General features: G+C 45.3%; 2 protein-coding genes and 1 pseudogene across 3 annotated transcripts; 1 reads left to right on the plus strand and 2 right to left on the minus strand.

Annotated features, from left to right (window-relative positions):
• Nucleotides 1-7,846: 7,846 nt before the first annotated feature.
• Nucleotides 7,847-89,514, plus strand: LOC144121896 (meso-2,3-butanediol dehydrogenase-like). The gene is made up of 10 exons (XM_077655335.1): nt 7,847-7,987; nt 12,742-12,843; nt 19,984-20,123; nt 31,031-31,123; nt 35,850-35,985; nt 39,639-39,679; nt 58,073-58,139; nt 81,282-81,318; nt 83,575-83,638; nt 89,228-89,514. Exons 2-10 carry the CDS (start codon nt 12,804-12,806, stop codon nt 89,456-89,458), a joined length of 849 nt encoding a protein of 282 aa, XP_077511461.1. The 5' UTR covers nt 7,847-7,987; nt 12,742-12,803; the 3' UTR covers nt 89,459-89,514.
• Nucleotides 89,515-95,508: 5,994 nt separating this feature from the next.
• LOC144119164 (pancreatic alpha-amylase-like) lies at nt 95,509-115,322 on the minus strand. 2 transcript variants are annotated; one of them, XM_077651862.1, is made up of 7 exons: nt 115,117-115,322; nt 113,287-113,444; nt 111,332-111,521; nt 103,968-104,289; nt 101,852-102,218; nt 97,151-97,469; nt 95,509-95,575 (listed from the first exon to the last, which is right to left on the minus strand). In XM_077651862.1, the coding sequence occupies exons 1-7, from the start codon at nt 115,297-115,299 to the stop codon at nt 95,564-95,566; spliced, it is 1,551 nt and encodes a 516-aa protein (XP_077507988.1). In that variant the 5' UTR covers nt 115,300-115,322; the 3' UTR covers nt 95,509-95,563. The 2 variants fall into 2 exon arrangements, with proteins under 2 accessions (XP_077507988.1, XP_077507987.1); XM_077651861.1 differs by lacking the exon at nt 95,509-95,575 and having other exon boundaries at nt 97,104-97,469.
• A 14,818-nt stretch (nt 115,323-130,140) lies between these two features.
• LOC144120143 (uncharacterized) lies at nt 130,141-130,902 on the minus strand (annotated as a pseudogene).
• Between the last annotated feature and the right edge of the window lie 13,277 nt (nt 130,903-144,179).

Consider the following 144,179-nt stretch of genomic DNA (forward strand, 5'->3'; position numbering starts at 1 on the left):
TGTATCAAAACTAAGTAGCGGTTTCTCGCTTAGTGACCTGCATATGGCTCTCCACTCTTGATTAGGATTATGTGTCCAGTCAAATACGGCGTCCTGCTTGATAAGAGATCGCAAAGCAGCCGTTTTCTGGGCTGGCGATGGCAAATATTTGCTGAAGTAATTAACCACGCCCAGCAACCTCTGAACTGCAAGCTTGTTGTCGGGCCTTGGCATCTGCACTAGACTGGCAACTAAGGCCATATTTGGGCTGATTCCTTTGTCGCTGATGACATCGACCAGAAATTCTATTTATTGCACACCGAACTGGCATTTTTCTGCATTGAACGTCGAGTCTGCAGACTGCGCTGCTTTCAGAGCGGTACGAAGCCGCTGGTCATGCTCTGCCTTATCAGTTCCACAAATTAGCACGTCGTCCACGTACACGCGTACGCCTGGCAGGCCATCAAAGACCTCGTTTAACACGTTCTGAAATACTTCGCTAGCCGATGCAATGCCGAACGGCAGACGGAGGAAACGGTAGTGACCGAAGGGCGTTGAAAACGTGCATAAGTTTGATGAAGGCTGATCTAGCGGAACCTGATGAAAGCCGGGGTTGGCGCCGAGGCGACAGAATAACTTCGCGCCTGTAAGTTGAGCCTCAATGTCTTCTCGGCGGGGCATTTGATAATGCTCCCTCTTTAGGGAAGCATTTATCCTTCTCGGGTCCATGCAAACCTGTTTGCCGTATTTCTTCTGAACTATACCGAGGGGGCGTACCCAATCCGTTGGCTCACTGACTTTTTGAATGATGTGTTTTCGCTCCATGCTCGTCAGCTCGTCTCGAAGTGGTTGTTGCTTTGCCAACGGAACCCTTCGTTCCACGGCTGCGCAGTTGGGACAGCGTCTTCTTGCAGATCTATTCTGTACTCGAGGTTCATGCGTCCCGTTCGTTGAAAGAGGTGAGGGAATTCTTCAAAGACGTCCCCGCTTGTCGCCACGGTGCCGACTTCTCGACGAGGTAGGCCGAGGCGTTCGCTCGCATCCAGTCCCAGGATAGCCTGGTAATCCTTCTTTACGACGAAGAATTCTGTGCAGATCTTTCGGTCACCGTTGTATGAGCGTAGAGTTGCCATGCTGGATTTCAGGGGACCGACGGTACACTGAGGGGTACATTGAGGTACTTTCGGTACATTGAGAGGAGAATTAGGTTCGCTTGAGATCCCGTGTCTACCTTCATAGAAAACTCTTTTGCTGATTGTTGCTTTGACGAGCCAATTGCGGTCCGTGCCGACGGCGCCAATCGAGACGTCCAGAAGGTCGAAGTTGTCCTTTTCTGTATTCACGCGATTGGAGTCCTTGATCTGCATCATATGGCGAGGTGGTTTGATCGGTTGCAAATGCGAGAAACTTTGCCGAACGCTAGGCACCATTGAGGTGCATGTGTCCTTCCACGCCGGGAACACACGAATCATTGCTGAGGTGCGCGTACTGTTGCTCGGCTTGAAGTGACAACCTCAACTTGGGCGCCATTTCCTTTTGAGCACAACACGCTCTGGAGCGCAAAAGTCTCGGATGCCTTGCACGTTGTAATTGCTTTTTCGAGAGTTAACTTCTTCTCCCTCAGCAGCCTTTCTCTCAGCTTTGTCGAGTTCATGCCAAACACTATCTGGTCTCGAACCATGTCATCTGTGAAACTGCCAAAGTTACAGTACTCAGCTTGCTTTTTTAGATCACGCAAGAAACTCTCGAAGGGCTCTGCTTCCGACTGTACTCGGGTGCGGAACACGATTCTCTCATGCACCTCATTCTCTTGCTCGACGCAGTATGCTTCAAACTTGGCGACGACGGTGCGAAAGTCCTCCTTGTTCTCTCCTGCGGAGAACACGAAGTTTTTGAAAACTTCGATGGAATCCTCGCCTGCTACGCTCAGGAACAACGCTGTCTTTGCCACCTCTGTTCATAGTTTTTCAGTGCATTCTGTTGCTTTCAAGAGCAGTTCAAATCGCAGCCTGAAAAGCTTCTTGTTCCTTCCATGATATCTGGTTATGCGTAGCGATTCCAGTGGCTTGACGCTGTCCATGGCCTATCAGTATTGCTCACTGTGGTCGATGGTTCTGGGCTAATCCCACTTCTCACACCATATATTAGGCATGGTGACTCACAGAGTGATGGACGCAAGTTAGTGTCGAAGGAAAAAATGCCAGTATTCGTTTAATGCGTCGTATATAAAGCCACCTTGGGCGAGCGGATAGTGTTATCAGGAAAGAAAACATCGCACATGTGTGCTCAGAAGCAAAGATAAAGGCGCGCAGAAGCAGATATGATACAATAATCGGTACATTTACTCCCTCATCAGTACAAAAATGATAAGTAAACGTAGGAAAACACTGAAGCGGCAAGATGAAGCAACTAAGTTGGTGGAATAACGAAATTAGAGAGGCCAGCGAACAATGACGGGTGGGTTCAACGGAACAAAGAGAAGCAAAGGCGAAGTTGGATCAAGAAGAAATAGACCAAAAATGAGAATCTTATCAAGAAAAGAAAAAGCAAGTGTAGCTCCTCGTCCAGCCTAAACTAGAGCACTCCTGTGACCGCTTGCAGCCTGAATTTCGCGATCCAGCTAAAGGGGAGCCAAAAAATTCTAGAACCATGTAAGCTTGATGGGTAAAACAAATCAAAGAACGCAGGAACAGATTCAAGGTGCCGAGGGAAAATGTTTAACGGGAGACGACGCTATTACATCTGTTATAGCGGAGTCATCTAGGAACGATGATAAGGTAATCTCCTCAAGTTATAGAACAACACTGGATAGCACAAGGGAAAGCAGCTTAGAACTGTGCAGTCTTAACTGGAAAAAGGCAGAAGCAAATACTCCTAAATGCTCATCCGCAAAATAGGCGAAATTTTAATCAAGCTGAATAATGAACTTGGCGCAAGAGGCAAGGAAACTCTGTTAAGAGAGAAAATGAGAACAAATAAGCTAATTCCGCACAGCTTGGGACAGAGTAAAATGAATTTGATTTATAAGGGAAAAGGAGATAGGATGCACATAAAAACGTTTCGACCGCTGGATGCAGGCAGGCAATGCAGGCGGTGAAATTGAAAATGCAGTCATGGGTACAAATTAATAGAATCCTCGGAGAACTTCAGAACGGGTTCAGAAGTGGTAGACGCTTAGAAGATAGCCTGTTCGGTTTACTCTCTACATAGAAATAGCTAGGGCGGAAAAGAGACCTCTGTATTTAGCCTTCCTGGACATAAGCGGTGCATAAGACAACCTGAACAGGCAGCTCAGACAGCTCCTGTGGAACGTTTTAAAATATCAAGGTATCGATCATGAGCTAATCGACTTTTATAGGAAATACACCGAGATAATGAAGCTAAAATTACATCGAAAACGATAAATATATTTGGTGAGGTACGCAGAGGATCAAGGCAAGGTTTTCCTCTATCTACGCTGCTGTTCATGCTTTATATAATAAGTATAAAAAGATGGCTACAGAAAGTTAATCTAGGTTATAATCTGTCGTGCAGATTAGGCGGGAAGGTTGTTGAGCAACGACTACCGGCTGTATGCGGACGATATTGTACTGTTAGCAGATAGCCAGAAAGATTTACAAACTCTGGTTAATTGCTGTGGAGACGATGGAGACACTCTAGGTTTCAGTTTTAGCACAACGAAGTCAGGTGTTATGATATTCAACGACACAACTGATAAGGCGCTCACAATACAAGGCCATAAAATATCCCGCGTGGCCGCATACAAATATCTCGGAGTATAGGTAAAGGAAGGGCAGATATACACGAAAAAGCACGAACAGCCTCTTATGGAAAAAGGGCGAAGAGATGCCTGGATAGTGAAACATAGTGCATTATGGGGGTTCCCCAAATATGAAGTATAGAGAGGTATTTGGAAAGGAATAATTGCGCCGGGGCTTACTTTCGGGAGTGCGGTTCTGTGCTTAAGGTCAGAAGTTCAGTCGAGATTGGAAGTAAACCAGAGAGCTGTTGGAAGATTAGCACTATGTGCCCATGGGAAAACCGAAAACGAGGGAGTACAAGGGGATATGGGTGGGCATCGTTCGAAGCACGGGAAGCTCAGAGTAAAATTCTATACGAAGAACGCCTGAGGAAATTATACGATAAGAGGTGGGCAGCTTAGGTATTTAAATACCTATACAGAAAGAGCGTTGACACACAATTTCGGAAAAGAACTAGGAAACTAACCAGTAAGTATGCAGGACACGAGGACGGATAAAGAAAGAGCATTAAACGACAGATAAGAACGTGGAAGGTTTGGTTTTTGGTTTATGGTTGTTTAACATCCCAAAGCGACTCAGGCTGTTAGAGTCGCGGTAGTTAAGGGCTCCGGAAATTTCGACCACTTGTGGTTCCTTAACGTGCACTGACATCGCACTGTACACGGGCTTCTCGAATTTCTCCTCCATCGAAATTCGACGGCCGCGGCCGGGATCGAGCCGTTGTCTTTGGGGACAGCAGCCGAGCGCCATAAACCCAGAGACACCACGGTGGCAGAGAAGATCAAGCTGGAGTGCCTCATCAGAAAAGCATTCAATGCGTCAATAGGGCTTCCTAACTACACATCTATAGAAAAATTTCTTAAACTCGGCATTCATAGCTCACTCACGGCACGACACACTAGACAAAATCGCAGAGCCAGAAATAGATGAACCAAAAGACCTACCCTCACAAATCAGGAAACGGCTCACCATTAAACCTTTACCCCCCCCCCCCCTCCCCCCCACCAAAAAAAATGGATCCTATTCAACACAAGGTTAGGAGGACGGCCAGGGCACAAGTTTTTCATCGGAAATACATAAGCAGCAACCGGGTGCCATCTACATCGACGCCTCTGAGCATCCAGTTTCCAACAGAGCATTGCAGTGACAGGGATTACGGGAACACACGCCGCAGTCCGCTCAGCCTTCATCCATGTACGTACCGCAATGGCTGAGGAGCCAGCCATCACTTTAGCTGTTGCAGATTTACAGGCAGATATTAACATTGGCAAGTCCAAGACCGCTATACACAAGTTCTCCCGGGGTACAATTGCAAACTCGGCTCTCACTGTTCTTAATAAGGTTCCCTCCCCATATAGGGACATTGATTAGATTTGGGTGCCGGAACGCGCTCACTAGACAGCCCGATGGTTAGTAGGTAGGCCGGTGACAACATCCGCTTTGTGGACAGCCAAGGATAGCCAAATATCATTTTATGATTTAAGCCACCGCTTCCGCCTTCAAGTAAGGAAGTTTCCGCCCCCACAAGAGGCTCGATAAAGGGCACGGAGTTACCTGGATGAGACTCCGGACAGACTCCTCCCTTGACCAGGTAGTTATTTCCGGTATGTTCTGAAGTCAATCCTAAGAGAGCTACCATCAACAATATAGTCTGAGGATGCAAAGAGGACCATCCACCTGCAGAATTAAGGAAAAACCTGTTTCCAGACGACTGGGGGACCCCGCTGCGCAGCTCGGACCCGGACTTACAAGACCGGATCCTCCAGCACGGCTATGAGGTCGCCATTAGGGTTGACCTGCTGGCCACCTAGTAGGACAATGTAAACTGGCCCAACATAACTAACCGGCTAAATAGAGGTTTTTCTCCTTTTCAGCCTGTGTCTAGTGCGCATTACTGTTTTTCAAAATGAAGGCATGTCTAATTAGAGACAGAAGCCAGTAAAAAAGAAATGAATATTAAATAACGCAGTTAAATGGGTAAGCTGGCACACATTCATATTGCCCAAAGAACATGACAAGACTGAGCTGGAAGTAACTGAGACTTTCGTAACAGCTATGCATCATAATTTTTGCAGCTAGCTGCAGTGGTTATCTGCTGTAGCAAGGCGTCTATGGTAGAGAGATGGCAGGTCAATGGGCTTCTTGGCAACACAGATTGAACAAAGTAGGGTGGAGTCGCAGCGTGCTTAGCAGACGTTCAGACAACTGGAATTTTCTTTGTCTGGGGTAAGCGTTCATCGCTGGAGGGGTCTGAATAGGTCCTTCACTCCGAGGAGGAAGCCCCAGTGAGGGGGAAGGGTGTCTTGAAAGTCTTGCCCAGGCAGGATGGCTGCAAAAAAAGATTAACCGGTTGACCTGAGATAACGACGTGGGCTTGAAAGGTTGTGTGTCCATCCACGCATGGGAAGTTGCGACAGATTTGGATGCTTGGGTTGACGTGGAAAGACTAGGAGAAAGCTATTGAGCAGCGCGGCAGAACGAAATACCGGGAAGCGAAAACATAAAAAAAGGTCGTGCATAGAAAGACCCAATGAACGGGGGTGGAAGGAGTGCGAAAGTCAAGGGTCCTTGAGGAATGGTGTAGGCGGAGGTGCAGAGCGTCTGATAAAAATAGGCAAGAATGAACAATAATTTTAAAAAATGAAAGAAGAATTTACGCGAAAAAGGAAGAAGGCGTTGCGGGGGGGGGGGGGGGGTGGAGGGGGGGGGGCAGAAACGATAAAGAGGTAATATGGAATACTGACAAAAACAGCGTAATGTGTTATTTCGCTTGTGTTATTTTTGCTCTGACCGGGCGCAGGACCTTTTTCAGGAATCACGTCAGTGCCGGAATATACCTAAGCGATTTTAAATTTCCTTCCGAGACGTTGCTCCTGCTGGATTTAAGGTTTGAAATTGGTGGATTAGGAAAAATACCTCAGTGCATTTTCTATTACTTGCACATTTTAAGAATGATTGGTGAATGAACAGTTCAAGTTCATTGAAGTTGTGACCACGTTGATTCAATTGTTCCGACTCTGCCTTTTGGATGTTCTCTTAGAAAGGAGAGACTTTCGTGAAACAGAATCGAGATATGCGTATTTGCCACCCGGAATTTCAACAAGAAATTTCTCGCAGAGGACAAAATATCTGTCTTGTTCGTAAAGAATTGTTTCGTGCCCGTGCTTACTTCGGTCGTCGTCGGCAACTGCAGGAAGCTTCTTGACAGTACGGTTAATCTTAGCAGAAACTGGACGGAAGAATTCTTCAAGGTTTGGCACAGTTAATTTAATTGGTTCAAAGAAGAGCTGGTTTATTTGCAATGTAGGCAAAGCCGCGTCCGTTATCCTATTGTAGGGCGATAGGGCAGGCTGTTGTGCTGTGCTCTGCGGAGTGGTGGTTGCGACACAAAGCAAGCTAACCGGCCGCAGTGGTCGAGTTTCGATGGAGGCGAAATTCTAGAGGCCCGTGTACTGTGTGATGTCAGTGCACGTTAAAGAACCCCAGGTGGTCTAAATTTCCGGAGCCCTTCACTACGGCGTCTCTCATAGCCTGAGTCACTTTGGGACGCTAAACTCCCTTAAACCAAACCAAACAAAGCAAGCTAAAAATAGACCGTAGATACGGCGACAACAAATCATGATTTCGCTTTTGTGCAACAAAGCCGCTGCGATTTCGATGCTTTCAACTGGCAATAGTTGTGAGCACAAGTATTTTAGGGCTGTCCTTCTGGAAAGAATGGGAACTCAAGAAAGCGCCGCTGGGCGGAAGCAGCATAAATACGAAAGAGTTCACTGAAGGGCAAAACCGTACTTCGAGACCTATACGCTGCCTCCGTGCTAAGCTCACGATGGGTGAAACAGTGAAAGTGACGAGGACGTCGAGAGAAGAGAACCGACGCAGCACTCTGCTTGCGCTGCATGACACTCTTAATGAAGCCCCGTTCCATTTTATCAGTTTTTTTCAGTATGTGATTTGGCCTCGCCGCCTGTATGTCATCCCCATTCTGGCGGCACAGGTGGCTAGCATCCGGGAATTTATATCTTGCAGCGTACCTACGCAAGCAAGGCTGAGCTGTGCGGCATACCTGTACATTATAATATACGTACATGTGTTTGGACGACCCGGAAAAAAACGGATTCGCCTCCTGGCCGCCGGGCACAACCGCACGAATGTTTCTTTCCCGGTACCAGGTCCTGTTATTTACTGCACTGGGCAGCGGCAGCGGCACAGAAAAGGCGCATCTCTGACTGCTCGTGTACTTGCAGGTTTGTCACTGAACACTTGAACCTATAATAAATTCGTTACCCTGTACTGCTGCAGCACTGCCCTGTAGCCTGCAAAGATGGGTAGTGAGCAAGACGATAGATGCTTTGAGTGTGGCAAATCTGTCGAACTTGACGATGTTTGCATAGTGTGTAATGAGTGATTTTGGTCGTATCACTTGGGTTCTCGCTCGAGCATCTCTGAATGAAGTTACAAATAAAAGGGGGAATTTGATCGAAAACAGTGGCGCTGTACAACGTGTCGAGGGGTTAAAATTCCTGTGATTGCAGAACTTCAAGGAAAAGTAAAGTCGCTCACATACGCGGTTGTTTCTATGGAAGAAAGTGTTCAGGTGATGTCTGAAAAGTTTGACAAATCACTCCCTGAGTTAGCCAACATGGCAATACCCTGGCTGATACGAAAAAAAAAACGGATTGAACAGTTTGAGGCTAACCAAAGCAATTGACAGATTGAGGTCAAGAAAGAAATCGACGAACCAGAGACATAGCAGGAAATTATATCTAGAAATTCGCGGCATACTAAAAACAGATCATGAAGATCTTCTTGATGACGTGAACGCCTGTGCTGTATCGCTTGAGCTTCCGCAGCTACGACTAGTGACGTCACAGCAATTCACCGGTTGCCATGCAAAGCTGATAAGACGCCTGGAATCATTGTTCGCTTCGCATGGCAGGCTGTTCGTGATGACTGGTTCAAAAACCGAAAGAAACTGAAAGATGCATATGAACATGAAAATGTGTGCATCCGAAAAAATCTGACAACAAACACGAGCATTTCTCTGGGAGGCAAAGCAATGGGCGCGTGACAAGAACTATCGCTTCGTGTGGCAGAGTGGCGAGAAAGTTCTCGTCAGACAGAAAGAAGGTGACACAGCCATTGCTATCAAGTCTAAAAATAACTTGATGGCGCTTGCTTAAGCGCATCTACAAGTGTCGCGACCTCTTTATGCGTATTACTCCTGGCAAACTAAAGTCGCATCTTGGTAATGGGTGTCTCAGAGGTTTAAAGGTTTTTCATTTGAATATTCAGTCTGCCAGAAATAAACACCAGTATTTAAATTTATTTTTGATAGTATTGGCTTTTTTTGTTGTCATTATGCTGTTAGAGACCTTGTATTATAGCTATGAGAATGTTTTTTAAATACTCGGATATGATGTTTTCTACATGAATCGCTCATTACGCTGTGTTGGCGGCGTTGCCTTATTAGTGAAAGAAAATGTCAGATTTGACCTCTTGCCTGATTTTACCTCCTCGAAATGTGAATGCGAAATGTTGACAATAGCAATGTGTAACCATGTCTTTTCTCTCGTGTACCGCCCCCCCCCCCCCCCCCCCTAATGGTGATCACGCTACTTTCTGTGCGTCCGTGGAAACTTCCAGTACTGCATAACTAATAAGCTTAACTTAATATGTGACGGGGATATTAACATCGAGTTCATTTCTAATACTCGTGAGTCAGAAGAAATGATATGGTTTAAGAGAGCTATGGCCTAAAAATGTTACTTCTTATCCACCTAGAATTCTTAGTACGTCTTCGACACTAATAGATTTCTTTCTCCTCAGCTCCTCCATGAAAAGTTTTGCATCTGGAGTCATAACTTGCGATCTTAGCGTTCATTTACCTGCATATGTAGTCATCCATCATCATGAAAAAGAGACTAGTCTTCCGATGCCTTCGAGAAATGTTTCATCCAGAAACTTGAAAAAGTTTGGCCAAAATATATCAACTGTGTCTTGAGAGAATGTGCTTTCATCATCTGATGTCAACATATCTTTTGGTATCTTTTTTAGCCTGTTAAGAACCACTTCTTACGAAATAAGCTTTCCATTTCTTAATTTTCCTAAATCGAAAAACATCAGAAAACCATGGATTACTTGAGATTTACTTGGTAAAATAAAAACAAAGCATACGATTTTCAAGCATTTCTTAAGCAACAGGACCCCGAAGTGTCTAAATGATTTAAGAAGCATCGTAATAAATTAAATAAGGAGCTTAAACGTGCCAGAGATAGGTATTTAAATAATCTTTTTTCAGAATCGTCCAAAAACGCGGCTCGCGGCTGTGACCTATAAAAAACTAATTATTTCAAAACGTGCAGGAGTCAAAATGATTTAGTGAATTGGTTGTGAAGGGCACAGCGATTTCAGGAACTGATCTAGCTAATGTTTTCAACAATTATCTAGTGAACTTGTTTCCTGCACCATCAGGAGACGGCACCCAATGCTTGACTGGCAGCTATCATGACATAATTCTAAGCCTAATTTCGAAACGGAAGTTTTCTCTATGATCACGAAATTAAGAAATACTAGCTCCAGTGATATGTTTGACATTCAAGTCCTGCCGATTAAATTTATTGCTGACATTATTGCTCTTCCTTTTGCCCATATTTTCTATCTTTGTCAGGTGGAGTATTTCCAGCACAGCTACTGTGCGTAAAGGTTTGTGTTCTACAAAAATGGTGACTAAAATAATATAGAAAATTACAGACCAAGTTCTTCGAGTATATTGCCAAGTTTTTCTAAAGTATTTTTTCTAAAGTAAATTAAACATAACATTCTGATTTACTGTCAATGGGGTTTTAGGAAACATTGTTCCACCGAGCTTCAACTGCTTTATCAAAAAGAGTTCAGTTTAAAGCATCTTGAAGGAAACGATAAGTACTGGGAGCTTTTATAGACTTTACAAAGGCGTTAGATTATCTTAACCGGGGTATTTTTTTGAGAAAATTAGAATTCTATGGAATTCTTGGTGTTGCCTTGAGGTTAGTAAAATTCTACCATAGTACTCGCATGCAGTCTGTTTCAGTACACAACAGAACCGCCATATTTAAATCTACTTTGTTTGGTGTTCCTCAGAGCAGCATCTTGGGACCGTATTTATTTATTATTTACATAAATGATGTTGTTAACATTGATGATGACACGAAATTTCTGTTTTTCGAGGGTGACGATTACGAAAAACTTGTTAATCGCTCAAACAGCACTTTAAATAAATCTCATGATTGGTGCTCCTGCAATGGATAGGTTATTAATGCCCAAAAAAACTAAAGCAGTCGTTTTCCGAGCGAAGGGCAGATAAATTGTTCCAAATATTCTTCTTCAAATACACTGTCAGCCGATAGAAATTGTGACAGAATTTGGAACTCTAGGCGTTATTTTTTCAGAGCACACGCTGTGGGACTCGCACACTAATCATGTTATCACGACCCTAGCTCGCACTGCAGGATTAATCTACAGACATCGAGATCTATTTCCTGTTAGAACAAGACTGCAAATTTATCATTCACGGTTTTTATCGCGCATGAAATACCGCCTTTTAGTGTGGGGCAGGACAACCTCAAGAAACGTATGAAAACTGACAGTAATGCAAAATAAAGTAATCCGGATTATTGAAAATTCTTTACCAGACTACTCTGCAGACAGGTTGCTTAGAAAGTTTACACTAATTGACATAGAGAACTTGTATAACTATCACCTTTGTAAAAAGTTAAGGGATATGAAAAGAGACCAGGCATTAATCTCACAACTAACATGGCGAACTTGCAAACGAATGCGCATTATTATACAGCTCGACATCCTGAGCGCTGGGAAGTCCATCGTAGCCGCATTAATTACGGTGAACAAATGTTACGACACACAATATAAATTGTATTTTTTTCTCAAAGAAATTGATCTGATGAGCATTTCAGAAACAAAATTCAGAGATTTATTCCATTAGTTTAGAAATAGCGGTGATAATAAGTAATTCATTCTTTTCTCTTTTCTCAAATATTATAGATGTACTACATATGCACTACCTTTTATGAAATATTTTTTCTCAGGTTTGATATGTATGCTCTGTGCACCTGTTAATTCTTCTGTTTGGTTTTATAACTGCTGTTTTTTCGAATCTTTGAAGTCATTTTGAGCATGCATACTTACACTGCATTTCGTACTTCTACATTTCACAGAAACCGTCCATCATTTTTTAGTGATGTATAAAATGTCCATAAAATGTATTTTTTGTGTGTGTATGCTGATCTGAATATGTATATTGCATGATCTGCTGTTGCCTATGTAAACAAGGTGGTGGGAGCATGTCAAGCTGCTGTTCAGAAGCTTTTTCTTTCATCTCGCCATGTTTTGAAGAAACATGAAATAAACCGTATTCGTATTCGCATTGATGAATTGCCTAAAAGTGCCGGTCTGATATGGTATGTGCTGACTTGGAGTGTTCGCATGTTGCTTGCGGCCTTCGGTTCCCGTGAGAAGCGCGTATGGCTGTTTTTGCATACTGCGAGCTCGCTAGATTCTACCAGGAGGCTGTCCGATTTGTTAAAAGTAATAATGCACCAAAACTGAATCGCTTGTTTTGCCTGAAGCCTTTGTAGTAAGCCGTCGCTGCTCTTGATTTTGTAGTTATCTTGTTCGTTGCCCTCAATAGCGGCAAGTACGTTGGAAGCGCACTCAGCTAAAAAAAAGTACACATGCGAAGCTGCACTATGATGAATCCTACCACATCGACCCGTATGCTTATTTTCGTGTACAAATAAACTGCGCACTTCGGGCACAACTTCCTCGAGTGCAGAGCGCCGATTGTAATGCGCGAAAGCTTTTCATTTCGTCGCTATCACCTACTTGGTAAGAGCACTCAATCTTCTGGTGTCTCCCTACTTGACTTCTCGGCGAATGCTTATCTCATCTGGTGCCGCCGAGAGCCTCATCTAGCAGGCTTGTGACATTTCCACCCCGACAGATAGCTGTATCGTTTCTGTCTCGTCGTGAGTGCTGGAACGACTACTTGCAGCTGGTCGCCGCATGATGCCAGACCTGAAGGAAAAGGTGGCTTTGATCACTGGTAAGTCAAATGTTTGCTCGATCTCGGAGGCAGCAAAGTGATGTTGGCTATGCTGGTTAAAAGGCGTCCTAGGCGTATTCAGTGGTAGTTAGCCCCGCTGTGATGAACGGACGCGCTAACGCAGATTTGAAAACGCTAAAACGCTCACATCAACTTCGTACATTGAATGCGTAGTTAGGCGGATATATTAGAAGGATGGAAACAACGCTGAAGACGACACCAGTGAGCAGGCGAGGACGGGAGCTATGCTCGCACTGTCCTCGTCTCACGTTAGGTGTCACGTTTCGTTTTTTTGTTGACGTTGAATTTACGATGCCCTAAACGAGAAAATGCCAAAAACTCAGTGAAAAATAAATGAAAAGATTGTTTAATTACTTCGCCAAAAACGTGGTAATTTTTTCACTACCAGCAGAACAGAGCACCAATCTTGAAAAACAATTATTATAAGTTGACGGCTGGGCGTGCGTTGAAGGTGATGTAGCATCTCCCGTTCTAAGAAGCTGTCAACGAATTCCTGACTACCTGTTCTTCTTGTACCGGGTCAAGTTTACAGGGACGCTGTAGGGGACCCACGCGGCCGGCAGTGGCGAAATGCCGAAGAGAACGAAGTGTAGCTACCACGCGCGAGAGAACGCCCTGCCACCTGATTTTAATTCCAATCTCCACAAAATATCTCAAAATATGTTAATCGTTTTTTAAGTTTTCTCAATTCTTATTTATGAGCCGCTTGAGGCAAGTTTGGATCAATTTTCTCCTGTTTGGATCTGCATCAAACCATGGCCAATCCCTTATCGTTGGTTTAGGTTTAACGTCCAGAAGCGACTCCGGCTATGAGGGGCGCCGTAGTGAAGAGTTCCGGAAATTTCGACCACCTGGGGTTCTTTAACGTGCAGTCGCATCGCACAGTATACGGGCCTCTAGAGTTTCGCTTCCATCGAAATTCAGCCATAGCGGCCGGGATCGAACCCACGTCTTTCGGGTCAGCATCATAACCACTGAGCCACCGCGGCGGCTGCTCCTAGCTTTGGTGTGTGCCATCGCTTCAGAGGCAACAAAAACAACGGCCTTGGCCCCGGCCGGGTGCCGCTGTTGCCGCTCCGCCGGTATCTCTTTTTCGGCAGCCCTCTTAAAAATGTGGCCGCGGTCGCCTCCTAGGCGACCTCCACATCGTGGTGACCCGGCGAACCGCCCCTTCTTCCCCATCGGCGTTGCAGGATGGCGGGCTGGCAGGACACGGACTGACCCGCCGTTTAAAGCGTTCCAGCCACAAGTCGTCAGTGGGTGGTTCGCCCAGATGAGGGCTGCGCTGTTCATGAACGGTATCACTATCCAGCCGTTCAAGCACGCAGTCCACTGAGATGTCCTCCCGCCCTACTTGCTGCGCCGACTCGCCTGCCCTGCCTTGAGCTATCGGCCATGCGAAGAGCTGCGCGCGGCTGTATTGGTGAATTTCGGCACTTGCTACGTCCCGCTGCCGCACTACGACGCTACAGACCCGCTTTCGCCGCAGTCAGTATCTGGCATTGCACCAACCTCAATCTCGTCCACACAACCTCCATCAGAACACATCCCGACTCGGCAGCCCTTGGCTGCCTGCCCGCCATTCCTGCCTAGTGTCTCCGGCTCGGCCATCCCTCTCCACGACACACCAGGTAGGCTCGACATGAGTTTTACCGCACGTCCTCCTCCCGCAACTGTCCCCAGCGCGTCTTTTGGCCTGCCTCGTTGCGCTTCGTGTTCGCCCACGACCACGCCTCATTGCGAAAGTTCCCACCGAGAGACAGCTTCTTCACAGTCCCCACTACATCGTCCTTTACTGGCGTTGTCGCCACCGCCTCCTGACAATAAGAAACTCTCTGCAGCAGCATCCGTGTCGCGGCTTTCGGCGTCCCCGTCTGCTTCGTGACAACAACCAACAGCTCAACAGGCCTCTGTAACGACGTCGAAGCCGCGGCCGGCTGATGCTGAAGAGTTCTCGGCCAAGCCCAATCCTGCTAGCCACACTCTCAGCCCCTCCAAAGGTCCGCCACGCACTTAAAATCACACGAAACAGGACGAGAAGGCGAAATAAGAGACAGCAGTACCAAGCACGACGATTGTCACGTGCCCTACTTTGCCTGAAAAGAACCCTGAACCAGCGCCAGCTTCTGTCCTCAAGTCAAACCAGGCAACTTACGGGGGCCTTTCTTGCTCCCCACCGGTGTTAGAAACTTCAAAGAAGCTTCACACCAGTGGTTCGGCTGCTGCCAAACGCAAACTCGAGGGGAGACCACTGCACGCAACCTCTCGACCTCACTAGTCTAAGGTTCCAACCATGCTGCAACTTCATCAGCTGCCGTTTAGCAAGATGCCTAGGCTGAAATGGCCCGCAGACGTGCCCCTGGTTGCTGCCACGGTGCCGAGGCGGCCTCCGATTGTCGCTACATCGCCGGCGTCCCCCTTCATGAAAGGCTCGGCGCCAGCGGCAAGGGCGCCACTCGTGCGGCTGCCCGGCACGTTCAAGCCAGTCAGTCCATGACTGGCTGTGAGTGTGTCCTAGCAGCTACATGCAGTCCACCACAGCCATTCCCCAGCCTTGCACTTCACTATCGCTTCCGGTAGCTGTCAGCCTGAGTACTGGGAAGCTCGGCACGGCAACAGTTGCGCGAATCTCGCGACCCGCAACTAGAGATGCGAAGAATCGAAAAAGAAAAACACTGAAAATTTCAGAAAAACTTTTCTTGTTTTGTTTTCAATCAGGGTAAAATAGAAAGAAACCAGAATTTTCGGATTGAGTTTTTTTTTTTCGCATCGCAACTCATTCTTCGTCGCCAGCTATAGTTTTGTTGTCCGATCGCAGTAATGTACCTCCCGTCACTCGGAACGGGTGGACGATCACCATCGTCGTTTTCAAATGGCGCGAAAATTTTTCACGCTCCGACATATCTGAACATAAGCTCGACTATTGGCCAGTAATTCACCATAACGTGAGTATCCAGTTTTTGCTATGGTTTGTCCACGATCGTACATTTTGAAACATTTTTTTTTACTCGCCTACTGCAGGCAAAAAGCTGTTAGCGTGCTGTAAGTACTGTGACGCGTGCATGGCTTCCCTAACGCCACACGCCTCACAAAACATCTGGATGGATGAATTTATAAGGCTGAACCTTTAAAAATCGGGTGGTGGCTCAAGTCACTCAGCCATGACTCGTAAAATTCCACTTTTTTCATAATTTTAGCCACCAATGAGATTAGCTTCGCTTGGTTAATTCTACTCGTTTAAAATACACTCTTCCTTCACTCTGCTTAAACACCAATGCTTCGAATAAATCAGCCCCGCTGCTTTCCACTGTAGGGTGAATCTTTTACAGAAAAGTATCAAGTGTTCAGCCGTTTCCTCCTCCTCTCCACACGCACCGCACAACGTGTCTATATCTTGGTACCTACTCTATATGTCTTAGTCCACAAACCTCCCGTCCTGGCCTCGAACAACAAAGAGCTTCCCCTACAATTATCATAGATAATTTCTTTGGCAATTTCTGGCTTCAAGATTCAGTATGTCCCTAGTGCGGATTTCGTCAGCATTCTTGTTTTTTCAGAGCTCTCTCGTTTTCTGTAACCTTTTTCTTAACCGATAATTGCTGATTTTCTCTCCAACAACTCTCTGCAACCCCACAAAGTAGTTGCCTTAGTTACTGACAATGCGAGTAATATGCCGGCAGCATGCGAGAAAGTTGGCAAATTTCCGCCATTGGGTGAGGAGCGCATGGGCTGAACATCAACGACCTCATGCGCCTAAAATGATTGTAAGAGCTTCATGAAACGCCCAGAACAATAAATCTGTCAAAAACACTCACGTAGTTGCTGCTGCACTCCAACAAAAGCCGGAGTCAAGGTGCGGAATAGGGAGTTTCACTACGGTCCAACTGTCTAGCAAGACAAGATGGGACAGCCTCACCTTCCAACTACAAAGCCTTCTCAACAACAAGGAAGCATTGCAGGGGACTGTAATAATGGAAGATCTAGGGGTGGACAAGTCATTACGGGTGGTGGTCGCGTAGTTGCTTAGACCTGGTGACACCAGTCTTCTCGGCAATTACTATGCTTGAATCTGAAAAGGCCTTGTCGGACGTCTACGAAGTCTTTCAGTCTATCAAAACGCATGTCACTGCATGGCTGGAAACTAGCATATTGAAGCAAGAAGAATAGGCTCACATACTGCATGTGTTCCGCGGGCGTGAGCAGTCCTGGGTGCGACCTATTCACATCCCCGAGAACCTCCTAAACTCAAGGTATCGCGGCAGAAACCCTCGTAACGAGTAGATTGCGGCCACGTGGCGAAATTCCGAAGAGGACGAAGTGTCACGGGTGAGAGAACGCCTTGGGACCTTGTCACCGGCCGGAAGCTGCCGCCACCGCTCCGCAACTATCACCTGTCTGGAAGCCTCCTAATAAATGTGGCCGCGGTCGCCTATCCGCAACGCTAGAGGGGAATATTAGGTCAAGCTGTACTAGAAGATTTCAGTGCAAAAATACCTATGGTATGTGTTTTGTAGCAAGAAAAGAACTTCTGGGAATCCGGGCTTCCCGTCGTTGCCTTTGCGCGGCTGTCGCCGGCATCCCGCTTTGTTCTCCTCTTTCCCTTCATCCCGCCTCAGGCGGCGGAGAAGTGGCTTGGTGACTATCACCGTCATTCGGCCGGAGCTCCGCCCCGGCTGTCCAAGGGTCTTTGCCTTTGTTGCCTTTTGGCGGTAATTCGGGACCCGCTTGGGCGGCCGCGCGCCGCGCGACCGTCCGAGCGGGGCCCAGAGAGAGACTCGTCCGCACGCTACTGTTTGTCCGGGCCTGCCTTTGCCGTTCGGACCAGTGCATACTCGAGCTCGCCAGCGCGGGTCCTCGACCCGCAGCGGCTCGAGCCTGTCCAGGGTTCCAGCGACCTCCGACAGGCGCACCTTGCGTTGACTTCCCACTCTCTCTCCCTATGTCGATGGGCAGGAAATCGAAAAAAAAAATTGTGAACGACATTTTCTTTTTAAGGCGAAAGCTCTACTTGCCTCATGAGTCCGCCGGAAGTGTCCGCCTCACTTGTCAGTCAAATGACGCCATTAAAACTAAAAGAAAAAAAGAAAAAATAGAATATAAAACAAACCTTTTAAAATGAATGAAAATAAAAGTAAAGCAAAACAAAAGAATGAAAAACAGATTAAAAATGAAGAGTAAGATGAATAAAATTAAAATAAAAATTTATGAAAATAAGAACAAAATAGGCAGTGGTAAAAGGGAAATCAATATCAAATAGGCATTAATCAAAATTAAGAAGTGAAATTAAAATAACAAAAAAAATACAACGCATACTGCCATAGTGGAAAAAACCAACGTTCTAGAAAGTTCGATGCTTTCGTGTTCCTACACGTGAGCAGACTTAAGCTCTATCAGAAATTTTTTTCTCAACAGCGCTACCACTGTTTTGTGCAAAGTGGGCGTAGTACGTCTGGGTATATAATTCTAGAGTAGCAACAGGATTACTTTCAATTTCCCATTATTATCCCTATCAGCTATTGTATGGTGGCGGCGAGTGAACATTGGAAAGCTGCATGTCGGCTAGGGGAAACGCCGTCGTGCAGGTGCGCAGATAAACGTTGACCTACTCGCAGTCTACAAAGTGAACTGACATCGCGCACACCGCGGGCGGTTACTTTGCACCAACGGAGGGCATTACTTTTCTCTAGAACGCCCGAACTGCGTGCTGTGAAATCAGCTGCCATAGCCGCGGCTGCCGGCAAGGCGACAAAGCAGAATGCAATTCCAGGAAAGTAGCTGCGCGTGTTCCCATCGAGGCCGTTTGAAACCAGGCGTTGTGGCCAGATGTCGTGTGTTGACAACGGAGAAGCTCCAGAGCACGCAGCTCGTGTGTTCTAGATTAACAAGCGTTTCGTCCTCGGTACAGGCGCGCAGTCGCTGCTTGCGGGAATCGATCCCGTGACTCGACGTTCAGCAGACGAACGCCAACGCGGTACACGTGTCTTCGCTACGCCAGCATTTTATTGACTTGCGAGCATGAGTGAGGCCTGCGGTAAAACTCTGGCGGATACAGAGTACATAGATGCCTGGTGGCCCGATGTCGGGCAATACCGTCGGATGTGGTCGAGTCGCGGCGCATTTCCTTATAAGGCGAAACTTCTGCACGCTTGTTTTATCAGTCGATTCCAATACTTAGACAGTGTCTGGTTAGCCGAGGTGGCCTTCTTGAGCTTTTCCCGCAGAAAAAAAAAATTAGACTAACACGGTTTCTGTACACAGACGATTTTTCGCCCCAGAGGGGGAGTTGGCCCCGTCTCGCTTCCGTTAAATCTGTCCCTTATGTACACACACCCCGAATTAATAGCTACGGTGTCATAACTATTCCAAAGCAGTTAGGGACGTTCAGAAAGCAGGAAAACGCAGCTTACTTTGCAGAATTGTACGGAATCTGGTGTTCCGCACTACACGTAATAAAGCGATAAAGTGCGAAAAAGTCATCCAATGCTGCTTGCGCAAGCAGCAGCTGTAATAGATTATTTTTTTGTTGTTAAAAAATTTTGAAATAAAATTTGGTGTTTTTGAAATCGTGCATTCAAGGAGTGATCAGAATAGATCCGGCAAATATCAAAGCATAGTCTGAGGGCTTGTCGCGCTGGTGAAGTGGGATCTCTAAATCAACACCTTTTGTTCGGATGCGATCGCGTTAGATTGTTTAAAAGAAAAAGCTTAACTAGGTTATGGAGCAAATAAGATCAGTCTGTCTGTTTTGCATCCTTGGTATTCTACAGTCGAAGCATGCTTCATTCACAAATCTGACATTAATGCAAGCAGTTCGAGTGCTCGAGGCTCAGTGGGCGTGGCCCCGCTGGAGAAATCTTCGGGTGACGACCGCTCTCTCGTCTCCCACCACCCCTGCCCCTCGCCCCGCGTTCTGGAGTTCCTGCTATGAATGGGAAATGCTACAAGATTTGATGAGAATTTGCAAATGTTTGCGCAGACACACTGCCTGGTTTTTGGCTGCCAGTATGCGCTCAGTACTGTTTCTGGCGCCCGACAAAATGGTTGCCGAAGTTGTACACCGCTCTGACATGAAACCTTGGAGCTTCCACAATACGATGGTCACTGCTTGCCTTTACACAGGGGCCTCGTCGGGCATCGGCGAAAGCACGGCCGTGCATTTCGCCTCCCTGGGATGCTGGCTCTCCCTCATGGCTAGAAACGAGGCGGGTCTGCAGAGGGTCGCCGAGGACTGCTGCGCTCGAGGGATACCCCGGGACAAGGTAAAGTGGGTGGCTCCGTCCGCCTAACTGTCAAAGCCTTAGCCTTATGATAAACACTACCGCGTTGTCCTGCGGCTTGTAAACCTGCTTAGCTTTTAATGCCAACCGGCGCTTTGAAGGTAGGTTAAAAAAATAAGTAAATTGCGATACTTCTTGGTGCGAAATTTGAGCGCTACTCCGTAGAAGTTTTGATTTTTCGGTATGTTGACATGAAGAATTTGAAAGATACGTTTATATATGCACATTTACAAAGCACTCTTAATTTTCCATGGACACTCTTCCTTCAAGTAACACTGCTCTTTAATACTCCTCTTAATCTCTGTCACGAAAGTGGTTTTTTGGTCGTGGAAATGGATGGAGATATGTTCAACCTTAATTCACAGCACCGCCTGCCAACGGAGAGCAGCGTGGCGCGACTGCGAAGAAGCAGTGTTTGGGTGCGCGTGCCGCCGCAGACAAACCTCCCCTCCTTTAGCCACCCTACCACCGCGCATGCAGCGGTTATGGACGACGGCGCTCATGGCGCGCACCCCCCTGTCACAATCTATGAGCGAGCGGCTGTACTTTCGTCTCCTCGGCACAACCGGTCTCGAGGGGAGAGCTCCCCTCGTTACCCTCCTCTCCCATCGCTCCCCTCGCACTCGGTTACACCGACGGCGACGGCGCCCGGCTCAAGGGCGCGTAGGAACTGCGGTGTAAAATTTCTTGGTTCAACTTCGAGAATGCAGCGTGTAGGATGCTCTCGAGTTTTTATAAACGAAGGCGGTTATTTGCACTGTACGATGCGGTTACCCTGGTGTGACTATATGCTGGCGCTGAATGAAGAATCTGCCGGTCCAAAAGACATTTCTTGGGAACAGCTTTGAACACGTACAGAGCTCATGGGGATGGTTCCAGCTGCTGTATACTTACAGCAGGGCGGAGTATCGCGAATTAACCGTAAGCGCTCTTTAGTCCGCATTTTTGGCCCTATAGCAGGCTGCGGTCCACTGCGATTGCGGCACTAGGGAAGTAAGTGTTATAGTATCTACTTCTATCGAACTTTGGCGCAAATCGTGTCTTTACTCATATACAAAATGTACAGACATAATTACATTTTATTTACTTGCATATTCTTCCAATGCCCAACACTATACAGAATGTACGATGAAAAACGCACAAATGCAAGAGAAAACAGAAACGCTAACTCATCGCACCCGAGGTGACTGTAGTGATGAGTTGACCCAGTACGCTCAAAACGGCAATGAACTTTGAAGAACGGACTTGAGCGCAGGTCTTAAATATTTCTGGACTATTTTCTACTACGCATTTTTGAATACCGTATAGCTGCCAGTGGATGTCATGCATGATGGAAGGGTGCTGCAGGCACTTACGGGGAGGTGCGGCCCGCGAAAAATATGGAGTGCGTTTCGCAGTGAAAGCTTCATAGGCTCCGAAAGCGCTACTGCTGGAAACGTCATCTCTGACAGAAAAATGGAAACTGGAAAAAACCCCTGCGCGCTTTCACCTGGCCGGCGGAGCCCTTGACTGAGGGCCACCGACCACTGATTAGAAGTGGACGAGGTCAAGAGAGAAGACTTCTGGGGATAGAACCAAAGACAGGAGATCTCTGAGGATGCCCCGAAACAGCAGAAAGAAGCAGCACTGGAGTTCAATAAAGTTCTTCGTTCCTTTGCTACCGCATTCTGTCTCTCTTCTTTGCACGTCTAGAGCTATCGCGCTTCATCTGCGGCGCGTCGCGCAGTACCGTCTGCAGTGCGGCTTCAATAAGATCTGGCAGCTTGACAGCAATTTCTGAAAGCGAACTTGATTGAAGGTGAAAAAGCTCGTTAATCACGTGTGCTCTGGCGAGCAGACGATTGACAACGACGAAGAGCGATTGAGCGGGAAATGCGTTTCATAATTGTGAACATCGTTTAAGACGTGTATCTCTAAGCAAATATGTCGATTTGTTACGTGCTCAAAATACCCAATGTTCTGTAAGCACTGCGAAAAGAAGTGGCATATTCGATCGATATTCTACGGAGTGGAAAATGAGGCCTATGGTTTAGTTGTTTTGATACGGCATCCTTGCTGAAGTAATCATGTGCTGTCAGTGACAGAAGTTTCTGGTGTGCGAGGAAAAAAAAAATCGTCCACGACCATGGCGTATTTTGTACTGAAAACAATGTGAAGGTACGAAACACGCATACTGTGTCCGTTGCAAAATCACGCGCTCACTTGTGCGTGATTAGGTTGCTAAACATTTATTTCGTCAGAAGGCAAAATGCAGATAATCCGTTTTAGATGGCTATCAGTCCACGGCTGGCAACCACCTGAGTAGACCAGGGTTTGAACGCCAAGGTGTGAGCTGACCAACACGGCCTCCCATTGCTCGAGAATAGAAACTTGTATTAGAGATTCCTGCCGCGGCTCCTCTTTACAGTTCCACAATATGAGATCGTAAGTGGCTATTTCGCCACATAGTGCACTTTCCGGGTGGTAATCAGTGGGGTAGAATTTTGATACTAAGTGAGGAGTCATTAGGTATCGCGTCTGGAGTCGCCTCCAGGCAGCCTCCTGCTCCTTATCTAAGGTTCTGTCTGGAGAAGGGAAGATCCTCCTTTATAGTTTAAAATTATTAGTAATGTCGTAATATAACGCTAGGCCGTCCTTTCGGAAACTTTCAGTAACTACCGCATCCCCTGCTCGGCTGACGAATACTCGAGCTTTGTTGTGTGCTGCTTCGTTGTCAGGATTCCCGGACTGAGCCGGCACCCATATCAACTCAATAATTCTGTGTTTTGTTTGACCCAATCTATTCATAGTTGCCTGGGAAATTTTGCCCCTTGCATAACTGTGCATCGCGAATTTAGAGTCGCATAGTATGGTATCAGCGCTGGTGTTAATGATGGCAAGGGTGATATCCACCTCTTCTGCCGTTTCTGAGGGTGTGGTTTTAGTAGTGCTGGAGACTATCAGTCTGCCTTGCGTGTCCACCGCAGCTAGTACGAACGCTTGTTTCTGTGGGTTTTCTGCGGCATCTACATATACCGCTTGTTCATGTTGGCTATACATTCTGTGTAGAGCTTTTGCCATAGCTTTCCTTCAGTCTTCGTGGTGGGCAGGATGCATATTCTTAGCTAGTGGCGTGACTAGTATTGTCTGAGCGATGCATTTAGGTACTTGTGTCTTGGTGTCTAGTGGCGGCAGCTTGATGCCTAGCCCTAGGGGATCATGTATGCCTCCTCCTGCTTTAATGCGGGAAAGCCGGCCTTGTTTCATTGTTAAGTGTGCTTCTTTAAGCTTGTCTAGAGTGTTGTGCGCTCTTAGGCTGTGGAGTCCTTCGGAGGAGGTACATGTCGCTCATTTTTTTCTTTTTCAGTGCAGTCTAATTTTAGGTATTTCAGGTACTTATTTGCTAATTTTAGGTACTCAGTAGAAATACTTGTACTATTTTGGAGAGTTCCTTGATCGCTCCAGTCCTTTTGTCGGCAATTCGCCTGATTAGTCGTACGTTCATGTTCACAGTTGTCTTGAGTCTCTCTAATATCTCCTTGCTCTTCCTGTTTGACTGAAGTAAGAGTCACAGGGTTCTTATTGTTTGAGCTTAATGTACAGAGAGCCCTTCCGCCCAGATGTGAAGTGGAGACGGAGGTTTTGTAAGTTTTGGATCGATGGCCTCTTGGTGTCTCTGATTACGAATACTTCGGACTTGCAGGGCCAGCAGGTTAGCCCTGCTTTACCGGCCTGGTCTTCTATTACTTTTACAGCTTGCTGCAGGGTATCCTCTACCTGACCATAGCTGCCAGTTGTGGTCCATAAAGTCCATCGGCATAGAATGTGTGTTGCAGCCCCGGGAGGGCTGCTAATTGAGAGGAATTTTGATTAATGAGAGGTTAAAAAGGAAAGGCGACAGGACTGAACCTGGAGGCGTTCCTTTACCTCCTAGTTATATAGGGTGTGATTTGATCTCTCCCGCTGCTTGCTCTGCCATTCTGTTACTCATAAACGACTTTATGCAATTGAGAGTTTTTTCCCCTTTATTAATATGTGAGAAATTTTTTAGATACCACCGTGCGTGACGTTATCGAAAGCCTTGTTTAAATCCAAGCCTAGTATGGCTTTAGTTACTCTGCGACGTTCCGGGCGTATTGTGTCTCCCTTGAGTTGCAGAATAACATCTTGTGTGGAAAAATTATCCCTGAAGCTAAGCGTGGAGTTTGGAAGTAAATTATTGTCCTCGGAGTATTCTTGTAGGCGGTTGAGAACTACTTGCTCCATTAATTTTCCTATGCAAGATGTCAAAGAAATTAGGCGTAGATTATTTATACACAACTTCTTGCCCAGCTTTGTAATGAATGTGACCTTTGCATGTTTCCAATTCTTGTTGAATGGACCCTTCCCTCCAGTACTTGTTCAAGAGATCAGTGAGAGCTCTCACTGACCCCGCGTCCAAGTTTCTAAGAGCTTTGTTAGTATATAACACCTTCGGGCCCGGCTGCCGACGTGGGGCGTAGTTGCCCCATGGCGAACCGAACCTCCGCCTCTGTGATTTCGGCGTCTAATCCCTCGTTTGGTGTCCCGCAAGAGTCTGGCAGCTGTCCTTCTAGGGTTGTGTTTAAGTATCGATCTCGAATTTCCGTTAAGCATTCCTCTGTAGTTCCTTCCACATGTCCGCTAAGCAGCTGAACTTTAAGCACGGCCAGTCTAGGCTTTCTGTTCGCCTGATTATTTCGCTTTTCATGCCATGCTTGCTCTCGAGCTTTGTGAGAATTTCAGCTTTACAGGAGTAAAATTCACTGCGGGAACACGGTGTTCAGTGTCAGTGGTGCCGAACCACTGGCGCGCGCTGTGGCATCCTACGCGCGACGTACTCACGCAAATAGCTGGAGCCCAAGCACCTTCGAAACATTGTAGTGAGTGTTCTATATTAGAAAAATTTTAACGTCTTTATTTTTGCTTCGCGCGCGCTATCGGAATACTGTGGCAGAGGAGCAAATTTAAATTTAGCTGCAAAATATACACCGTGTCGTGTTACATGTTGCTGAATGTCTATAGAGGCAAGTTTGGAAGGAAGTTGCCCTTCAAGAACGGCTGCAAATGTCTACGATGTCTCAGTCTCATCCTTTGCTGTCACTGCTGGCGTGCCCATGCCAGCAAAAGCGGGAGCTTTTCGTTCGTGAAGGATATGCACTTGCAAAGCTAGTGTTAAATCACAGTGCAAGCGCGCAGCTGCGGTGTGCTTTCATGTAAATGAAAACTACGTAAATCCATGCCCCAGCCAGCTCCAGAAATAGGGCAAGCCAAGTGGGAAAGGAAGAGGCGGCTGTAACAGGATGTTTTCAAATTCTGGTGCTGTTTAACAGGTGTATGGCGACCGTTAGTGTTGTCTCCACTGTAAAATGCCACTTCGCTCAGCACGCCCATTGAGTGAGCGCACCAAGCTAGAGCAGCGGCGTTCTCCCCTCTGCCCCGGCCGGACTACATAAAGCCCCTTGATATTGAATGTAGCGCATTTCTGTGAACTTTTCCGCCGCGCCGCGGACTCTCGCACGACTTCCTCGCGCGAATCTCCGCTCGGCGCTTTTCTGAACGATGACTGGCCCGCCTGTCCGTCGCCCAGACAACGCGCTGGAAAGGATCGTTTTCTTGCGTTTTCTTCTTTCGTTGGCGCCATGAGCAGGACGTCTGCCTCTGCTTCTGGTCCAGCTCCGTTGAGAAGCGCGCTGAGTATTCGGACTGTACTTTTAATGCCGCGTTACGTCCGGCTGCGGTGCATTTCAGTGCACGGGCCGGAGTGAAAATGGCGTCGTGCTGTTCGCGATTGCTCGAAGAAAAAATGACATCAGCCGAATAACAAAGGGGACCCACAACATCGCCCTTAAGGACTTTGTCCCGGCAAAGTACACCGTCCCCGGCGAAGTCATCTACATTTCGTGGTAGCTAAACTAGTGTGCATACATAAAACTTCTTGCGATATTATCAGGGAGCTGATAATATTTCTTTATTCGCTGATCATAGTGCGTCGTTTCACATGCTAATCTTTCCATTTGATGGCATTGCTCTGCATGTTTTATTCGCATCTGTTTGTGCTAGGATTACGCCTATTATAGTCACTTTAATTTCTGAATATCAGAGTGGGTTTTCGCGAAAAACGTTTCGATCATCTACGTTCAGTTTTCTTTTGCTAGTAAATACGCGTGCTGCTGACCTTGTGCCCCAGAGCTCTATCGTGGAAGCTTTAACGGCGTTATACCGTCGCATGTCTGAGGGATTAAAAGGGGTGTGAATCTTTAGAGAGATTAAGGCGCTCGATCCACCGTCGCGACTGCGCGCAGCTCTACCGCTATTCCGAGATCTGATGCCACCTGAGGAGCAAGTTACAGAAAAGGCGCTTTTTAGAGCGAGCTTTGAATTGTCGCAGGCGAAATTTTCATGATAACTGCATTGAATGGTGCTTTCAAAATAACATCAGATTCTGTAGCTCCGTAGTTTATAAAAGTACAAATCGTTTCCGTGAGACTCACTTAGTCACGGAATCGCTCCCTGGGGACACTACCCGTTTCTTACATCCATGGTTTGCGGCCACTGACCCAGAAGTCTCCAAAACGAGGGCTTAAAAAGCCAAACTGTGCCTCGCCCGTAGTCAAACCATGAAGAAGGTACCGAGCCGGTCGCGAAACGTCGTGTTTTTTAAAAAAGTAACCTGGTTGGCATCATTCATCTTTCTACAAAATTAAATTTGCCAACCAGACAGACATTAGTCAAATGTTTTCATTTGAGTTTTATGGAATGAATACATCCTTTCTGATCGCGCTTTACAGTGCTGAATATTGTTTCAGCATGGACATCTGAAGCATTCCTTGAATGCATTCGACGGGTTAGCGTAGATGAGTCATCAAGGGAATACCATATCTTCCTGCCACTTAATAAAATCTTCTGTTGGCAGGAATCGCCCCAAAATTTTAAGTCAAACTTCGCGCATTAGCATACGTGCCAACCTCATTGCTTAAAAATTCGCAAAACCGATAGGGGGGGGGGGGGGGGAGGGTGTAGCCAAGCCAGCACACAAGTTTTTTTATGACGCGTTGCGTCCCCAGTGCATGACGCGATAGCACTGAAGCTTCTTCACACGTGGCGCTGCCCATGAGGAAACGCACAAACGGAGAACAGCACGTGGTGAACGCGGAGTTTCAGCGCGCTGGAAAAACCCAAGTACCAAGCAGGCCGAATTGAGGGCAGCGCGCAGTTGTTTCAGAACCTTGACAGAGCGGCAGTTACGCCGCATTCGATAAATAAGCAAAGAAGCAAAAATGAACCTGCATTGCCAAAAACAGATTCATAGTTTGTGCTGTAAGCTTGCTTCAGCTTGTTATATTCTATTTAAAACATCGGGCTTGCTGGACATATCAGTGCTGAAATTTATATACTTTTCTCTTTTTCGTTGTCAGTTAACATACTGCTGCGAATCGTGGGCTATCACTTACAGGTCCTATATTCATCAATTTTTTTTCTTTGCAGAAAAGTGCACAGCGTATAATAACATACTCGAACAAGTATCAGTCCAGCGCCCCCTCGTTCAATGGGTTGCAGATTTTGCAGTTTCCTTTGTTGTATGATATGAAAATCGGGATGGTTGTAAGTAACATTATATGAAATAATTACTCTCTTTCAAACAACATTTTCGTCTTGCCTAATAGAAATACCAGGCATGCAAACAATATAAATTTTAACCACCATATAACTCGAAGCACCTATGGACAGTGCCTTAGTATAATGGGGCGAGAGTATGGAATATCGTGCCACTAGAAACTAGAATCGCCAGGAACTTTTTTTTCTTCATTAAACGTTTCTACTTTTCGAAGGTTGAGGAGTACGTTTCGTGATGGCTTATACGTGTGCGCTTGAGTGTTCATTACCATTTCTGATTATGTACAACCGAACATTGTGGGTATTCTGTTGCTTAAATAACAGCCTGTAAAATTGACCTCTACTAGCTTCGTCTATTGGCACAGCAGATATTTTCGAACGTTTTCTGCATTCACTTTACAAGATACATAAATAAAAATAATAGTAAAATGAACGGCGTGTAGCTCGGCTGGCTCACTGTTAACGCCAAGCCAATAGCCGCCGCCGCTTCGGGCTAGGGGCGAAGCTCCGAAAACGAAAATACGCGCCCAGACCGTCTATCGGCCTAGCGCCGGGTGCCTGCCGATCATTAAACACCTGCAGTTGCGCGCATGTCACAGGGGCACCAATAAGCAACGTAACATGCTGTTTAGGCCTGTGGATGAATATTGTGGGATCGGTTAGTCGAGAACGTCATAGCGCGACACGGCACCTCCTTGGGGGCCCGTCGGAATTGACCGATGCCAGCGCCTAGGCTTACGCACAAACGAGCTCCCGACGCCATAGTCTTACACGGAAATTTTGGGAGACTGTGGCGACAGTCCGGATTATGTGAATTAAACGGGGGTGAGGAGTAGGAATACACGTTGCTTTAGTTGGGTCGAATTAACGATGTTTTACGGGACAGTGTTCCAGCTGCTGCTGCTAATTTCACAGATGGTATACATAACCCTCTCTCGTAGCGGCGCAAGGTTACCACAGCTAACGGTGTGTTTTTTAAGTAGAATATAAAATGTTTATCGCAAATAAAATTTATTTTCCGTAAGATTTCAGGCAAGACTCGTAAAATCGTAAGAAGGGTCAAAATTCACACATTTGACGGAAATATCGCAAGAGTTGGCAGACATGCATTAGGCACCCAGATAGTTCGGCGCAAGTCGAACCTGCACTGGTGACGTGTTCCAGTGCGTGCAGCGCCCAATTGGGACGCTATCGCACAGCGTCATGCACACTCTTTTCAAGGCAAGAGCCTTAGATCGCTCATCACCAACGAAACACGGTGTTGACCGCCGAAGTTCAGCGTCACAGCACAATATACCCGGAACCGGAAGTGACATTTCTGGCAGGAAATGATGTCGCCAAACAGGAAAATAATCCGGAAGTGACGTCATCGAACCGGAAGTGAAGTCAGCTAAACAGGGATTGGAAGCCGGAAGCCACGTGATGGTTTGGTTAAAGCGGTACGTTATACGCGCACGTATATAGTGTGGTCTCTCCTAAACACCTTTACACTAAGAACTTTGAACCTAATGACCTTCACTAGAAAGGCCTTTGAGACGTTAGTACTAGCTACTATAGCGAGTAAACAAACGTGGTTGACTAGTAGCTCCCGATGTCTCTTGTCTTCAATCCGATATTAACAAGGTTCTTGACTGGTGTTTTACTTGGAACATGCAACTAAACATTAATAAGTGTAAACATGTACGCATTTCTCGTCTCTCTAATGCCCCTTCTTCTTATCACATTAACAACGTGTCTCTCGAAACCGTGTCATGTTATAAATATCTGGGTGTTTACGGTTCTTGTAACCTGTCTTGGAAAACTCACGTTGAATACATAATAAATAACGCTGATCGCATGCTTGGGTACCTTCGCAGAAATTTCTCACGTTCATCTACTTCAATAAAATTATTACTTTATAAAACATTGGTTCGGTCCAAGTTAGAATATGCTGCATCTGTCTGGAGCCCTGGCATCGATTCACTCGTTTCAGATTTGGAAGCTGTACAGAACCGCGCATGCCGTTTCATTCTTTCTAATTATCACCGAACAAGCAGTGTAACCGCCATGAAATCAAGTTTGTCCCTACCACTTCTTTCCCACCGCAGATCAATAGCCTCATTGTGTCTCTTTCATAAAATTTACCACAACAGCTTTCTCAATCCTAAGTTACTGTCTAGACCATGTTACATATCAGCACGCGTTGATCACCGTCATAAAGTTGGAATCCCATCTTGTCACACCAAATGTTTTCATGACTCATTCATACCCCGAACTTGTGTCAGCTGGAATCACCTTCCCCACGACATCGCAGGTATTTCCGATAACAATGCATTTCGTAAAGTCCTTAATGTTTCTTTCTGAGTATGTGTCGCTTATTACTGTATAAAAATTGCCTTTTTACTGTCTACACACTGTTTTAATATATCCCCACTGCATTCTAATCTTATTGCCTTCCTGTGTTTTCACTTTTTATGTATTCCTGGTTTATTTTTGTTTTCCCTCCTTGTTGTTGCTGTTTAGGCTGAATTCTTATGTGTTCCCACTCCCCTCTGTAATGCCTTCTGGCCCTGAGGGTACAATAAATAAATAAATAAATAAATAAATAAATAAATAAATAAATAAATAAATAAATAAATAAATAAATGCTTTTGCATTCACAACACTCAAGTTGTATCAAGTGCCCTTAGTAAATTTTTCTTCGCCACTTTGTGGATGTATAGCCATCGAGAACTGCGTGGACGTCTTGTCTGAGAGCGACGGAGCAAAAGGGAGCGCACGCGACGGCACAACAGAGCAGGCAGCTCAAATTTGGCGCCATAGTCACTGTGACATGTCATCACACCTCACCTCATGCGCTGAGTTTCGGTTTTTTGCGGAAAAAAAAATAACCGGATTTCCTCGCGCTGCAGAGCTTTAGAGAATGACTTTTTCTTCGTGTCGAATACTGATATGGCATGGTTTTGCCCCATAGCTTCGAACTTTCTGTTGGCCCTAACCACCGGACCATCCATATTTCTAAATTATTTAGTGAATTTTAATTAACTACTGGCCGAATCAGGATTAATAATAAAGCAATTTGCGTCCGCCGCCGCTGACAGTTCATTCTCGGAAAGATAATCTTTCTATTTCGAACTCTATATTTGTTGTAGTTCTAAAATGTGTTCGCTGAAACACAGAGGATAGTGTTTGTGATGCGAGAAAAGTGTGGAGAACTGATGTATAACCCCAATGTCGCCGAGTGAGTGATATTAACTGGCAGCTGTCTATTTTTCTCTCATATGGTGTCTTTGCAGGTATTCGTTGTTCAAGGTGATGTTTCTGTCGAAGCAGACGTGGAAGCTTGTGTGGAAAAGACGGCGGAGCACTTTGGAAGGATCGATATTCTTGTGAGTGCCTGGCCTGACATCAGCAATGAGAAGGGATGATAAACGCTCACAGGGGTTGCTCGGTAGTCACGTAAAGAAAGTCGGGGAATACACCAGTGACACTGTTTACTGTGCTCTGATTATAACACTGCAGAACAAACACCAGACAACCTGTTGAAGGTCACAAAATATGCAGATTCTTTTTTTTGTGTGCAGAGCTGTTACACAGAATTTCGTGGCATCCGGTGGTGCCCGACAAAATAACTTGACGACTCCTTGCGCCACGAATTCACTGTTCGTATTCTGACGTGGCTAAACTGTGGCGCGAATCAGTTCAGCTGGTTAGGCGGTGTTCTTCGAAGTCTCTGCGGGGAGCCCAAGGTCGGATCCCAGTGAACAGCGCAGCCGCGTTCACTTTGCGACTAAGGCCCCCTCTCACTGTAATTTTGCTTAAGCGTGCCTTAAGACAGCTGCGACCATGTTATTCTAGCAAATTTCCTAATTTAGTTCGTGACTTGACTCTCTGTGGCAACCTCTGTTCAGCCGTCAACCTGTTTCGAGTCGTCCGATGCCTTTCCTTCAAAGCGGGAACTGAAGGATTGTCTTTACAACTCCAAATTTTCTCCTCATTGGTTAGCCGCAGGATTTGAACACTTACCTGTTTCTTACGAGGGTCCTTGTTACGTGCTTTATAGACTGAGAGGAAGCTGTACAAAGTATTATCCAGCTCACCTGAAGCTGGTTCATGGTCAGGATTGTGTCCCAGTCAAAACATTTATGATAAGATGATAACAGTATGTTATCCTTGTTAATAAGGTTCTGCTCTGATGTAAAGGAGAAATAAGGTTCGGTGGTCAGCCACATTTACGCGAATGTCTGAGCCAAGTGGGTAAAACGAGCGGCAGCTGATTGCAATAGGTTTTTGTAGGACTGGGTTAACTGGGCCCTGAAAATTCGTATCCAGTATATTCTTTGGAACTATTTTCAAGACCCCAGCCGACCAGATCTATATACTAAGACGCACCTTGTTTTTTCGAATTCGCTAATATAGATATTTGTGTATCCAGCTAAAATAAGATTGCGGGAACAGTATTTACTTAAATACTTCGAAAGATAGGGGAGAACGTCTCTTACGGCTTACGCGGGAGCATGACAGTCGTTAGACCGCAACCGCTACCAATGTTTCTTTTTGATCCCATGTGGAAAGCGCAATGGCATTGCACTTAAGCTGCAGTGCAAAGGTATGATAATATGTTCTGTCACCCATACATCCTTCACAAATGGTCAAATGCCGCCGCCTCGTCCACAAAGTTCACAATGTGCGAAAGAGTGAATGACCGGTAGGCTGTAAAACTTTTATTCATATTGAGTTGAATTGTTCTCAGTGAACAGCAAAACTTTAGAATACCTAATCTATTCTGACAAAATAAAAGTTAATAAGTTCAATTGCTTTTTGACTCTCATAAGGCTTGGTTTATGGTTTATCGTGGTTTAACGTCACCCAGGAGATGAACTGCAAATCATGATCAATGAGTTAGACAGACAGAGCAGTACGGTGCGTCTAAAAATAAACATGCAAAAAACCAAAGTAATGTTAAGCAGTCAAGCAAGGGAACAGCAGTTCACAATTGGCAACGAAGTGCAGGAAGTGGTGAAGTCTACTTAGGGCAGGTAGTGACAGCTAATCTGGATCATGAGAGGGAAATAACTAAAGGATAAGTATGGAGTGGAGTGCATATGACAGGTTCATTCAGATCATAAATAGCAGTTTACAAATATCCCCCCAGAGAAAAGTGCACAACAGCTGTATATTATTGGTACTCACCACGAGGCAGAAATGTGGAGGCTAACGAAAAGGGTTCAGCTTAAGTTAAGCAGAGCACAGCGAGCCATGGAAAGAAAAATGATAGGTGTAACGTTAAGAGACAGGAAGCGGGCAGAGTGGGTGAGGGAACGAACGCGTGTTAATGACATCCTAGTCGAAATCAAGAGGAAGAAATGGGCATGGGCAGGGCATGTACTGCGAAGGCGAGATAACCGCTGGTCCTTAAGGGTAACGGAGTGGATTCCAAGAGAAGGCAAGAGTAGCAGGGCGCGGCAGAAGGTTAGGTGGGCGGACGAGATTAGGAAGTTTGCAGGCATAGGGTGGGCGCAGCTGGAAAAGGACTGGGTTAATTGGAGATACATGGGAGAGGCCTTTGCTCTGCAGTGGGTATAGTCAGGCTGATGATGATGATGATGAACATCCAAAAGCGACTCAGGCTATGATGGACGCTGTAGTGAAGGGCTCCAGAAGTTTCGACCACCTGGGGTTCTTTAACGTGCACTGACATCGCACAGTACACGAGCCTCTACAGTTGCGTCTCCGTCGAAATTCAACCGCCGCGGCCGGGAGACTTTCATAACGTTAGCCTCGACAAGGTGTAGAGCAGACCAATATCATGTCGTATTATAGCCTCTGTCTGTAAGGCTAGCAAATGCTAGGAAATAATTAACTTTGCTAATTAAATCCTCGTCGTTGAATGATCGCACGGCATCAAAAAAAACATAATTTGTCGACTGCTTCTCCATGCCAAAGCATTAACGACCAGTTTGAGTTCCTCAACCTAAACGACAGGCTTATGTAGGGTGAGAGCGAATTGATCAATTACTCGAAGTGGGAACAGTGTTGGTCAAATGTTTAGAGGAGTCCCTAAGGTGGAGTAGATTAGTGAAAGGTGGAGTAGGTCCAGAACTGTTCCCACTACGAGTTATTGATCAATTAGCAGAGCTGAGTTGGTAGTTAAGTTGGTAGAGCGACTTCTACGGCATAGCGGTTGTCTGGCGTTCGAGCTCTGTACCAGGACCAATTTTTCTTCACCTACGAAGTTTGAGAGAAAGCTTCATAGCTCTACAGCTTTCCTTTGTAGCCGTATAGCTGCGCTCGGGTGGATACAAATGAAAAATTACTCCCTTATTACAAACCCACTCGCCTTTTGTTATTCCATTAACATTTGACGAACACTGTTCCCACTTCGAGCTATTATTCAATTCTGTCGCGCCCTACCATAAGCTTGCCGTCCCGGTTAGCTCAGTTGGTAGAGCGACTGCTCCTGTGAAGCGGTGGTCTCATGTACGAACCCCGGACTAGGGCGAATTTTTCTTTAACTACAAAGTTTCCGAGAAAGCTGGAGAGCTTTTTTTTGTAGCCGTATGGCTGCACTTCGGTGGATGCGAATGAGTAAATATAAATACCCCCTTATTGCAAAAGAGATTCTATCATTCAAAAATTGATTCAGGATCACTTCAAGCCACCAGTTCTGTTGCACCAGGCACTGGGGAACGAACCCAGCACCTCCCGCACGAGAGGCGGATGCTCAAACCACTATAGGCTACTGCTGGAACATTGCAAGCTTCCGTCGTCGGCTTTCCCATCTGCCTGCTGCTACCATTGCTGAAGTTATTTGCACATGCGCAAAACGCGCCCTGAACTCCCCTTTAATCTTCATCCCTTGCGTACAATCGCAGATACTTCCCATCTCAACTCGTGTTGTTGACTAAATTTCGCAACATGATTGTCCGAACTTTCTCAGTATGGTGGTAGGGTTTCGTCCACTTCTGTCGGTTAGCAAAAAGCAATCTCGGGGAAAAGGTTGGCGAATCAAAAACTGTACTCAAGCAAAGCGTGTGTTTCTCATGAATCCAGTAAAAAAGCTGAACGCTTGGTAATACGTTGCACCGGCAGCCATGTTTCCACATTTTAATGTGCAAGCATTAGGTGGCGCAAGATCAAGGTCATGTCCGCAAAATATGCCGGCAAAACATGTCGGCAAAATGTGTCCGCACTATGACGTCCGTGTGCGATGTGCGTGTGTGAGTGTAATGTAATTGAGTAATAATTTAATGAGCAATGTTATAAGTCGTGATAAAGATTGAAGACTTCATGTCGGTAATTAATTGTAGTTGAGAGAATTTATTAATGGTAATTAACAAAATTGAATTAAGGCAAATTAGATTTAGGATTATAACGATGATGAAAGTATGATGATGGTGATGATAAGTGATGACATCGTACCAAAGTCACGTGACAAGACTTGCAAAAAATTTCGAAGTCGCGTGGAAAATTGAGGTCATGGGACAAGATGACGAAAACAATTCGAAGTCACGTGACACAGCGATGACGTCTTACCAAAGTCACATGACAAGACGACGCAAAACTCCGGGCACGCGACACAATGACTGACGCCACGCCGAAGTCACTTCACTAAGTGATGACGTCACAGCAAAGTCACGTGACAAGACGAGTTGCAGAAACATACTGAGAGAAAGTAGGTTGCGTGAGTTTGAACTAAAAAAAATAAGGAACCGCTACGTGATACAACACTTGTAGTAGTGATCTGCGAGATTTCAATTTCCCACCCACAGGCTTTCGCATTTATTCAAAGCGGGTCGCCGCAGTGCTCTCAAATGTTTTTGTATACTGCATTCCTGGAAGCCAATGATGCGGAATTCTGACAAGGAAGGCTTCGACGCACTGTTACACGCGCACTGAGTATATGCATCTGATTCGTGTGGGTGTCTGAAACTGCACTCTTAGTAAAATGACAAAACAAATTTGTGGAGGTTCGTGAATTAAAATAAAAGCATACTGTAAGCGTCCTTATTTACCGGTCACGTAATTGACGCGAGAAAATAATATCCTTAACACTATGTGGAGAGGTTGCTGTAGAGTGCGTCATTATTCAAGCATGATTTGTACCTCCCACAGGTGAACAACGCAGGTATCGGCGGCAATGTCACAATGCACTGCTCTATGGAAGACTTCCAGCACGTCATGGGGATAAACCTGCACGGTCCTCTCCTAATGATGCAGAGGGCTTTACCCCACCTGCGGAAAACGAAAGGTGAGTTTTCCGTGTAGTTATATAAACACATGGCCTGACCGTTTTACGATTACTGTCCGTCTACTATACATTAAGGCCCTTTATGTTACTTGGACATATTTGTGCAAGGTGAAAACACCATCGCTTTTGGAAGCGTGGCTATTATATCGCCCTTTTTGTCGCTTGTAAGCGAAAGGCTTTCAGAGAATTATAAGACACATTATCCCGTAATCTGCATCGCAGCCACAGCTCAGAGTGTCGGTACACAGTCTTCGTGCAAATTGTTAAAAAGCGAGCGACATTTCTTTTTCTTCAAGATGGTGTAGCGTGCCAAACTCGCAGATTTTCCTCGCGACATTTTGAAGTTTTCTTTGTGCATCTCAGATCCTGGCCGCTTAACAGCCGCAGAAGTCATCAGTTATTGGCCAGATATGTGTGTTCATAATTCCGCCTCGGTATGCTTAACATTCGTCACATCATAAAGAGTACCTCTCTAGGTCGTTTCTGCGAAGATCTTTTGGTGAACCAGACAGACGATTCCACCGTGAACATTATGCGTTCCTTTTCGTAGAGGCGACGATGACGAAACCACAACTCGTAGTGTACTTGCAAAAGTTTCAAGAGTACGGCGGACGCTTGCCTTGGCAGCCTGATTTGACAGGTTCCATGATATTGTGGATGAACGCTTTCATAAGAAAACCGAAAAATGATTTACGCTACTCATTTCAACGCGATGTAATGCGGCAGTAGCCGTTGTTATGAACACCAAGAGGCTTTGGAAGGACAACAGTGACGGGGCATCTATAAACGCGAATGCGAGTCTGCTGTCTGCTTATGCTCCGTTCATTCCTTTTTTTTTGTATCTCATTTCTCCTTTCCATCTTGTACTCACAGGTGGCCGCCAAATTGGCCACCTGATGTCAACTTCAGTTTGTTTTCAGTGGTGTCATTAAGCCCGGTGTCGCGAATTCGCAACATGGCATTTATACGCCTTGTGCTCATTACTGCATGCGGCGTACATTCAAAGGTTGACGCCGACCTGTTCCTGGTCGCCAGCACTTCCCGGTGAAAAGGTTTGGCATCATTTTCAGCAAATTTTTGTGAAGAAAAAGGAGGCGCGAATGTGCGACTTCCAGCCACCGGGCAGTAACTCCTCCTTATTTTTGTTACAACTGTTGTGCATGAAATCTGATGATGTTTGTTGAAAAAAAAAATGTTTTAATCTTCCTGGGCCATCGAGGCGCTTCGATACCTTCCATTTGGTCTTCCACATAACTCGGACGAAGGATGCGAAATGAATTATTTTTTCGGCACAAAAAAAATTTCATATTGGTGTTCGAATATGGTTAGCATACTGTGGAGGTTAAGGTTTTTTTCCTTGAGTCCTTAATAATTTGGGTAGTGCAGGGTTAATAACCTCACTGTCGCAGTTTTGTTCTGACTTATCAACGCACGTTACAAAAAAAGGTCGTATCAGCTTTATTGGAAGCAGCTCGGGTTCGAATAAATCAGCCGCGGCAAACTTTTACATGTAAGACGAAACCGAATAGGAAATAAGACCTAATATAACGCCACGGACGCCCAGTGTTTTGTTTTTGGATGGACTGAAGCAGTTACGGGTGTTGTGCCCCGTAGCTGTGTCTTCATTGCCAAGAAGATTTGTGCCTGGTATAGCGGATCGAGTGGAAAACCTCTCCCAATGATATCAAATAATCCTTGCCTTAGGGATAGCATCTCCCCACCTGCTTTCTTCCGCGGTCCACTGCTTTTCAGTTTCATTGGAATGCATATTATAGGAAGGTAAGGGTTTCCGAGTCTCGACATTAGATGTCTTGTCCTGTTGATAGCCTCTATGATAAGTAACATTTTACTGTAATACATGCTGCTGTTTATTTTTATAGATACTTAAGAACAGCGCTACGGACACAGGACACAGAAAGAAAATGACACACACGGTCAAAGGAAATAGGCTGGTTAAACAGGGGTCAACAACGGAGATGATCACACGTGTCGCCACGAGGCAATTTTTAGAAGCAATAAGTGTATTTTTTACAATGTGTATGCGCGCAGACTAGACGTTTTTGCTTGAAAAGCAAGCATGATCTTTCCAATAAAAGCAGTTAAAAGTCAGCGCCATGTGCGTACTTTTTTATTGCCATAGTGTGCCTGCTAGCATAAAGCATTTGCCAATATAGGTGCACACTGGACTCTCGAAGAAAGTCTAGTAACATCCGGTGGTGCGGCAGCGTGTGTCCTTTTCTTTCTTTGCCCTCTATCCGTAGCGCTGTTTATAAGCAACTATGGACAAGCAACTAACGCTATCTGCCATTCTTCTCTTTTTTTGTGGGCATGCGTCCTTCTATCAATTTTCTTGGTATAGTCCGCCGGTCGGTCCTCATTTCAAAGTTTGTTTGTTACGCTCCAAGTTTAATTATGCGTCTATATACTAGGAGCACAGATGTGGTATGCGGTGGCAAATTAAATTTTGCCGCCGCCGACCACATCTATGCTACTGGTATTGATGCTCATGGTGGGTGGAAAAGCGCGAACAGACGAAAGACGAGTCGTATGTTCGCGCTGTTCCACCCACCATGAACTGTTACCAACTAGCCCAACTTTCCATCCTTCTTTTGGCATTGATGCACAATGAAACTTGGGGCGTAACGAAAAAACTCCTTGCTTTGAGGGACGCCGTAGGGGAGGGCTCCGGCTAATTTCGCCAACTTGGTGTTCTTTACCCTGCACTGACCTCACAGAGTATACGGGTCTCTAGCATTTCACTTTTCTTGAAATGCAACCGCCGCGGCCGGCATCGAACCCACGTGTTTCCGGTCAGAAGCCGAGCACCATAACCACTGAGCCACCACGGCGGCACTGACGGCGCCTTCTAATTTTCGTGCAGAATAAGTAAATAAATTTTATTAACTAATGCTTTACTTTATTTACTTATCCGCCGTCAGTGTCCCCGCGGTGGCTCAGTGGTTATGGTGCTCAGCTTCTGACCCGAAACAAGCGGGTTCGATCCTTACCGCGGAGGTCGCCTTTCAAAAAAAGCTAAATGATCGAGACCTGTGTACTGTGCGCTGTCAGTGCACGGTAAAGAACCCCAAATTGATGAAATTAGCCGGAGCCTTTAACTACTGCGTCTCTCATAGACTGAGTCGCTTTGGGACGTTAAACCCCCTAAACCATAAAAAGAAATGCACTTGCCGAGCACTCGATATCTACCACACACAGCATAAACTGGACAGAGGCACGTGTGATCGCAAAAGAAAGTCGTGGCTCTATCTTGAACCATTGATCATCCCGACGAAAGCACATAGGCTTGATCGGAATGATGGAAATTTGCCCCCCCCCCCCCCTGTACGCCAATATGCCTGGGTTCATGCGACGTGTTTAATAAGCGACACTACTACGTTTTGCCTCTTTGTGAACAAGACTCCCACGCGGGAGCCGAAACGTCTGTCCATCTCCATTCTTTCGGTCGGTGTCTTCGAGTTTCCTTATGCACCATCCCCACCAGACAGAATTTTGTCAGACCCTTGACTTCAACCAGTTATTTTTAAGTCTCACGAATGGAATCCTGATGTCGGATTTCGAGCGTTCGATGTTTAAAACATCAGTCACATTACCACTTCACTCATCATCGGTCTTCTTTCTTTTTTTCTTACCAGGCAGTATCGTCAACGTTTCAAGCGTAGCCTCTACCGCAGCGGTGAGTACTAGACCATCGGCTCCTTTGCATTCCACTAAGAGATTCTGATGACTTGATGCGGGTTCTTGGTATTCTGCGATTAAATAACCAGTTGTTTAACAGTTATTCACGACTAGTTTGACTGAGCATTAAATCACACTCGTGGTGACGTTCGCAGCACATTTAAATATGCAATTGGGTCATTTTTTTTAATGCAGAGTCATTTTTTTTAAATCTTTGGTGAATGCAGCCACAGTCACGTCTACATCGGTTAGGCTTGATCGAAACGGCGATATGTGCAAGTGGGCAGAACCTGCTTTTTTTTTCAGCGTGCGCACGTTTTCAACTTTGTCTTTCTGGGGGCGGCCATGTTGACACTGTTGTGTGACACTAATGTTTCTATTTCACGGGTATCCCAATATCAGCTTACCGGGCACACCCGGTAGAGGCGAAGCTACTCGCGCGCTCATTCAAGTTTGTGAACAGTGAAAATGTTCATTGAACACCTTTGGAGGGCAGGCAACCAATGAGTTAAAAGTGCCGTCCTACAGTAAGCAAAGCTTATCTTAAGCAGCACTCGAGCCTTCTCTGCAGGAGTTCTTACTATCTATTTATAACTGAAAGAGCCTAGTCACGAGAATATCTGTTTTGACACACCGCTAGGTCATGGATTAGTGAAGAAAAGTTTGGCGACACATTTGCATGAAGTTTGCAGGCCACATTAATGTGCTTTGTGGTGTTAGGACTCAAAGTGTTAGTAGAGTGTTTCACCAGTAATCGGGTATAGGAACACCGCCGCTGTGCCGGTTGAGGAAGGAACGTGGGTCGGAGACGAGGAGTGGGAGAATCAATGGAAAGCTGTATTTGCATATTTAAAACATTGAAGGCTTAGTCAAAGACAAACAAATTGAAGGCTGAGAAGACTACTCAGGTATTCGTTGCTGGATGAAAGTGTCGGCGCTTTTAAATAGCCTCTCCCGTACTCTTACCGCCATTTTGCTTTGACTGAAGTCAACAGCGCTCATTGGCTCGCTTTCTCAGCTGGCCGAAGTCTGGCATTCACAGACGGCGCCCCTCTCTCCATCGTCTTTCTCGGCCGAGTCACTGGGATGAATCTTCCGCAAGTGTCATTCCCTCTGGTCACCTCCTCACCGACAAGTGGGTGTGCAGTTAACCAAATGCAGCTGGCGTTCAGTTAGGAGCAGACGACTGGACAGGAGACCGACCAGGGTGGTCCAGTGGCTTCGTCTAAGTGCTGCCCGAAGGCGAACACCTGTAACGGCGACACTAGCGCCGCCGACAAAAGAGCTAAGCGCGGAATAATGGCAGCAGCTCGTCTCCATGCGCAGCGGCAGGCTTTACGGGACGCCTCCCTGGCGGCGCCAGATTGCCTTAGGGTTGCTTCCGCTGCCATGGGTGTTGCTTAATTTGAATCACTTGGGGCAGGAAGACATATGTTTATAGTTACGTGGCAGTCAAGGCTGCGAAAGAATGAAGAAATCGCATTAAGAAATGGGCTACAAGGTATTGAAAAATTTAACGATTGATTGAAAATGGCAGATTTTGTGAGTACGTTGCTGCAGAAGCATACAACGCATGTTTACAAGTAGGTGCCAGAGCAGTAGTTTGCCAGGGCCAACTCATTAGCCAGGCAACAATGCCGAGTGAAAATTTCTCTCGCGACTTAGACAACGGGCGACTCTCCGTTGTCGATTTGGAGCACTATCGACTGCGGCTGACATATGCGTTGAGGTATGGATGGATGGATAAGGCTGAACCCTTTGAATCGGGCGGTGGTTCAAGCCACCTAGCCATGACTTGTGATATTCTACTCTTCTACCCGCTTGAAATCTACTTTTCTTTCACTGTCCTTAAACCCCAATGCTTCGAATAAATCAGTCCCGCTGCTTTACACTGTAGGGTGAAGCAATTTATTGAAGAATATCAAGTGTTCAGCCGTTTCCTCCCCCTCTCCGCACGCAAAGCACAGCGTGTGCATCTCGTGGTACCTGACTCTATATGTCTTAGTCCGCAAAACTCCCGTCCTTTCCTCAAGTAACAAAGAGCTTCCCCTACAATTATCATAGATATTTTCCTTGGCAATTTCCTGTTTAAAGATTGTGTATATTCCCAGTGCCGATCTCGTAAGCATCCCTGTTTTGTGCAGGGCTCTCTCTGTTGCTTTATACTTTTTATTAACCGATAATTGCTGATTTTCCCCCTATTGGTGTCCAGATATTTGCTTGTCAATTTTCTAGTTCGCTTTCTCCATTTCATGTCAACATTCTTATGTAAAGAATCCTGAAAACTTTCCTAGCCCACTGCTTTTCCCCTATTTCTCGCAATCGCTCCTCATACGCTATCTTTCTACTAGCTTCTCTGCTCTCGAACGATGCCCATCCCACATCACCCTGCACCCCCTGATTTGGTGTGTCGCCATTTGCTCCTAAAGCTAGCCTCCCTACGCCTCGTTGTTGATTTATAATGTTGCTTGATAATCTGCCCTCATGCACAGGGCAGCATTGTCGAAAGTCAGACTAGTAACCATAACCCCCTTCCAGATCTCTCTTACCACATCATGGCTGTTGTAATTCCACAGTGCCCTGCTTTTATAGACAGCTACAATCCTACTAGCTTTATTCATTAGATATTTTTCATATTCTGTCAGATACTCAACACCGTTATTTATCCACACCCTAAGATACTTGTACTCATTCACTACTTCTAGCGTGAAGTCCTGTATTCTATGCTCGCCGGCCTCATCATTAAATATCATGACTGCATATTTTTCCTTACTAAACTGAAACCTAACCTATCTCCCTCGGCACCGCAGATATATGTCAACTTCTGCAAATCTTCCTTGTTGTCAGCCATTAGCACTATATCATCCGAGTACATTACTCCCGGTAATGGCTGTTTAATTCATTCTCCTCGCTTGATGAAAGAAAGGTTGAAGCCTAGTCCGCTCCTCTCTAGTTTGGTCTCTAACCCTTGCAGGTACAACATGAACAGCAAAGGAGACAGAGGGCATCCTCGCCTAAGCCCCCGCAGTATATCTATAGACGCTGATACAATTTTACCATTTTATAAGCACACTGTTTTCTTTATATATATCTTTTAAGAGATTAATCACTCCATCTTCCACATCCAATGTGTATCGGATCTGGCAACCAGGGTCCTCAAGACTGGCAACCATGCTGTGCAAGGCGGCCAGCTGGGTTGCTGATATATGTGCGCAAGCGCCCAATAAACGCTACTTTTACCCGGCGCCTAGAGCACAGCGGTTGTCTACATCGCATGCTATCTTGAATGACACATGGTGTCTGAAGTTCTTATCACGTCCATTCCCGCTTCGACTGAGCCAGCGCAATGGAAATAGTACCGCCCCCTGGTCCCCTACTGCTCTCCGAAGCGCCGGCGGAAAACTAGAATCAATTCAGGCAGAGGATGTATTTGTACTTGAAGGCAACTTCATCTGCCACAGAGCGCACGAGTGCGCAGAAGGCTGCAGTCTTCCTCCATGTGGCAGGTCATGAAGCGATTGATGTATTTTACACATTTGAACTGTCACCCGGAGAGTGTGAGGACTACGACGCTATCGTAAAGAAGTTTGAAGAGTATTGCACAGCAAAGAGTAACGAGACCTACGAGCGCTACATTTTTAGAACTCGACAACAACGAAATGATTAGCCGTTTGAACAGTTCTTACGCGATATTCAGATGAAAGCTCAGAGCTGTAACTTCGGAGACCTGAAAGAATCAATGGTTTGAGACCAGCTGGTGTGGAACGGGAGGCCAGAAGCTCCGGACGCGGCTTCAATGGCAGAAGGACCTCACCCTGGATAAGGCCATAGAATACTGCAAAGCCAGAGATCTAACTGCGTGCCTAAAATCAAGCGTGGGAGAAGGACGAACTGAATCTAAATGCCGTACGGAAAAAGCAAAAAGAGCAGCAAGGCGTCACAAGGAAATTTATCCGCCAGTGCCCCTACTGCAACCGAAGTCATGAGCCGCTGAAATGCCCAGCGTGGGGCAAAACGTGCGACATATGCGGAACAGGAAACCACTTTGCAGTGTGTTGCAGAACGAAAAGCGCCGAATTACACATGCGCTTCGAGAATCACTCCGGCAAGAACTAGCCCTACATGGAACGTGAAGGGATCATCCAAAAGATGCAAGAGGCTGCTTAGTGGGTGAGTCCCCTTGTCATTGTCCGAAAAAAAGATGGCCGTTTGCATACTTGCATGGACCCTAGGCACGTAAACCGGTGCGTGAAGAGAGGTCACTACTAGCTCCCATCCAGAGACGAAATCGAGTCTGAGCTTGCAAATGCAAAGGCATTCAGCAAACTAGATGCTAACTGCGAATTTCATCAAATTTCCTTGGATGAAAAAACTTCAAAAATCTGCACTTTTGCCACGCCGTTCGGAAAGTACCGCTTTTTAAGGCTGCCTTTTGGGATGCGCACCGTCAGCGAAGTGTTCCAGAAAGCGATAGCCAACATTTTTGACGGCCTAAAAGGTACTCGCGTCTACATCGACGACATACTCGTGTGGGGCGGCACGCAAGATGAACATGATAAACGCCTGCGAGCAGTACTGCTGACAACAAGATCAGCAGGACTAGCGCTTAACCGTGAGAAGTGTATGTTCGGCAAGCATGAAGTAAAGCTCTTAGGCGACGTCATTACGAAAGACGGAATTAAGCCAGATGAGAGCTAAATTAAGCGTGTAGTCGATTTGCCACCTCCAACGTCAAAACAAGGTGTTCAGAAACTACTGGGCACAGTAAACTACTTCGGAAGGTTCATACCAAACCTGTCTGAGAAGACTAAGAATCTGCGAGCCCTGTTAAAACGCGATTGCATGTTCGATCGGTCAGCTGGCCACGCCAAGGAGCGAAAAAACCTGTTCGAAGCATTGTCGACTGCACCAGTGCTTGCTCTATTTGACCCGTCGAAGCAATCCAAGATAACAGCGGACGCGTCCAGCTTTGCGCTAGGGGCGGCACTTCTGCAGTCGCATGGCGAGCACTGGCGACCGGTTGCTTACACTTTGTGTGTGCTAGCTGACGCGGAGACAAAATACGCGCAGATTGAGAAAGAGGCCCTGGCGGTCACGTTCGCATGTGAAAGGTTTCGCGATTTTATCACATGCACCGACGTAATTGTGGAAACGGACCATCGACCACTGATAGCCATAGCCCAGAAGAACCTGTCAGACATGCTTCCTCGCCTGTAGCGTTTCTTTTTGCGCCTCATGCCATTCAACATTTCCCTGCAGTACGTCCCAGGGAGAGACCTTGCTCTAGCCGATGCTCTCTCAAGAATCCGACGCGACAACGATGAGCCACCTGAAAGCGAACTAGAAGATATGGCCATCCATGCAACGGCCGTCCTCTCCACCCTCGTCAGCGACACAACAGCCAAACGAAACGCAAAAGAAACGAATGAAGACGACGAGCGAAGGCAAGTCATTGAAGCCCTGCAAGATGGACACAGCGTAATAGGTCAGCCAGCTCCCTTGGAACTTGAGCTATCATGTGTGGAAGGCACACTGTTGCGTGGGTGTAGAGTTGTCATTCCGATGTCCCTGCGAAGAGAAATGTTACAGCGCCTACACGAGGGTCACTTGGGCGCCGGAAAATGCGAATCAATAGCTAGAGTATTCGGCGCTGCCAGATACCGCCGAAAATTTTGAGGATTCGGCGCTCTGCCGCCTGTTATGGCGGCAGAAATAACTGAGAAAGCTTCCAGGTGCCGAACCTGCCGCCGTATCGCTTACAAGCAGCCAAGTGAACTGCCAATGCAAAGGAATTGTCCCGCATTACCATGGGCTAGGGTAGGCGTGGACTTGTTCGAGCATGCCGGAAAGAACTACCTTGCAGTCTAGGATGCCTATTCCAATTACCCTGAAGCAGAGCCGCTTCGTCAAACTACTAGCCACTATGTAATAGAAAAGCCGGCCATAATATTTGCACGTCACGGCATCCCTCTTGAAGTATGCACGGACGGCGGACCACAGTTTTCATCGCAGGCATTTCGTACTTTTTCAAGATAGTGTGAATTTGCCCATGATGTTTCTAGTCCCGGTTTTCCACGCTCAAACGGTTTGGCAGAAAAAGGGGTGAACGTTGTGAAACGTCTCGTCAAGAAGGCGCTATGAATGAAGACGTTTGGATCGGGCTTCTAAATTACAGGGCAGCACCACTCGAGGCCGGAGGAGACCCGTGCGAGCTACTCATGGGCAGGAGGTTAAGAGGATGGCTGCCTTACATCGCAGACTATAGTGCACCAGAGGTCGAAAAGCACACCGAAGCCCAACCTCAGAGGCGTCCACTAGAAGCACTCGGCGAGCATGACACCGTTAGGCTGCTCGACAAGAGAGGGTGGACCACAAAGGCCCTCGTAAAAAAAGTCGTCGCCACTCGCTCATACGTGGTCCGTACGGAAGACAGGAATCAGCTTCGTCGCAACCGTCAGCATCTGCTCTGAAGAAACGAAGAGTTCGAACCGTCACTGCAAACCATTCCTGACTATACGGAAGACGGTGCTAGCAACTGTGCTTCTCTGCCAGGCCGCGCGGTACCACAGGGGTGCGAAGGCAACCGGAGCCCAACGTGTGACGATCAAGCCCCGACTGCCCACACACCTCAAGGGTACTCTGCGCCAGGGCAAAATAGTCGTCCGGAAACCACGATTTCCGAGCCGGACGACGCTGGGCTTCGCTGGAGCACCCGGTTAAGGAAACAGCCCACCCGCTTCGCATATCAATCAATCATCAATCAATCAATTTATTTTTCGCATGGAAAAATACAGCGAAAAAAAGGTGACTGAAGAAAAAGCCGCTTTGTTGCGGCTTGACTAAGCTCCAGTCACCCATCACCCATTAGCAGCGACGAACAATGCTCTTATGTGAAAAAATACACAGCGGAAAGAGAGAGAGAAAAAGGAGAAGCACACATCAGAAAATACTGGAACTGAAAAACAAAACAAAAAACAGCAAAAAACAGCAAAAAGCAGACAATCAAACAAGACATATTACATTAGTGCAATATGTAGTGGTAGCAGTATACAAAATTTATATGAACAGCTCGGTAATACGTTTAAGGGATAGTTTTTCAATGTCTATTTGTGAAGCATCCCAATAGTGATTTAATATTGTTGGTAACGTATGTTGAGTCATCATTGTAATTGAAACATCAACTCGCGTCACGTCATCTAGTACGTCAATACTTGATTCACTGATAACAAACATAGAGACGGTCATTTCCGACGTTGGTACTATTACATCAGATATTAGTGACCACAGTCCAGTCTTTATGATCTACAAATCAGAAACAAGAGCTAAAACTGATGCTTCTTGCCCGATTACATTGCAGTACATAACCGACCTCGCATTGCAGTCATTTAAACATGATGTCGCCGTTTATGATTGGTCGTTCATATTTCGCATTAAAGATGCAAGTGATGCCTATACCGCATTCATTCAAATCTTCGTGCAGATATACGTAAGTCACTTCCCATTTTGGAGCTTTAAGAAACCAAGAAAGATAAGGAAACCATGGGTCACAAGGGCTCATCTGGGCATGATCACAAAGAAGAATACTCTTTATCATGTCTTTTTGCGCACGCGCTCGCCTGCCGATCTAGATGGTTTTAAAGCAGCCAGAAACAGGCTGAATGCTGAATTAAGGCGGGCCAAGAAAGTGTACTTCCAAGAATTATTCTCTGATATCGCGCGAAAGAGCCCAAATATCGTTTGGAAAGTAGTAAATAAGGTCATGGGTCGCGGAAAGAAAAACAAAGTGCCAAACAGAATTACTTTTAACAACTCCGAATTGACTGGAAAGGCACTCGCGGAACATTTTCATGAATATTTTATTAAATCTTTACCAAGGGACAATAACCCATTAAGTTTGGATATGGCTATCCAAAGCGTTCCCGAAAGTATGTTTTTGCAACCAACCAATGAATCAGAAATCTACAGAACATTTATTCATTTGAATAACAGTACAGCATTAGATGTAGATAATATGCAAGTAAAGCCTGTTAAATATGTATTGGAGGATATTCTTCCTGTTCTAACTCATATCTATAACTTGGTCCTTGAAACGGGTGTATTTCCAGTTGCCATGAAGAAAGCTAGATTAACTGCAGTTCATAAGGGGGGCCATAAAAATTGGTTTCAAATTACAGACCAACATCTGTTCTCCCAATATTTTCAAAGGGGCTAGAGAAACTAATTTATGATCGGTTAATTCTTTTTCTAGAGAAGCATAATGTGCTAAGCAATGCCCAACATGGATTTCGGAAATATAGATCAACAGAGACAGCCTTATTGACTCTGAAAGAAAATATACTACAAAATATAGAAAATAACAATTTTACCATAGGTTTATTTATTGACTTCACGAAGGCCTTTGATTGTCTTAATCACGATATACTGCTGCATAAACTTTCACTCTACGGAATTCGGGGCATACCACTAGAACTGTTTCGGTCATATTTGAGTGGCAGAACTCAGTGCGTATGCATCGATAGGAAACAGTCAAATTTCTTAACAGTTACACATGGTGTGCCACAAGGAAGTGTTTTAGGGCCTTTATTGTTTAATTTATATATAAATGTTATTGTTACACTAGACCAAACAGAGAAGTTCATAATATATGGTGATGACAGCACAGTCTTATTTTCTGGTCCAAGTGTACACAAATTAGTACTAGAATGCAATGATATGCTTGACAAGCTCTTGCTCTGGTCGCAGCGCAACAAGATAAATATTAATGCAGCAGAAACAAAAGCAATTATCTTCCGGGAAAAAAATAAACCACTTCAAATTCAACACGCAATTAGATATGCTGATAAAGAAATTGAAATTGTGCATGAGCACAAAATTCCGGGAGTTGTTTTCTCGTCTAACCTCAGCTGGGATACGCAGGTGAAAAACATCTGTAAAAAGCTCGCTGCGACAGCAGGAGCACAGTCACGATGCCGAACGCTGTTGCCCACAAACGTTAAGCGACCAATTTATTATGCACTCTTCGAATCTCATATTAATTACTGTAGCTTAATATGGGCAACCACTACGAAAACAAATATCGCGAAGATTCTGCGCCTCCAAAAGAAAACCCTTCGTCACATCGCAAACGTACACTGCTCATCACCAACAACCGTTTTGTTTCCATTGTATCACACTGTCCGCATTGACCACATGTATGATTTCTGGATGCTACGTTTGTTTTCTTTCTCTAACAGTTCTTACAAGGCCTTTACAACTGAAACAGCGTCCCTAAAAATTAAACATACTTCTGCTCATACCCGCAGCATGGACGCTTGGTTTGTTCCTCATTTTAGAACTAATTATAAACTCCAAACATTGCAACACAATCTTCCGCATGTACTTAACAAATATAAACATACCACAAATTTCAGGTTCAAAGAATGGCGACGGTATTTCGTAGAGTTGTGAACTATTTCTTTTTTTTAGATATGTTACTTCTGATTCTTTAGGTGGCCTGTGATGTACAGAGACAATTTTGTGCATTTCTCTAATATTTTGATTATTTCATGCAATTTGATGTGTGTATTCTGCTTTTCATGTGTGTATATAGGTTCAAAATGTTTATAAGTGAATATTAAGTGCGTCTTTGAGATTCTATTACATGTGCATTTCTTAATTACGTATTATGTTTGCACTAGATGAGCCTAGAAGTTGCAGTTTTAATCATAAAATTGCATGTAATAGTGTATTCATTGTTTGTATTTGATAGTGTGTATATTTGTTCTCCTTTGTTGTATCTTTCTTATATTCATTTCCATCAGCTGGTATGTCGAAGCCACTGCTATGTAAAGGTTTTCCGGGCCCAGTCAAGTTGCAAAAGCAGCTTTTTGCCTGGAAGTCCTTCCGGTTGTTCTGGAGAAATAAATTCAATTCAATTCAATTCAATTTTACCGTAATTAGTTCGTGATGATGGAACTAGCCAAGGTGACTGATGACGAAAGCAGTAGTTAATCAAAGGTCTTTTTAGTTGCGCTAAATAAAAAAATACATCTAAGGTACCTGCATTAGCCCTTTTGTATGAGCAGAGTAACTTATGCACGTACATGTCTTGCGTCTTAATGATCTTGTGCCTGTGAAAAAATGGTGCTGTGTGTTCTGAGAACGACACGTTTTCAACTGCTCGGTGGGCTCGTTTCTGGAGAACGGTAATTTTCTGCAAATTCGTTGGAGTGGTGTTGCCCCACACCAAAACACAATAACACAGGTTGGAATGGAATAGAGCATAATAAACCACGCGTTTTACTTTAGTTGGAAGGAAATGGCGGCACCGGTTTATCATTCCTACAGCCCTGCATAATTATGATGAAAGATAGTTAACATGATCATTCCATGACATATGTTCTGAAAAAATCACCCCAAGTGATTTAGCACATTTTTATATTTCTACTACATACGGTCCCAAAGCAACGGTCTTCGGAACATCAACTGATGAGCCACGAGCCCGAAATCGCACGCATTTCGTTTTCGATTCGTTCAGAATCAATGAATTGTTTTTGCACCAATCTTTCAGATTACAACAAAAAGCCCGTGCTTTAATTTCAATTTCTGCCATTTCCTTCCCAGAGAAAAACACGGTACAATCGTCCGCGTAGATAATGAACTCGCATTCTTCGTCTAGTTTTACGATGTCGTTTATGTAGTATAGAAACAAAATGGGCCCAAGGATACTTCCTTGAGGAACCCCTGATTCTAGACGTCTGAGCCGCGATTTGTGATTACTTATGTCAGTGAATTGTAATCGTCCTTCAAGATATGAGTGCATCAGTTTTTGAGCAGTTCCTCTAAACCCATATCTTTCAAGTTTATCCAGCAAAATTGTGTGATTCACGCAGTCGAAGGACTTACTAAAATCTAGATATAGTCCAATAACTAATAATTTATCTTCAAACTTCTTTAATATCATTTCTTTTTGCGCCAACAACGCTATTTCTGTTGTACAGTTCTTTCTAAAGCCAAATTGGTATCTGGTTATGAGTTGGTGTTTCTGGGAAAAGTTATCAATGCGTATTTTGATCGCGTTTTCAAGGCCCTTAGAGAAAACTGGTAGTATGGAAACTGGCCGGTAGTTGCCAAAAGTATTTTTGTCACCATGTTTGTGGATTGCGATTACCCTTGCGATTTGCATATTATTGGGAAAAATACCTGTGGAAAGTGAGCAGTTTCAGATGTGGGCTAGTACAGGGGCAATTATATCAATGACGTGTTTAACCGGTCGTGTTTAAGCCGGTCTTATCAAAAGGACTTTCATCAAATTGCTTGAATCGATCTGCTGTTGTATTCTGCTCGTTTGTTTTTCTATTTTGGGAGGGAGAAAGATGTAACGGATTTGGCTACCAGGGTCCTTAATACTGGTAACCATGCTGTGCAAGGCGACCAGCCGGATTGCTGATATAAGAGCGCAAGCGCCCGATAAACGCCGCTGTTACTCTGCACCTGGAGCTCTGCGGTTGTCTGCGTCGCATGCTATCTTGAATGACACACAATGTACGCATTCATAGTGGGTGAACAGCGCACCCACCGTGAATGCTTACCAACTCACCCAAATTTCTGCTCTACACAATTTACCCAGTATGTTTCACAAATCCTCTTGAATAACGTTGTCGTAGGCTCCCCTAATATTCAGAAATGCTAGCCATAGGGGCTTGTGCTCCTTTTCAGCAATCTCTATACACTGCTTCAATAAAAACATATTGTCCTCCAACCTCCTTTGTTTCCGGAACCCATTTTGTAGCTCCCCTGGCACCCCTTCTTTCTCCACTCAAGACTGCAGTCTGCCCTTTATAATCTGCATCACCACCCTGTAAACCACAGACGTCATTGTTATGGGACGGCAGTTTCTTATGTCAGCTTTGTCCCCCTTACCCTTATATATCATGTTCATTCTACTTAATCGTCATTGATCAGGGCTTTGCACCTGCTATCATTTTGTTCACTGCCTCTGTTAAGGTTCGTTTGGGTTTTGCTCCTAGCTTCTTTATTATTCGGGAATCGGGGAAGACAGCTCCCGCTGGAAGTGTTCGGTAGACTGGATCTCTCAATATCGCTGTGACCTTTCAGGGACGATGGCCACTCTTTTAATCCTTCTCCCGGGGAGTGCGAGATGATTATTCATGGCCTTCGAGCAAACATCGGTACGAATTTAGCGCGTATACCAAGGTTTTAGAGAAGCCCACTACGAATTTTTGAAAACAGATTATTTTTTCTTAGTAAACAGAGACGATTTTTGCGGGACAATAATACCAGCGTTGGAGGACACCAGAAAAGAGGCGAGATATGTTAACAAGCAAGGTTATTAACTAAATGAAAATGTAAACGTTTTAACTAATACAGGCCGGCACCTTACTGCAAATAGAGATTTGTAGCCGGCCGTTAGTAATAACCACATCAAATTTAAAATTTCGAAAACAAGATTACTCTTGCCGCCGTGGATTGACAAATTTGGGCCATTTCTCAAGGCATTCGAAAACCACGCGCTTCCAGGGAGCCTACAGCGCTGCCCATCACAGCGCACCACTCTGTGACGCGGGTACCACTCGACAGTGTCTGCCCTGACTACGCAATGGCGCTAATCGCTCTTTGCCACTCCTCTGCTCCTGCGGGGGCGGGGCAGAGAATGTCACGTGGCACGTGCGCCACAGACTAACGCGATTTGATGGGTTTTGCTCTGCGTTGTTTGTAGGCGCGTGGCCTTCAAATGGCTTGAGAAATGACCCCAAATTTGTTTAGCTACAACAGAAAGGATAATCGCATTTTCGAAGTTAAGGAACTCGTATGGCTATCACTAACAACCGACTACAAATCCAATTCCAGTCAGACGCCTATCGGCAATAGTTGAAGAGTTGACTTTTTAGAAATATGTTAATCACTCTGCTAGTCAACGCGACTCGTCTGTTGTCTGACGTCTACCATCTGCAGTTTTATTACTATGACGGAAAAAGCGTCTCTTTACCTGAAAACCTATTTTTAATAATCAGCGGTGGGCTTTCGACAAGCCTGAACCACCTGGTCTAATAATGCCCGAATGTAAACAGGAACCCTTAGGGGGGAGCGTGTGGCACTGCCCGCACGCACCCCCTCCCTTTCACATCCAGAGAATGATGTGTAATATTTTGAATACACACTGTGTCGAAGATGAGGCATATCTGGTGGGCACGTGGACACAGGGTACAGCTCAATGCCTGAACCATTAGCTCGCATTAGAGAACGCAGAAATAACATGCATAAACGACCTGGTGCCGCTCCTCAGAAAAGCACACTTTACTCATTGCAGATGCCTAAAAGTTCTCTCCTGAGGTATGCACGTGGAAGCTAGGCTCCCGCAGTGCATTGTCTGTTGTCGTTCATGTACTGTGCGCTGCAGTCTTCACTTTTCACGACGGCTTCAGAGACGCACAAGATTGACGCTCCTCACACCACACGCACATCTCGAACCCGAAGCCCTTCGATCACATCGTTAGCTGATGATGTCCCATATCGGGTGCACTGAGCGTACACAAGCACAAGACACAGAGGTTTTTTAGTCGCTCCGAAGCACGTTAGATCTAAGGATCACTGGACAACAGCATACAAGTCAAACACAATCATGCAATAAAACAAGGTGTTTTCAGAATGGCCTGTAAAACCGGCTGTCCGCGCATTTTGCTTCCTTTAGTTCGCCGGTATTTCTTCAGCGTGTTTTAGCGCTCTAGCACTAAAACCTACAATATGAGATTTCGCCGGTGTGTATCTGCTCGCAAGCCTTTTCCCGTGACCGTGAGGTGGCTCGGAAAAAGCAACCTGGGAAAGAGTATCCTGCTGTCGCATGCAGAGAATACGCAACATTACGGATTACGGATTGCGTAAAATAGTGAAAAACGCCTATAGCGGCTGCAAAGTCACCATAGTGCTCCATCAAATTAGAAATTAATTCCATAAAAGGAAGGCTTTCAGGCAGGGAGACACAATCTCTCGAGTGCTATTCACCGCCTTGTTATAGGATGTGTTCCGATGCCTGGATTGGGAGCAGTTGGGGACAAGACATAATGAAGAACACCTTATTAATGTGCGATTCGCTGATGACATTGCCTTGTTAGTCACTCAGGAGATGAATTCCACAGCGTAACCAAAGACTTAAACAGGCAGAGCAGAACGGTGGTTCTAGAAATAATATGCAGAAAAGCAATGTTATATCTAACAGTCCGGGAAGACAACAGCAGTTTACATTTGCTAGCGAGGAGGCTGGAAGTGGTGAAGGACAAAGTCTACTTAAGGCAGTAAGTGGCCACAGATCCAGATCATGAGAGCGAAATAACTGGAATAATTAGAATGGGCTGGAGCGCATATGGCAGGTTTTTGATATCTTGAATGGCAGTTTACTAATATCACTTAAGGGCAAATTATATGACAGCTGCATCCTTCCGCTAATAACTTATGAGGCAGATACATGGAGGCTGACGAAAAGGTCTTTTTAAATTGAGGACAACGGAGTGAGCTATCGAAAGCAAAATGATTTTTGAAACGGCAAGAAACACGATGACAGCAGAGTGCGTAAGGGAACAAACGAGGGATAATGACATCCTGTTCGGAATCAGAAGGAAGAAATGGGCTTTGGCAGAACATGTAATGCGAATGCAAGGTAACCGATGGCCGTAAAGGGTAACGGACTGGATACCAAGAGAAGGCAAGCGTAGCGGTCAGGGTGGGAGAAGGGGGGGGGGGGGGCTGCACAGAAAGTTAGGTGGTCGAATGAGATTAATAAGATGGAGGAGATAAGGAGGTGGCAGCTTTCCCAGGACAGTATTAAATGGAGAGATATGTGAGAGGTTTACCTCCTGCCATGGGCGTAGTCAAGTTGATGATGAGGATGATGACTTTTGCGTTAACTATGTTTGAATCACGTGGCAGGAATGAGGAGAACTACGGAGCAGGTGGAGGAGGACCAATGTCCTGTTCACCCTCAGTGCTGGGTGGTCTCGAGGTCGGCTCCACACACACAAAAGAAAATGGCCAGACCCTTCCTTTTCACAGAAGCTCTCTGGATAGCCCGCCACAGCCGCAGTGTGTCTGGAAGCCATAGGTGTGGAGACCTATCCACTGCTGCATTATTGTGAAACAGCGCTACACGACGAATACAAAAAGAAGAAGGGACAGACAGTTTGCGCTGGTGCATAATAATGAAGGAATACCAAGTAGCCCAAACCGCCGTTCTTCCACTGCTGCATTTTGCCAGGCCTAAGCGTATTAAAAGATTCGCGTGTCCTCTCCTGAACTGCCTAAAAGGCCGGGCAATACCAGACGAGATATTCACCCGTGTCCCTGACAAAGCAAGCCAGACACTTAGGGTTGGGGTAGGCGTGCCGGTTTAAAAGAAGTAGCCTTGCTTGGTGGTATCCCTCGGTGCAGCAATCGCCCGGGTGCATGGATGATGCGATCCGCCTATACTGCAGTCCTACGCTGCGACGAGTTGAGTGGTTCATCGAATTCACCTCCGAGCGAATGGGCCGCGTCGCGTTGCTGAATTTACATACAGCGCATACAGTTCGCCCCACCGTGGTAGGCTGCGTTAGTGTGGGCTCTGTTTTTGTAAAAGTTGGATTAAAGAAACACCGTGGGCTTCATTCAAACTTTGTGAGTATTAATTGAAGTGTATTCTAAAACTCGATAAAACATTAAATTCCTTTGAAATGATATGGAACATGTAGTATTTTGATTTTTTTCGATGAATTGAATAGATGGATATTTGAGTCGTTACTTTAAATGTTCGAATATTTCCACAGCCATAATCAGAGAACATTTCTCCCTTCCTCTGGAATGTTCGACGGCGTGCGCGGGAGTACTTCTGTTCGCTCCACACGGGAATCCTAAATATGCGGCGATTTTTGTGACAGACGGGAAGAAGTATGTTAACCGTGCCAACGCAGTCACCTCTTTATCTGGCAGCGTGATAGACATGCGACTAGTGCACATGAAGAAAAATATAAAAATGCCTTCGTAACTTGCGTTAAAATCTTCATACCGTGCCGAAACAAAAAAGCAAGACTGTCGTGTTTGCGTCACAATTGCCGTAAAAGCCGTAAAACCGGGTATAGGTGGTGAAGCTGGTTAGTGCTCAAATGCAAGACAGAATCTCATAGCCAGTTGTCGATAGAAGGCCCGACCTGTCCGACGTATTGGCGAGGACAAAAACTTGAGGGACATATAAGACATCTTCAGAGTGGAATGCGATAGCGTTAGAGATCCTCGCTGCTTCTGCTTTCCTGTTTCTGTGTTGTTTTTATGTGTTGCTCCTGAGGCACTCCCCTGTACTGATCCAGTCCACTTCTATCACACAGCCGAATCAGGTGATGAGATTGGATTGGCTGAGTGCTGGTGCAGCACATGCAGTGTTTTCTCGACACATCGTAGCTTTATGTATACGCTAAGTTCATCTATGTCCAACTCTTCTTACGCCATCAACATCATTAACAAGGGTAAAGGGGAAAGCTTCAGGGTTTTAGCCAACGTTTTGTCAAAAGACTTGCCCTCGTTAAGGAAGAGAAGTCCTCTTGTCGAAACGTAGGCTAGGCACCCGGAGGCACGCCCCTCAACCCTTTTTTACTTTTCTTTGTCAAGAAAGCCATCTCCCTGCCCTCTCTATACTGCGGATTCTTCTACGTACGGTGGTTGTGCTTCTTAGACTATGTCCGAAGTTAAATTAATTTATTGGTGATCTAGTTTCAACCTGTCACGATTGGCCGGTTGCTCACAAACCATTGGCCAGGTTGGGATGACGTCACGATGTCACGGGAGCTGTAAGGTGGGTCGGCTGCCACTTTTCACGGTGGAAGGGTGTGATGACGCCACAAGGTCACGTGACCTCTCTATAGCAATCAGCAATTGTCTTGGCACACTCCGCCATTCTTGCTAAAAGGAGACTCTAATGCTATAGCAGTAAAAGTTGCCAGGACACGAGAATAGCTGTTTAGCCTCGAACGTGTGTGTGACTTCATTTAACTAGCGCCAGTGAGTCAGAAATCTATCTCAAAGCCAGGTCACTAGCTACGGCTAAACAGATGTATAAGATTCGGTTGTTTCTCGTGGACGGCTTTTGTATCCAACAGGACATTTTGCATAATAAACGTAAAGCACGGGAAAACACAGGGACGTAAGAAAGACGGCGGAAGAGTAGCGCTTGTCCGCCGTCTTTCTTACGTCCCTATGTTTGTCGCGCTTTACGTTTGCTATGGATTACCAAGTAGCCCGCGCCCACAGCTTGTCATTATATTTTGTCGCAGGTGAAAGACCCTGTATAAAACTTCTACCGCGCATGGCGCGTTCAGCTGGATGTGTCAGACAGAGAAACCGTTATCACAACCCGAATTAGCGCCTTCTATGCGGCGGTACACTGTTGCACATACTGTGCCAAGCTTACTCTTGCTGCAAAACCTTAGCCGCGCATTGCACATACCAGGCGTCCGTACGAAGTGGCAAGAAAAATAAGTTAAATAGGCCTGCGGCGCACGTCCACATCATCCCGCTGTTTAAGATTTGTGTCAACGTTAGTATTTGGAAAAGTACTCATATTTAGAGATGCGTACTGAACCTGAACGAACTTCTGTAAAGGTGAGTTAAGCTCTCTGAAACAAGCCGTAACGAGGCATCATAGCTTACCTATAGAAATAGAAAAGAAAGACACGAGAAGGAGAGAAAGCTCCTTATTTGAAAACAAGAGGTTTTGACCAGCGTGCTTGAAACGTTACTTTTCTCTGTAAACCAGTCTTTGCAGATAAGTGGTGAAACGGGGTGGCTGAATGAAAGTGTAATGGGATGAAAACAGGTGTAGAAGCTTTGGCCTTAGGATTAGGGTGTTTGTATTGAATGTGGTAGTACGAATGCTTTTAAAGTTTATCGAGAAGGCAGATATTCTGTATTCCGGGAAACAGTAAGTAAGGTGCATATTGTTACCCTTGCGCATGTAAATGTCCATATAGAACTTTTCTCTGTCACTGGAATTTGTACAGTTTCCTCCGTGAGCTCTTAATATGTTCTTGGTCTGTAAAAGTTAGGAGGTGCAACAAGATGTGCGCCAGATGTCTAATTGCGCTGCAGTTGTCACCTATGCGTAAGGAGGAGTAGTATCGATGGGTTTTTGCGAGAGTGTCGTTTAGACGGAGGGTGTGATAGCTTTCAGAGGCTGAGGCAGTTGGTGCGGATTCCTAAACTTCTGGTTCATGCCAGTCGAAAGCAGGATGCCATATCCCGTGGTAGGCTCCTCAGCGGATGGTTTTTATTATAAAGGTAAAGTGAGATTGGCATAGGCTTTACCGTTACCCGTACACGTGCGTATTCAAGGTTAGATTTGATGCAGATAATGTTTGTAAAACTTTTCCAACAGCTCATCGCCGCGCCATACTGCCTGAGCAAAGCTGCTTTGGACCATCTCACACGCTGCGCTGCACTCGGTGAGTATTATACCTAACAGTCTAACAAGAAGTGTCCCTCGTGCACGAGAGACAGTGGCCGATTCGTTGAAAAACCGGCCTATTTCCATCGTCGGTTTAATTTCTGCAGTGCTTCAGCTTATTTATGCATTCTTACTACTATGAACAACTGAGAGCCTGTAGGCTCAAGAAGAGGGTGCAAGAAAGACTGTTCAACCAGTTTTTTTTGCTTTGTTTGGGGTTCGCACGTTTTGTGTGCAGTTCTGTACTCTGCTCCGGAGCGGAATTTTGTTTTGGTTCGGACCGATTCACAGGGTTCTGTATCAAAAAAACCTTTGAGCTTTGTTTGGTCTTCAGAAAACATTAACCCAGTTGATATAATTTTTATTTATTTATTCATACTGCCGGCACAGGCCACGGTAAAAGTTGCAGTTCTTCAAATGCAGAAATATGACGCCATCTGCACGTGAAATGCAACAAAACGAAACAAAATAAACAAAATAATTGAAAATTAGCAATTCTGGCACGTAGCTGAAAGCGCATAATATGAATAGACTGCCATGGGAAGCAGATACCGAGAAATATTTGAAGACAGAACACCATAAAGTATCGCTTTCAGTCAGAATTTTTCTGATGTGAAAACAAAATAAACCACATATCCAAAATAAGAAAAATACAAGAAAATGTATCAAGAGCACGTTCCACTGACGACCATTCAAAAGAAAAGAACCAGAAACGCATGTAATTAAAAATCTCAAACAATGACATGTAGCAAGGGAATCACACAACATATGAACTCTTGGATTATTCCTGCAGTGCAGCTTCAAAGCTGTTAGCTTCTGTACTGAAACTGAGTGAATTTTAGAAAGCAAGTATCATGAACCTAAGAGCCTTCGGCAAGCGTTCACTTTGGAAAATGTTCTGCTCAATATATGGCTTTCAAACGGAGCTTGTGTAAGTAAGTAGCGTTATGACTGTCATTTGATAGGCAGTCAGCTTCACATATGCCGTGAGGTAAGAAAGCGTTTTCCGAAGTGTCTCAATCTCTCTAATTGCCTTACCGCAAACTTGGTCTACATGTTCGGTCCAATTCAGGTTATGCTGAGGCACAAGACGTAATGCCTGCCCTCACCGGCATCATTGATAATGACATCCTAATTTATAATAAAAACAAACACAGCGGTGTTTCCTGCGCGGCATGCACATACAAATGGCCTTGTCTGTATTCATAGCCAATGGCCAAATTTTGTGCTAAGCACTATCCAAGTGGTCGTTCGTGATGGTCATCAGGTCGTATATTACAGTAAATGATACAATCATCTGCACAATGTGTGATCTTTATTTCTGCTGAAAAGTCGACATCATGTCGCTGATATAAGAAGAAAAAAACATAGGCCCTATCACAGGCACCTGTGGAGCACCCGATCATGCATCTTTATTTGAAATGGCAACGTTATAAAGGGAAACAAAATGTTTACTATGCGTTAAGTATTTCTCGGTCCATTTTATTACCATATTTTTCTTCAATAAATTGTTAAGCTTGAAACAGAAACTTTTGGTCTGATATTCTTTCAAATGCTTTTTAAAATCTACGAGGATTTTGTAAAGATCTTTATGAAAATATATAAAATCTTCTTGGTCAGTGCATTTGGCCATCTTACGTACAACTTCATTTAATATGGTAATTGTAGAGTGTTCGCTTGGAAAACCATGCTGGTGATTTTCCAGAATCCTGTTCGCTTCAGCAAATTCTATCAAGTGCTTACGTAAGACTTTCTGAAATGTTTTGCAACTCTTACTCGTCAAAGATTTTGGTCGATAATTAGCTGCGTAATTGTTCTTGCATATGTCTTGGTATTACTTCTGCATACTTCCAGTCGCAAGAGACGACGCCAGATAGAAGAGACTTATAAAAAATATTGTAATGTGACCCACCGGCAGCAGTTGAAGCAGTGCAGCGAAGAGGTAGACAAAATGGAGCCGTGATTTTGAGTGACGCCTGTGTGTTCGTTGTACCGCTATTTGACCAACGTCGAGCGACCAGCGCTTCGAATAAACACCTTCACACACGGTGGAGGTGTCTCGGTTCCCGTCCCAGTCCTCATCCTGGAACTTCGAAGCGGAACGTTATTCGCCCCAGCTACCGTGCCAGAAGGCACGAGCGAACCATCGCAGCCCATCTCTACCACCATCCTCTGATCCGGGGTGCAGCACCAGCGTTACCCTTCACTTTTTAGTGGCACCGACGATCAGGACATCGACGATTGGCTGGCCTCCTAAGAGCGCATAAGCACTTAAAATCGGTGGGACGATTCCCACAAACTGGGCAGCGCCCTCTTCTACCTCACGGACGTTGCCAACGTGTGATTTTACAGCCATGAAGCCAATCTTCCCACCTGGCCCTCCTTTAAAACGGGCTTCGCCGACGTTTTCGGCCGCACCTCCGTCCGGAAATTTCGCGCCGAGCAACTACTTCGTGCTCGAGCTCAGCTCCCGGCAGAGACTTTCACTCATTATAATGCGGATATCTTTGACTTATGCAAGCGTGTCAACCCGTCCATGACCGAGGCTGACAAAGTCAGCCACATCCTTAAAGGAATCAGAGATGACGCTTTTAAGATATTCCTGGCGAAGAACCCCAGCTCCGTCGTCACCGTCATCCAGCTGTGCCAAAGCTACGAGGAGTTACGAAACCAAAGCGTTTCTACGCGGCAGCCCGGCGCGCCCGCAGAGGGTCTTGCTGGCTTGGCCCTTGGTGCGTTGTCTTCTGGGCAGTCCGTGCTAATGCACCACATCAAGGACTCCATCCGCGAAGAACTCGCTCGCCAGCTTTCTGTGCTGCATCACATTCAAGAACCCGTCTGCCCTACTCCCGACCTAGCGCCGTCCCTCGCGCCGACTATCCACCGTACTATTGCAGAACCGCTCCGTGCTGTGGCAGAACCGCTCTCTTATGCTGAAGCAGTCACCAGTACACGGCGCTCGCCCACCCCTGCCGCGTACCGTAGGAGCACTCCTTTTATGCTCCACCGCTGTCCGTGCCACCGCCACCAGCCCCGTTTCGTCGACGCCGCCAACACCCTATGAAACCTTTGTGTACCGACCACAATCGGCCAATATGCTACGCTTGCGGGCTTCCGGGCCATGTCAGCTGTCTTTGGCGTCAGCGATCCTCTCGTTCTGGAGATTTCGTGCGTACGTACGAACATAATTCCCAGCCGCCCTTGCCTAGTGTCCCTTCTGGCTCGTCGACGCTTTGCTCGCAGTGCCCTACTTGCCACTCGCCTTCACCTCGCCGATGTTCCATTTCTCCGATGCTCTGGCGCCCGGATCTCTTTCCAGAAGACGCAGTTCCAAAGGCAAGAACTACGTGTTTTGCTAACTTGTTAAGTCCTCCATTTCCTCCTGCTAACGTGATTGACGTGTCTGTTGAAGGCGTCCCCTTTCTAGCGATCGTTGACACGGCTGCTTCCGCGTAAGTGATTGGTGATCCCATTCACTGCAAAATTCGTAAGGTGACGACGCCGCTGTCTGACTTTTCTCTCTGTACGGCCACCTCAGTGCATCCATCCCATCGCAGCCTGCACGGCCTGCGTTTATATCAGCGACGTCGCCTATACCATCGAGTTTGTTGTGCTGAGCGCCTGCTCCCACGATGTCATCTTCGGCTGCGAATATCTCTCGACCCACCGTGCAGTGATTGATTGCGCCCATGCTGAACTTGCGCTTTCTCCCGTGCGTAACGTTTTCTTGTGTGACCTCTCTGTGGGCTCCGCTAAGCTTCTTGTAGCAGCGGACGCCGGCATACCTCCCTTCTCTTCTGCCCTCGTTCCGTTCCGACCTAACTCTTCCCTCAACAGCCCTGTTCAGTTCACACCCACCGCTGCGCCACCCGCCATCACCGCCTGCTGCTTCCTTTCGCCGTTCTCACGATTCCCGATGGTCACTGTGCCATATATGTCACCAACCCATTTTCTTGCCCGTCGTCTGTTCTTTGCGGCGAATGCCTCGGCTGTATTGAAGAATTTGACCTCTCTCTTGCCTACGAGCTCTCTGATCACCGTGCCTGTCCCGACGTTGCTGCTCTGGCCTGTTGTGCGACCACGCCTGGTACGCACTGGTACGCCTGGTACACTGGTACGCACGCCCCCTTGCGCCAGCGACCGTACCGTGTCTCGCCAACTGAGCGCCGCGTCATCCGTGACAACGTCGACGACATGCTTCAGCGCGCATTATACAGCCCTCTCACAGCCCTTTTGCCTCTCCTGTTGTCCTGGTGACGAAAATAGATGGCTCTGTCAGGTTCTTTGTGGACTACCATCGTCTCAACAAGATCACTTGAAAGGATGTTTATCCTATGCCCCGAATATACGGTGCAGTGGATTGCTTGCAGGGAGCGGAATATTTTTTATCCCCAGACTTACGCTTCGGCTACTGGCAGGTCGTGATGGCTGGTGATGACCGGCCGAAAACCGCCTTCGTCACCCCGGACGGTTTGTATGAAGTCAATGTGATGCCATTCGGCCTATGCAATGCGATAAAGCGTTCAACACTTTACGTCGCATGCTGGTTCCGCCCCCCCCCCCCCCCCCCCAATCTCATTATTTTGATCCCACGTGTCCGAAAGAGAGAGAGAGCGAGAAAGTAATTTAGGGAAATTTACACCAACGCGAGCAGTGTGGGCTTGGGCGCAGTCTTGCCCAGCGAGTCTTGGTATCCGGAATATGTTGTCGCTTACGCCAGCCGTGCCTCTAGAAAAGCGGAATCGAACTATTATGTCACTGGAAAAGAACGTCTCGCCTTCATTTGGGCGATTGCCAAGTTCCGCCCTTACATCTACGGCTGACCGTTCTATGTGGATGGATGGATGGAAGGTAGTAGCGTCCCCTTTGAAAAGGGGTGGTGGCATTTCCCACCATGCTCAGCTTTTTTCTTGATTTTTGTTTACCTTTGTTGTATATTGTTGTTAAGATTCGCGATTTTTTTAAATACGTTTTCCTACACATTTAACCTTATGTCACCTTTCTGCTTTTTAGTCAGCAATCTTTCAATCGAGATTTGCTGACTTCCACCGCAGATTCATTTACATGACCATTTTTATCTTTAAACCATAGCGCCTAAAGAAGAGTGACTGTGCCTGTATCGACATCCGGATGGATACCATCACATTCGAGTATAAGGTGTTCACTTGTTTCTACACATTTACCGCATAAAGGCCATCTTCGGTAAATTTATTTTTGTAGCTATGCCTTCTAAGATACCTTGAACTAGCTTCAAAGAGTAGGGCACTGGTTCTTCAGTTATCATAGAACGCTTCCTTCCTGATCTGCTTTTTCTAGTATCGATATAGTTCTACAGTATGCTTCCTTTTTATTGAATTAATCAAATTTTTACCTTACGCGTTTTTAACCTGCCGTATAATGTTCTTTCTTTCTCCGTCCTCGTGTCTGGCATACTTACTGGTTAGCATCCTAGCTCTTTTCCGCCATTGTGAGTCAACGCTCTTTGTGTATAAGTATTTGAATACCTTCGCTGCCCACCTGTTACCGTCCAATTTCCTCAGGCGTTCATCATAGAGTAATTTGCTCTGAGCTTCCCGTGATTAGAACGACGCCCAGCCCATACAAATGCATAAAGTCCCTAGTTAGACCTATTTTGGAATATGCGTTATGCATATGGGATCCCTACACCAAAAAAAAATATAGACATGTTGGAAAAGGTGCAGAGAATGACCGTTCGCTTTATTTGAAACCGCTACAGACTAACAGATAGCGTAACACAGATGGTTAATTTCTTGGACGTTCCGACCCTCCAATCTAGACGCACAGAATACAGGCCTAAGTTCTTATACCTCCTGTACAATAATAAGACGCAGATATACAAGACTCTCTACCTTACCCCTGTATCACGAGCTAAACACGCCTTAACCACAGTAATTGTTTACAAGAATACCGGATTGTATCCATCCTTTTAAATATTCATATTTCCCCGTGACTGTGTTCGACTGGAATAGGCTGCCATAGAATGCGGTTGATTGCCAGGATGAAGTGGAATTTATTGCCACTTTGAAAAGTATGAATGTTTAGCTTTTTTACTTGCCTTTGTTTTGTATTTGTGGTATCGTTCATGTGTGTTTCCTACTCCTGCCTGGACTCCAGAAGGAGTCTGCAGTATTCCTAAATAAAAAAAAATATCCCCTTGTACTGCCTCGTTTGTGGTTTTTCCGTGGGCACCCAGTGCTTATCTTCCAACTGCTCTCTGATTTACTTCTAATCTCGAATGAACTTCTGCCCTTAAGCACAGAACCGCATTCCCGAAAGTAAACCCCGGCACCATTATTCCTTTCGAAATACCTCTCACTACTTCATATTTGTCGTACACCCATAATGCCTTGTTTCATTATCCCGGCATCTCTTCGTCCTTTTTTCATAAGATACTGTTCGTGCTTTTCCGTTTATATCTGCCCTTCGTTTACCCATACTCCGAGATATTTGTATTCGACCAGTCTGAATATTTCATGGCTTTGTATCCAAGCACTTGACCAGTTGTATCGTTGAACATCATCAGGTCTTATTTAGTTGCGCTAAAACTGAAACATAGTGTGTCTCCTTCATCTCCACAGCAATTAACCAAAGTTTGCAAATCTTCCTGGCTATCTGCTAACAGTACAATACCGTCCGCATACGCTAAAATCGGTAGCCATTGCTAACAAGCTTCCCGCTTAATCTGTACGACAGATTATAACCTAGATTGCTTCCTTGTAGCCTTCTTTCTATATTAATCTTATAAAGCATCAACAGCGGCGGTGAGAGAACAACGTTGCCTTAATGCTTTGTGCACCTCGACACGTGTCGTACTCTTAATCCCTTCCCATGTTATTTCAACTTCATTTTCTCGATATATATATATCTGTAGAAAATAAATTGCCTCGTGACCGATGCCTTCATCTCTATAATATGTTCCACAGGAGTTCCCTGCCAACGAGTTTCCTGTTAACGTTGTCGTATGCATCCCATAAGTCCAGGAAGGCTAAATACAGAGGTTCGTTTTCCGCCTTAGCTGTTTCTATGCATTGGGTAAGACCGAACAGGCTATCAACTAAGCGCCTACCCCTTCTAAATTTCACCGCGGGCATCGCCAGCTTGTATATAACTGATCATGTAATCGGTCGGAAGGATTTTATGCTTATCTTATTTCCTTTCTATTTATAAATCAAAATCATTTTACTGTCTCCGGCTGTGCGGAATTTGCTTTTCTGTTATGACTCTCTCAAATGCTTTTAGCAGCGTTTCCTTGCTTCTTGGCTCAAGTTCATTAATTAGCTTGATTGGAACTTCGTCTATCCCTGCGGACGTGCATTTTGGAATATTTTATTCCGCATTTTTTAAGTTAAGGCTGGCCTGGTCTAAGCTGCGTTCTATTGTGCTGTCCTGTGCTGCTCCCTCATTTGAGGCGATTATTTATTTTTATTTATTTATGTACTTACTGCAGACCATGGTGAGGTCCAAGTAGGACGGGCACTGTAGAAAATGAGTGAATCAGAAAAATCACATGGCAACTTGCAGTTTACAAAAAAAAAGAAGAAAAAAAACATATGCATACAGTTACAAAGCATGGCTCATGTCAAATATGTCAATGCTGGTCCGTGGGGGGCAGTGAGTTTCAGTCCGCTATTGTGCGCGGAAAAAAAGAAAATTTGAACACATTTGTGCGTGCGAAGTATGGTGCTAATAGGCTGGTGCGATAGTGGCGGGTGCTTCTTGCGGGCTGAGGGAAAAGATATGACGGTTCAAGTCCCAACTTACGTTTGAGCAAGAGGGAAAGAAAATCTAAACGGGCACCTTTTCGACGACACTGAATGCGGGGGATACTGTGAGACTGCATTATTTCGGAGGGTGAATCGGATTTGGAAAATTTGAAGAACACGAACCTAACTGCCTTCCTTTGTATTTTCTCAATCTTCTTTATGTTGTATGCCGTATGCCAATCCCAGACTACAAACGCGTATTCGAGTTTTGACCTGATCAAAGATTGATAACTAAGAAACTTTACGTTGGGAGGGGAATTCCGAAGTTTATGTCTCTGGAAACATAGTTTTCTGAACGCAGATGAACAGATGTTGTCAATGTGGGCGTTCCATGACAGATCATGAGTGATTGTCACACCCAAGTACTTGACCGAAGTAACTTCCTTAAGCGGGGATGACCCAAGAATATATGCATGTTTTATCGGATTCCTTTTACGAGTAATGCAGAGAGAAATAGAATTACTGTATAGTATTTCCTAAATGACTCAGCTATAACTGATGAAATGTAGTTCACGGCGTCATTTACCTCGGCATCGTGAATCTGTTGCTGCTTTCTGTAATTCGTTTCACCCAGCCAGCTTATATGGTTCCAAAATTTTCTTGGCCCCCCTTTAGTTGCATCGTGAACTTCAGCCTGCCAGCGATGAGGTGACCGCTTTATTTTAGCCTGGACACGGACGTGCACTTGCTGTTTGTTTTGTCGATAAGATTCACATTTTAGGCCTATTTCCTTTTCAGATAACTGCGCCCCCTTTGCTTCTCTATGCTACCTTGAAGCCACCCGTCGTTGGTCGATGGCCTCTCTAGTTTACTTATTTAATTTTTGTACTGCTGAGTAGTTGTAACTGATTACAATCCCACTTTTCCATGGGCGTTTCTCTATTGCCTCCTCTATGCCAGCTGCTATTAGCTCTATTTGTTCGTCGTTTAACTTTTCGTTCCCTTTTTGAGTTCTCATCAGGGCTCCAAACTGTAGACTGATACGCTTGTGATCATTTCCCAGGCTGTACTTCTCCTCTCGACCTATTTCCGTTATTGTGAGTTTGCTATAGATCCCCTGCGGCATTAGGCAGTAGTCAATGTCGTCTGCCTGTTACAGGATTCCCAAGTGATTTGTCCCTCACATTAGTTTCTCTATTTGCAATAACTTGGCGTGCAGCTCACAGAACTCTAACACTACCTTCCCGTTATAATCTGTGTATCGATCCAGATCCTTGATGTGGCCATTCATGTCACCAAGCAGAATAATATCGGCACCGCCTCCAAACCGCTGTATATCGTCACTGAGACGGTTAACTAGGTCCTTGCTTTCTTGACTACAGTTGTCCCCTTTCCCTAAATAAGCTACCCCTAGCCGTGTGCTTTTGCTGCCATTCGTACCTGATACACAGACATGTTCTTTGCAAAAGGATTTTATTCTTGGACAATTTGTGCCTTGATGTATCACCATACCTACCCCTCCGCCCTTATTGTCTGTTCTGTTGCTCCATTCCCAGATGTAAATTGGTGGATCTTGTAGATGATGATGATGTACTCAGGCTGAATGGCTGGTACCCACGGCGGGGGACTGACCAGGTCCCTGAGATGGGTCTCGCATAGCGCGTGCGCACCTATTTCTTCGTCCTTTAACTGCTGTTATATTTCTATCCATTTTCCTCTCTTTTGCCCGTTTGCATGTTTTTATAACTGATCATGGTGTTAAATTTCTTTACTAGTTTTCTTGCTGGACCTTCTAGTGGTCATTTGGTGGGGCTCAGATGCCATTGCTACACTTTTTGCTTCTCTTCTGCCTTCCCTTACGCCGTGAGCCGCTACGAAACCCCTAAAAAAGCTACTGCCCAGCCTGCCAGTTGCCGGCCGATCTCTGCTCTTACCCTTCCACTAAAATGGATGCCATCTCGTTCAAACCTCTGCCAAAATCTGCTCTATGCACTTCCCTATTTATGTTTGCCACTTCAAAGCCTTTCTCCAGGCTTAACTTCCTCATCTCTCGATTAACCTTCACCACGTTCTTGGCAACCTCTCCGTTTCGTCCTTGCACCTCCGACACTGTGCACGCCGCGATTTGCATTTGCTGTGCTATCGTCCATATATCATCAACTCGCTTGGCTAATCTTTCCAATACTTCTGGGGAATCACCATTCAGGACATCATTTAGCCCCACCGCTACCACTACCACATTGCGCCCTCCAACATTCTCAGAAAGTTCGCTTTCTGAGGATCTGGTCACTGGCCATCGTGCCCTCTGCTGGCTTTCCTCCCTCAAGATCCTTCTGGCCGACTCGCCCGCTGGGCTTTACGTCTCCAAGAGCTTGATATGCAGGCCATTTATCGCTCTGGACGGATACACTCGGACGCCGACGCCCTTTCTCATTCACCGCTCCCATGCCATTCAACCTCTGCCCTCGTCTCTGCCTACGATTTCTCGTCTTTCTACTTACCCGTTATGCTCACCGAAGAACTGAAGGATTCTTGGATCACCTTGCTGTTCACCTTCCTGCATGATCCGTCGCCGCAGTCTTCATCCCGGACTCTTCGCCGCCAAGCTCACCATTTTGCCGTTCATGATGGCCTCTTATACCGCCGTAACTACCTATCCGACGGGTGGAAGTGGCTATTGGTGATCCTTCGACACCTCAGTGCTGGCATTTGCGCCTCTTCCTACGCAGATCCGCAATGCGGCCACGCCGGTGTACTGAAAATATATGCTCACTTTCGTGTGCGATATTACTGGCGAGGTATGTACCGCTTAACACGTCAGTACATTAGGTCATGTACCGCCTGCAAACGTAGCAAGAACCCTCCCCGCAGCCGCTGCTTTGCAGCCGCTACCCAGCCCTGGCCGACCATTTGACCGCATTGGCATTGATCTTTATGACCTGCTTCCAACCACTTCGGCTAACAACCATGGGTTCATAGTGGCCGTTGACCAACTCACACCTTATGTAAAAATGTCGGCTCTACAATCTGCCACCCGGTACAGAATGTTGCGTCTTTCAGCCTACACCGTCGTGTTCTTCGTCACGGCGCCCCGAACGAACTCCTAAGTGACCGCTACCGTGTTTTTCTCTCGGACGCTGTCGAGGCCCTGCTAAAGCAATTCGAAATCGTTCATCGCTGTACCAGCGCCTATCACCCCCCAGACCAACGGCATGACTGAGCGGTTCAACCACACACTCAGTGACATGCTAGCCATGTACGTTGACACGGCCCACTCCAACTGGGACCAAGTGATCTCTTTCGTCACGTACGCGTATAATTCGGCTACGCAGACGACGACGGGGTGCTCCCTTTATTTCTCTTATATGGCCGGGAGCCTACATCCCCCATCGACACCATCTTTTCCTATCACCCCGAGCCTTTCGAGACCACATCACTTTCCGAAGCTCACCTCTACGTATGCCAAAGAATGTCGGAAACGTGCCCGCTCTTTCACCACAGAGCTCCAGTGGCATCAGAAGCACCGTTGGGATTCCTCGGACCCTCCCGCATCATATCCGTCCGACGCCCTCGTTTGGTTCTGGGTGCCTTCCTCCACTCTCAGCCTCACCACGGAACTGCTGTACCGCTGTTACTGACCTTACAACGTTGTGCTACAAACTTCACCCGTGAATTACAACGTCGAGCCACTCGCCCCCTTCGGACCTCCGTCGGTGGGGGCGCGAAACTGCTCGTCCAGCGCCTTAAGCCTTAGGTCCGTCCATGCATTCCTTCCCGTAAGTAGTCGGGATGGCTGCTTTTTCGGCGGGGAAGTAATTGTAATGGGAACAACCGGCAGCAGTTTAAGCAGTGCAGCGAAAAGGTACACGAAATGCAGCCGGCATTTTCAGTGACGCCTGTGAGTGCATCCGTCATGGCGTAATTCGGCCAAGAACCAACGACCTGCGCTTCGAATAAACAACTTTATAATATTGACAAGGCAGTAGGAGCACCATTCTGCACACATTGCAGAATAGTGCCTTGATGCAGAATGGTGCCTTGATTTTGTGCTTTCCTGCACGTAAGGTGACTTAAGTGCTCCTCTGAATTTCTGTTTGTCTCTTCTGTATTAATGCACTTCAGGTGAAAGGCTTTTTGTTATATTGCAGTGTCTGTGGAGTGCTACTTTGTTCGAGTTGCTTTATATTGTAAATAACCTTGTATGTGCTCGTACGAGTGATTTTAAAATCGTCTGTATCGTCTCTTTGCTGTATAAACTGTTTTCTTTGTGAACCTTTTACTCGGACCCATTCTCTGCTTTGCGACCTGCGAAGGCTGGACGCCAAATGACTACCCCCTTGTCACTTGGTATCAGGTTTCTGGCTGACCTTGCCACACTGAGTCAAGGGCACCTCCTTTGAGACCGAGACCACTATCCCCACACGCTGTAAAGGTGTCTGGGAGTGCACGCACAAATGCGCGAAAAGGTGACAAATATTCAGCTCGTGAAAGCTCGCGGCTAGCATTGGCGATCACTTTTTCAAATTAGTTCAGATGCTGAACGAGGACCGCTTCAAGGCCGACATTGCTCGCGTCCGAATAAATTTCGGTGTCACCATCATCGTCGAAATGAGCCAGTACCGGCGGCGACCCCATACAAAAATTTCCTATGGCTGTCTGTAGGTATTTGGCCCAAATAGCTCTAAACTTTTCTTATTTCCATATACAGGCGTAGTTTCAGACGAACACATTTTCTATATAGAGCTAAAAAAGTTGTACAATTCCGAAGTTATAGCTTTAGTGCCATAGATATTTAAATAAGTGGCATTAAGCACCTCTTTGGGTGCATATAATAACGTTCATAAGAGGCCATAGACAGACATAGCTTTTTTCCACAGACGCTCATAGGATGTTTTTGTATGGGACTGCAGCCGACGTCCTAGGTCTTCAAAAGCGGTTGGCTGTCGAATGCTCCACGAAAATGGTTCGTCAAGCGCGTCAGAGGACTCGCCAGCTTTGAAAGAGGAAAAGATAAGTTTAATGATTATAAAGGCAAAGAGGTCGGCCACAAAAAAAAGAGAGAGATTGGCAAAGCTTTTGTTGAAATGCTGGCAGTACGAGCTGAGGCCGAGAAATATTTTCACCGCTTTTTGTCAGTAGAATCCGGAAAGTCCACAACTGCTCCAATTTTCTCAGGGCCAGGCCGAATTCCCTCGGTGCTGACGATATACCCAAGGAACTTCAATTGGTAAAACCAAAAGGCATTTTTGTGGTTTTACGAAAAGATAAGCTGACCTGGCGGCTTCTACTAGTACCGAGCCGCTTCAGGTGTTCCTCAAGCGTTGTCGAAAAAATGACGTCGTTGAGACATACGAGAAATGTTTGCCATTTGAGGCCGATTAGCATGGTGTCCATCATTCTCTGGAGTGTTGCCGGCGCACAACAGACCCCGAAGGGTAGCCCACGAAATTTTTAGGCACCGTCTGGGGTCACAAAGGCCGTTTTTCTCGTTACCTCTGTTCAACTTCTATATGCCAGTATTCGCTTCGTAGGTCGACCGAAGAAAAGTATTTTGCTTGGCGAAGTTTGCCGAGGGAGTCATCTGTACGCGGTTGCGGATAAACATCTTTTTTTTTTCACGCTGTTGCGCTTCCTGTAGTCGAAACAGCGAAGCGTCCAGTCCTTTTTCACGAGAACCACTGGTGATACGACGGCGGACTGTTCGATGGCTGGATTATGCTACCTCTGGTTTGTGTCTGGATAGCCTCTAGCTCTCTGGGAGAGACACGATAAGGCTGCTGCTCTACTGGGCGTGCGCCATGCTGAGTGATTATCCGGTGTTTAGTGACTGGCGTGGGACATACCTTAGATCACGAGGTAAAACAGTCGTTAAACTGGAGGAACACTTCTCATAATTTCTGCCTTTCTGCTGGTGGGCGGGCCACGTTTACGTCGGTGTCATTTAGGGCCTCTTGTTGAACTCTAACAGGCGTGGTTTCTTGGCAGGTAACGCGCTCAGCTACCTACTAAAAAGGGTAAAAGGGGCACCTAAGGCTGTGCCCCGAAGTAAGTAGTGTATATTCATTCCTAAAACTGCTTACCAGCAATTCTGTGCGACCGTCGTAGAAAAGGCCAGCCTTCTCGCCACGCAAACACCCAGGGTAAGCACAAAAGACGCATTCGCCTCAAAAACCGTTGTTTTCGATTTGGATCGCCGTAGAAACCCTAGCCAGGATTCTTGTACGCGGCGGCACTGTAACAGTATCATAGTAAATACGCAGTGCCGCTCTGAAATTATCCTCCGGGGTTTTTACCCGATTCAGTTTAAAACAAGACGATTCCGGAAGGTATTGAGGCGCCGTGTTCGCAACGAAAGTCAGTGCCAAAATTCAATTCCCGAGAGCATTCACGCAAAACGAAGAACGTTGCCATGAGCGTGCAACACACTGTACCTCTGGCTGTGCACATACCGAGTGGTATAACAACATTGGTACCAGTCGTACGCACGCATCTGTGCCCCTTCCCATAGCGTCGCAACCTTCTTTAGCTTCGTCGTAGTCCTACCGCTAAGGATAGAGTAGTCCGTGCCAGTGTCGACTAATGCGCCGACCTCCTTAGAGTCGATGGGGGATAGGTATGCCTAAGGAGACCCTGCGAATTCCAGAGCCTGTTGTCGATGACGCCGTTTCGGGTTGATTCGATCGGTGCGTCGCTAGCAGCTTTTTGGCTATACGGCGCTCTGCGGCCTCTCGAAAGAGCGCCTGGTCTAGTTTTCCCGGTGTAGGCTCAAGTATCCGCGTTATGCACCGGGAGATAAGCGGTCCGAGAAAGCGAGGGGCGCCGTAGTGTGGGCGACCGTCACTGTCAGCGCCGACTACGCCGGCGGATGACGTTTTCTGCAGTCTCCTGAGTCCATTCACCGAGTCGCCCACAGGGAGGGCCTCTAGCAAAAACTCGCAGTCCCAGCTGCCGATAGAGCACTGTTGTAGACTTCGAAGAATAATTTTACCAGCCCGAAAAAAGACGAGGGACAAGAGGAGAACCTACACAGGACAAGATTGTACAAGCCTTGTCCTGTGTATGTTCTGAACTGAACTGAACTGGATCTTTATTTAGCAGAAAGGCTGGTGGGTCACCTGGGCCAAAAGCTGTAATCAAACAGATTGACGAGGCCCAGGCAACCGTTAAAGGGCAACATAGACGAGACCACTACATATTGATAATACTAATATTAATGTCTTTATTTATTAACGTCTATTTTCGGCTGGTAAAAGTTATTCTTACCAACCAACTGACCTACCATCAGCCTTGCTTCCGTGCTGTTGTAGATGTGACCAGACTAGCCGCGGTGGTAGCAAAAGGGACGTCGATGTCGCGCGTGCCAGATATCGGTCTTCCTATCATCTGTTGTCGACTGCCTCTGTAGGGGATCCGGTTGCGCTGCATGCACTGCGACTACCAGAGAGGTGGCGCAGGATGGCGCGCAACTTCAGCACACGTCGCGGGTGGGCAAAGAGCTGGTGGTGGCTGTGGCTCGACCGGAGCGACGGGCGCCCTCCGCGCATGCTGATCATCCTCTCGAACGGCGATGGTCAGGGAATCCACTTGTGAAGCCCCGTGAGGTCTCTGCAGTTCCTCGCGGACCACAGAACGGACGAGGTCGCGAGGGGAGCTCATAGCGGCCCCAGAGGTAGTATCAAGGGGATACAGCACGAATAGGGTTCAACTGCCTATTGTGCTGGTTGTACTAATATTTCGCTGATTAGCGAAACCGCTGCCGCAGCTCCCTCTCCATCACCACAGCCTGAGAGAGGAATTTGGCGATGGTTTTAGGCGTACTCTGTACGAAGCCACAGAACAGCTGCTCTTTCGCACCGCGGACTAGGTGCCACAGCTCTTTCTCATTAGTGCTGGTCAGGTCAGCTGGTGTGCAAAGGCACGTCACATGCCTTCCACGTGCATCGTAAAGTTTTAAGAGCGTTAGCTCTTACACATCACGTTCTGAAATTTAGTGGGGTCGACTACCACCCTCCGATTACGGCGCGATCTTTGGCAGCAACCACTCATCACGTTTCGAGGTTTTGTGGGGTGTGCTACTACCCTGAGATCACAGCGCCATCTCTGGCAGCAACTAGAAAACCGCACATCTCGCACTGAGACTTTTAGCGCGATGTACAATTTATACATTCGTTCCGCTATATATACTCTGACGACAAGGGGCAACAATCCGGGAACAGTTGTGTACCGAATTGGGTAGGCAAATGAAATTCTATGGGTTGTGGTATAGACATAAAACCACAATTAAATAATAGGTAAACGTTGTATAGATGCAATTACTAGTTGAAGCGTTACCACATCGCACCGCAAGCCGAATTCTAGCCCCACTTTATCTCCCCAAACGAAGCAAATTCCGTCTGGGAGGTATCTTGAGGTGTAGCCGCTGCGGTGGCTCAGTGGTTGTGGCGCTCGGCTGCTGACCCGAAAGACGAGGGTTATATCCCGGCTGCGGCAGTCGAATTTCGATGGAGGCGAAATTCTAGAGGCCCGTGTACTGTGCGATGTCAGTGCACGTTAAAGAACCCCAGGTGGTCGAGATTTCCGGAGCCCTTCACTACGGCGTCTCTCATAGCCTGAGTCGCTTTGGCGTGAGTTGCTTTGGAACGTTAAACCCCACAAAACCAAACCAATCTTGACGTGTAACTCGGCAACAGGTAGACGTGCATCGTAATTTTTCTGATAGATGGCGCTAGGCGTCAATCGCTCCACTAGGCGGAAAAGTTATGCTACTTTCACGAACCGCTCAGGGTTTTCTTCACTTGCCCTGCTTGATGCGCAAAGACTTTAGTTTTACGCGTGGCCAATAAAGCGAACGCTCGTTACTTTAACATCTTCCAGACGGCGGCGGCCTCTTTTATTTCGCAGCTGCATTCGGGAGTTAAACACACGATAGGCCCGTTAACGGTTGTCGTTCCTGGTGAAAGTATTCGGAAGTTCGTGACGAAAGTCCGGACACGCCGAAATTGTTGCTTCGCTATTCTCATACCAGATGCGGGCGGCGTCATCCAAGCTGAGGTAGGCGTCGCGGATCTTTACAATTCCGTCCTAGCCCTAGAGTGGAATCAGCCGGGCAATTGATTTATGACACATAAATAACACCAGACGGGACAATAAGAAAGAGACACAAACACAGCGCTCGTCTTTCTGTTTCTTCCTTCTTGTCCCGACTATCGCGCTGTCATTTATGTGTCCGTCCTAGCTGTTGAAACTTGAGACGCGCTCGAAATGGTCCAACTATTTTTGGGAATCCTTGGAGAAGTCGCAATGAAAGGTCTTTGGAGTTCGGGGAATCTGCAAGGTAAGTAGAAGTCAGGAAAACAAATGACTCTGGCCTGGGCGCAGCAATGGATGTTCCCTCTCGAGAGAGGAACCGAAATTTTGGGGACAAGCCGCAGAGCCTCCGACTGGCCCGATGAAAAGGGGTGTTCACATGGGTTTTCCGTACCGGACTTGTGTCCCAGCTGTCCGAGGGAGTATTGAGCATTGGCCGATAATACCCAAGCGACCTCCACCAGCGGTCACGAACCAGAGGAGGGCAGCCGCAGATGCAGAAGGTGACCTCACAGCCGCAGGGTTTAATCGTACAAAACCTGGCTTAGCTCGGGCGCTCCTGACGCGACTGAATCCGCTTCGTCGGCTTTGCTGCTCAGAGCGGGCGTGGCGCAGGTTAGGTGAGTGGCATTATGTATCAGGATATTAATTGTTTATGTGCGGCTAGAATTAGGCTCTAGAAGAAGAAAATACGCTTCGATCTAAGACACGTTTTTTTCCGTGCAAAAAACCAACAATGGACACTTTCTACCATTTTTGCCACAAGGAGTGGGGCTGGTGGTAAGATTTGCAAGCACTTTTTCTCATTTTCATATCTTCGTGGATAATGATATATTAGTTTTCTCAGGAAAATTGCTAAATAAGGCGATTATAAGACTTCAAACAAACTACCAGTTTAAACTTCCCAGGTCTGAAAACTGACTTTTGTGAAAGCGAGAAATAATTAACTGGTGCAGACCATGTATGCACAGAGCGTTTCATCTGATGACTGCCAATATCAGACGAGAGAGTGGCGGATTGTTCGTTGTGTATATGCATGCTGATTCAGCATTTCCGGACACCATATGCTGTGAGTATTAGGCCTCCTACTCAGGGGAGGTTTTATTAGCGTCATTTATTTCAGATGTATTGATAACACATAAATATATCTAGCTTCAAGATCAAAGATAGTAAACTAAAAAAAAGTGTGTAGTTTTGAAAGAAGTGACAATCCCGCTCCTGGGGTCCAAAATAACGCAGCCGGGACATTCGAGATCTGCACTAAGATTTCAGCCGATATAAGAGAATTACTGTGGAAACATTGTTCTAGACAGAGTTTTTACTCTTAATATGCAGTGCATCATGACAAAAAACCGGCCGGAAGAATGCAGTTTTGCTCTCTCATTTCGTTAAATTGCAACGGTGGTGCAAAAAAAAAAAAACTGTTGTTGAAACATTAGCTTGGTGTCTGTTGCTTACAAGGTGTAGGCTAAGGCCATCGTGAATAGAATTAGAGAAACCTCATTCTTTAAACAATTAGATCGGCAGGCGAGTTCTCTGCAACGTTACTGGGCAGTACACGTTATTCACATCGTCGAACACGTGAGAGAGACATGCTACGAATACAACCAGTCTCTACATAGGTCTTGACGTGAAAGCACAAGCGTACAGCCTCCAGTCACCGTGGAATAAGGAACCGAGCCTGCTTCAAAAAGTCAAGGTTTTTAATTTAAAAAATTTTGGTTGGAGTTGTCTCGCATTATACTATGTTATCAAACACAACCAGACAAGCAATTTGTGTCGAAATGTTTATCTTTCGTGTTGGCTTAAGTTTTATGTCACATACAATAAAATACTTCGCATCCACCTATGCTCGAGTAAGGTGGGCGCTTACGGGTTTTAGAAAAAAAAACCGAGGAAGCGCCCGTGCGATTATGTTCCATGTCCGGGAGAAATAAAAGAAAGCCCTACTATTCAAAGCGCTTACTATTCGGTATCCCAGCCAAGCTTATCGCGGATAGAGGGCGAGGTGGGTTTGAACGCGACAGTAAGATAATTCAGACCATACCTCGAAGCTCAACATCAAGCAGTTTCCAAAGAGGAGCTTTAGAGGGTGTTTTCTCTGGCATTTTCTGTGCTTACCGCGTAAGCACACAAAATTCCAGAGAAAACACCCTCTAAAGCCCCTCTTCAGTAAGGACAGAAAATGCCAGAGAAAACGGTGCACGGTGGTTCACGATGCACTGCTTCCTTTTATAACCTACCCCGCTGCTAGAGCGCGCGGCAACCTTCGCACAAACACTACTAACTTTTGGGGGGCCGAAAAGAGAACATTAACACCATATATGTTACCCACATTTTGTAGTTGATGTGAAAACCAATAAAAATATGGAAGAACTGCAATATTTTTCTTTTTCTTCTGCTCCTCTGCAACCGTAGGAAGTGACCTATTGACATCATTAACTTTTTTGACCACCTTGTTAGATGCTAGAGAAAACACATCCTCTGAACACCTAGCCAATTTTACTCTATTCAATTGTTCACAGAAGCTATCTTTCATTGCGTGAAGGCACGACTTGAGCGCAGAAGATCCTAAGCAGGCGACAGCAATGCCATACTCCACAATTTTTGAATGACCTGACGAAATTAAGAGAGGTTTCACTGACCTAGGAATGGTCATCTGCCAAAGGGAAAGGGCATCTGGTTCTTCAAAATATCGGCGTAACTATTGAAGGCAAAGTAGCTCCCGTACTCAGTAATATCTTCCTGTCTCACAGACATGAATTTACAAGGTGGGCGGTGTACGTTATTAAGGTTTTTAAAGAATATGTTTGTGACTGCGGTTTACTTTTGAAACGCCTACAAATGATTGCTTGCAGTTTCTTGACACCCAATTAGTTTTATGCAGGGTCATGTGCGTTGGATGTATTCTCCGAAGTCAGTGGAACCTCTCTTGAATTTTAAGTCGAGTCATTCAAAAATTGTGAAGTGCGGTATTGCTGTCGCCTGGTAAGGATGATCTTTGTTCAAGTCGTGCCTTCACAAAATGAAAGAAAGCTTCTGTGAGCAAGTGAACAGAGTAAGACTGGCTGGGTTTCCAGAGGATGTGTTGTCTCTAGCATCTAGCAAGGTGCTTAAAAAAGTTAACGATGTCAATAGGTCACTTCCTACGGTTTCAGAGGAGGAGAAGGAAAAGAAAAATATTGCAGTTCTTCCATATGTTCATCGGTTTTCTCATCAACAAGAAAATGTGGGTAACATATATGGTGTTAATGTTCTCTTTCGGTCCCATAAAAGTTAGTTGTGTTTGAGTGAAGGTTGCCGCGCGCTCTAGCAGCGGGGTGCGTGATAAAAAGAAAGCGGAGCACCGTGAACCACGGGAACCTCTATGTCAGATGTTGAAAAAGAGTGGTGCATTACATTCCCTTGTCTTGTGGCCGGACCTATATCGGTCAAGCTGGCCGCTGCCTTAATGTTCGCCTGCAAGACCATTTTTTTTGTCCTTGAAGAAGTCCCCGTCATCCAATCTTACTAACCACTGATCGAAATGCAGTGGTTGCAAGTATTTTCTTGATCAAACCAAAATCTTGTTTCGGCACCCTAATCAGCTAACTAGAGAGGTTTCAGAGGACTATCACGTCCGTAAGAATGAGCATACGTGTTTCGCTGACTCCATGGTGGTTCTGCATGAAATGCATTCTTCGAATCGTGACGCACATGCATGAATACTTATCCTGGTGCGCCTGCGTGAAGGCTTTTGTTTTGTTTCTGTTTTCTTTCTCTCTTTATCCGAGTTTTTTAAATTAGCGCCCAGTTACCAGTAAGCGCTTGTGTTATTTGCTCTTCCTTGTCCGTTGTCCTGAGTGCGCTTTATTTTTTCATGATGAACAGCGTGATAATATCGTGGAAGAGGCCATGTAAAGGTGACAGGAAATATGTATGAAGACTGCACTGCTAGATTATAGTTGCGCAGAAGGAAAGTAATAAAGTAGCACTCAGGAAGGGCGTCCCGCAGGGTGACAAAAACTTGCCATCGGTATTAATCTAGCTGGTGCTAGCTGTGTGCCCTGGCTCGAGTGGGAAAATTTGGCGTTTTTTTAAAACCATACTGCTAGTCTATCAGAGGCTATTAAAGAAAAGGGCGAAATTGCGTCCCGAAAAATATAGTAAAATACGAATGTAGGCACAGGAACCTAAATACAAAATAAAGAAAAGAGACTGCCACCACGAAACAAGCGAGCATTTCGAGTGTCAGTGTGGCAACTCATTATAGGAAGAATTTTCGGAAAGCAATGGGAAAGAGGGAATATTAGAATTATACACAGCAAACTGAAAATGATGTATTTCTGGGCATATTCAACTATAAGATTGATGAAAACGCTCAAAGCAATTATTCGCGGCAATAATCGAGACGAATGAGCAGACAGCACTTTTGTGTGACGGGCGGCTGCAGGTGATTTGTGAGGGCGTTTCATTTCCTGACTGCTTGTGAAAAGAAACAATACCTGAATTTATTACTATGAAATCTAATTTCTGTTAATGTTTCGGGTGTCTTGTGTACGTTTTTCTTGTTGATGATATACAGGTACACGCCTGCTTTTAGCGCTCCAATCAATAGTATGTAGTCGGACATCATACGGTGAAAGGTTATGTAGAAAACCTTAGAAACCTCAGGTCGGCTGATCCCATAACACTGCTAAACGGTTTACGGGAATATTTAGAGCACAATATTTACTATTGAATGTGGTATGAGGATCTAAATAAAACGCTGCTCAACACTGGTCGCTTCCGAACAAGAGCTTCTCCACATTTTCAAACGGCGGCTATGTTGGTCGCGGTTGGGACGTTTATGTAAAAAGCTGCATGCGGAAATTGAGGCAACTTCCTCTTAAGCTCAGAAATGGCTGTTTCAGCGAGATCCATTGCGACTGCTGTTATTTCTAAGCCCTGCCATTCTTCTGTCAAGTGAAGCCAGCCTCCGTGATGAAAAGACGCCGCTAAATTTCTCAAGTTTCTGCCGACCGTTCGAGTAGGACATGTGTCACCAGCCACCCGATCAGGCAACCTAAATCGTGCAAATTTTGAGATAGCCTGCGGAGGACTGTCATTGCCGTTGCTGTAGCGAGACTACTGCGGTGCTGACATTGTGGACATTGCACTGTAATTCGGACGTGCGTTCTCTGTTCGAACATTTTAGAAGCGTTTCTCTTGATTTTCACAGGAAAAGTAAAGAGAAAAGAAAGGGCAATTTGTGGGCACAGCCGAAAAACACGAGTGCTAAAAAAAATATTGACATTATTAATGCTAGGAACGTAGGTTAAGTGCTGCGTAGCTAACATCAGCAGCCACTGCCGTTTTCTGTTTCTTGCTTTCTATAAAAGCATGGATGCCTTAATTGGCTCGGAATTTATTTTTGTGGCATCATGTGCCTTGCGCTTAGGTGCGAGCTACGGTATTCGGTTCTGAACATTGGATTGTCCAGATTTTCTCTCTGTGGTGGTAAAGTTGTCGTATAGGTACGTACAACGCTAAAGGCAACAAACATTCAGCATTGAATAATTGATTACTCTGTATTTACGTGCGAGAAGCATGTTTTTCCGATTTTAAACTATCTTTTCTGTTGGCGTCGATTATCCAAAAGTTTTTGGAGAAAAGTGGAGAAGGAAAGACAAAATTAGCCTTTTCGTTCAATTTGTGCCCTTTTATTTTGGAGGGACCTGAACAGGACCGGACATAAGTAAACGGACCATGCAACCGAAGTGAAAACTGCGTTCAGTGCCACCTAGCTGGATGCCATGAAAACAACTGCAGCGCGCTTAGGCACGCCGCCTCTGTGCCAGAACCCTAGTTTCACTAGATCTAGCTTTTCTATGAGGCGGTTTAACGGATACCGGAATCAGCTCCTACCAGTTCTGACCTGAATAAAATTCATAGCTCTGGCTTTTTGCGGATCTGTTAATGTTCGCCTTGCTGCAAAACCTAAATTGATTACTAATGAGTTTGGAGTTCAAAACGCGATGCTTTCAGTGCTGCTCAGATTCGAACTCGTGACGCTGATGGTGACATCGACATAATTATAGAATCACTGATTGCAGGCTAGGAGCGGATGGTGGTGTGACCCAGACTTAGATATCCACTTGTAGAAAGCAACTCAGAGCACCGCAGTTTCCTTGCGAATGCGGTCTAAGGCGCTGATACCTGTCTTACCTCCTGTACTTCCTAGGTGGTAAAGTGAAAGTCTCCTTTTTGTCACTGAAACCCCGCATTGAATCTATGTCGGCTAACTTGGATTTTTCCCCAATCTCTCTTCCCACTACGTTATGTTCACCTTTGCCACCTGTTCATTTCAGAAAATGCACAGCATGGGGTGCGCGTGAACGCAGTCAAGTAAGTCGCTTGATTCATTCCGTTCCTACGCTGTGTTATCGCGCACTCAATTGCCGTTGCCGTCGAATGGAGCGGACACTTGAATGTACCATGTTAGGTGCACCAATGCAGCAGCTGCAGTGTGAAGTCTATAGGGGGATGTGTGTTGTCCGGCTGCCCAGTGTTTTCAGAAGAACATACGGAACTGCGCGTTACTCGCACATGCGCACGGACGTTCGTAGTGCAGCACACCAATCCTGAAAGTGGAGGAGCTCCTGTGCCAGCTATGCAAGCACGTGAAAGAGAGATGATGCGGACACACTGAGATAGTTTGAAGTAGCCTTGCACTTTATCTGGATTCGATGTATTGAATATAAAAGCGTAAGGCGCGTCCCTCCACGCTTCTATTAAAGCACTGCTCTGGGGCTGCCGGAGAAAGTTAGAAAATAGCATTCTAAATAAGTTTGCATTGGTAATAGTCCTTCAAGAGAGACGAAATGATTTTTTAGAAGCTCTCACCGTCTATTCCCAAATAATACAACTGCAGCTATCCGCTTGTTAGAGCGGAGAGAGCTTGATTTATAGAGGAGTTAAGGTACACTCATAAAAAATCGGGGAACTGTTCAGCTCTGCCTTAAGGCTCTCTCTCCTCAGCCGTCTAGGGTACTTTTTGCCTATCACTTCGCAGACACGGACAATTTTTGGCTCTTTGTTTTCACTCTCCCTTCCCTCGCGGCTTGGCCGAGGTGTTCACCGAGGATGAAATATCGTGCCTTGTTTTACCGCATATCCAATTTATATTTTCATCAAGTATGAGAGGGGGCTATAAATGCGACAAAATGTAAGGTAATGACTTCGCCTGAAAAGAAAAAAATCGGAGACTTTCTTGACCACATTCTTAGGGAAGAAAACGCGGTAGAATTTTGTCTATAATGAGTGCCTAATGTTCTTTGTGATTTTTCCTCCAAACTCTTGCTGGAACATGTTCCATTGCCCTTTATGCCTTGCATCATTCCTCACCTTCTGGAATGTTCCAGTACCTTCCATTAGATTATCATGTGGAATTCTAGCAATGCGACCCCTTAATCCACCTTAAGGCATCTGCTAATCCCTACAAATACATCAATTCTTTTTCTGATATGGGCCTGCTCCGAAATTTTTGTAGTCCTTGAAAATTTTCGTGGGTGAGCCAACATCGAAATTTTGGGGGCCTCAAATTTTCCAAATTGGTGATGCTGCAATTGGGTCCACTGGTGGTCACATGACCTTGATGACATAATGTCCCTCTCAGTGGCGTTCATATGTCGCAGAGAGTCCTTATATCCTTACTGGCGCAGTGGTGTAGCGGTTAGGCTACGCACCACTGCCGCGGCAAGTCGCTGTTTGAAACGCAGCCACCGGTTTGGCTTGTGAGACCCAGCTTCTTCTTTCCAAGCTACCGTGAGGCTCATGCGCAGCGCCATGGTGGGCAGGTGGGAACGGCTTTGAATTTGGCAACGATATGGAGCTCGCTCACAATCCAATGGACAAGTTGTGATGATGTCAAAAGGTCACGTGACCTCTTTCGTCGACCTACCGTAGTGAAAATTTGGCTCTGCTCTCTGACGGCTCATTTGGTTTCACATAGCCCTGATGACGTCCTCAGGAAATTGATCAATTATAGAATTTCATTATAGCGAAGGCGGAAATCTTTGTGAGATGCGTCATACTCTTAAGGCGGAGCTTGAGTGTCCCCTCCAATTTTTTTTTGTTCTTTAGAACTGCCCTTGGCCAGAACCATAATTCTACCTCTATCGCTTTAGCTTACGTTCCAGTTACTTTGTTTGCGATGTGCGTTTCCCTGTTGTGTTAATCACTTGTAAATATTTTCTGATCTTCTGTGTATATATTCGGATTCTTTTAAAGTGTATGGTAATAAGTCTTACATCACTGTTACCACTGCTTTATATTTTGCAAATAGGACTTGAAAAAAAAACGAAATTGAATAGAATCAGGCATTGGAGACCATACTTTACCTAATGCTGGTTGTTAAAGCATTGTTACTGCTTCTGAGCAGCAGTTTTGTTGTAGCCAGGAAAAAACAACGTGCGCTCTCTGAAATGGCAGTATCCCTTGTGACACTCCTGTGGAATTCACAAGAGAAGCTTGTATGTTACAGGCTTTATTAAGCTGAAAACCAACAATATTCAGTGAGACACCTGATTGTTCTTAAGGCTGCAATTTTTTATAAACATGAGGAAGTTTCATCACAGAGCTTCTGTCTACTTTTGTTTCCAGCCCTGGCGTGATCCGGACATCTATAGGCCGAAGTCCTAAAGTCAGTGAGGAAGAACGCTTGAAGGTATGTGGCACAGGCGATCTATTTTCTGATTCGCATGGTTCTACAGGTAGCACGGACAGGCCATTGCAAGATTAGTTCCTAGATTTTCGGAACACGGCGTTGCACGTAGAGCTAAACAAGTCTATTTCCCAGCTGTTTCTAAATTTTTCACATGACCAGAAAGCCAGAGCGTCCTTGCCTACATGTGCTCCACTCAATTTTTGGGAATCGGCTTGGTTGAAATCCTAACCAGAAATTAGCCCCGGCCTGACGAGCGTAAACCATTTGTGGCCAATGGGTCCAAAAGATGGGAGAATATTTCCGCTTTCTCATGGTCAGTGCTTTGAATAGAAGTCCAGACAAAGATAGGGTAAGGAAGAAATGTGCAACAAATGTCTTAGAGATATTATAAGCAATAACTTCTTGGAAAAGAATTAGCGACCACAAAAATGCAAACGTACACATGTAAGTTGACATTTCTTCTATGCATGTATATGTATACAGGGTGTTTCACCTAACACTTAAGACAATTTTAAAAACAGGCGTTTTTGAGTTAGAAGAGCGCTTTTTTCGTGTTAGCATTGTCATCTCTGCAGTACATCAAAATACAGCTAAGACGTACTTACCAGCAGGTTGGATAACTAATACTGAATAGTGAACTTCTTAACTATTACTTTTAGGCACTTTAATTATTAAGAAGCGTGTAGGCCACCGTAATTATTATCTATATCAGTTCTAATAATTTCGAAAACTCGGTTGCCCTCGGCGCTGTGGCCCAACAAAATCTGGCTACGTTGCGCCAAAATACATGCGGTTTTGAGCAGCAACCTCTCCAGTGAACGTAACTCGTCGAATTTTGCCAAAATTTGTTGGCCCAGAGCGCCAACGTTAACAGCGTTTTCGAAATTATTAGAACTGATATAGATAATAATTACGGCGGGCTACACGCTTCTAAATAATTAAACTGTCTAAAAGCAATAGTTAAGGAGTTCACTATTCAGTATTAGTTATCCAAGCTGTAGGTGTTTGCAGCGCACACGAAACACGGACGGACAGAAAAGGGAACGAAACACAGCGCTGACTTTCAACTGAGCTTTATTGGAAAAATAAGCGACTTTTATACAAAAATTTTTAACATGTGACTCAGAAGATGTCAAAACGTCCTACTACATGTGCCATCTAAAATCACTGATACTCTAGATAAAAGCCCTGAAAAAACACGAATGGAAAACACTGAAAGACACGTGCCGCCTAAACCACCTAAAGGGTGTCAGGATCAATAACGGTGAGGAACAACATTTGAAAAAACTACCAAAAAACTACAGGGCTGAAACGGTATAAAACACATTAACTAGAACAGCATAAGACCCATTTTTTAAAGAGTGTTGAAATTTACAGGTGCGCGCCTGCGGCCTGCAAGAATCCAAGTTCTTTATCCAGGAGTACTAAGGACACAGCGCTGACGCACATGTCCCCTTTCTGTTGGATGGATTTTGCCTCGATAATCTCCCTCGTGGTCTGATCGCTGCTTCTACCTAAAATCGTAGTGTCCTGGAACCGTGGTATGCACCTATTGCATTCGCTGCAGTGTACAGCGAGATTTCCTTCTCGTATGTTTCTCTTGCGCAGATTGTCATAATTATTGTTGTGTTCTCGGAGTCGGTCGTTAAGGCATCGGCCCGATTGTCCTATATAGACTTTCCCGCAGCTTAACGGAATCTGATACACCACACCCTTGGTACAAGGTACAAACTGAGACCGGTGTTTTTTGGAGCACTGCACACGTGGTGTACCACACGTCTGAGTAAGCTTACAAAGCTTTGACAGCTTTTCCGGGGCTGAAAACAATACTCTCAACTTCACTTTTTTGCCTATTCGTTTCAAATTGTGGGAGATGCTGTGCAAATAGGGTACTACAACCAGGTTTCGTTTTTGTTGACTCTCAGCCGAAGCTTTCATACTTCCTTTGCTTTTACTCTTCACTTCCCTATAGATTCTTTCAGCCACCGAGATGATGATCTGCTCCGGATAACCACTTTCTTTCAACCTTGCAGTCTGTTGATAAAAACTGCGCTCCATGGTATGTGGACAGGATTTTTGCAAAGCATTTGTCAAACACAGGTTAATAATGGAACGTTTTACTAGTTTAGAATGTGCCGAGTTGAACGGTAGGACACTTTTTTTGCCTCGTGGATCGTATGTCCAGCAGATATGATCTCTCGTACACGTGATACTTAAATCTAGGAACCGGATGGTGTCGTTAGTCGGCAGCTCATGCGTTAACACGAGCGGTTCGAACAATCTCTGAAAGAATAACAATGCTTGCGTTACATCTGCCTGGAAAGAATCATTGCTATCATCAAAAAGAATTAAATAATCATCTACATATATAAACACTATTATTAACCTGTGTTTGACAAATGCTTTGCAAAAATCCTGTCCACATATCATGGAGCGCAGTTTTTATCAACAGACTGCAAGGTTGAAAGAAAGTGGTTATCCGGAGCAGATCATCATCTCGGTGGCTGAAAGAATCTATAGGGAAGTGAAGAGTAAAAGCAAAGGAAGTATGAAAGCTTCGGCTGAGAGTCAACAAAAACGAAACCTGGTTGTAGTACCCTATTTGCACAGCGTCTCCCACAATTTGAAACGAATAGGCAAAAAAGTGAAGTTGAGAGTATTGTTTTCAGCCCCGGAAAAGCTGTCAAAGCTTTGTAAGCTTACTCAGACGTGTGGTACACCACGTGTGCAGTGCTCCAAAAAACACCGGTCTCAGTTTGTACCTTGTACCAAGGGTGTGGTGTATCAGATTCCGTTAAGCTGCGGGAAAGTCTATATAGGACAATCGGGCCGATGCCTTAACGACCGACTCCGAGAACACAACAATAATTATGACAATCTGCGCAAGAGAAACATACGAGAAGGAAATCTCGCTGTACACTGCAGCGAATGCAATAAGTGCATACCACGGTTCCAGGACACTACGATTTTAGGTAGAAGCAGCGATCAGACCACGAGGGAGATTATCGAGGCAAAAGCCATCCAACAGAAAGGGGACATGTGCGTCAGCGCTGTGTCCTTAGTACTCCTGGATAAAGAACTTGGATTCTTGCAGGCCGCAGGCGCGCACCTGTAAATTTCAACACTCTTTAAAAAAAAATGGGTCTTATGCTGTTTTAGTTAATGTGTTTTAGACCGTTTCAGCCCTGTTTTTGTCAATGAATTTTTTATCTTTTATTTTTTGTGACAACGGGAGCCCATATACAGCTTCACCCTGCTTTTGCATTTTGGTATCATAGTTGTTTGGTAGTTTTTTCGAATGTTGTTCCTCATCGTTATTGATGATGACACCCTTTAGGTGGTTTAGGCGGCACGTGCCTTTCAGTGTTTTCCATTCATGTTTTTTCAGGGTTTTTATCTAGAGTATCAGTGATTTTAGATGGCACATGTAGTAGGACGTTTTGACATCTTCTGAGTCACATGTTAAAAATTTTTGCATAAAAGTCGCTTATTTTTCCAATAAAGCTCAGTTGAAAGTCAGCGCTGTGTTTCGTTCCCTTTTCTGTCCGTCCGTGTTTCGTGTGCGCTGCAAACACCTACAGCATGAAAAACCAACTAGCCCAAGAAAAGACGATTCTGACCTAGTTATCCAACCTGCTGGTAAGTACATCTTAGCCGTATTTTGATGTACTGCAAAGATTACGATGCTACGTCGAAAAAAGCGCTCTTCTAACTCAAAAAGCCTATTTATAAAAACTATCTAAAGTCTTAGGTGAAACAACCTGTATGAATACCTACGTCCTTTGCGGCCAATGGACCGAGCCTGTGTTTGTGCGCACAACGTGAACTACGCACCAAAACGTTTTCTAGAGACTAGTATAATGCATGACGAGGCAGCCTGGCCTTCTTCATTTCGGCATTAAGGCTTTGAAGCAGTGAAGATGTTGGTTCGCAGTCAGATATCGCGGCTATGGAAGTTCCCTCTTCCTTTTCTTTCTTACTAGTGTCACATCTTAAGAACGCCTTCCTTCAGTGCTTCTTTCGACGTTTGGCAGAAAAAAATTGCAGTTGGTGATAGAGCTCGCAGTTGTGGCGCTGCTGAAAACGGTTTAGTCCCATTGTAGCATCTCCTAATCGGTTTCAGACTTCCGTGTAAATACTGTTCTTAACCGCCTTATACTGCGGTCAAATCTTGAAAGGGAAACTTGCCGTGCATGAAATAAAAATACGAACAATTTCCAAATAATTGCTGATAGTTCGTTATTTCGAGCAGATGAACGCTTTTCTTCTAACTTCATTGGTTTGTCGCCTGCGGTTCATGCCAGAAAATCATAATGTGTACCCAGTGGGGCAACATTGAGCTCAGCGGCTTCATCAGCTTTGAACTGGTTGCTTTATTCGACTGTTTAAGCATGCTGTTCGCTCTCTTATTGCCAAAAAGAGCAAACAATTTTTGCACTGACTTGTTTCTTGTGATGTACTGCCACTTTAGCTGACATAAATTGAGCGAAACTTTGTCAGCTGTAGGTTACAATTTCTGTGAAATAAATGCTTTTTTTGTTTATTTTTTCAGTCGTGTGTGGAAAAACACCTGTATGTATTTTTGTCGTTAAAAACAGGTGTCTTCAAGGGTAGACAAAAAGCCGTGCTCCTAACGCTGTTTCGCTTCAAAAATTACTCCTAGAAAGTTTTTAGAAGCACTGAGCCGCAACTCTTTGCTCTCCCAACTGAGGAAAACATTACCATGGATACATATTTTCGAAGACCACCTTAAAAAACCTACGAAGAAACAGAGACAGAGCCTCAAAAAAAAACAGCAGAGATTTAACGAATGCTTTCTGAATGACGTCACAGAAGCGCGCGAGAGCGCAGTATCTGATCCCAAGGGCAAACTTTGGTGCCCAAGCCCCTCCTGTCTTTGAGAAATTTTTGTGATTTTAAATTTCTCTTATATACCTAGAGATAACTTGATGCTCAGAAAACGATGTTCACGCAAGGTGCAGGTTGTGTACAGGGCGACGTCAAAATGTGCGTTGAAAAACGATTGCAAATATGAGGAAACTCGTAACTCCCTAAGTGAGCTGCGGCATTTGGTTAGCGAGCTCAATGCCGCGGTTTCAATGGAGGAGGAATGCAAAAAAAAAAAACACCCGTTTGCTTTGCAATTTCAGCGCGCTTTAAATATCCGCAGGTGGTGATAATGATCTTGAGATTTCCACTGCAGCCAATCTCACAGGCGGTAGTGCTGACTCTGCACATGAAATCTACCCTTTTAATACAAATAGGGAAACATTAGAATGTTCATGCGCTATGCAAACGGAGTAAAGAGTGCTGCCCAGGCATCACTCCAACTCTGACTCGTAAGTAGCCTTTTGAAAATAGCGGTCGGTGTGGACATGTATGATTACATGCTTAAAGCGACGAATGCAGCTTCGTCCGACTGCCCATTGTTGTGCATGGTTAGGACGCCGGCCAACACTGACTTGTACAGAGCTGTTAGATTTATTCCTAACCATTAGACAAAGAACATTTCGAAACAGTTACACTTTTATATAGTGAACAGTTCCGCACATAGGAGAGCCTTCAATCTCGTTGTGATTTTGCATGCAGTTCATGGAGAAACTTGGCAGAGAAGCGCACCCTATGGGCAGAGTTGGGATGCCGGAGGAAGTGGCGCGTTGCATCGCCTTCTTGGCCTCGGACGACGCCTCCTTCGTCACCGGTATCACGATGCCTGTAGACGGGGGATTACTGCTTCTGAACAGCCTCAGCAGCACCGCGTTAGGTATGCGTGGGGCCCAGGACCCTCCAGTAACAGGCGCCAAGACAAACCGCGATTAATCGTGCACCATTTCAGCCGCTACTGATGCAAAAAATAAACGAGTTACTACTGTCAGAATTTAAAGGTGGGCATCATCTTGTAAAATCACAACAATGCACAAGAAACCGGAACGTCGAAATTAAGGACGTCACTCAGAAGCAGGACGAAAACCTACCAGGCATGATTGATAAGATTGGCAAAGCTGTCGGTGTGCCGTTATCAGCAAACGACATAGACGTCTGTCACAGACTAGCAACAAAAAACAAAGAACATTGTTGCGCAATTTCAGAAGCGCGAGAAACGTGATAACTTTCTTGAGAAAGCTCGCAAGAAAAGGATCACAAACGCTGACATTGGATTGCACACAAATTCCGCGGACGAGTCATCGACAGAAGAGCCAATCTATATCAACGAACACCTCTGCCCTCTGGTGAAGAAAATTTTAGGGATGGCTATCGCTCGGAAGCGTGAGCACAACTGAAAATTTGTATGGACGAGAAATGGCACTGTTCTTGCTCGCCGCACTGAAACATCGCCCATGGTACAGCTACTCCGTGAAAGTGCTATCGATAAGATTAATTCTATCGACTAAAAGGCGTTGGGCTGTGCGGTCGTCCAGGCTTTGAGCGCTGTATCCGTTGATGATGGCAGACGACATCGCCCTTCCAGGCACTCTAGCTGACATTGTGGCAGCAAACATTGCAAGCAAATCGACGAAACTTTTTCACGTTAATGCAAGGTCACTGGCGTCAAAACATGATGACGTACGTTTTCTACTTGAATCCTGCGATGTGAAATTTGATGTGATCATGGTCACCAAAACCTGGTATATTACTTACTCAGGACAATTACTGCTACCCGGTTACAATTTAGCTAACAAATTTAACGATTTTTTTGTTGAAGTTGGAAACAGTACATACTGCTCTGAAGCAGCCAGAAATATTTCGAGCGTGCAAAATACGTTATTTTTTTAGCCCCGCTTCTGTATCAGAGGTAACAAGGCTTTTTCATGCCCTTAAAAGCAGCAGGGCTCACGATTCAGTTGGTTTAGAAATTAAACCAATCAAGCAAGTAATAGATGAAATAGCACCTGTTTTAATACACATTTACAACACTTCACTCTCAAGTGGAGAATTTCCTCTTCAAATGCAGGTTGCTAGGGTAATACTAATGCACAAAAGTGGAGATAAAAATGAACCGACAAATTACCGCCCCTTGTCTATACTGCCCATATTCTCAAAAGGATTGGAAAAAGTAATCAATTCACGCATTATCGCTTTCGCAGAAAAGTACAACTTGATAACCGAACATCAATTTTGATTTAGGAAGTTTCGCTCGACAGAAGACGCTCTCTTAGTTCATTGATTTCATATCGATTTCTGAAAGGCGTTTGATTCTGTTAATCATCTCATACTAATTGACAAGCTGGAACGATATGGGTTTCGGGAAATTTCTCATCGCCTAATTAAATTATATCTTCATGGGCGTCACCAGTTCGTAGACTTAAACAACCTTAAGTCGAGTGTAAAACCTGTGAGATCCAGAGTTCCCCAAGGGAGTATTCTGGAACTTATCCTGTTTCTTTTTTATATAAATGATATTGTAAGAATTCCCGGAAAATATAAATGCATAATATATGCAGATGATTGCACAGTGCTGGTTTCAGGCAAGGACCTTTCGGAAACAAAAGATCTAGCAGATACTTTGTTATGGGCTTCAGGAATGGTGCCGTATAAATAGATAATTCTGAATGAATCTAAAACATCATGCATTATGTTCCGCACACCAAGAACACCTATTACACCACCTGAGAATATTCACTTAGGGCCCTACTGCATAAAATTAGTAAAACATGTAAAAAAACTGGGAGTAATCTTTTCTGAAAATATGACTCGGAACGAACACATTAAAATGATTTCATTGAATCTATGCAGGGTCGTAGGTATGTTGAAACGATGTCGCCAAATACTTCCCAGTAACATTAAGAAACTTTTATACAACGCTCTATTTAATTCACAAATATACTATTGCGCCTTAGTGAGGGCAAACACCTGCGGAACTAACATTACCAAACTTTTATTACTTCCGAAGAAATCAATCCGTGCAATAGAAAACAAATCTAGGCTTGAACATACACAACTGCTTTTCCGAAAACACAAGGTTATGACAGCGAATAATATTTACAAACACACACTTCTATGCGCCTGCAGAAAAGCAGTGCAAGGAAGATAGGAAAAAGTTTTAAATTTAGCACACCTTACAAAGAATACAAAAAACCTACTACTTTCGGTACCAGCCCCTATGGTTTGCTCCCATTTTCACGTACTGGCTATGATATCGATAGAATTAGACATTCATTACCATCTATTTTAAGTGATTTTAAGTGAACCATGTCGATGTTGTTTTTCATGTCCGCTTTCCCCTTCTGTTTCAGTCTTTCAGCGTTATTTCATCATCCCTATGTTGTGCACATGTATAAAAGTGAATCCTTTATTTTCGTTTTCAATTCCTTTTTGCAAGTGCAGTTGTACTGCAAGATAGGCCTTTGAAAAAAAGCAAAAAAAAACAATGGTGTTTCAGATGTGCACTGTATGCCTCGCCATGGCTCCTGATGTAAAGGTGGCTGGCCGTCAAGCTGCCGATAGAGCAGCTTTTTCTCCAGCCACCTTTTTTCGCTCCTCTGTATTCAGTGGCGAAAATAAACATGATTATTATTATTATTCTGGACGGAGCGCGAATTAACAGACAGTTACCCAGGATTAGGTACTTTTATATGCAGCTTCGTTTCGTATGAAAACTTATTGTGAAAATGCGGATGCAGCTCCAAGCGTACAAAGCCAGCCTTGGACACTTCTTTGCGGAGTCAAGACTTCTGACCTGGGGTCCTTTTTTCTTTGCTTATGCTTCACAGGAAAACACATTGTAGGGCTAGTTGGTGCATTGCGTTAAGGAAAATTTCATGAGCCAAGAGAAGACACATACAGGAAACTGGGAAGAAGGCAGGAAAGAGGTGGACTACCAAATGTTTATTTAACATATCGCGATTCAAATATATAGAGGGGACTCAGTCACATGATCAGTGCACAATCACCATCCCACTCAACTATCCATCGTGGAGCAAGAAACAATTTATTAAGAACCGCATTGACCTTCTATGTGGCATCTGTGAGATGCCCATGCCTATATGTGAGATACCCATGTAATATACAAGATGAATGCGGTCTTAGTAATTTTTTTTTGTTTCTTGAGTGATAGTTCAGCGGGATGGTTATTGTGCAACGGTCATGTGACTGTGTGCCCTGTTTATATTTTAGTCCCGGTCTGTTAAATAACCAGGTATTAGTCCAGCCTTTTTCCTGTCTCCTTCCCAGTTTAATGTGTTCGTCTTCTTTTGACATTTGTTATTTTACTTAATGCTTCAAAGGCCTGTGCGCTACAATCAAGGTGAGTTGCCTATGCGCCACATAAACCTCAAGGCGCCACACTCTGCGGCCAGCGACCGCCCCATGAGCTGCCTTATTTACTCCTCGGCCCCCAGAATCTCGACCGGTCGTCTACTGTTTGGATGTCCTCCTCCTCACACGTGTGGCGGACCGGTCAACAACAGGAGAGCAACAAGGGTTCACATGGTTGATTATCATACTGCATAAAAGGTACTAGCCACAAAAGAACAATTGAGAGTCGGCGCTTCTCGTGGGTCCTTACGTGTCTGGTATACCGCGTTCTTCTGCCCCGTTTGCAAATTGCGTCATTTAATCAACTATCCGAAATCTCAGTCGAATCCATTTGGGATGAAAAGCAGCGTAAAAAAGCGCACAGGAAGGTTACAACTGTGTTACGTCATATTCAGCTGCAGCTATTTGCATTTGTGAATGTGATGGAATTTATGCATTATTATTTATGTTCTCTGGCAGAGTACGCATGACGTCACTGCCCTGTCACTTGTGACGTCACGTGGTGTTGATCACTCGGCGTGGTGCGTTGTCATGGCGCGTTGAAGTGACCTGAAGTGACACGATGACACGGACAGTCAGCGCTTATCGCCTTCTGCGTCAGTGTCTGTACTCTCTTTGCCATGCACTCGTATGTCGCTTCTTTTGCGCTCTTTTTTTTTATCGAAAATGAACGTATACTGTATTCTACCGAACGTGCATTCTTCTATGACAGTGGTATTCCTTTGTACACACGCTGCCAAATCGCTTGATTCCTAGCATTACCAGGAAGACTTCGCCGGTTTCTCAGGCAAGTAAGTGAAGGATTAATTGCCCCACGAATGTACCGGTCAAATCCCCAGTGTGTCCGTCGATTCGTTTTCCCTCGACTAACATGTCTGCTATTTGATCTACTCACATCTTCAACCACTCACATGTCGTCAAAGCGATTGCGGCAGTGAGTCACCGCCGTTGTTTCCATCGGAACGGCAGGCTTATTTGGCAGCTGACTTGCAGCGGTTAGGCACGTATGTTTGTGCTCTTGAAGTGTTGCAGCTGCGCTCGTTATGCTGCTTACTGCTCCATATAGGGAGGAATAGGAAATGCGCCCCTTGCATTGAACAAAGTGCACTCGCTCACCTAAGGAAACATTAATTGCTTTAGAAGGTTTCTGTTCCTTCTTGAAAGTTTAGTTAGGATCGAGGCAGTTTCACGAGCAACAGAACTTGGATACGTATCTGGGGAGATGGACTTGCGGTTGGTCATTTCTAAAGCCCTTTTTTTTTAGGAGCCGAGGTTCAAGATAAAGTACAAAACGGAGGGTTGCTGGTGCTTACTTATAGGGTTTGTTGCTCTATTTTTATAGCTGATGTTCATCATCATCATCATCATATGCCTGACTACGCCCACTGCAGGGCGGATGAGTCTCACAGTTTTCTCCAGTTATCCTTGTCCTTTGCCAGCTGTGGCCACCGTATCTTCAGAAACTTCTTAATCTCATCCGCCTACCTTTCTGTCACTACCTGCTACGCTTGCCTTTTCTTGGAATCAACTCCGTTGCCCTTAAGCACCAGCGGTTATCTTGCTTTCGAATTAAATGCCCTGTCCAAGCCCATTTCATCATCTTGCTTTCGACTAGGATACCATTAACACGTGTTTGTTCCCTCAACCATTCTGCTCACTTTTGGTCTCTTAACGTTATACCTATAATTTTTATTTCCATAGCTCGCTGCGTTGTGCTTAACTTCAGCTGAACCCTTTTGTTAGCCTCCAAGTTTCTGCCCCGTAGGTGAGTGCCGGTAAGATACGGCTATTGTACACTTTTCTCTTGAGGGATATTGGTAAACTGCCATTCATGATCTGAGAGGACTTGCCATATGCGGTCTACCCCATTCTTATCCTTCTAGTTGTTTCTCTCTCATGATCCCGATCAGCTGCCACTACCTCATCATACCGATAACCGGTATGATGCCTTGGGAGTCGAACATGGTGGGATCCTTCGCGAAATGATCGCACAGTTGGAGATTGGGACGCTGGATAACATTAGATGAAGAAGGAAACGACTTATCGAAAGTTAGTTGGGTTGGATGCGTATTATTAGCATAATTTGTGTTTATGGCTTAGATGTTTGTTTTGGGACTGGCAACTGCAATACTACACTGCTCGTATCTGTAAAGGCGCTGGTATGGTGTTTTCTTCACGGATTGTTTGGTCGGTTAACTTGAGCTAGTCAGTTTTTGCACTTGTGCCTTCCTTGTCTTGTCTTTTATAATTTTATTTTATTTATGTCTGCCTCAATCATACATCCGGTGGCTCATCATACCGCAGGATGAGGAGGTGACAGAAGACCACGTAGCTTTTCTAACTCCCAGACGTGCGTGTAGGCTCTGAAGAAGAGCCATTAGATAAGCTGTTTTGTGGCATGCCTTGTGATGTGGTTTAATTCCTACGTCATATGGACCATTGTCGAGATGTTATGGAATTCAAAGCAAATTTCTTACCACGCGCTTATTACCTGAAGGAAATAGCATAGGTACATCGCGTTATACACCGACAACTTGAATCATTGTTTTGAATGTCGCCAGTGTGCGACTGGATGCAGGCTGTTGATTGCGCCTAAGTGCATCACAGTTTATTCGCTTGGAAATTAGTCATTTATTAGAAAATCATCGTGTTTCCTCGATGTCACAGTCTTCAAAGTTTCGCCTGCAATGAAAAAAAAAATTATACAGACCGTCAAGAATTAGTCGCCAACAGGAAAGGTTAACTTAGTAGTAAAAGCTGGCTCACGAAGGTTGAAGACTGAATTTAAGATTTTTAACAGGGTGCAGTTTTTCGTAGTTGGTTTTTGTATCGTTTACTAGTAATTTATTCTCGCGCATTACAGTGGTGTTATGCAGTCATGTTATTAGGTACAATTTCTTATGGCTGCTTCCACAGACTGAAAAGACTTTACAGCTCTAAGCATGTCATTTTATGTGTTCTTCGGTGACTGGTTGCTGCCAAGTAAAGCGGTTCTATCACGAAGCTTGTATTTCTTTAGACAGCACATTCTTTTCATTGAAGCGAATTTCTCGCCAAATGATGTGGCTGCACTCATTAGCTCCGTGGAATATGCTCGTGTTTCAAATTACTGCAGATGCATATCTGTAGCTATTAAGAGAAGTGTTACAAGGTAGTAGGATGGAAAGTTGGGCTAGTTGGGTTACGTTTCTTTAAAGAGAAAAATACAGCGCTAACAGAGATGACGGACGAAGAAAAGGTGCACTACACAAGCGCTGTCTCGCAACTTTTTCGGTCGCTTTTATATATGTGTTTACCTCCTGAATAAAATTTGAGTTCCAAGACAGCGCTTGTGTTGTGCACCTCTTCTTCGTCCGTCATCTCCGTTTGCGCTGTATTTTCTTTTTACAAGATAGCGGCATTTATATGTCGGAGATAAAGTTTTGTGAAACATGTAGCACTCAAGGCAAGATGTGACCCAAACATAGGATGTCATTTTCATGCGTGAACATTTATCACCTATTACTGCACCACTACCATCTGATGACTGTTCTTTTGCTGTTCTCTTCTTATAAGTTTGCTCATTCAAATTAAATGCATTCGAAGAAGATTGCACGATTAAACCTACCACGTAAAATTATACCATCATGTTGCATTTTTACGTGACAAGGCAGTTGTTTTTGTGCTGTAGCACTACCAAATAGGAGACGTCAGTGCACCCGTATTCTCCGGAGAATGCTGTACGTGGTCGAAATTGAGGTAGCTGAATAACGTTTGCGACTGTTAAAAGGCGTCATATGTTCGCAGCATTACACACAGTATAAAATATTCGAAAAGTTACTTAACTGACAAAACGTGTCCAGTTTATATAATTCTTTCTTATATTGCAGGCTCTTTCGAACCCCTGGACCGAGGTCATTCTTTTACAGCATTAAAAGTTTCGCAGATGCGAAACGGCTCGCCCACCGCTCAATTTTCTCATACCACTTGCACGACTGGGAACATTTAAGGGCCTTAGTTCTTATTTGATTTCCTGCGTATAGGAGTACAGGAAGATAGATACGTAACAGTGACAGTACCCAAAAAATCCGATGAATATTTCAGAGGCTGTGTTAAAGTAGATGAATTCTTTTGCGTTGATTGGACTATGTGCTTCCTACCGATTGGTTCTTAGAATATAATGCATTAATAGTCATCAGAAAGGCACTATTCGCAAAATGACAAAATCAGGAGTCAGGTGCGCCTGGGTGTGGGCAGCGTGAAACTCGTCGAACTTACTTCGACATGCACAGCGACCATCGGGTCTTCCCAACCGCTGTCCACTCTGAGTTTCGTCTTGCCCTGGGCGTCCACAGTGACCGTCCGCCCTGTGCAGCCTGCTGCAGTCTTACTACCAGACACAACGTCGCAGTACTTCCCGGCTGGTAGCTGCGTCTGGAGAGTGATGTCGACGGAGTGATCCTCATTGTTGATGACAAGAAGTGTGGAGTTACCGCGTCCAAAGGCGATGGCGTTCGCCCCATTGTCCCACCACGTGGTTACTGGATTGTCTCCGGCCACCTTCCGGAGCTGAACAAGGTTGTAAATTTGCCGCCACCTGGTTCAGATCCGGAAACGCAGTTCTCAGTGAAATAATGTGCAGCACAAACTTAGCGTTGTTAACTATGGTGTTTTAAATTATGGGTGTAACTTAGGTGAGAAACCATTTCTACATCCAATGACAGTGGGATGCGACAGATCAAAGACGGCTGTTATTCGGGTTGCTGAGACGAAAACCCGATAAATTCTTAGAGACATGGAATACGCTTCCTGTGCGCTGTATGGGAAACTTTACTCTTTCATTGTTGGATCACACACAATTTAAACTGAGTGTTCAGAAACTTAAGACAGCCATCATTGAAATAATTATCGTCGATCATTTACCAATTTTTCTTTTTTGAAACAGTGATCACCATTCCAGAACTGCTAACAAGAGCTATATTTGAGGCTACCAAGTCTGCTGAGATAATTTCACCCCCCCACTGGCCTCTGATTTTATTGCCACCGGACCCTGAAAAAGCTATCACTGCTTTTTTTTTGATTACCATGAATGTCGGGTCAGAATTGTTTAAGTATCTACTAAAGTCAAAATACACTGTTTTTTTGTTCTCCATGGCTGAGAGACAATCTTTGAAGTTGCCTTTGGAAAAAGAAAACCTACATAACAAAACGGAAAACCAAATGGTTAACGCCACGCTTACAGCGCGCTACGACAAGTACCGTAGCTTCTTCCGTGTTAAAGAAGGCTGTGTTACAGCACTGCGAAAAAAATATTCTTAGTTGCAGTCCAGATACCAAATGGAAACCGAACCGCGTTACTGAATTCTTGAACAACCGTCAATCCCTCTCATGCACATCATCATCGATTCACACTAACACTTTTCACTGATCCGGCTGATATTGATAATGTATTTAATGGCATATTAAGCCATGGCACTTTACAGAATACTCAACCACGTAAGCTAGCTCCTCCGCTGCGTAAACAGCGTTCATTTTTACAACAGAGACCACCTGCCCGAAGAAATAACGATTGCCATAACTAACATGATGAGGCCCGGCGCTGGCACAGACATCCACTCGTCGCACAATAAAAATGTTATCGAAACTGTATGTCTCTATCTTTGAAAAATATTTCACCTTGTTCTATGACTGGTATATTAACCACAAGTCTCCAGGCAAAAAAATTATTTCAGTGCTTGAAAAGGCAGTACTGACCTGGTGTAAACCTACAGGCCAGCGTTTATATGATCCGTTATGATCAAACTACAAGAGTAACTTCTTGAAGCTCGCATCAAGAAATACTATAAAAAATATGACAGTTTCAGAACACCATGTTTTCAGATGCGGTCTGTCATCTGGGGTTGCTATTGCATGCTTTAATGATAAGACTAGGGTGCCTAGTGATCACGGGAATCTCATTAGGACTATTTTTCATGGCTTAAAGAAACCAATGGACACCACCAATCATGACATTTTATTTTGCTAAATTCAAAACTCATGGCATCTGCGTACCTTCACTGTATATAATTAATAACTTTTAGTCCGACCACACAAAACTGCTTGCATCAGGGGAAATTTTTCTCACTACAAAAGAAAATGTATGGGGCGCAACAAGGCTCAAACTACGTCCCCTATATTATTTTTTCTTTTTATTAATAGTCTCGCGTTTGCATTGTGCTCTTTCGGTTACATGTTACATACAGACAAAACCACATTATTCGCTTCTGCAAGCTGCGTAGCTGTCTTAAAAATTCAAATTCAAAATACCCTCAGTTCTTCGAATGATGGTCCCAGGAATACATCTTGCTCATCAGTAAAAAAAATAATCGCTTTATTGTGATAAGGTCCTCTCAAAGAAGCATTCTGGGCAACCATTCCTTTCATATGAAATCCTTGAATATTACCCTAACAAAAGTGTGTTTTTAGGTGTACAACTCGATTAATACCTTCAGGTATTTATTTATTTATTTATTTGCTCAATACTTCCAGCCTTGGTAGGCCTAGGCAGGAGGGGCAATAGAATGAGATACAAGGTAAGGTAACATTTAGCACATAAATTAAAAGATAAAGTTTTCCCGCCATGTTTTCTTAATTTCTGAGAAGTTTGTATTTCACATTAAGGTATCGTTTCGCATGCTCTACTGTTCTGACAAACTCGGACTTTGGTAACTTTAGAGCGAAGTACTCATTTCATCTGCTGCATACTATCTGAGAGTAGCTTGCGTATCGGATGTCTTTGCCTGTTAATACATATTCAGAAGCAAGCTGTACGCATTTTCGCGTTTTCTCAGTTCATTGAACCTTCGTCACTGCTTTTGCGCAACTTAATAATAATAAGTTCTGCCATGTTTTTATTGCTCTTGTTTGACGTGTAGTTCAGAGACAAATAAAGTTATATTTCTTCTCTGAACATTTATTTCCTAATAGAATGATAAACACGTCCTCACCTCAAGAAGTAGGTTATCTACTTCTTCCTGCAATTAGGAAAAAAAAATGTACTGCGAACGTAACTTTTGGAAGCATAAGGTGTGGAACAACTGCAATAATAAAATAAATAGTCATAATCATCAGTCCTCAAGCAAAAGTTGAAAACACTTTATATTTCTTATGTGTTCCGGGTGTCCGAATTTTCGGAAATTTCGAACGCCGAAACAATAATCCTTCTTTTGCATTATTCGAAAGAATTAAGAGTGCGTTTTCTTAATTATTCGAAACGAATCGATTACGTCCTCAAGTTTTCGAATACTTTTGAATTATTCGCGCGAAGTTCGAATAAGGCATACTGTATTTTTCTTACGCGACTATTAAAAAAACAGGGATTGTACACTCCACCCACCATGCTGCCGCGATCGGTATGCGTTTGATGGAGGGCTCAGAGCCGTGGTCAGGCCCATTCACGTGGCGGTGTTCACAGTCTTGATACATGACCTCAGAGACTGGACGACGCGGTAGGGCCCAGTCAAATACAGCAAACCTGGCCTTCATGCCTGGCCTCGGATTTCAAGTGTTTTACGTAGCTCTCATCTATCTCATGCACTGAGATGTGGAGCTAATTATTCCGTTGTGAACTACGGAGGACACTTTTCCTGTACGCATAACGCGACAATGACAGAGTTAGTACGCTGACTTCGTGTTGCGACCCCCCAAGCGGAAATCAGTGTTTCGTCTTTTACCAGATACAGCCTTAACTACGAAAGCAGCGGTTCGCTGTTTTTCACGATCGTTGATTGAAAATTCACACATGTAGCGAATATTCGTAAAGTATTCGATTCTTATTCGACGCGATTTTAGCTAAGTTTTTCGTATTCGATTCAGTAGCACAGTTAAATTATTCGCATTCGATTTGGTTTGAAAAAGGCACCATTCGCTCACCTGTACGATGTGTTGAATGTTTTTTATGTACTTTGTTCCCTGTTTTCTGCTTATGTTCACTGCAGAGCAATGTTGTAGTCTTCTGTGTTTGTTCACGAACCATTTTCCTTGTTTGCTTGCATGCGCGCACTTTATTGGTTGTCATATTTCATAGAGAAAGCCCCCCTCTTCCGGATTTTGTTTCCTGAGATCCTGGTAAATAAATCCCTAAGCATGTCTCTTCTTCTTTATAGTAGTAAACATTGGGTGAATTTATTCACAGATAAACACTACAACAGTTAAAAGATTGTGTTTGTAATATATAAATTTAGCTGATAGTTGATACGTCTCAACTTTCTGACGATTGGTAAGGGAGTCAGTATGGGAGGTAGAAAGATAGGTTTAAAGCAGCTATATCGATTGTAGAAGGCAAGAATGAAGACGGCTTTCGTTACTATGGCTTAGGTGGCATTTTATTGCTCGAAAAAAGTTTTTTAAGCACCATACTGACGAGCTTCGCTGAAACAGTGTGTATATGTGATTTATACAATACAAGTATTGGACAGAAATCACGGGTGTATTCATGGGATTGTTTTAAATGTGAAAGTGTTATTTTCTTCTTCATGAATGTGCGTTTTTCTATACTCTACGCAAGTGCCTTCTACGTTTATCCTCTATTCTTTCTCTTTTCAACACTTGTACCTTATGCCACCCGAATATCACTGTACTCTGTTACTTTTACGATGACCCGCTGTCGTGTCCAACTGCATTTAGGGAGCGTTAGTTGACAGCGACTGCTGATGCGGTCCCTGCCTCTTGTGTTTGTCTGCTTTAAATAAGTGGCCGCCGTATGGAATACACTTAGTTATGGCAGGAACTTCGCAAATAATATCAATGCGCGTAAACTCAGTGGTGTTGAGAAGTATCGAAGCTCTGTTTCTTATTTGGCCTGATAGCTGTAGCAAACTAGCACCACTATAACGCGATCAACGAGGAGGAAAGCAGAATGCGTCTGATTGCTCACTGAGTGGCTTTGTGACCTAAGAAGTCAGCAATGTTGAACTTAAATTGAACAAAGCCCCATCCTACCTGTGCTCGCAGACCCATCCGTTGCCGCAAGTGTCGTCGCGCAGCCTCACTACAGGCTTAATGCGCCACGCCTCATCGCTGGGTGGGCCTATCCAGGCGTTTATGTCGCGGCCTTCTCTGAAGTAGCGGGGCCATCTATAGCTGCTCATCACGCGGGGCAGCCCGTACGGCCAGGCCAGCATGAAGGCGACGGCCATCTTGTAGAGACGAGAGTCAAAGAACGTCAGTATGTCCGCACCGCCGGTCCGCTGGTTGTCGTGGTTGTCTATGAATATGAGGGCATCGCCTCCCGGCAAGAAGCCCCAACCTTCCCCAAAGTTGCGCACGTACTTGAGCAGCATGCCTGTACGTTTGCGGAGGACAGCTCCTAGAAAATAATTAAAACAAAAATGAAAATTACGTAAATGCGCAAGTTATACCGCGGGGTATTACTTTCCTATACCTGATGACGTAATAGACAAAATTACGCGCACTTTTGTTTACCAGTCGCTGCTATGTCACAGTGTAATCGTAGAAAACCACCGCACAGACGAGGCTGCCCGATCTGCCAATAACCGACTGATCCCGATTTCGAGAGGAGGGGCTTCGAATGCTTGCTCGGGTGAACAAGCTCGCCTAATGAATTTCAGGCCAGTTTTAGAAATGATGCGTGCAATCCTGGGACGCTGATGTACAGCTCTGACTTCCACTCTGCCTTCCGTGACGCGAAGCAAGCTTGCTGTGTCGGCCGTGGCTTGGTGTTGCATTCACGAACCAATGCTCCTTTCTTATTGGTATGGCCACAGCATTGGCTCTGTCACGTTCAGGTGGGGTAAGAGGTTGAACAATTACTCTGTGCATACTGTAAGTATAGTGCCGAGATATAATCACTATTCTGTGCGCTGGACTCTCTTCACTCCATGGGCCGCTAACGAAGAAGGAAGGTTCTTGGACGGCGGGCGAACAAAATGTGAGACTTCGGTACTTGACACACCTCATTTGTAACTGTGTTCTCCTCTCAGATGCAGCGGCCTTGGCTGATCTCTGTGCCGCAAGAATGTATACGGACTAATGTTTTATACGGAAGGCGGAGTTAAGATATGTTTACCAAACCGGACCTATGATGACTTCTAGTCTCGCGGGCGTAAAATTCGAAACGTTTGCTTTGTGTTTGAACCCAAGGTGAGCTTAATTGTGCAATCCAGTTTCTTCATCAGACGCGCGCTGTGAACTCTCGGCAAAGCATGTCGCCTTTGTAACGAATTGCAAAATTGAGTGGCATTCAACAAATTTACTGCTCTTTGTCTAATAATGATCGCATAAAAGTTCTAACAGTTTTCATCTTTATCTAGCAGCAATCGCGAAGAGTTCATTCGAAGTTCACTCGCATAGACATTGGCAGGCAGGTGTTTAGGCCTATCTAGTTAAAACCTAGTCGACGATGACCTTTAGTTTGATGAAAGGCCCATTTACAGCTGTCCTGTCAAAAGCAGGAGCGCAAGTTCGACCCAAATTGTTTGGTGACTCCGGCTATCATAATAACATGCCAATGTGTTTTCGTTATATGAGGGGAAGTGCTCGTAGTGGCAAGATGTAATCCAACACTGTCGAAAAAACCGTTTCTGGCTGTTCACGGCGTACTCCACGTCGCACCTTGGTGTGGCTTGATGCACGTTCAGTGAGAGTCATGTTCACAGTGAGTGTTATGTAAGGGAGTGTCTTAAGGGATAACAGTGTCACCAATCATTAACACATCAGAAATGAAATGCACCGCGTTCGCTGCTCCATATTCAAAACGGTATTTATGCGGGCCAGAAGGCAATGAGCAGGATGTTCCTGGTAAAACATAAAGCTGGTTCTGGTGTGCCCTCGGGTGATTGAATTTTGTTTTGGGGAGGGTGACTGGCGTGGCGCTAAGCAGCTTTCGGGGTCTTTCCGCCCCTACACTTTAAGTTAAAGATCAGGACCGCCTTTGTAGAGAGCTGAACAGCGAACTAACTGTGGAAACAACATGCATGCATAACAAAGTTCTCGATGCGTCACACATTCCATAGTCCTGCCAAACATGCGCACATCGCACAATTTTAAGCCAGAACCATCGCCAAAATCTTAATAATATTGTACGTGCACCGCATACCTAGCTTAGCGCCGTAAAGGAATTCGGTGACCCTTCCTAGTCCCTGGTACTGCCACCGTGTCACCGCATCTCCCGTGTCCATGTCGATAACCTCCTGGTAAATGAACGGACGAGTATGCCGAGGAAAGAATTCGGTGGTAAGGTCGTCCAGCTTAGCGAATATCTTCTTCAGGTCTTTAGGCCACATGTGCTTGGCGGCGTCCATGCGAAACCCGGCCACTCCGAGCCGGATGAGCTTGTTCATTAATTCCACCATCTTTTCTCGAACGTATTTTTTGCTCTGGTCTAGGTCTCGCAGCCCTACCAGCTCGCAGTTACGCACCTAGGACAGAAGGAACGACTTGGTTAGTGGTCCAAAAAGTCGGCAACATATAATGTTGTCGTCAGTTTAATGATACTGGTGTCGTAGAGTACACCGGCGCCGAAAGGCTAAGAGAATGACGGTCACAAGATAGAAGTTAAATTAACGATAGAATGAATTCTTAATTTTTCGCAAGACCAAATTTAAGCAATGCTGCACCAGGCCAATGATACATTTCCTGGTAGCCATAAGGCATTTTAAATTCTATTTTGTTTGTTTTAATTAACTGCATGCTAGTGCATACGGCTAAAATATGAAAGGGAACAGATTACCTGCATTAGGGAAATAAATACTGCATAAGTATGAATGAACGGCACACTTTTTCGTTTGTACTTAATAGCTTTCCTTTAAGCAGGCAACGCCCGCAAGACATACCCATCTTACGTGGTGCAGTAACAATAGAAATCATTCCTCCGTAGAAACTGGCTGTATATTTTTGAAACTGGAGCTTCCTGTATATTGTGGGAAAGGGCGAGATCTGCACTGCTTTTGAAGGAGAATAAATGGGACTAAAAGGTCGTTGACCTTTTATACCGCAATAAAATACGGGAAACAGAGGGACGGAGAGTAGGACAGGGTTAACAAGGAAATTATTATTGGTTAAAACAATGCAGTTATTTGCGTCCAGCATAGAGGACATAATGCCCACGTCCTTAAACAGGCATCAAAGAAAGCTGGCATTGTTAAAACAATTTTCTTAACACTATGTAGACGTAGGAATGGAGAATTTTTTCTGGCAGATAACTTTACTTACTTCATAAAAAAGGGCAACAAATCAAAATAAGCTGAACAACGTCCTGCGTCCCACACACTGAGCACACGGGCACGTCGAAAAAAATGACAGTCGTCTGACGGGCCGATTTGATACAAAAGCGTAGGGTTAGATATTCTTTCCGTTCTGCATGTGAGAACACATCACGCACATTTTATATTCACCTTTATTGCACACTTAGCATTCTTTGTACTTGTTAGCATTTCTATACTTGCATGGTTCGACTTGTTTTCTCCTCTACATCAGGATATCCCGTATGGCGGGGCCGGGCTGGCCGCACGTCTTCGACGCTTTCTACGCCGCTCTGCGAAGGTCCCGCTTCCATGAGACCCACTCGCAAGCACTACGGCGCGCCGTTAAGCAGTAAAGATAAACTTGTACGCAACCACTTTAACATAAGTGTGGCATCTGTGATGTGGGGAGTGTATATTGGCGAGTGAGGGGAGTGTGAACGAAGAAAACGTGATCACGAGAGTGACGCAAGGAACTAGCGCGCAGATTAAGATGCACTTGACGGGCACTCGGTGTTTGGCACGCACAATATATACTGGCCAAAGGCGCCTGTGGCCAATCGCAAAAGAAAGGGACAAACAATCGCGGATATATCTTGAATCATTGGTTATCTATACGACAGTGAATACGCTTATTCGAAATGACGGAGGTTTGGTGGGATGGAATCTAGCCAAGATACCTGGGTTCGTTCATGCGCCGTGAACAAGGAAACGTCTTGCCGTCTCGCTGCGTGTGGTCGTTGCCATATACTTTCGTCAAGTGTGGCATTTGACGTGCGCCGCTCTGATCTCTGATCTGTCTGTAGTGTAATGGCCAGTCACGAGATGGCGCCATGTATCCGTTGGTGCGCCGTCGCCGTTTCACCTTTTCAAACCCCCCCCTTGTTTTCTCCCTCTTGTTTTCTTTTGCTCTGTGTTATAAAAACAAAATGGCAGCTTAACGGTTGTGTGTAGTTTTGTTGGCTTCGTGCCAAATCCACTCAATCCTCGATCCCAGAAGATCTGGTCAGCCTGCGTACTCAATAAAACCAACAGGTTATGGGCCCAGGGCGACGCATCGACCACTTTTTTTGAAGAAATCAGACGGATTGCCTTGGCTGAGGGACGAAAAGGTGCGACCACGTTGAAGCAGAAAACGTCAAGCTACACCGCCTTCACTACGCCGTGCCGATGTCTTCAGAAATTTAGACAGGCGTGAGCATCGTGAAACTGTCGGGAAGAAGTGTTTGACAAGTGGCGGGTGCCCGTGAAAAAAAGTGAGAAGTGCGTATTTTTTTTTTTGTAAGAAAGACGGACAGTCACGCGACACCGGAGTTGCTGCAGGCTCCATGTTGCATGTTGGGTGTGTACGGAAGGCGCTTAGACACGTCTGGCGTGAGTACAGCAAAACTGTCAGGAAGAAATGACTGACAAAATTTTTTCAGTGGGTGTTAGTGGGGAAATTTTTCAAAAGGAAGTGACCGACAAATCGTATTTGCGTACGCTGATTGAGAAACAGCTCCGAGAAAGAAGTGTGTTGTCCCTCTTCCGTTCGAGGATCAGCGAACATGTCGGCGTTAGACGAGTTTAGACTGCCGAGGTTGTCATCATATAACTATCACACATGGTCGATAAGGGAAAGAGCAGCTCTCGTACAGAATGTATGTTGGGAAGCCATCGACCCTGGATTCTCGAATAGAGAAATATACGAGCGAGGAAAGCAGACTGAGAACAAGGTCCTGACCTTTCTGTTCCTTATCGTCAAAGACAACCACCTGGATGACATCGGGACTTGCAGAACTGCTAAAGAAGCCTGGAGTGTGCTGCAGGAAATCCACTAAAAAGTTTAGACTCTTGCATATATTCCAGATGATGCGCGACTTTTTCAACGTAAAAATCAAGAGAGACGACTAAATGGAAGATTACCTAGGCAGATTGATGGTACTGCATAGGAAGTTGTGAGATGCAGGCTATGCATTTACAGGCAGAGAGGTTGCATTAGTGATGCTAATGGGGCTTCCTTACACATACGAACCGGGCATTCTGAATTTGGAGCAAGACGAACAAACCCTCACGACTAAAACAATGAAACTAAGGCTGCTGATCGAAGAAAAGAGACAGCTGCATCGTGACGAAGATCGGTTAAGCGACCAAGACTCAGACAAGGGCCCTGATCACTAAAGCTCGATTAAGGATAGGGAGAAAGCAACCCAGTGAGAAGGCAAATCATCAACTCACTGTCAAGGACGAGAAGGTTCATCAATACACCTCAAGTATGCAAAAGAAGATGGTGCGATGCTTTGCTTGTGGCAAAATTGGTCATATAGCCAGCGATTGTGACCAGTTTTAAGACGAAGGGGATGACCAGAAGAAGAGAAACTCATCACAGGCAATGATTGCAACACAGATGGCTTTATGTGCCAGAAATGTGATAACAGCGCCTCCTCATGTGTGGCATCTTGATAGCGGTGCTACAGATCACATGACTTCTCACAAGTGGAAGGAGTAGAAACTGCGAGCCAGGAGTATTAACTGCAAACAAAGAATCCATGAGTGTCATGGGGAAAGGAAGAGCTCAGATTCAGCTATCTGAAGAGTGCGGTGGGTCATTCATCACGCTAGAAGATGTCCTTTATGTGCCTGACTTGAATGGCAACCTACTAGTCAGAAGAATTGAAGAGCAAGGTTTGCACGTGACGTTCGCCGGGGCCAACGCCGAAGTTACAAACGACACCGGTGAGGTGATCCTTACTGCAACTCGAATGGGAAGATTGCACTCTGTCAAATAAATAATGTCGACTAAGATGGCATAGACAAAAGACACAGCTTTGTGGCACAGACGACTAGGCCACCTTCACTAGGATGCTATTCGACGCCTCTGTGGAGCTAGTGAAGACCCTGTGTAGGACAAATGCGATACATGTTGTCTGGGAAAGCTAAGACTGAGCAGTTTCCCAAAGGACGAGTCAACACGGGCCAAGGTTCCACTGGAGCTGATGCATTCAGATGTAGTTGGAAAGATCACACCAACGACGAAAGGGGGCTCCAGTTACACTGTAACCTTCAAAGGCGATTACTCAAGATATACTGTTGTGCACCCCATGAAGGCCAAAAGCGAAGTGCTTCAGGAGTTTGACAAGTACAGAGGCGTGGTGGAAAATCTTCCCAGTACTAAGGTGAAGACCTTGCGCAGGGGCAATGGAGGAGAGTACACAAGCAAAGAGCTCAACGAGTTCCTGGCCAAGCATGGCATAAGGCACCAGCTGACCATTCCTGGCGCGCCTGAGCAGAATGGAGTCGCAGAGAGAATGAACCAAACATTGCTTGACATGACGGGGTGCATTCTCATCGAATCAGGTGACGTGTCACCCAAAGGCTCTGGTCTGATGCCGTTGTCATTGCAAGTCACATCAGAAACAAGTGCCCATCGAAGACGGTTGGAGGAGAGTCACCAGGAGGTCTGTGGACAGGGGGAGAAGCGAAACTGGACTACCTAACAGTGTTTGGGTGCAGAGCATGGAGTGTGCGAAACAGACGGTGCAAGGGGAGCAAGTTGGACCCGAGAGCAGGAGAGTGCATACTGGTCGGCTACACAGAAGGAGTGAAGGGGCACAAGCTGTGGAACCAGAAGGAAGATCGCTTCTTTGTAAGTCGGAACGTTACCCTTGAAAAAGAGTCCTTTCCATGTAAGCTTACCCAAGCCACAAATGTACGGCTTTTCCCTCCGCCTCCTTCCACTTCTTTGTGGAGAATAAAACTTGTATGTATGTAAGTTGCAAGTAGCAAGACTGACACACATAGCGACTCCTACTGCACAATCATGGTACAAGTTGAAGACAGCTTGAGCGAGCCACATGATGTCGGTAGTTCAGATCGCAATGATACTGATTACCACTATGCTGAAGAAGTTTGCTCACCAGCTGATGAAGATGAGGCAACTATACAGGAGAAAGGAGCTACGCAGCGACTGTCCAGCGTGACAGCTTGTGGTACAAAGGCACTAAGACGGTCGGAAAGACTAGCAAACAAGAAACCATGCCAAAGTGAATGTCATGGCTGCTGCATAGCCAGGCAAAAGAGCCAAAGAGATCCAGAAACTCTACACGAAGCCTTACCTGCGCCAGACAAGGAGAAACAGAAAGCTGCTATACAGAGTGGACTGAACAGCCTCGAAGCTTCCAATACATGGGAGCTAGTGCCACGACCGAAAGACAGACAAATCGTAAATGCAAGTGGGCGTTCCGCAAGAAGTACGACGAAAATGGTGTCCTAGAGGCACGATTGGTTGCATGCGGATACTCACAAGTGAAAGGTACTGATTACAAGGAAGCCTTCTCTCCTGTAGTGAAGCTTAAGTCCGTCAGGACACTGCTGGCCATATCAGTTGAAAGGAATTAGAAGATCCACCATATGGACATCACGGCAGCATACTTAAATGGTATTCTGAAGGAGAGCGTGTAAATGGAACAAGCGCAGCCTTTGAATGACTGTAAGAAGGATAAAGTCTGCTTTCTGAAGAAGAGCCTTTACCGGCTACGACAATCTGGAAGGGAGTGGAACCTTGCTTTGGACAAAATGATCAAATCAGAAGGGATGACAAGATAAAAAGCAGAACCCTGTGTTCATGTCAACAAGAAGAACCTCATCGTAGAGTCTACGTTGATGACTTGCTGATCATCGCAGAAGGTGAGAAAGAGATTGCCGACTTGAAGAGCGACTTGGATGAAGAATCTGATGCGAGACTTGGGACATTCTCTTTATAGGATTGAAGAAAGAAAAAGATGGAAAACTAACACTGGACCAGAGAGCCCACGATAACGACATCCTGGAGACGTTTGGGATGTCAGACGCAAAGGCAGCATTAGCTTCTTTGGATCCTAGAAGCAAGTACCAAAGAAGAAATAGACAACAATAACACATCAAATGAGGAACTTCCTCGCAAGTACATTCAAGCAAATGGTGCATTTTTTATAAACTGCACATCTCCAACCAAAATTTTAACTTTAACCCAACGTTTCGAAGCCGACTCGGCTCCTTCATCAGGGGTGACTGAGGGCAGTAGCTAGCGTCTTTTAAGTATGGAGGGGGGGGGGGGGTGAAAAGAACGACAACTGTTTCGCGAAAGGCGCGGGAAAGGGGAGGGGGGTTTAGGTTGTTAGTCACGCTGGTGCACTGCAGGGAGGTGCTGAATGGCGACTTTTTTTCGTTGCGTTGAAGAGCGAACTCCCTGGGCATATACTGGGGGCAGGTTTCCTTTTGTGCGGTTGATATTGTTCGGGTTGGTTTGGATATGCCAGGATTCCAGAAGAAGCCTCTTGTGATAATTTGTTTCGGTTCCGAGGATGGGGGTTTCTTCAAAGTTGATTCTATGGTCGGAGTCCTCGGAATGTTCGGCTACTGGATTGCGCTCTCGTGAATTTGCGGACGTCGTTCTTATGTTGCCGAATTCTTTCTTTGAAATTTTTGGTTTCGCCGATGTAGTTTGCGTCGCAGTCGGCGCATGGAATTCGGTAGACAATGCCTTGGGCTCTTTCTCTCGGCGGCCGGTCTTTGGGAACAGGTTGGCAAAGCGCAACAGTGTTTGTGGGCTTGTGCGCAACCTGGAGGCCCGATTTTTTTAGGATTCGGGCGATGGTTTGCTGACACCTCCGACATAAGGTAAAGTGATGTATTTTGGTGGTGGCGTTGGTCTTTGTGCGTTGATTTCTTGACGAATGTTGTGTTTTTGACGTCGAATGGTTTTTTGAATAAAGTCTTTTGGGTAGACGTTTCTTTGGCTTCGTGCCGAATCCACTCAATCCTCGACCCCAAAAGATCTGGTCACCCTGCGTACCAAAACCAACATGATCTACGTCTCAGCTTACTTTCCTCCTCACTCTCTGCCTTCCACAATAGCCAACCGGTGTGGGTTGTTCCCCTGGCCGTCACCGTGATGCTGCGCATTCCTCCGCCCGCGTCAGAACCCAAGGTAGCCACCCACATCTACCTTATGGCCTCTCCCTCTTGTTCCCTACAAGTTGAGAGGGGGGATTTTTCTCTCTCGACTTTGCCACCTGCCAACCATGGCAGGCGGCAGGAGGAAGATGGAGTTGTCAGAGAACACTGCTCAGGGACACTTTTTACCTACGTGGGGGTCTAATGCTACGCATTAAAACAGCTGCGGCGGGAATTTATCGGACAAGACGTCAAGGCACATGTCCTCGAGAGAGCAGGTGTAAGCACATGATTTCTATTGTCTCACCTGTCTTGCGTTTTTGTAGTCCTCAATGCTACCAGAAGCCGAACCGCAGCTTTCCCTTGTATGAAACTCTCCAGGGCCATATGGAACCCCGGGATAGCTGCAATTCTTGTAGGTGTACGGCGTTCCCGCCGTTCCAGTGTGGTTGAGATTTGCTCCAGTCATGTGGTTTAGAATGACGTCCACGTAGACTCTGGCGGACGATACCATTGGCCAAGGTTTTAACGTCACCAATCTTTAGGCGTCGAGAAATAACTGCTACAAAAAAGATGCGCATAGATACGAATTGCTCAGTGGGACGAGGAGAAACATTTCATTTTTTTTTGTTTCATTCAGCCAAATACATAAAACATCTAAGCCCTCTTTTCACCGCGGGATATATGCAGGCTGGCAGGTCCGCTGCGTAGCGTTTCATGTCACGTACCATGGTATAGCCAGCGATAAGAAACCGTTTTGCTACACAATCTTGAAAATTTGCCCAAGGCGGTAAAAGAAAGCGGCAAGCTAGAAATGCCCTGCACTTAGTACAGTGTATAGAGCGAGGCAAATAGGCTTTGGCGTCAAGACTGCGCAATGCGCTCCGCCGAAGTCGCGGCAAAATGGGAAATCTCTGGGGTGTGTGCCACCGAAGTTCAGGTAAGATGGTTCCAGCGGCAAGACCCCACAATGCATGACACACGAGCAACTGTATTGCCGCCTCACACGCAAAATTTCAGAACAAAGCGTTTGTTTGCAGCTCTTCTATGTGTGATCATCTGTGACTTCGCAACGAACTCAGCACATTACCTATCAGCTTCCGATTCTACGCTGCAAGAGGGCTATCCGACTGCCGACATCAGTACATTGTGGCTACAGCCGTCACTGAATTTCGCACTATATTCCAAAGTGGTCTTAACCTCAGGCACAACAGGAGAGATGTGATGACTAGACTGACGCAGTACGGTAATTGGTGATTGGGAAAACTGGTGGTTACAAAAGTAATTGAACTCGGCGCGGGCGAAAGCAAGTTTATTGGACGGTCGTCGGCTAAGAATGATGGTTTCTGTGCAAACGTGTACCATATTGTATGGGCTTGTGAGAAAAATACTTGTAGTGAAAAATAAATCAGCCAACGTGGCAGGACTGGGAGGCCGCCCTGTCTAGCTAAGACCTCGAGGAACAATGAGCCCTGATCGTAAGAGCACGGGCCGTGGCTTTTACCAACAGTGTCCGAGACTTGGGATCCGATCAGTCTTCCCGTAACCCATCCTCTTTGAACTTTCAATACACATTTTCATCATCATCATCATCATCATCATCATCATCTCTGCTTTGTGCTAAGGGACGTTCTTTCGAGATAAGAATCTTTAAGAACATACAACAGTACAGTATACCGTAGGAACAGTTTCTTACAGGCTCTGCAACGATTGCGGCGAAATCTGGTTTCCTCTCGGTTGACTAACACGTGATAAAGCCGCTCGCCAAAGGCGAAAAGTAGGAAACGTAATAAAAGAACAAAAACAAACATTGATTTGTGGCATTACCCCGCTTAAACAGCATCGGCCCCAGTTTGGGGGACAGCTGTCAATCTGCCCGCCATTAGTACTTGTTTTACCGCTTACGAACAACAAAGAACGTAATATCATAGTGTCCTTCACGGACCCCTCGCTGCAGGCTGGACGCCTAACAATGTTGCTTCACTTTCAGCCCGCCAACGCGCACCGTTCGTTCCTTAAGCCTTTGGCGCATGCTAAGCGACATAATTTACCCCCCCCCCCCCCCTCCCGCTTCTGTCAGTTTTCTCGAAGGTGCACCTGTGGGAAAAAATTAACGCCTCTGCTGAATGTGGCTAAGATATCTTCAGTTAAGGTTGTTTCACGAACTTTTTCATGCTAGGAAGCTTCGATGATACCTACAAACTTTAGAAACTAAAGGTTCTTGCTTATCATTAGCGCTTCAATCGACCATAAAACTCTCACCTAACTCCAGCACGATTGCAACGGCGAACCATGTCGTGGAACAATGTTTCGTTCCCGCTCCTGTTCTGGATCTTGTAGCTGACGGGCTGGTAACGCTCGTACCACGGTCGTTTCACGTTCTCCTCGAAAACGATGGCGTTTTCATGAACTGGCGATGTCTGCGTGGAGTGCATGGGTAACAACACAGAATAATGTAGGTAAGGAGATTTCATTTGGTATAACGTAGGGCACCTTGGAGCTGTCATGAGTGAAGCCACAAAAGCAGTTCACGTAGGCTGGTACGACTCTCTAATTATATTCTTTAACGAATTGTGTTCGCACTGCGTAGCTAATGAAAACTTTTATCCGACACTGCTTTGAAGCGGCACCAACATGTCAATAGTTGACAAGTGTCGATCTCGATAGCGTCATGGCGATGAGGACTTATTTATGATTCTGCGAGTGGCAACACATGCCGTTAGCATCAATAGTACTGAGCGGGTGAAGATAACTTTCGATGAATGATTTTTCTGTAGAAGGTGTGACTTCAAAACTACGCGGTCTTTTTCTTGTGTAGCTGTCCTCCTAAATCTATTCACAAAAGGATAGTACATTCGCTGGGGTATATACTTACCCCACTCCTCCCCTACCCCGTCTTAACCTTTCCTCTTTTTGACAAACCAGTCCGTTATTCTTAACCAAGACCAGTCATCTTGCCTTCGCATTACATGCCCTGCTCATACACATATCTTCTTGATTTCCACGCATATCATTAACTCACGTTTGAGGCTCAATTTTCCCTCTTGCTATTTCTTCACGTTACACACATAACTTTCCTTTCCATAGCTGGTTGCTATCACTGCGAAGTTCAACCTATTTTGCTAGAATCCGCGTTTTTAACTTACAGTTAAGCAGCTGTAACATACAAGTGCTATATTTTTGAAATTATTCTTTTTGAGCAGCATGAATCCTGGCCTAAGCATAAACATGGTATTTATGCTTGAAATGAATGAGCTGGGAGCCCCGTTGAAAAAGCGTGGAACTTTCTGCAAACGTTAGCCAAAGCGCATATTTGTGCATGAGTGACGGTCGGAACAAGCATTGCAAATAGCGATGGCATAGTCGTTTACGAACAAAAATTACTTGGAGACGCGGCAAGAGGCAAGCAGTTACTACTGACAAGCTATATTTAATCACAGTATGTACGGCAATAATATTCCTAATTTTTAATGCAACTACAAAAACGTACAGCTATCTTTGCTTGCCTTCATTCTGCGCTGCTCATCCTAGGGCAATGCAGCTAATACTGCTGAAACGTATTATGTAATTCGTTAGAGCTCGAAGGATAACTAGTCTTTTTGCGTTTTCCGTCGTTTCGGGGGCCCCATTCGTCATTAAATCCGGTCGTTCGAACAGAAGTGGCATGTGTCTCTCATACAGCTGCTCACAGAGCTGCCGGTGCCAAATACATGATAGCATGCACGCGTGTTAATTTTCGCCTGCATGTGCAGGTTACGTAGTGTGAGCTCGCGCACGCATCTCTACACTCCGAGCAGGCACTTACCGCCAGCGTCAATCCTAATGTTGTTCTGATCTCCAGCTCCTCCCTTCCCTTTCGTTCCTTCCTTCCGTCCCATTCCCCAGTGTATTGTAGCATACTGGATGTCGCCTAGTTCTCCTCCCTGCCTTTCCGTGGTCCTGTTTTTCTGTCTTTCTCTACTCCACAGTATATCGTTACTTTTACATACTTGCCGTTTGTGTTTTCTGTTAGAAAGTGTTCATTGTGAGAGTAAACGCTCAAAGAAAATGTAGGAGCTAAGAAAGCGCTGATGGGTATGCTCTACAACTTGCCTGCACAGCGCCATAGCCGCGTGGACCGAGGAACACCTCGCATTCCTTGGCGATCTCATCGAATCGCCACTCGAAGAGCTGGACTACGACACTCCGTCCAGGTGCCATGTTGGGATTCTTGGAACAGCTGACTCTGCTGGTGAATGCCAAAGACCAGACAGCAAGCCAATGGAGTCTCGACATCCCTATGACAGGACAGGAGGGCTAGCCTGCACCCAAATACGCGAAAGAAGTTTGCCGCAGCAGTTGCTATGAGATGCATTCCGAGATTAGAGAACTAGAGTGCCCTGCAAACTAATGTGCTGCTGATAATGCCAAAACAGAATAGATAACATTAAAACAGAACGTTTTGTTCTTCACTATAGGCCTAATCCGCACCTTTTCGTCCATCATCCTGTATTACCTTAGTACCGTGTTTCTCTTTTAGGTACTCTGGCTTTGAACAGATGAGACAAGAACGGGAGTGGGTAGGATATCGCATATCAGGGGTATGTGTAAACATAGGGTACCAAAGCAAAATGTCGCATCACAGAATACAGGATTCTTGATCGCGTCATTATGAAAGACGATGATGTATATCAGTTGGACACTAGTAAGCCTAAAAGGTCACAAACATTTTCTGTACCCTGGGAAAGAATTGACACTGACTGCTTAAAGGAAAGCTGCCCCCAAACTATGATTTATAAAAGTAAAAGACCTCCATGATATCACTACGTGCGCTTCTTACTGTGCACAGTTTCGGCAATTTTCCTTCCTGATAATCTTGTTTAAAACGCTGCTGGACAGATTTAGTTCACATGTGTTATGACGTGTGTCGCCCGTTCATCACAGACAGGATAGGGAAGTAAGTTACGTTTTCAAGATAAGGCATTACCAATGCGACATTGCTTACTGGCTTGTCTTGTTTCTGTACGTTTTTCGATTCATAACACTTTGCCTTGCTGTCTAGACAAGGCTTCTTGCTAAGAATGTAGTAGTAGTAAGTTGTTTACTAAAATAATAACAGAAAGGAAGGAAAATATTTTTGCTAGCCCCGGCATCTGCCATCGATACTGAAGCACCTGAGCTGGGGCAGCGGAAATAAAGAATAGCAGCAGAAAGAAGAAATGAAATGGAAGAGGTGAGGGGACAGGAAGAGAGGATAGGGGGAGAGGCAATATACACAAAAATAATTTATACAATAATAAATATTGTCACGTAGTGGTGACGGCAGTCGAAGCAGCGATGAAGACGGACGAAAGGGTCTTCTAAAAGAACTGTTTATTGGGCTGGCTTGCACCCAAAATGAACTGAATCACTCGGCGGCGGCGAAGCGACAAGCGTGCTCGGCGGTCGTCGAACAGAATGCCCGCCGCTGTCGGCCGTGCTCAATTTAAAGCTGATAGCGAACATTCGAGATAAAGGGCGCAAAGTTACTAGAAGATTCCGGAACAACGTAGAATCAGCTTTGCCTGGCTGCGATCAATCGAGACAAATCTAGTCGCGTCTTGCGTCGCAAACAAAGCGATAAGGTGGTGTCGCGGCAGATTTGAAAAACGAACAAACACTGCAAATATTGGCGGCAATATGTACACGTTGCGCGCGTGATAAGTTCACGATGAAGCATCGCTAATAAGCGATAAAAACGGTTTTCAACATGAAGACTGCGGAGCGGAAGGGTCACCTTTTGAATCGCTGCGCCGATTGCGGTGAAATTTAAAAACTTGCTGGAGGTTTAGCATTGCTAACCACGGAATACTGTGCGAAAGCAGGTTTTTTCAGGTGGAGACCAACGCCACGTACCTGAAAGCACGATTGAAACCTTGTTTCCTTTCCTTTCGTGACTTGCGCAAGGATGGAAGTTGGTGAGGACAACGGCGTGCAATGCACAGCTCTAAAGTGGGTTGCAGTTTGACATTCTTATCCCTGCTTCCTTCGCATCTGAGCCTTGTTCATTTAATATGGTTTCCCGGTCACATCAGTGTGACCGTGAATGAGATCGCTGATAACCACGCAAAGGCTTCCCTAAGCGGCCAAGTGTTGCCTATCCTCCTGGATGCAGCTTATATAAATCACAGCATCCAGGTTTCGGCGACGCGCATTAATAAGCGCACAAGACACAGCTCTTTTAACATCAGCGGATTATCACTGTCTGAGGTATACCTAGAACAGGAAAGTTTGTCAATCTCGCGAGCCTGAATTATCTCTAACGAGGCTACGCTGCCTTATCCCTCCTCCAAATTTCCATCTACATCGGTCTGGCTTGGCGCTATCTCTTCTGTGCGCATTTTGATTTTGCCGTGAACCTGAAACTATCGATCATTTTTGGCTCTATTGTCTTCGTTTCACCTCTGTGAGAAGAACGTTGCTGGCGGAGCCCTTGCAGCATGTTGGCCTTAGTTTGAGCACCCCACTCTTTATATCATTTGACGTCACCACACTTGGGTTCAGCCACAGGTCTGTTTGTCACGTGGTACAAAATTCCTTGCTAGAATCTCATCGACTGCCTTGCTGAATGTTACAATATTTTGTTCTATATGCATCCTTATATTCTGGCTTAATTATTCATCGTTTTTTTAAATCCCTCTTCATTTTATTATTATTTTTAACATCCAAGCTTTTATCCCGTTTCATTCCATGCCCTTCTTGAGGTAGAATCCACCGGCGTTGCACTCCAGCGCGCTTTTATTTAGCATTTATTGAATACAGGTCAAAAGGAACCTCTGCCTTCCGATTCTTGGCCGATAACCGCCTGTGGGTATACGCCATCTCGTGAAAGGCTAACAACAAGAACAACCCGCGGCGTGGTCGGTTAGGCGATAGTATAGTGCTCTCGTGCAGTGGCCAGCTAAGCTGATCATCTTGCTCCGCCGCGGGTTCGAAACCCAGTCATGGTAAAATTTATTTCATTTCTCGACGTTGGCCAAGGCGACCCTCATTTCCAGTATCGTTTATTTCTTGCCATTCTAGCATCACGCGACTAACTTCAGAGACCGCTACACATCGGCCTTTTCCGGTTTAGGAGTCCATAGTGCTTACACACTAAATGATTCTGTTCCATTGCTGGTTTAAAACCAAAACCAAAAATTCTGTGTTCTTTCTTGGGGGTGAAAAATAAACCTGTTCGCATAAGAATTAGCTAGAGATCATGTCAGTGCAGCAAATATGTTGTGCGCCCTTTTTTGCCCTTTCTAACCTTGGTTTATTCGTCACTATGCAGCGCCCGCAAATGCTTCCAGTTTAGCAATATTCGTTCACCATTTTGGTGTTAGTGGCTCGTGACAATGCCCTCTTAAAAATTATTAGGAAAATATGTAGTTTTTTGTTAACTATTTTACGCTTACACAACCTAAATGCAATTGTTCCTTTATTCTGTCAGTGCTATTTGAAAATTTTACTGCTTTGCCGCAAAAAACTAACAGTTCAACATGCAGTACTTTATTTATTTATTTTATCCTGAAGGCCTAGGGCATTACAGGGGGGGGGGGGGGATGGTTGAATGAGATAAATACAATACAGAAAAGATAACACGAAGTAGACAAATTAATGATCGACATATACAATGGTGGCTAATGCGGTTCTAAAACGAGTAATGTCTGCAATGCTGGCAATCGACCCGGGAAGGTGATTCCAGTTTTTGGATGTTCGAGGAATGAAGGAGTTTCTGGATGTTTTCGTCCTGACTGGTGCAATTCTAACCTTGTGTGCCTGGTCCAGACGAGATGAGATGTACGAAGGCGAAACTATGAGTACGCTACGAATATTGGGACAAATATGAAACATTTTATGGAATAAGCAAATGCGTGAAAATTTCCGACGAGACGCTAATGAATAATGGTTTAACATGCGTTTCATTGATGATATGCTAGCAGTACGATGGTAGTTATGCATTATGAAACGAACGGAGTTATTCTGGACAAGCTCCAGTGCATAGTGTAGGTTAGCACAGTTAGGGTCCCAAATGGATGCACCGTATTCTAGTTTGCTACAGATTAATGTCTTGTACAGGGGGCCTTTAAGTAAGCTGGGAGCAGAAGAAAAATTACGGGGAAGGTAACCAGGCATGCGATTAGGATTGTTAATTATGGTGTTAATGTGAAGGGACCAAGTAAGATAAGAAGAAATTTCGATGCCGAGATAACGATAGGAAGTGACGGAGTCCAGCGCACTGTTATTTAGGCAATAGACGCTAGGACTGCAGGAATTTCTAGAGACACGCAAGGTTTTTCATTTAGAAGTATTAAGGTCCATTTTCTACAAGTCACACCAATTAGTAATATATCCATATCATGTTGCAAGGCATCAGTATCGTCCCAACTCTCAATTTCCAGAAAGACAACGCAAACATCCGCAAATAAACGAATGTTTGAAGATACACAGTCAGGTAGGTCATTATTGTATATTAGGGACAACAAAAGACTTAACACAGAGCCCTGAGGCACGCCAGAGCCAACGGAACTTAATGAGGAGCTGCGATTGTTAAATGATACAAACTGGGAACGGTTTAAAAGAAATTGTTCAAGCCAAAGTAGGATGTTAGGTTCAAGGCTTAGTCTGGCTAGTTTGAAGAGGAGGAGTCGATGACAAATTTTTTGAAAAGCTTTCTTGAAATCAAGGAATATGCAGTCAGCTGTTGAGCCTTTATCAATGATAATATAAGATTGTGAGTGAATGATGCCAATTGCGTTTCACATGAAAGAAATTTTCGGAAACCGGGCAGGGCGCTGTTGAAGAACGAGTTAGTTTCCAAAAAGTTAGTTCTAGTTAGTTATTTGGTTCCCTAAGAAATTTCGGTACAGAAAGCATTTACGCAGGAAATTTTCGTCCTGCGCGGCATGAGAACGATAGTTTCCTGATTGCGAAGTTTGGCCCGAAAATTCGAGTTGAGAAAAATGACTTCAACGATTTATATGCATCAGCAGCGCGAACACGATCAGGAAAAACATGCGGATAGGACAGAACGCTGAGCTTCCAGCTGCATCTTTTTCCTGACTGTGTTTGCGCTGCCAATACAAATGCATCGCAACCAACTAGCCTGGCAGATCATGTTGCTCAAATATTTGAGGGGCGGGATTTTTGTTTGAGGAGACGTTTTGCTGAGGTGGAGTTCATAGCTGCATATGTGCAGATTTTTCTTATGCGCGGCATTGTTCCCTGGCAAGTGCCTGCTGTTTCTGTGGCTTATGTTAGGGCTTTGGAACTGTGGTGCAATTATGGTCGGGCTCCGAAACCAGCCCAAACAAGCTGAACAGCAAAGACTATTGGCCTAGGCAACAATAAAGTCAAGGTCTTATATATAATAACAAAGGCTAAAATTATTCCTAAAAGGTCACGTGTTAATCAGTGAGTTAGTTTAGTTTTGTAGACTAAATACACCTAGCAGTGGCAGGATTCATTCTTTTGTTGATAGCGCTTAAAAAACAAGAACAGAAGACATAGAAGACGACGTCACAGGCGCTATTTCACGTGTCGGATGTTTTTCTTTCTTTTGTAAATGACTTGGTAAAAATATTTTTTGTCTCTTCTTATTTTGGTTTTATCCTGCCCTGTTCAATTCTTTGGTTTTTAGCCCTTGTCATTTTACCGCTACTTGTCATATAAGTTCTGTTGCCACGACTGCATAAAATTTTCGCCGCTTGTCGGCGCCTGTGTTTTGGGTATATATGCAGTGTTTTGGTGTTCTTGAATAAAGTTGAAGTTCAGCGCCTGTGACGTCGTCTTTTATGTCTTCAGTCCGTGTTTTTTAAGCGCTGTCAACAAAAGAATTGATCACCATCAACTAGCCTGACAACTCGTCCTATTCAAGTGGCAGGATTACATCATATATGTTTGCGTTTTCAATGCGTTTATGCTGTAGTCTTGACAAAATGCCTCACACAGGCAGAAAGGGCATAAACAAACCGCGGCAAGTTTGGTAGTCTGCTGCGCCTTGAAAGTCCTTGCGCACTGCCGGCAACACAGCTCGCACGCCACCTTTCACGAGAAAAAAAAATTATGAGCGCTCTGTAGCGCTCTGCTACTGATCCGGAGTACCCGGGTTCGAACCTGACCGCGGCGGCATCGTTTCGATGGAGGCGAAACGCAAAGGAGACCGTGTGCTGTGCGCTTCCAGTGCGCGTTAAAGATCCGCAGGTGGTCGAAATAATTCCGGAGCCCTCCACTGCGGCACCACTTTCTTCCTGTCTTTCACTCCCTCCTTTATGCCTTCCTTTACGGCGCGGTTCAGGGGTCCGCCGATAAGTTAGACAGATACTGCGCCATTTCCTTTTCCCCAAAACCAATTTATTTATTAAATTTTTCCTCGATATACATGACAAAGCATGGAAGTCATGGTCTTCAATGCGTAATGACATTTGTGCAACAAAAAGGCAGAAATGTTTTTTTTTCACAGAAATTGAATTTTCTGCATATCTTGCCCTTAACCATAAATTCTTATAGGTCTCTCATCCGGCAAACTGATTAAACGATCTACCCGAAAAGGCGCTGTAGTGACGCCCAGACCAACGCTACACAAATGGAAAATCTAAGCCCGAAGGGTATCGAACTTTGGGAGCGTTTGGAATGCGATGCCGTCAAACGCCGGTGTAAATTCAGCAGCTTAACTTGTTGCCTTCCGATACCCCTCGGTCATCGCTGCAACTGTCGAGGCCCGGTTAGGCTTAGTGGGCTGTATGTGAGGAGGCTAGAAGGAGACGACTCACTCTCACTAGTGACAGACAAGTTACTTTATTTGCTCGCTAGCACGATCACATACAGGATACACATAGAGAACGCTGCCCTGCAGACCAGAGGTGGGAGGTCCTTTAGCGACCTCTACATTTCCCCTCATCGAGGAACACTTGGCACTGCACCACACACAACAAGTTCAAACGTCTCCCCGCAGCACAGCATGGCCACTACGTGTGCGGTACACGCTATAGTATCCTCTGCTGGGAGGGGACAGATCTCCTCGGCTTCCGGTGAGGTTAAAGATGCGGCAGCTGTGAAGGCCACTAGTTTACTTTGGTTACGCTGCAGAACCGGACCTTCACTGTCAGATTCCACGATGTAGGAACGTGGACGTCGGCCGGGAGCCGGGACTGAGGGCAGTAGGAGGGCATTTCGCTGAGCGCACTCATACCCTGTCTCCCGGGAACAGAGGAGACAGCTGCATGTTTGCGACTGAAGTCTCGTGCCTGCTGCTCCTTGTAGGCCTTGCTCCTCTCTGTCACCCCAGCAGGTGACAGAGTGGGTGCTCTCTGTCTTGTGTTCTTGGCATGCGAGTCCTCAATTGACGCCCAAACAACAGCTTTGCTGGACTGTATCCCAAAACACCCGGAGTGTCCCTATAACTCAAGAACGCAAGGAATGGGTCTTGGGCCTTCAGCAGGCGCTCCTTGACAGTCCTCAACACACGATCCACTTCCCCATTGGACTGCGGGAATCGAGGGCTGCTCGTCTTGTGCTCGAAACCGTTATTCCGGCTAAACTTAGGAAATTCTAAGGACGCAAACTTAGGTCTATTATCTCTCCTTACGGTGAGAGGAATGCTGTGACGGGCGAGAACAGATTTCATTCCAGATATGATGGCTGAACTAGACGTGCTGTTTTGTGTCAAGACCTCAGGAAACCTCAAGTAATAGTCTAATATGACTATATAGTCCGTTCTGTTGCTGTGAAACCGGTCTGCCCCTACTACTTGTCATGGACGAGCTGTGAGAGTGGACGAGATAAGGGGCTCGGTTGGTTGCACCTTAGCGCACTGCTCACAACGATTAACAGCACTCAGATACAGTGCACACAAAAAACGAATGACACGAGATGGGAGGTTTATCCGTGTTCGTCCGCTTTAAAACACCGCATCGCCAGACGAGAACACCGGTAAAACGGTGCACATGATATCATAAACACCGAAGCAACACCAGCTAGAACTGACGGTGTGCTAACGAGGTCCGCAATCGTTCATCAGCCGTCTCTAACGGAGTGGTTGTCGCCATTTGGAACTTTCCGAACGGTGTAGAAAAAACACCGTACGGCAACTGAGACGGAGCGAGGTCGAATTCCTGCTGCTGTTCAAAAGAACGCGCCAGTGGAACTGTGTAGTTTTGTCTGTTTCGCTTAGTTCCGGAACGAAGCAGCAAGTTTTGGTTTCGGTCGAGATGCAATCGACAGCAGGCGGCGCAAAGGATCAGAAGCCGGGGAGAGAGTCGTGACTCGTGAGTGCGGACGCTGTGACCGAAGCGGCGTAGGCGCTAGGCCTAGCAGCGCCAGCGGGGCCGTCTCGGATTGCGTCGCAGAATTGAGCGCGGCGGGTTGTCTTGAGCCTCTCTTGGAACGGATATCGTGAGCGGCGACTGTGCGTTTGCCGCTGCTGCTTTTCGATGCGCGACGGAGAAAGGAAAGATGGATGCTTAACCGATTTCACTGAAGTGGATATCGTAAACGACGGCTGAGCTTGCCCCTCGCTCTGGTTTGCGAATGGCGGTATGGCGCCGTTGTGAGCGAATTGAGACAAGCGCTGGCTTTGCTGCGCCCTTGGCCATGATTTGGGCCAGCATGAACTTTGGGACACAAACGAAGAGAGACACATGGAACACGGAACACACTGAACACACTTGAAAACAGCAGTGTGTTTCGTGTTCCATGTGTCTCTCTTCGTTTGTGTCCCAAAGTTCATGCTGGCCCAAATCATGGATTCATACCAACTGGCCCAGAAAAATGCCATTTTGCAGGCCCTTGGCCAGCGGGAGAGAAATTTCTACCTCGACACTGCTGCCCGGAAGGATATTTTTGAATCCCTGCCGTCTCATCCGTCTCGCCGTAATGGTAAGTGGTTTTGCGTCTTAAATATCGTACGATAAAGACGTGAGCAGGCTTGTGTGGAGCGCTGAAGCACTGTGCTGCGGAATGGAGCAAAACATTAGCGCAGTTTTCTTAACGACGCGCTGTCAGTGTATGGGTTGTTTTTATATGACTATGCGCCAGCGCTTGAGCATCAGCATTGTCAGTCTATCCGCTGCCTGCGTTAAGAGTTCGCCTTCATTCCGCAAAGCACCGCACGAGCGCTCTGTAGTACAAGTCTGCTTGCGTCTGCACTGAAGTACACCTTGCAAGCGGCTGTATGTTTTCGGCACTGTTATTTTAGTGCCCTCCGAAGAATTTGTGTCATTTTAGTTTGGATATGTGCAGCATTTGTGGCCACTCCTAATTTCATGCATGTTCGCAGAACGAAGTATGCGGCATCGCTATTAACATAAAACAAAATCCGGTCGCTTTTTTTCTAAAATGCTATGGTTCCCCACAAAAAAACATAATTCTGCTTATCATGCGCGTCGCAGCAAATTTATGAATGTGCTCAAAGCTTCTGAAGTGCGTACTTGTATTCTGCCGTCATAGATCCGGCCGCCACATTTAGAATTCCAATCTGATTATTTGTTGCTTTCAGTCAATGGCGCAATCTCTTTGTCACTGGAACACGAGTGAAAGCGAGAAAGCAACGGCTGTCAGTTCTTGCCTTATGTTCTGCGGTTCGTTGCGGCATAACTTCGATGGGTGCAGTATAAACTTGCTGTCACTGTTTGTGAAAATATAACAGCTGCTTTAATTTCAAAGCATCACATACTTCATTGCCTTGCTCACCTATCATTATTGGAGTCAGTAATTCGAACAACATACATTTTATTCATAATGATTTGTTTGGTATCAAACCTGACTGGACATTGTTCTATACAGGTTCTAGTATATGAAGAACTCCAAGGTTGCACCAGTTTAATCTACAAGCAGTACCAAACAGTTCAGAGTTAAGTCGCAAAGAAAGATGCCCCCTGCAACACTTGTAGGTGTTTTTGTGCAAATTATTGGTGGACATAGGCAGGAACTGAAATTTTTGTACAAAAATAGCAGTTCAGTATTTATTTGAGCATCTGATGACTACCTTTTAGGCACAGAATTTACTCAAATTTAGTCATTGATGTCACGAGCCTTAGCGAAGCTTGGGTTTTGTGATTAGTTATTTAAGAATGGGGCTGGCACAAAGCCCTGGTGTTTCGTTGTCTTCCAAAGAGGCGGAATGCAAACAGTGACAGTAAGGAGCTGCTTACCCCCAAGGGATTTTCGTTAAAATTCAGGCATAGTTACTTGTGCAATTAAAAAAAAGACAGTAGTAGGAACAAGGAGCCAGTGTAACTGCTGCAACTACGCTCAGTTCTGAAAATAGAGTAATTTCATGACTAAACCAGATACAGCGTACTGACACGCTGCTATTTTGGGATTTGCATTGCTACTGTCTCATTTTCACGCGTGTTCACTACAACTCTTTTCAACTAACCAATAATCCAATTTTGAGATGGTTGTGGTTTCTTTAGACTTGCACGAAATTATGGAGGGGCGATCACCATTATTTGCTTTTGCGACTGTGGTTTTTTTTTTCATTTTATTGACAAATGGTAATGAGGTCTGGATACGGTGCAGCTATTTTTTATTTTCAGTTGGAAAAGAGTGTTTTGTGTTGTAGTCTTCGACGGCATGCAATCACTTTGGAGTGCTACTTCACAAGCTGTGTATAATGGCGATATACACTTTGAACAACACCATACCAGTTTTGTATTTTTAGGTCTTCATTATACACACGAAAATATGATTCATGGGGAGTACTGATTGTTGCATCCCGGGCTGTTGTTGGTGCTCAAAATGTGATTCCCTAGAGAACATTTGCTTCTTCGATGCTCAGCAAAAATTCCTGTAGTCGCCATGTGTATCAAATGTCACGGATAAAGCAAGAGTGGTAGATTTTGTGTGTAGCTGTACTTTTCGAATACGCACTTTGTATCACGCTCCCTTATGAGCAGTGGCTCACCATTGTTTCTTTAGCCTCTAGTTCAATTACAGTTAGGCTGTTGCTGCACTGGTTGCAGTTAAATGAGATTGAGCAGCTCATTTGTCTTATAGCTAGAATATGGTTTTCAAATCTTTGGCAGGGAGGCCATTGCAGCATTTTGTTTAGCTTTTGCATAGTTGTGGTGGCCCACTAAACGTGATCATGGCTCTAATGGACAAATCATATGTACAGTTGCACCTCTGTAATATGGACACTTCGGTTTCCGAGCAAAATTCTCGCAAAGCGATTCGTCCATACTGACGAATCATGAATGAAAAAGTTTTGATACAAAACTTGTCACCGAGGTCTCCTGCATATAGTGGTGGGCAATGAAGTTGAAGCTAAACAGTGTTGATAGATTCAAGTACATTAGCCTGGTTACCATTATCTTTAGAAATCGGTCAGTGACATATTTGAACCTCGCATTTCTTTGACTTTAGTCTTGAAAAAATTGGGTTGAGCATGGTTTTTCTATGTAAAATTTCTCACTTTGAGGAGGGGAGACCACCCCCTCATGAATTCAGCCCTAGGATAGTGTAGTCATAATGTGCTTTATACTGAAATGCGACAGTATTTTTTGCACTTCTACAAGTGTTAGAAATGTCAGTGATAGTTCGTTTTTAATTTTGCAGGACCAAGCACTTACAGCATGCCTCCTCACTTATCAAGGTGCAGTTTTCCTGTTCATTGGCCATCACCCTGTAGTGAAAACCTCATCGCTTCTGTGGGGATTCTGCTGTTTGCAGCCTTCTGGGTGTTCTGTTTGGAAAATCTAAAGAAGGCACTCTGTCTGCTGACCTTTCTTGAGAGTGCTTTTAGATATTTGGCTTAAAATAAACCACGCTTCGATGGTTTTGAGCTCATCAGTTTTTAAAAACCACTGCGTCTTTCCTTCACAGCTGCCTCTTCTATCTGCCTGTACATGTTTTACATGTCGTGTTTTTTAGTACTGCTTGGAATACTGGTAGTGGAACACAAACTGTGCTGCTATAACTTATCAATGTTAACATGATACAGTTGGCCAGAGCAAAGAAAAAGGAAAACAATATCAGCATGAATCTGTGAGAAAATTTATGTTTAGCTTGTGCACAACAAGGCTCAGAAGCGAATTCCTTGGGCTCTAAACTTCGACAAATGCTGTACTCGCATTATGCGACAGCATGGAAAGGCATGACAAACAGGAACAGCAACATTTCGTTGACCCTAAGAATCATCACCGCACTGGTTTCTTGTCCCTGCATGGCCTAGTCATGGTTTTTATCTTTTTGCATCTAGCTCGGACAGCTTCCTGGGAGCACTGTCAGCATTTTGTATTTTTTTTTGTTTTTTAATAGACTTCCCGTTCTGCCACATGACACATTTGCTAGAATTTATACATATCCTTTAATTAGAAAAAAAAAACAATGGTGATAATGGATTTGGTGAACAATTAAGGTTTCAAGCAAATATGTGCTTAGACACAGGTCTTCAGGAATCCAATTACTTATTTAATCACAAAGATACTAGTCCCTAGTCTGAGCAGTTGCCATGGGAACTTTTCTGGAATTTTTCTTCACTTCGTCCTAAAGTGAAGGTGATGAATGCCTTTCTCGCGATCAAAGAGAATGCCTGTGTCCTGAGCGCTTTGACCTTAGCCCATGTGTTTTTGCTTTGCTTGTAGTGCGCACAGTCATGTGATACCAGGTTGACTAATTCCTTGTGTTTCAGCATTAGTCATTACTTGTTAGCTAGATTGAAAAGCATGTGTGCATGTGTTTCTGTATTCTAATTTTTTATTTCCGACAGGCTCCTTCAAATGGGTGGCTAACATATCTTTCTGGGCACATAAACTTTCTCTAGAGCATAGGCCTCCATATATTGAGTGTAAAGTTGTTTTGTGTTCTTTTTATGTGATTGTGTTAAATTGAAAGTATTGTATATGTTTCCTAAGGTTATGTTTATTCTATGTGTTTCTCAAGATCAAACACAAGCATTAGAGGTTGGATACCTGTGATATTTTACTTTAGATTTAGTGGGCTGCTTTAGAAAGTCTCTTTAGTATTTCTTTTACTGCATTTTGTAATCTACATCTTCAAGTTAGCCACTTGGAACTAGCCACTGGGAATTGTCTGGTGCATAACATTTTTTTAGCTAATCTTATCTGACAGCACCAGTTAGCCTGAAGTGTAGCGAAGAAGTTTTCAAGTCAACTCTGCATTGTTTTTCAAGATTTGCTTTTGTATTGTTTTGATTACTTTTAGGTGCTGATTTCAAGTTAGTCCCTATCTCTAATACCTGTCCAAGAATTGTGGTTTGGAATGTTTATTGTCCTCCATTTAAAAAAATAAAATTGTAATCTACAGGTCTTTGTGACCTTTACTTTATGCAGGCTCTTCAATTTCTTTTCAACTGAATAAGCTTGACATGTTAAGCAGTCTTTTACTGCTGCTGGTGTTAATATTTTGAGATATGTGTGTAGGTTAGTAACTGACATTTGTGATAATCCAGTGCTATTTGTAGCGGTGGTCTGTGTAATTCAGTATTTTCGAACATCCAATGGAATGAACGTAAGTCGAATGCACAAGTTAAATTGCGAACAGTGTTTTGAGGACGTGCTAGTAACAATGTTCTGTAAACTGCAGTCTCGAAAAAAATGTCTAACAAACTTACACAGCTACCTTGCACTATGAAAGTAAAATCCAAGAACTATATTTTTGTTCGAAAATAAAAACCACGGAGCACAAGCTATATGCAATGTTTTTGTGTAATCCTTACTGCGAATCCTGCTTTTATCGACTTTGAGAACTTATAAGCTGGATGAATATAGTGGTCGAAAAATATTTTCAATACGCGAGTAGAGCACGGAATTCAAAATTTTCTTTAAAAAGGTCCATTATGGACTGCAAAAGTAAGAAACAGTAATGAGCGGATTTTAAGGATACAATATACAACTGCATTCTTTTGAAAAACTTTTAAAGGCAGAGAGATGGCAAACATTATTTGTCCAATCTGGAGCTGCCCGCAAGTGGCTTGCGCACCATTCAGGTTCTTTAACTCCAGGGATTTGGTTTTTGGACCGCAGTGAAGAGATGGTATACTTTTACGAGAAGAAAAATGTGTTGCAGAAATTTGGCACGTAGATCCGTTACCACGGTCTTGTTTTTAGTTTCATTGCCTGTCGTCTCCCCAACTCTGCTTTTCTTGCCCATTGCGAACCACCCCGTCAAGATACTTTCGGCTAGCGCCGGAGCCATGGTTTGTGTATTTTTTACAGAAGTGCCGTATACTCAGCGGGGTCAGATTAAACACGTTTCCTTGCCGTCACCGCTCGTCTCGTTTTGTTTCCGCGATGTACTGCAGTACGCTGCGACGTGACTGGGACGTCGTGTGTATGCATGGCGCGACGATCGTGCAACACAGGCTTCCAGGAGGAGGTGAAGACAGCGGTCCGATGCACATTGTATCCAGCATTCTTGCCCTGTTCCTTACAGTACTACTTCGTAACGGCATGGCCGGAACGGGCCTGGTTGTTATATCTCAAAATTGAAGTTCGATTGGGCTTTGTTCATGATTACAAAGCGCATTCGAACCTTATTATTGTTCTTAACTAACTAGCACCGTTCCGCCTATATAATTAGCAGTTCTAGTAGCTCTGTAAGAAAGCAAAAATGCAATATAGAAAAACGGACCGCTGTCATCACCTCCTCCTAGCTGCCGGCGTTGCAAAATCGGCGCCTGCATAAACACGACACCGCAGCCACCGCTCAGCGTATCGCCGCGGTTGAAACCTCCCATTGCAAACCGGAAGTGCATCGTATTTTTTGGTGTAAAAATCTACACCAAATATACTCCCATTGTCAACCGCAAGTGCTTCGTATTTTTGGTGTAAAAATTGACACCCAATCTGCTCCCTTCGCCAACCGTAAGTCCTCCGTATTTTTTGGTGCTGAAATCTACCCCAAATCTAACGGTGTATATCGAACCTCAATTTGGGAGGACGCTAGAGGACAAGCCAAAAACACCCATCTGGGTTGATTTGTGTTTAGTGTGTGGTTACAATTTGCCTTGTCTTTTCTTGTGCAACCTGCAGGCACCTGCGAAGTGTCCCTCTTTGCGGCAGAAATTCCAGCGATGTTTGCGTGCTAGGCATTCAACGCGAGGATGACCAGTGCGATCGCAGAAGAAACATTCGTCAGTCTGGCCAGTTCCTCCTATGCGGCTGTGAGACGCCTGGTTGCGTTCCCTAGTGGCCGTCGACATGGCTGGGGCGCTGGGCTTGGCCCCATCTTGCTTGCATCTGACAGAAACTTCGCAGCATCCAAATTCACATATGTTGGCTTGTTTGTCTGAAACGAAGTCGAGGCGCACTCCTTGTCCGTGTCTTGTGCTTGCCGTGCCTGTACTCATGCTTCTTTGAGCGATAGCTTCGCGTTGCGTTCGAGCTGGTCCGAGAGGTGCGCTTTCGTTAGGCCTACCACGAAGCGATCTCTGACGAGACGCTACTCGACCGCCGGAGAGCCGTAGTTGCAGCGCTTCACGAGACGCATCAGCTCTGCGTAAAATGCGTCGACGGACTCCGCCGGCTGCTGCATTCGACGGTGGAACTTGGTGGACTCGTATACTTCGTTCACTGAGTGTACAACGTGGTCCGTAAAGCGGTTCGCGACATTAGAATAGTGCGTGTCTGAGGTAAGCGAGAAGGAATGCAAGACACGCCTCGCCTCGGGACCCATGCAGTAGAGCTGCAGGTGTACTTTGACATTTTCGGGCGCCGAGGAAATTCGAGCAGTGAAGGCGTAGTCCTCACATTTGGCTAGCCAAGAAGGCTATGTATCCGCGTCGGAGAAGTCGAAAGCCTCAGGCTGGCGCAGAGGAACGCCGCGCCACGACGCCTCGCCATCCGTGCCACTGATGTTCAAGCCTGTCGTTACAGATACCGCGTCCTTGTTGCCGGAATCTTCGTTGCTATCCATACTGGAAGTCTCTGTCACTGGCTGGAGCACGGTGCTCCACGACGCCGTTACCCGACCACTTCTGACACCATGTCGAGGCCCGGTTAGGCCTAGTGGGCTGTATGTGAGGAGGCTAGAAGGAGACGACCCACTCTCACGAGTAACGGACAACAAGTGACTTTATTTGGACGCTAGTACGATCACATGCAGGATACACAAAGAGGCCACTGCCCTAAAGACCAGAGGTGGGAGGTCCTTTAGCGACATATACAGCAACGACTCTCTATTTTCTGCAATTGGCTGACAGTATGGGTAGCTCTTCTCGTTGGCGGAACTCTCTATGTGCGCATAGCAGATTGTGCCACTTCAAGTCCATGGGTAATTTCTGACATCAAAGCGCAAGTGGGGTTGCCCACCTCAAAAACATAAAGGTGGATTGGGTAATAAATCGTCGCCATTGTTATCGTATCTGTCTTTACCAGTGTATCCTATGCATGGAGAAAGAAAAAACAAAGGACAGGCCACGATATCACCTTTCCTAAAGTACCCCAGCTATCGCAAGGTGCGGTAGCGCAACATGCAATGGGCAGATCTGTCCTCAGCCATGGCTCTATGTTTCCGGCGGCTCCCGCCGCGCGTGCACGCCGGCTACCACGTTTACCCTCAGCAGCAATGAAGGCGTTGCTATTTGCGCCATAAAGTAGACTTAAGAATGACAGGTTAGTTCCGCTACAGTTTTCGCAATAAATCTGGCATGCGTGCGCCTTCCAATGTCTTTTCGTTTCTGCATTGTTCTGCTCCTTCCGAATTCTCGGCGGCATTAGTGCCGTAGTCACGTATGGAGTACAGTGGGCCAAGTGCTAGGAGGCGTATTGTATATGGAGCCGCAGCGCGACTTAGTTATTGCTACAGAACAGGGTAGCGTGCACTGTATTTGTTGAGAGGGCAGGCAAAGCTGGCGAACGCGTCGCTAAGCCCGTGTGAAAGTCGCCGAACGCGGCAGCATATAAAGTAGTGGAAAAGGCGATGGACACAGGGCGGGCTGTGCAACTGGAAGAACAGAAGCAAGCAGTTGATACCAGCAACTCGCGACGCCGTGAAAACAGCAGGAGTAATCGATTGCACTCCAAAACTCCAAGATGAGCCGAAGCGTTCTTAGGCGGCGGCGCGTCCAGCAGCTGAGAGATGTGACGAGACTCGTTCCAAGAAATGGTGCCCCTATATGCGGATATGTCTGTTCGGAGTGGTGACAACCATTATTACTATTAATAATATTATCATCATCGCCATAATCATGATCATTATCAGCCTAGCTACGCCCTCTGCACACCAGGGGCGTAGCCAGGGGGGAGGGGGGGGGGTTATGGGGCTACAGCTCCACCCCTCCCCCCCCATCGAAATTTTTTCGAACTGTCACGCACCGCTGACCAAAACAACCACCGGAGCCGGAAGTCGTTTTGGATTTTGTCACCCGCAATGCTTTTTCAGAGTAGAAAAGACATTCTGGCGCGAACGGGCAATTACGGGCATAAACGGGCAATTAAGAAAATGTATGACTGTTCGTACCGCTGAAATTTGTGCCGTTCATTGTAACATTTAGCATCATGATGAAAATTACCATGCGAATACGAAAATTTTGAGAACATCAATAACCGATTTTGATTGACCTTGCTCATTGAAAGCCCTGTCCAAGCGGTGTTTCCCAGCCTACGCACTAGGATATTAGTTATTTCAACTTGTGGCGTCATTCGTGGCTTTCGTTTGCCCATTTCTTTCCTTTTTATGTACCTGCTTTTACTTTGTCTTTGAATCAAATATATCAGGAAAATACAAAGGACTGCAAGCTCTAATCAAACCCCTGAACGAATTGGCAGTCTACGTCCCGTGTGCTGGTCATTCACTGAACTTAGTTGGCGCGTGTAGCGTTGACAGTTGCCTTGAGGCAGTCAAGTTTTTCACTGTAATTGAGAGAATGTATGTGTTCTTTGCTGCCTCACCTAAGCGATGGAGGTATCTTGGACAGCATGGGCGGAACTGGCCAGCATCTTGTCTTGAAAAGTCTCTCTGAGACCATGTGGTCAAGACACGCTGAATCATGTAAGGCCATTCTGAAAAAATTCAATGCAGTCTTGTGTTGCCTTGATGCTATATCAAAGAACGAGGAAGAAAACGGTGATACTAGGAACGAAGCGCACCCTCTCTTCCAGAAAATGACAAAACTAGAGACGGCATTCATGGCGATTTTCTGGAGTGAAATCTTGGAGCGCTTTGACAAAACGAGCGTAGCACTTCAGAGACCAGGCTTAGACATTTCAACTGCTGTAGACCTGCTGAGCTCTCTAGAAGACTTTGTTAATGCCTTGCAACCTTTGTTTAATACCTTCGAAGAGAGAGCACGCAGGCTAAGTACCAATCAATGTTATCAGGATGAGGGCAAACATCGTTTTGAGTTTTCACCCGGACGGAAAAAGCGATAGTGCACTACAAGGTAGAAAAAAGTTTATTGTGGAGACCTACAATGTTGTACTTTACAGTCTAGGCTCTGCTTTGCAAGTGCGAAAGGCTGCCCACACTGAACTCTGCGAAAGGTTCGGAATCTTCAAATTGCTGACAGAAGTTGGGAGCGAGGCCTCTCTGGCTCACCAGGCTGAGAAGTTGGTGAAAACCTACAAAAATGATTTGGAGCGAGCATTTTCCACTGAAATCGTTCAGTTTGCGAACTTTCTGCACAACTCTGTGTGCCAGGACACGAGTCCCCTGGGAATAATGAAGTTGCTCTACGAAAGAAAGCTTATTGATATGTTTCCGAACCTTTCTATTGCTTTGCGAATGTATTTAAGCATACCCGTGGCAAACTGTGAGACCGAACGATCATTTTCCAAGTTGTTGCTGATAAAAAATCGCCTTCATTCGAGCCTCCTAAACGACAAGGTGAACTCGCTTGTTATCATGTCCATTGAAAGTGACCTCCTCCGCGATCAATCGTTCGAACAGACTATATCTGATTTCGCCAAAGCGAAGGCGCGAAAGGTGCCATTTTAAAAGAGGACTGTTTGCGCATTGCATGAATAGTTCCAATAAGTTCGTTGTGTCGCCTCCCAGCCTCCACGTTGCCAATAAAACGCTGAGCAGTGTAATTCAAGATATGCAAATCTTTGTTGTTCGTCTCTTGTTTGTTCGTCTTGTGATATTTAGCGTGCCTATAAAGAACTGTATTTTTGTTGTTTTTGATAGTGCCACGTTTATTTGTCGTCGTCCTTGCTTGTGTTACCTTTAACTAAAATATTTTCAAATAATGTTTTGTAGTTACGGTTGGTAATTCTCTTCTGTATTCTAATGCATTTTTATGGTGTCTGTATTGCCTTAAGTATTGTATATATCTATTGCATATTTATAGAGTAACGCGTATAACGATTACAACAGTCTGATGCTTGAATTTTAATAAAAGAATGTTTTGGGTACAACCATGCGTCTCATTACGGGATTAAGCTTAGTGATGCAAACACAGCCTAACATCAGAAGGATCGACATCTGAGCTGTGTTGTATTTTCTACGTTCTTGTTCGTCTAGTGCGCACAAACATTTCCTTAAAGCCCAGCTTTTGCTGAAAACAGAATGCAGATTAATCACAAAGTGAACATATGTGTTGGTATTTACAACAGCACGTGTTTCAAGCATGTTTTGTTGTTTTCCTTATAATAATAATATTAATAACCCCGTTGATAGCACTTCGTTCTTTTTAATTTGGTGGAATTGAAATGAAACATGACATGTTTCCAGCAGCGTAGCAGGCGACAGAGGGAGGGGGGTAAGTATAGGGAAAGGGGGCCTGCATGTGAACCAGCCCAGGGCCCTCATTTATCTTAATCCGGCCCTGTCTCCAGATTTGCAAATAAGAACAACTTTACCGATTTTTAGAATTTTTGAATAGCAACTAGTCTCTATCGCATGGTTAAATATATGACATAATGGGCTGGACAGAATGTCGGTATTATGTTTTAAAACTGCAGTCTGAATACTGTCGTGCTCAACCGCTTTATTAACTGACAGTGTGCTTACTACAGATTTAATTTCCTCGACAGTGATTGCGTTTAGATTAAAATTTCTTACCTGAAAGCGCTGGGTGCGAGTCCCACCACGTTCACCGACGGGGAAACCTGTGAGCTACATATATTCATCTTTTTACGACCTGATTAAGGCATGCTTTTTGTTCCTGTCTGACACTTCTCTTCCTTTCTTTTTATTGTAGAACTTTCATTGGCAGAGGTGTTGTAAGACATAGTCGAGAAGAATAAAGGGTGGATAGGAAAGTGTGGGCGGCATGAACTGTTCAGATGATTTCTGCCCTTCAAGCAAGGCCGCCTTGTAGTGAGACATAAATCTGTACAAGACTCAGAGCGGAGTTGAAAATAGATAGTTTGAAACCTTGTTTGTTTAGCGAAAAGTACTGAATAGAAACACACAACTTCAGGGACAGAACAAAAATTGTTTAAAAGTCCGAACCCTTAAACAAACTTTATGAAAACCATGAATGATCAAGAATATAGGCTTGCAGTCATCCACTTCCAGCATGGCAGTCAGACCACACAGGAATTTTTGCTGCTTAGAAAAAGAAAGCGCTGGTTCCAATCTTTTCACGCTCGACGTGCGAAATAATGCTTAGCACAAGCAAATTTGAGCTATCGACAAGTGTCACAAGCTGCTGCATAAACTAAGCACTTTTTCGAGCACTTGTAACGAGCAGACTGTTTGGACTGAAGGAAAACTACACTCATGTGTTTAAAAAGCCATGCATTGAGATATTTTTACGCGAAAGTTGCATTGAATGCCAGCAAGAAAAAAAAATGGCACGCTGTATGTTCTTAACATACGTGACTAAGAGACGGTTGAAGCGCACTGAATTCTACTCAACAGTTTTTTTAGAAAGCTTGGAATCTACGCTCTTTTTGTGAACTTCTTGATTTATACGGAGTAACATATTTTCAGTTTGCAAGAAACCCGTCTCCGCCGAGGTGGCTCAGTGGTTTGCGAGACGCGGATTCAATGCCTGCCCTGGCGGCTGCGTTTCGATGCAGGCTGAACTTAAGACGCCCATGTGCAGTGCTAATTCAGTGCACGTGAAAGAACCCAGGAATGTCTAAATTTATTCGAAGCCCTCCACTGCAGCGTCTCTCATATCCCATTTTCGAAACTTTTACCAGCGCTGCGACAGGCTACAGGGAACAAGAAGAGACTGAAAGACAAGCGCTACTAACAACTGAAAGTTTATTGAAACATAGATGGGTAATATACTTTCTCATGACAATCACAACCACGCGCCACCCTTCTCGCGGAAAACATAAAAGATCGTGCTATGAATGCAAATGACACTTCACAATCCTGTATGGTTACTGATGGTGTACTTACGAAGATGTCTCTGTTTTTGTGGATACAATATGCTACACTCATTTCCGTAGTCAATTTATCTTGATGCCTGAACATATTCTGAGCCTTATTTAGAAGCGGATTGCATGCTTTTTTATCTGACACTTTCGACACACTGGGGTCATTAAGATTACAGTCGCTGTAGTGTAGGGCCAAATCGGATGACGGGGCACCTTTTGAAGACGTTTTATGCTGGCGCAAGCGCGTGCTTATGCACACCTGTTTTGCCTATATAATTCTTCCCGCATGTAAAAGGATATCATGGACCATTCCCTCTGCACAAGGCACATAATAAAACCCATATTTCCGTTGGCGCCCTTTCTAAGTTTTCGGTTTATTTTCTCTGGCTGTTCTATCAACTATAGCACAAATTTTTCCTAGCTTATTTGGAGCCAAAACAACACTTCAACCCCTTCAACCCCGTGTCTATATCCAACTAGCTCAAGCCTTTGCGACAGTTGCCGGATGTACAGAATTACTTCACACTTCTTTATGCCTTTACTAGAAGGTCCCTGTGGATCACGCTTATCAAATGACTAACTTTTTGAGGATTTTATAGCAAGCAAGTATTATCACGTCATTCGGAAAGCCCACAAACCTTCGACTCTGAGCCGGTTGCTTGAAACTGCAGCCAATAGAGTGAACACATGATTTAGTAATCGCCGAACCCAAACACGACACTGCTAGGCCGCATTTGACTGTCATCGAATGCCCGGAACTGCAACTTAGCAAAGGCTTTTCTGACCGCTTTAGAAAGAGCCAACACACGTGATCCTCTTTTCCTTCTAGTCATATCTAAGAATTGAAGCAGATTTGTATCGTGCGTTTCAAAGGTAAATTTCGGACTAAACTCGCTGCGGAAAAAAAGTCATTAAAACGTCATCCACCTGCCGCTTAATCACAGCTGTAACGAATCGGTCGATACCCGCGGCTTTGTTGGAACCATCCGTCCTTTTTTTGCTGGCCCGGCGCCGTGAAGCGGCAATTTCTCCTCACTAATCCCCCTCGGTGTGTCGGCAAGAAGCGGGTAAGGCAAGGTAGACGGACATTGACATGCAAGGGCCATGACAGAGCTAGATGGAAGAAGGGGAAACGTTTTTCCCGGAACTCCAGGAGGCCCCTGTTTTGCGGCGACGCTGTGGCTGCGTGCGGAGACACGAGCAGTGACCCCGTCGAAGCCACCATACGCCTACCGCCCGCTCGTCCTAACAATGACCGTCTAAGTTGAAATGATAGCAGAGCTTTTTCTTCGAGGACCAACACCACCGGCTGAGGGGAGTTCGCAGGCCCACGCTTGATTGGGAAGAATTAAGCGTAGGGTATACGTTCACCTCGGACGCGGTAGAAGGCGCCGCGGCGGTGCCGACTCCCGAGGAAGGTGTGTGCCAAAAGCCCTCGAGAAGCAAACTGGCTTAACGAAACGCAGCCTAAAACAATGAGATGCCGCCGCACGTTCAAGGGCTGCAACGACATGGTTGGCGCCACTTTCAAAATTTTGGGGGACGCCTGTCAACAGTCGTCATGAAGTCATGAAGAAGAGTAGTTTGCTCCCCACGGGGGTAGCGGCTCGGGTGAGATGGATGGATAACTGCCGTAATGCTTCGAGCAGCCAGGCCCAAGGGCTCTCAGGAAGCCGGCGATACTGGTTTTGATGCATTTTCGTGTGTTTCTGTTTTTACTTTGTAAGGGAGAGATTTTGAGTAATACTGTGGAAGCATGGGGCGCGGCACGCAAACCTAGTGGGCCAATCATTTCGAGGGTCCATTCCAGGAAGGTTATTTTTTAAAAGCAATTTTGATGTTCTTTTCCTGCTGTATATTTTAGGGAGAGGGGCTTGAACCTTGCGGAAGCTGAAACACGTGCCATGCAGTTTGTAAACCAATCATGTGTTTGTGTGATTGGGTGGTGCCAAATGTGGGACAGGCTCCTAGATCTTTAAAACCGTTACGCGGAGCCTTGGAAATGGTTCTGAGCTAGATATAGATTCCTTGCATCTTTTGCGATGCCAAGGAGGGAAGATTTTCCCTTAGCCAGTTTCATGTATTTATGCTCGCCGTTTATTTTGTTGTAAATATGTATACTTCTGTATAAAGCTTCAGTTTGCCTTCCTTGCGTCAAGCGTTGGCTGATCTCGTCTGTTATACCGTCTCGGACAATGGGGCACCTGTTGTGGAGCACGAAGAATAAACCTTATCTGGCGCAGTCGGCAAGAATCCTGTCGCTATCTGGAGTTGGCAAAGGTGGAATAGGCGACGTTCCGGCAACAAGCCAAGCATTAGCGGCTGAGGAGTACAAGTAGCCGACGGCAGGAATCAGCAGCTTCAAAGGAAACCAGCAGCATAGACTCCAAGAGTGGACCAGCTGCGCAAGGCTGCAGCCGATCGGGAGAAGCTGTGTGGCGAGGAAGCGGGCAGTCACAGAACGAACAGCGACAGTGACGAAATTCGGACGCCAGCGAGGTGCATCTCATCAGAGGGTGAGTCCTCTTTGCTTTTCATCTTGGCGTGGGCATTGTTGTCTGGATAGGCTATTTGGGAGTGCATGAACTCCTGGTTCGCACACTTAAATCCGGACAGGCGGAAAACGATCACGATGAGCGAGGGAGAGGAAACGGTTGCTTCGGTGGAGAGTTCGTCCGTGCCTGAGACGCAGGTTTAGCCAGATGGCTCTGGAAATGAAAAAATGCAGAGGTCAGAGCTTTCGAGATCCGGCTTGAAGTTGCAAAATTCTTAGCAAGCAACAAAGAAGTAAGCATGCAGCAGAACGCCACGGCGTTGGAGAGAAGCCACACGCGAGCGTAGTTCTCTCGGTACTTGGAATGGTTGTCGGGAGCGCTCCTTAAGTTCCCGGCAGAGGCAGAACTGCCTGTCTTGTTCGACTCGATCGAACCTACGCTGGAGGCCTACCCGGTCCCGAAGGAACAGGGGGCTAAATTGCATTCCCGGTAATAGCGGATAAGGTGCGGTTCCTGTAGACGCGCTTGACACCTTCGCAGCGTAAGGATATGAAGTCCTGAAGAAAGTTGTTCTAGAAAAGCTTAAACTGTCAGCAGCAGAATATCGCAGGAGGGTGCTAGCATCGAAGAAACTACCCAATGAAAGCTGGAGGGTGTTTACTACTCGCCTGCAGAGTTATCTTCATTTCTATGTTGAGGAGAGGCGGGTCAAAACGTTTGAGGGAATTGTTGAGTTGCTTGTGGCAGACCAACTAAAGAACACCCTTTCTGAGGACGCCCTTCGATACGTAACTTTGCAGGAGGGTGACGGATGGAATAAAGCGCCAACGTTGGCGGTGTTACTGCAGATGTTAGAGGAACCGCAGTGAACGAATAGCGCAGTGAAAAAGCACGAGCAGAAAAAGGGGAAGAACTCCAATACGCGCGAAGGGAAGCGAGACACGGACCAACCCAATCGGGAGGCAACAGGAACACGAAAGCCGGACTCGAATCAGGAGTTGAAAGGGTGCTTTTCGGGTGGATCAATGGGTGACAGGAGGGCCGAATGCCCAGATAACCCCGGACGAACATCCATGAAGGCGCTTAACGCTAAAGGGGACAAGCTCATTGCACGATAGGCGACATAGGAACGGGCGGCTGCACAAAGCTAACTAAGAGCAATGACTCCTGCTTATCAGAATAGGCAAATAAAGCAATTCTACACACAGGCGCGCAAATCACGGTTGTGCGGAAGAGCATAGTACCCCCGGGACTGGTAGAGCCACATTGGGCCATCAAAATGGTGTTATCCTTTAGAGAAAAAGTAAAGGCTAAACTTGCAGTTGCGCCCCTATTGCTAAACCAAGATGCAGGCACTTTCTGCGATATTAAAGAAGCGGTGCCAGTGGTATGCGCTCTGGCTGACAAGCTGTTGTCGAGAACAGACTGTTTGCTGTCGGAAAAAGCTTGGGAATCCCTGAGGGATGAGCGTGACATGAAAGCCTAGTAGGAGCGAATGACGGTCAGGTTTCAGACCCCGCGGGTGTCGAACTGGAAAAGCAAGCGTTATGCGGGCGACCGAAAAAAAAAAACACCAGTCGAGGAGAGCGTAAGTCCGCACGCTGAAGTGCACGCAGTGGCCGGCAAAGATAGCAAGAGCTCTGCACAAGTCGCCGAGGACATAGCTCGCAGTGTAACCGGGGAAAGCAGCGCTGCGGCGGTTTTCAAGGAGGAGCAGTGGAATTACGCCACATTGCAATAAGTGTGGAGAAACGCCGGGGCTGGGAAAGGTGGCATAACTTAGGTATACAGTCTTCTGTACCACAAGGAAAACTTGCTCGGGCAATCAGTAATGGAGCTGGTGCTCCCTAAATACCGACGTCGTACTTATGTTAGTCCATGAATCAAACTGGGGAGGTCAATTTGGGTTCAGGAAAACTAAGGCACTAATTAAGTACAGTTCATATTGGCCGGATATTAAAGGGGATGTGAGGGCATATTGTAAGAGCTGCCATGGGTGCTATGCAAAGGCCGATCGCCGTCAGACGGACGGAGTCCGATAGAGTTGTTAACGAGGCCGCGATACCCGTTCGAAAATGTCAGGGTTGACGTTATAGGTCCATTAGATCCGCCCTCAGGAAGGAGTAACAGGTACGCATTGTGCATCATCGATTTGTGTACACGGTGGCCTGAGTGCTTGCGCTCCCTCAGTGCGAAAGCTACCTCTGACGCGGTCCTGACGGTGTTCAGCCGGATAGGAATTCCTGAAATAGGCGCCTCTGATTGCGGGACAAACTTTACGGCCGAACTCACATAAGAGTTATTGAAGAGGCTAGGCTGCACGCCAAGGTTTTCAACATCGGGGCATACCGAGAGTAACGGCGTGGTCGACGTTGGAACCTGAAATTGAAGAGCATGCTTTATCATATTATCCTGTAGGAAGGGAAGGAATTGGAAAAATTTCTGCCCTTCCTGTTATGTTCGTACCGCGAGGTACCACACGATACGACGGGCGTCGCCCAGTTCCAGATGCTGTACGGGCGAGAGCCAACCGGTCCGCTAGCTGTTTTAAAGCGCAGCTGGGCTGGACAGATAAGTGTACCACCGGTGCTGGGGCTGTCCCCATCACAGTTAATGCGAGAGCTTAAGGCGCGCTTAGAGCATGCGGCGGAGGTGGAAGAACTAGTGAGCTCCAAGCAGCAGAACGCGTACGCGACCCAGTACAACAGGCGGGCGAAGGACAATACCTTCCAGTTAGGAGACAGTGTGCTGGTGTTTGACGAGCAACGTCCAGGAAAAACGTTTGCGCAGTGGAAAAGGCCGGGAACTGTTGACGGAAAGTTCCGCGAGCACTCGTACTTCGTGCAGATAATAATAATAATAATAATAATAATAATAATAATAATAATAATAATAATAATAATAATAATAATAATAATAATAATAATAATAATAATAATAATAATAATGTCTTTATTTGTGTCGTAGAGTACATGATCGACACTGGAGGCCGGCAGTAAAAGCTGTCACAAACGACAGCTTGACAGAGCCGCAGGCCCCCACGCACTTGGCAACGGTACAGCGGCGATGCTTCTACGCAAGAAAAAAGATGTAATACACAGTACAGCTCACAGTACACCCTGATAAATAAATTCCATCTTCCTAGACTCAAATACAACATATATTTTGTATATACGGCACAAGTGAATAGATAGAACATAAAATGGAACATACAACCTGATGGATAGAACATAAAATTATCTTGATTCAAAGCGTGAAAGAATGACAAATCCAATTCTATGAACTAATAAGAACAAATATGCATATTCGGTTATAGTCTAGTAAGACAAGAAAAGACAGTCATATTTATAGTTCACTAGTCAGGGGGAAATAGTATGGATACAATACAGTAAAAAAAAAGGTAGGTAAACATGGCCACTTGGGGTAAGGAGAAATGATTCAATTTAAAAGAGATATAGGGGTAGAAACAGACACAAGTGTTAAGAAACAGAAAAAATAAGTGGAATTGCGGATTGTCAGTGACAATCAGGCATGATCATTTGGATATGAAATATTTTCTGATTTCTTTAAATGGATATATTTCTAACTACATTTTCTCAGTTCAATTTATTTAATAATCTCGGCAACTGATATTGCAGTGTTTGATGACCGTATGTTCTGCGGTATGTTTTGACATTCCAGTATTCACTATAATGGGTGACGTGACTCGGGGTGTTGTTTTGTAAGTTCGCTAACTGTTTTAAGATGTTCCACCATTCTTTACTTCCTGTTTATAAAGCTTACTCAGTCGGTAGTCATACATTGTCATAATAGGCATCACATTGTATTTTATAAATAGCTTACGGGTGTGAAAACGACTATGTACATTTTATACTGTACGAAGAAATCTTTTCTGCAGTATATGGAGCTTTTGTACATTTTTCTTTGTTGTAGGCGCCCAAACGAACTGACAGTAGTTTAACCTTGAGGAGCACAGGGCGTTATAAATGGCCAGCATAACTTTTCGGGGCAGAATACAGCGGTTGCGATATATGAGGCCTATAACTTGAGAGAGTTTTGCTACTAGATGATTGATATGATAATCCCAGGATAAAGTTTCATGAAAAATAACTGCTAAAGTTTTAAAAGTAGAAACGATTTCAGTCGGAATGGAGTTTAAGGCTATATTTCTGTTTACTGTTATATTTCTCCCCTTATACCTGAACAAAATGCATTTAGTTTTGGACACATTCACCGTCAGGCAATTTTTCTGAGTCCATTCCTGTAAAGCAAGCAGTGTGGATTGTGCGGAGTCAAATAATTCTTCAATATCTTTTCTTGCGAAAAAAATGCTTGTGTCGTCGGCATATATAATAAATTTGGCAGTGGGGGAAATGTTTGTATCATTTATGTAGATGTTGAACAAGATGGTTGGTTTATGGGGGTTTAACGTCCCAAAGCGACTCAGGCTATGAAGGACGCCGTAGTGAAGGGCTCCGGGAATTTCGAACACCTGGGGTTCTTTAACATGCACTGACATAGCACAATACACGGGCCTCTAGAATTTCGCCTCCGTCGAAATTCGACCGCCGCGGCCGGGATCAAACCCGCGTCTTTCGGGCCAGCAGCCGAGCGTCATAACCACTCAGCCACCGCGGCGGCTTATGTTGAACAAGCATGGACCCAAAATACTGCCCTGCGGTACACCACTACGCACCTCTAGTTGTTCAGAGACCGAGTCAGCTATTTTAACTATTTGTTTTCGATGTTCCAAGTAAGATTGTATTAAATGTATGGCTTTGCCACGAAAACTATACCGCTGACATTTAAGAAATAATATTTTATGATTTATGCGGTCGAACGCCTTGGAAAAGTCTAGAAATATTTCAAGTATAAAATTACCTTGCTTGATATGTGTTAAAATATGTTCCCTTAGTGTCAGAAGAGCAAATTCTGTACTTAGACCTCGCCGAAAGCCATACTGAGAGCTAGTTATTACCTTATGTTTTTCTTAAAATTTGCTAAAGCGGCTCAATATCACTTTCTCGAAGGATTTAGATAAAATAGGTAAGATAGAGATAGGCCGATAATTGTTCATGTCATTCTTGTTGCCCTTTTTATGAACAACAGTTAGCCGTGCAAGCTGCATTTTGTAGGGAAAGACACCTTGATTAAGACCAATGTGGAAGATATGTGTTATAACTGAGGCAAGGAGATCAGCGACGTATTTAAGAGGCTTCGTTTGAAAACCATCGACATCTCTGGAATTACTGCTGTTTAGGCTCGTTATAGCTGTAAACTTCAGCCTCGCTTGTTTGGTGCAGAAAACTTGTCTCTCTATTCCATCGAAGATTTTCCATATTGTTCTGAACACTATCTTGCACCATAAGATTGACTAGATATTTATTAAACGCATCTGCAAGTGGTTTCCAGTTAGTTC

This window comes from Amblyomma americanum, chromosome 2, assembly GCF_052857255.1.
Source record: "Amblyomma americanum isolate KBUSLIRL-KWMA chromosome 2, ASM5285725v1, whole genome shotgun sequence".
NCBI classification, from domain to species: Eukaryota; Metazoa; Arthropoda; class Arachnida; order Ixodida; family Ixodidae; genus Amblyomma; species Amblyomma americanum.

Excerpts from the sequence above, each read along its gene's own strand:
- LOC144121896 (XM_077655335.1), top strand. The coding sequence starts at position 12,804 with ATGATGCCAGACCTGAAGGAAAAGGTGGCTTTGATCACTG. Across the intron at positions 20,124-31,030 it reads GAGGGATACCCCGGGACAAG|GTATTCGTTGTTCAAGGTGA; the intron begins GTAAAGTGGGTG and ends GTGTCTTTGCAG. Across the intron at positions 35,986-39,638 it reads CCACCTGCGGAAAACGAAAG|GCAGTATCGTCAACGTTTCA; the intron begins GTGAGTTTTCCG and ends TTTTCTTACCAG.
- LOC144119164 (XM_077651861.1), bottom strand. The coding sequence starts at position 115,299 with ATGTCGAGACTCCATTGGCTTGCTGTCTGGTCTTTGGCATTCACCAGC. Across the intron at positions 113,445-115,116 it reads GCGGCTATGGCGCTGTGCAG|ACATCGCCAGTTCATGAAAA; the intron begins GCAAGTTGTAGA and ends CACTCCACGCAG. Across the intron at positions 102,219-103,967 it reads CCTTTACGGCGCTAAGCTAG|GAGCTGTCCTCCGCAAACGT; the intron begins GTATGCGGTGCA and ends ATTATTTTCTAG.